This window comes from Mytilus californianus, unplaced genomic scaffold, assembly GCF_021869535.1.
Source record: "Mytilus californianus isolate M0D057914Y unplaced genomic scaffold, xbMytCali1.0.p SCAF_7, whole genome shotgun sequence".
Lineage (NCBI taxonomy): Eukaryota > Metazoa > Mollusca > Bivalvia > Mytilida > Mytilidae > Mytilus > Mytilus californianus.
Window position 1 is genome coordinate 77,656,010 of NW_026262723.1, and position 116,120 is coordinate 77,772,129.

The 116,120-nt window shown below is 32.5% G+C and overlaps 4 protein-coding genes across 6 annotated transcripts; 1 reads left to right on the forward strand and 3 right to left on the reverse strand.

Moving 5' to 3' along the window:
- Window positions 1-7,539: 7,539 nt before the first annotated feature.
- LOC127709059 (RING finger protein 151-like) lies at window positions 7,540-12,283 on the reverse strand. Its single transcript, XM_052214392.1, has 7 exons — window positions 12,242-12,283; window positions 11,642-11,715; window positions 9,898-10,006; window positions 9,601-9,647; window positions 9,300-9,366; window positions 8,746-8,884; window positions 7,540-7,740 (listed from the first exon to the last, which is right to left on the reverse strand). Exons 2-7 carry the CDS (start codon window positions 11,692-11,694, stop codon window positions 7,601-7,603), a joined length of 555 nt encoding a protein of 184 aa, XP_052070352.1. The 5' UTR covers window positions 11,695-11,715; window positions 12,242-12,283; the 3' UTR covers window positions 7,540-7,600.
- Window positions 12,284-17,948: 5,665 nt separating this feature from the next.
- On the reverse strand, window positions 17,949-45,068 carry LOC127709039 (luc7-like protein 3). 3 transcript variants are annotated; one of them, XR_007985472.1, is made up of 11 exons: window positions 44,945-45,068; window positions 43,196-43,262; window positions 41,470-41,509; window positions 36,158-36,296; window positions 29,137-29,214; window positions 28,493-28,588; window positions 27,688-27,858; window positions 27,075-27,304; window positions 23,466-24,010; window positions 19,894-22,781; window positions 17,949-18,121 (listed from the first exon to the last, which is right to left on the reverse strand). XR_007985472.1 is itself a non-coding variant. In XM_052214358.1 (11 exons), the coding sequence occupies exons 1-10, from the start codon at window positions 45,047-45,049 to the stop codon at window positions 22,684-22,686; spliced, it is 1,569 nt and encodes a 522-aa protein (XP_052070318.1). In that variant the 5' UTR covers window positions 45,050-45,068; the 3' UTR covers window positions 17,949-18,121; window positions 22,651-22,683. The 3 variants fall into 3 exon arrangements, 2 of the variants coding, with proteins under 2 accessions (XP_052070318.1, XP_052070319.1); XM_052214358.1 differs by having other exon boundaries at window positions 22,651-22,781; XM_052214359.1 differs by having other exon boundaries at window positions 17,949-22,781.
- A 6,213-nt stretch (window positions 45,069-51,281) lies between these two features.
- On the forward strand, window positions 51,282-79,068 carry LOC127709036 (eukaryotic peptide chain release factor GTP-binding subunit ERF3A-like). Its single transcript, XM_052214328.1, has 14 exons — window positions 51,282-51,582; window positions 55,475-55,537; window positions 58,408-58,656; window positions 60,450-60,483; window positions 61,878-61,955; window positions 62,796-62,976; window positions 63,431-63,585; window positions 64,836-64,982; window positions 67,517-67,616; window positions 68,120-68,200; window positions 70,672-70,773; window positions 71,551-71,622; window positions 73,283-73,544; window positions 74,259-79,068. The coding sequence occupies exons 1-14, from the start codon at window positions 51,399-51,401 to the stop codon at window positions 74,300-74,302; spliced, it is 1,752 nt and encodes a 583-aa protein (XP_052070288.1). The 5' UTR covers window positions 51,282-51,398; the 3' UTR covers window positions 74,303-79,068.
- Window positions 79,069-88,099: 9,031 nt separating this feature from the next.
- Window positions 88,100-112,360, reverse strand: LOC127709047 (soluble calcium-activated nucleotidase 1-like). Its single transcript, XM_052214373.1, has 3 exons — window positions 111,700-112,360; window positions 97,680-97,883; window positions 88,100-96,719 (listed from the first exon to the last, which is right to left on the reverse strand). Exons 1-3 carry the CDS (start codon window positions 112,274-112,276, stop codon window positions 96,349-96,351), a joined length of 1,152 nt encoding a protein of 383 aa, XP_052070333.1. The 5' UTR covers window positions 112,277-112,360; the 3' UTR covers window positions 88,100-96,348.
- Between the last annotated feature and the right edge of the window lie 3,760 nt (window positions 112,361-116,120).

Sequence of the window (116,120 nt, forward strand, 5' to 3'; positions counted from 1 at the left end):
TTCAGTACTAGTTGTAATTAGCTTTGAGCAAACTTCCAGTAATTGCAAATACTCTTATGTCGATGCTTTGTGTCTATTGTCTTAATGTTAGTTTTTTTGTGTGTCTCGTACCGATCTTTTGAGTTAATCTAATTGCAACTGATAATTGCAGGTTGTTCTTTTATTGGACTGTTACACCACTGTCCAAGCTTCGGGATGGGTAGAGTGCTCACAAACATGTTGTTGTACTGTTACACTACTGTCCCAGGTTAGGGGGAGGATTGGGATCCCGCTAACATGTTTAACCCCACCACATTCTGTATGTATGTGCTTGTCCCAAGTCAGGAGCCTGTAATTCAGTGGTTACCGTTTGTTGCAGTGTTATACATATTTGTGTTTCGTTCATTTTATTGTACATTAATTCGGCCGTTAGTTTTCTTTAGTTTTCTCGTTTGAATTGTTTTACATTTGTGATTTCGGGGCGTTTTATAGCTGACTATGCGATGTAGGCTTTGCTTATTGTCGAAGGCTGTACGGTGACTTATAGCTGTTGATTTCTGTGTTTGGAGAGTTGTTTCATTTGCAATCATACCACATCTTCGTTTTTATATTAACCCTGCCATCTTCTTTATTTTCCTGTCCCAGGTCAGGAGCCCGTGTAGTTTAGTGGTTGTCGTTGGTTCATGTCTCGACTAATATTTGAAATTTTGTAAATTGTTTTGTTATGTATAATTAGGCCGTTAGTTTTTCGTTTGAATTGTTCACACTTTTCATGTCGGGCCTTTTAAAGACGACTTTACAGTAATAGGTTTTTGTCATTGTTGAAGGCCTTACGATTGTCTATAATTGCTTACATCCACTTCATATTTAAAATCCGGTGGATAGTTACCTTATTAGCAATCATATCCCATCTCTTCGTTTTTATATTATATACATGACTTCTAAACTCGTGTTTTCCTGAACAAGCATGAAATATTTGTCACTGGGCGTTAAAAAGCAATAAACAATCAATCAATTTAAACTTGTGTTAAATAAGAGGAAAACCATTTGATATTTACTTATTTGTTGGGGTAGGGGACAGAAGGATTTAATATATGAATATGGTTGCCTGGTAAAAGAGCTGAAAATAGGCATGATTAGCGACAGATTAAAATGAATAATAATGCCCTCTCTTCCCTTCCCCATCCTTCATCTATAAATTAAACTGACCACCACGGAATAGCCCAATAGTGTTGAAAGTAGTGTTAAACACCAATCAATCAAAATTCCTTCCCTAGAATATCAAATAATCGTCCCTTAACTGTTATTGTTCGTGTAGTTCTTATATTTATCCAGCTTATCGTCCTATAGGGATATCCTACTAAGGCTGGCATACCATAAAAACGTTTATAACACAGCTCACTTTCTAATATATCAGCATTCATAAATTTATTAACGTCATTCAGACTAAACGACGCTATGTTTGTTATGTGCCTCTGCTGTCTAAACAACCTATCAAAAAAGAAGAGGTGGAAGAGAGCCAGAACATCTTCCCAATGCAAATCAAAGTACTGAAGTACTGAACATCGGATCACTGCAAGTTCTTGTGGATGGTCAAAAGCACTTGTCACAGAGAAAGATCACATCTCTATACCTGAAACTGAGGTAAATGTACAGAGATATATTTTTTTCTGAGACAAGTTCGTGCGTGGATGATGAATAAATGACATGAAATTCAACCGCACAGTAATAACTATTATATTGTGGTGATACAAATCAGTATACACTGGTTTGTTGTTATATATTATATTGATATAACAGTTACATGTATATATAATTTTCATCCATTTGTATATCATTCTATTCAACTATTCTAATCATAGTGCAGTGCAAGTGCATGGTGGACACTCTTCTGTAAAAATTAGATTTTTCTAAAAGATTGGATATGAGTAGGCATTCATATTTTCCCGTAAAAACAATTACAGAGTTACCGGTCCTTGCCGGGATTGTCGCAAAAATGTTCTTAAGATATACTTCCGTATGCTTTAACACAATTTTTACTTATATAATATATATATATATATCTAACGACAAAACATTTTCATAATATTAATTTATGTTCTAAACAAAAATATTTTCATCAGTATTCATTGAAGAGATGTATTTATAACAAACGATAAGGAATGTTAGTTTGCACTAGTTAATTTCCGCGTATTTATCATGTTTATAGATCGGTTACAAACCCAAAACGAAAGTTATGTGTGCAAATCTAGGCGATAGTAATACATCGGAATACCCTCACGGTCATCTCGATGTAAAAAACAGAAATGGACTTCTTCTGGCTCACTACCGAAGAACAAACAAACGCGCCCTATTAATATGTTTTAAAAACGCCTTGCCCCTACCCTTTTTTCCAAAAAAATGGCATTGTTAAATATATATACATATATATAATCATCATTAAAATGCTATTGTATTTTTATAAGACCTACTTTATTACATGATCTGGGACTAATGACATCTATCTATAAGTCCAAGCATACAGTAAATTATTATAATATGAATATGTTTCTTGTTTTAATAACCGCATATGATGCTATGCATGAGTCACCATTTATCAGGACAGGAATTGGGTTTACATAGAGAGAATAATGTGCAAAAAATAGATAAGGGGCGGGACCAAACCTATAGATAACATAATAAAAAAATGATGAAATATAAAGAATACGTTGATTGTTTTTTTTTTACCTTATGCCCAGTGGCAAATATTTCACGCATGTTTAAGACAAATATAATAGAGATCAAAGGATAAAGAAAAGAGTGAAATGGTAAAAACTAAAAGAAATAGAATTATAGAAACGATCTTTGATCTGAATCCCCCCCTTCCCCTCACACACACATCATAACCATCACTGCCAATACTCGCATATATACATCTCTATACAAATATCTAAATCTGAACCCCCTCCCACATCCCCCACCCCCTAGACACAGAGGTTCTGTTAAATGTATCTTATTATATACATTTTGTACGGGTCTAGATAATAGCTAAACGTACAATTCTATAATTTTTTGGATACAAAATTACAAATCATTAGAGAGTTGTATCTAATTATATTATATACTGTGTCACAAAATAAACTTGTATACCCCCCCCCCCCCCTTTTTTTTCCCAATGCAGCATTGAAAAGTAAATCATTTAAAAGTCCTGAAGAAAAAATATGTTTTGAAATATGCCCTGCATACTTATATATTTATGAAAAGACATATAGTAATTATTGAACTACTGTGGGGCTTGAAAAAAATCTATTTAAGGGATTCGGAGATGGGAACAGTAAAAATGCTCAGCAACGAATCCTAAATGTATAATGATTTGCGGCATATGACATGAGAGCACATATTATAGATAGTCCAAAATATGAAGTCCACGCCTTATACAGTGTACGTCCTATGTCATAGGACTATTGTTGTAACATGGGTTAGTTACTGGTTCCAATTTATCCCGAATTGTCTTTATTAAAGAATTAGTTCCGGAGTATCACAGCTCAGGTCTCTTCTTGTGGGTCTCTGGTTCTGCTGTCGTTATTAGGTGATTTTTTTTTCTACAAGTAGCAAAAAAGAGGGGGCTTAGTCCAAATAACTATAACGTCCTGGAAGGCTTTTTATTCTTTTTTATGTTTGCCTTCCTGCAACGTCTCTGAGGATCAAGAAAAGTAAAAAATGATATAGCATCAGAGAACGTCATGACTACATGTATCTGAACTTAGAGGGGAAAATAGGGGGGGGGGGGGAAGAGGGGGGGCTAGCTATGTATTTTTTTTTACTTCAATATGTAGACTGTAAGGGAGTTTCTTAAGAAAGGGTTGTCATTGGATGCATTTTTGCCATGCACGCAGGCATCTGTTTCTATCCATGAACATGTTGTGTGTCAAATTATTTATTATTACTTGTCAAATTAATTATTGTTACTTGTCACTTGCATTTTTTGCTCGACCTGGCATTATTGGCATTAACAGCACGAACGCCAAATTTAGTTAGAGGGGCGATATTCTGACGCGTTTTTTAATTCTTGGTCACTCATGTTTAGAAAGAAAGGGGAGAAATCCAAACAATTACCGACCAATCACAAACGTTGTTGCAAATTTGACCTTGTGACGTCAAAAAATTACCCATAATGCAAATATTGCATATAAATTAAAAATCTACTATACCATTGAATAAAAAATATTGCATTTGAATGACAAATTATACCATTTGAATAAAAAATATTGCATTTAAATGAAAAAATATACCATTCAAATAAAAAAATATTGCATTTAAATGAAGAAATATACCAATTAAATTAAAATATTGCATATAAATGAAAAATATCAAATTTTTGCAACCAATACCATGCCATAGACTAGGTGTGCGATCATCCTTTTTTTTATTATTTTAATCATAGACCTTCTTTGTACTTTTAATGGGTTCAGTGGTCGTGGCTTTGAAATGTATGTTTAAGTCACCAATCGAATTACTTTTTTTATATAATAATTTCGATAATTTGTAGCGCAGAAGAACATGTTTGATAACGAATGAGATCGGCAACCTTAATTCGTATAAAGACCATGATTAGTAAGTTGTCACTAGTACTAATCTTAAAAAGAGTCATACATGTATCATTGTTTAACGTTTGGTACCAAATCGTCTCTTTCTGTTATTACTTTTGTTTATTTGTTAGATTTTTTTATTTTCATTGACAGTTATTGTCATGTTTGATGGCAGTTTTGACTAGTTCACTTATTATAGCAATCTTTATCATCTAACACCTTTCTAAACGGGAGATCATAAGTGCATCTTCCGAAAAAGTTTGTTATTCTTTTAAAAAAAACAGTAATCATTCAATTGGTTTTTGTTCATCAAATCCCCGTATCAGCTGACTTTTGCGACCATGGTTGGTGGATGTAGCATCGTTAAATTTCAGTGGCAAATATCTAATGCTAATCAGGAAGAGAACGTTAATCTGACATGGATATGAATATAAAACCAAGTAGATGTAGTATGGTTGCCAATGAGACAACTATCTATCAGAGACAAAATGACGAAGAAATTAGCAACTATAGGTCACCGTACGACTTTCAACAATGAGCAAAACCAATACCGCATATCAAACTCAGTAAAAAAGGATCCTAAATGACAAAGGAAAAACAATCCTACCGAGAAAAGTGATGGCCTTGTTTATGTACAAAACAACGAACTCTTCTTTGTACAAGACGACACTCTGCGCCGGTTTTATTAACGTTCTGAAAGTTCACAAACTTACAATCCACAGGAAGAAACGCCGACCTACCCGGACATATTATTCTCACTTAGCCGACCAGTATTTGCTTTTACTCCGAAAAGTCGCGTATTCACCGGAAAAGCAGCAAACAGCAATTTTCAAGTATTTGGTCCCATACTTGATGCGAGCACCCTATCGCATAATCACTAAGATAGTTACCATAATTTTTTAATAGTAGCATAAGTGTTTCATATCTACTCATAATTCCACCTTCTACAATATTAAGTATGTCGTGGTTAAGTTGTCATTGTTCTACAACGAATGAAGGTTAAATTGGACGAGGAGATACTACAATACCATGAATTAAAAATTAAAATATAATAAAATCCAGTTGCATGATTCTAAAACATTTTTTGTATAAAAAAAAGGATAAAAGGACTTACCAAAATTAATGTACAGTTAAATAGACCAAACCAACCACTAACATCCGACTCCTTAAAGAAAAAACAAATAACAACACAGACGGCCTGACTGGGCACAGGGAAAAAACTTTGGTGGGGTTAAACCAAATTTGATTTGCTTACCAACCTCCCCTTTTCCTATCTAGAACATTTGCCCTAATAGTAAACTGACACGCAATAAATAAACTGTTAACACAGAGATATGTCTCGCCTTTTATTTTGATTTTGATTACGTAAATGTTGAAATCAAAATAGCAATACTTTAACTTGCAAGTTATGCAAATTATTCATAGTCAATGAGCAATGACTGAAGGTACAGGGCCAAACAATCGCCATGGAAATGAGATGTACCAATGCTAATACAACTGCATACCAATTATCATTGACCTACCACTAATGGTTCCCCTTAAAATGACCTAACAAAATAATACCTGTAAACTAAGTTAAAGTTTCAAATCCAATAGACCCATGACTGAGAGGGCGGGGCCAAATAATCTACATGGAAATGAGATGTGCCAATGCTTTAACAACTGCATAAAAAATATCATTGACCTACTACTAGTGGTTTACCATAAACTGACCTAAACACAAACTAATACATTGTTGAAGACGCCGCCGCCGCCGCCGGAAACAGCATATCTATTTTTTTTTGCTTTTTGACTCCGTCAAGGCGAGACAAAAACATGCAGAGTACTGCTACCAAGAGATCTGAAGAAGACCACCAACTTAAACAAGGAAAACTAGACAAAGTGATGCGCCGGCACTCCACTCTGAAGTATCTGTATTATAACAAAGTCAATGTAGGACTTTCTTTGAGATATTATTGTGTCTGGGAGACAAAAAGGATGCCCCCGCAGATGCAAAGGAAAATACACAAAGTTTAGCATGGGAGCACATAGGTCTATGGTTCACTGAAGGAGGAGTTATCTGGATACGCAATGCAACTCTTATGCAAGTAAATACTCGAGAGAAAAAAAGAACAAAGTTCAACTATCTCCCAAAAGAGCAAATATTAATAAAAATCAAAACCCTGACCACATGCACACTTTCAATAAATGTACAAACAGCCAGGAAAGTGAAAACTTCCTAGCATTCAAACTGTAGGAGGAGTTATCCGGAAACGCTATGCACCACTTATGCAAGTATATACTCCAAAAATTACAAAGTTCAACTATCTCCCAAAAGAGCAAAGATTAATAAAAATCAAAACCCTGAAAATGCACACCTTCAATATATGTACAAACAGCCAGCAAAGTGAAAACTTCCTAGCATTCAAACTGTAGGAGGAGTTATCTGGAATAACTATATACCCATAATGGGACGGACAGACAGGGGTAAAACAATATGCCCCCCCCCCAAACTTTCAGTTGCGGGGGCATAAAAAGACGGCAAATAATATGGAAATCAGGTAAAACTGAGATGTTCAGCAATAAAAAATATGATACAACGCAAAATTAACCTTGATCACCGTCCATAAAATGAGGTCGAGGCCAGGTGAACCTTGCCTGACAGACATGTTTACCTTGCAAGGATCACATATACCAAATATAGTAATCCTATTACTCATAATAAGTGAGTATTTCACATAACAAAACAACTATAATTATTTTATGGTTTTTCAAGCAGCCACTGAACCATGAAAATGTGGGCAATGACAATAGACATATGACAGAAGGGCACTTCGAAACATAAGGCATCTCCATACAAGGTATGAAACATAAATAAAAAATATAAAGATTTATAGTGTACGCCGTCGCCACCACCGCCGGATAGTAATCCCCATGTCTACCATTATGGGACTTTTGTCACAGGCAAGACACAATTATTGTGTTTAGTAAAGAGCTAATAAAGAATGAATGATAAATAAGTATATTATTTGATGAACAATAGAAATATAAATATCCAAACACGACGATTAATATCAAGTTGAAGGTGTATTTTCTTTGTCTTCAAACATAGTTTTCAACAAATTTTTCTGGCTGTCGCCTGAACGAAAAAGTCTCATCATTAAGGACGGCTTGGCTGGTGAGGGCATGACTTCGTCATCTGTCATATTCAAATCTGAAATAGATACAAGATCATTAATTTTCTGAAGGTTAATTGTAGAAATGTGTCTTATATCTAAAATAATTAAAGGTGAACAGCTAGCGAAACATACTTAGTGTGGAACATTAAATAAAGAGCTTTGTCATGAGCGCATGATACGCCCGTCACCCTTTTAGCTCATCTTTATTGAAATGAATATATATGATCAACTAGAAATTCTGTGAGCACTGCTCAAATAGAACCCCCCCCCCCCTTTTTCCCCCTAAACAAATAAAGTTCCATAACTCCGCAATGTCATATCAGAAATTTATGTAAAAAGGGAGCTTATTTCAATAGATATAAACAAGTCACCCAAGTTTCATGAAAACTGCTGAAAGCGTTTTTGAGTTATTCTCCGAAAACTGGCAACGTTTTAAAGTCCCAATACTTCAAAACTTAAAATCAGAATTTTTTCAAAATTGAAAGGGAACTTATATCAATATATATATAAACAATTCATCAAAGTTTCATAAAAATTGTTCAAAGCATTTTTGAGTTATAGTCAGAAAACTGGAAAATTCCCCATAACTCAGAAACGTAATCTGAAATTTATAAAAATCGAAAGGGAGCTTACGTCAATAGATATAACCAATTCACCCAAGTTTCAGGAAAATTGGCGAAAGCGTTTTTGAGTTATTGTCCGACGTCTTGAAGACGGACAGACGGACGGAAATCTGTATACCATAATACGTCCCGTAAACGGACGTATAAAAGCACAAATATTGTTGATAACAGATATTTTAACACTTTCAAATATTTAATTTTTAATGCAACATCCCGTTGGAATTTTACCTAGAGCTAATATGACATTGTGTTAGGTATAGAAATCACCAACATGTTGCTTCAGGTGACTTTATCTTCTATTTAATTGAAATCCATGTGAGAAAATTTTGGTTTCAATACCTTGTATTTTTAAAACCTCTTTTTATAGAATAACCACAAACAACACATATGGATGTGTCAGTTTAAAATAAATCTCACCTGGAGTGTTATCTTTTTCTTTATTTTTCAAAAAATCAGGTAGGTTGTTAGGATTGAAATCACACGATTTCTTATGAGATTTTAACATTTGCAACTGCCCAATGAAATCACAGCCCGACTTTCTAAATGGACATGCTACCTGAAATAAAAAATTAGCTAACATTTTCAGATGTACAAAAATATCACAGTGAATGAGTTGACAATGAAATTTCATCAACTATGATTAACTAACACCTCGTTAAAAACACAACAGCAATCTTGATAGTGGCCTTCTATTTGTTTGTTTGTTCGATGTCAAACCATCCACTTCATCACATCACACGAAAAAAGATTCCGAAGGGATTTGAGCGGGTCTAATTAAGTGGTCTGATGGAAAGTTGTCTCTTGGCAATCTAGGTGTCTAAAGCTATGACGTTGTTTTGGTCCTGTCTCAATGTTGTTTCCCCAACGTTTGCTTTTATTCATATATATGCCTTTTTTTAAAGTGTTCAGTTGACAGTCCATAATACACTCTGTGGCCCAAACAAATAATAAGATACATGTATTCAACTTACCATTTGATCTCCTATAATATTTTCAACAATAAAGTCATGGTGCATTTGGTTAAACTGTAAGCTCTTTCTAAAACAGAAAAAAAACCAATTAGCTATAATGGCAATTATTTTTGTAATTTCAGCTGCATATAAAAAAAGAGTCGTCAATCTTTGCCATTTGACGAACAGTAAACAATCAATCAATCATAATGTAAAATATACAGCAATTCCTTCATTTTTATGATTATATCAAAATAGTGAAGGTTAAAAATCTCTCCAGGAATCCATTACGGTACTAATATGGCTGCATATTCTTACTTACCTGTCCTCTGGGCAAGTCTTGCTGTTCCTTAACCATGACGTTATGCACTGAAAAACAGCAAATAATAATAAGTAAAAGGAAAATAATAGAAAACAAACATAAAAGGAAAATATTGCCCCGAAGTCACATGTTACAGGACTATCCATCCATCTTTTAATCCTCAAAATGCTAAATAGTTGTTTTGGGCGACTTCGCAGGCAAACAGGTGAGTGATTTAGACCTATATTGAAACCATTGGTCACATAGTATATTATTTCTATTTCGACTATCTATTAATGTGTTTTATCCAGCACTTACCGCTTTGCAGAAACTATGACCACAGGGAGCTCTGTATGGCTGGTTGAAAACGTCCTGGCATATAGAACAGAATAAGTGGGAACTGACCGACTCTGGATTCAGGAAGTATCTATATATATAAAAAGGAAAAGGGCGCTCTAACATAGTTGCACATAGAATATTAAGATAAGAATCGGTCCACTGTTGAAACATGTCTAACATGTCGCTTTTTATTTTGACTATACGAGAGCACTAAAATGAGCATGCTTTCTTCTTTTAATATTTAGATAAATAATATCTGCATGCATGCACGAACTGAATAAAAGTCAAAAGTCATTTTTTTATTTTAAAGTCAATGTAGATAATTTACGAATAACATTAAAGCTCTGAAGAGCTCTTGAATCAACAGCAAAATTATATAATACAGATTTTATTCATCTGAAATTTTGGTTTCCGTTGAAAATAGATATTAATTTGAAATGATATACATCTGTCAATCAGTTTATCATCCGAAAATACGCATTTAAAATCTGATGTGTGTAGTTATTCCTTGAACACTGCATAAGTCTACAAAGGAATTCCTACCGGTAAGTGTTGTGTTGTAGCATTTTCAGTAAAAAGGAACCAGGACCCAATTCTGTACACGTTTGCTGAGCGTTAAGCAGACAACAAAATATGGACGACTTTAATTTGTTAATTGCTATCCTAAAGATGGTCTGCATTCCGACTTATGTAATGCACCAGCAACTATCGATTTTATCTGTTCGAATGAAATGGTCACAAACATCAATGAGACCCCCCACCCCCCAAAAAAAGTCAATACTACACTGAGTACAATAATCGACATGTACATTTAACAATTTGATCACGAATTTGGATACCGTTACACCAGGTTTAACTTGCATGATCAACACGACGGTGCCACATGTGGAGCAGACACTGCTTGCCCATCTGGAGTTCATGAGTTCAATCACCCCCTGTTTTAGTAAAGGATTCGTGTTGCTTAATCTTTGTTTTTCTGTGTAATGTTTAAAGTTGTTGTTGTTTGTCCTTCGTCGTTTTTGTTTTTGCCAAGGTGTTGCCTGTTTTAATTTGACGTATGATTTCCTGTTGCCTTCTTGATATCTTTTTTGCCAAGGTTTTGCCTGTTTTAATTTGACGTATGATTTCCTGTTGCCTTCTTGATATCTTTTTTGCCAAGGTTTTGCCTGTTTTAATTTGAAGTATGATTTCCGATTGCCTTCTTGATATCTTCTCTCTTTTTTTGTAACAACCCACCATTGCAAAATATGATTTGATTTTGATTTTTGGTGTTTTAACGCCATTTTTAAGCACCGCTTTTGGGCTATTTCGTGGCGGCCAGTTTTTATTGGTGGAGGAAGCCGGAGTGCCCGGAGAAAACCACCGACCTTCGATAGGAAAACTGACAATCCTAGTCAATTAAGATTGGAGTCGAGTGCACCCGCACGAGCGGGGTTCGAACTCACAACCTCAGTGTTGACTGGCTAGTGATTACAGTAGTAACTACTTAGACCACTCGGCCACCGAGGCCCCTTGCAAAATATGCAATCTTATTGTCGAGTCCAAATGAGCAGTGTTCCTATGTGCTTATTATTTTGTAAGTCAGTTATATATGCCACTGAATAGTCAAATTATTGATACATGTAGCACTTCTTTTGTTTGTGTGTGTCTTTAAATGTTTAATGGGATATTAAAAAATAATACCACAGGAATAACATATAAGGGGCCCCCATATAAAAGATACCTTTCTTCTGGTTCTTCTGGGACTTTCTGTTCTTTCCCTCTTCTTTTTGTCATTATAATTATTGTAAACAGATCCTAAGACAAACGAGAACTGGTTGGTCATGATAACATATATATGATTACAAAGTTAGTGTCATTCCAACTTTCATCCATCCAAATAATTTAGGAAAGTGCTACTGTCTTGCACATATAAATACAGGTCGGATTCAGAGGCGGGTCCAGGAGTTTGAAAATGGGGGCCCTAAAATAGGCAATTTAAAGTTATGAGTAGAACATGTAAAAAGTCTATGCATTAACCATATATGTAGCTCCATAAGGGGGGTCCGGTCCCTGCCCTATTTCCCTAAATCCACCTCTGGATTGTCTTCATTAGCAATCGATCACAATCTACTGAACGGTAAATAAATCTTTTAACAACTCATTGAAAACAAACACATTACATGATATGAAACAAAAATACAAATTTTCTAATAAAATCATTGAAAAATTAAAATACAGAAAATTTGTTGTGGAGCTGGACTGGCGACAATGGAGGAACTTTTAGACTGTGGTCCGTGTAGCTTTTGGAATCAATTAATGAATAAAAGATCATAAAACTTACGGTAGTGTTTTACTTGTTTATAAATTCAAATTTCCCACTTTAGCATTTTTATTTAGGTAAAACGCCGATGCATACAGAATGATGTCAAGGTAACTAAAGGTAAATTTATTAAGTTTAATACCGGGAAAATATGATTTTGTTTGCCGATTCAGGTATTCATTTTTATTTTTCATCTGGTAGTTAAAAACCGAATCTGATGATAACGAAGCCTTTAAATCCCATCTAAGATAGACAAAACTCAAAGACAAAGGAATCGCATTTATTGTTGTTGTTCTTCATCTCAAATTTACATATAAAGTAAGGATATTATGGCACAACGGAGCAGAATCTCGCACCTCACTGCAAGTTCAAGATAGACCATAGCCATGGTTTCAGTAAATTCAAAAACAACTGAAATCTTCTAGAAGGCTTGTTGCTACATCTCTCATATATATTTTTTTTATTTCCCAAATTACAGGGCCCATAAAGGGCATAAAATCAGTTACAATTGATTGACATATATGCTTTAGGGAGTTTGAAACTTCCCTTATTGACAAAAATATGAGGGAGCAAAACTAGATATCACTGACGAGGTTCCTGACTTGGAACAGGACGCCACGGATCATGTTGCAGGTTCAAACTAATCTGTACTAGATAGTGGTATCACAGAAATATGGTGATTGACTGTGGAAGTATGATTCGATCTGCAGTGTTATCACAAATATGGAGATTGACTGTGGAAGTATGATTCGATCTGCAGTGTTATCACAAATATGGAGATTTACTGTGGAAGAATGATTCGATCTGCAGTGTTATCACAAATATGGAGATTGACTGTGGAAGTATGATTCGATCTGCAGTGTTATCACAAATATGGAGATTGACTGTGAAAGGATTCGATCTCAGCAGCATGCAGTGTTATCACAAATACGGAGATTCACTGTAGAAGTATGATTCGATCTGCAGTGTTATCACAAATATGGAGATTGACTGTGGAAGTATGATTCGATCTGCAGTGTTATCACAAACATGGAGATTTACTGTAGAAGTATGATTCCATCTGCAGAAGTTTTATAAAAAGCGGTATTTTGCATTAAGCTTTTTGTGCTAATATTATTTATAAAGCTATAACAATTCCGTTTAAACTGAGACTACTGTGTGATAGTAGTCTCAGGTTTAACGCAAGACTGAAATGTTTTGCTTTTCTGCGGTTGAAATTCTGGGCATTGTACAAGGCTTGTCTTTTGTGTCTTCCTTTACGGTTTATGCCTTACACTGCTGTTTAGCGGTCCTACTAAAAAGCGCGCGGGAAAAGAAAAAGCGCCCGGGGAAAAGAAAAAGCGCCCGGGGAAGAAAAAAAGCACCCGGGAGAATAAAATAATAATATTTTATAAATAACAATAAATGTTTTCCTGAATAAAAAAAAAAAATCATTGCTTGTTTTGTCCTTAATATAAATGGGGATATGTACGATGCTACATCTAAAGTGTGTAGATAGTGTTGTTGCACTTTTACATTTTAGATTTCAAAATTGTAGATAAGTAAGTAAGTAAATATAAACAAGAGCATATAGAAGAATCATGAACGATATTGCCCTCGATCAAAACGTATATTAAATTTCGTTATTTAAAAAAAAACAGTGCCCGAGGTCTAATATTCGCAACTGCATGGTGAACACTTTTCAAAGTTTTGTATTTTATTAAACACACTTGAATTGACGGTGGAAGATCGTGGAAGGGTTTCAACATGCCTGCCACTAAGAAAAGAAAAGTTAAACCCACTGCTAAAGCAAATATGATATTCTGGCCTTGTGGAATATGCCGTAAAAATTGTAAAATTGCAAGCATCTGCTGCGACAATTGTGATACGTGGTACCATCTACGATGTGAAGAGCTGGAATTGGCAGACTTTGAGATGTTTCTCACAGACAAAAATGTGAATTATTCATGCAAAGGGTGTTTTTCCCATGACCAATTAATATTTATCTGTGAAATTTAAGTTGTTTTTGCATTTTTCATTTTGATATCGTTTTTGAAAAACATGTCTTTTGATGGCTAACATTTTATAAATCTTCAGCATAAACTGTGATCCATTATTATCTGTCTTTCGAAATAGTATTCATATATTATTGTTAAAATTGAAACATTCATACCTGTTTTTGTGCTTTATTACAAATGTCTATTATCTGAATTTGCAAAATACTTGTCTAAAATTAAAAAAAAATCAATGTGCATAACTTATTTCATCGACACAAAATTGTCTCATGCCAATACAATATCTATATATTTTTCCCGGGTGCCTTTTCTTTTCCCGGGCGCTTTTTCTTTTCCCCGGGCGCCTTTTCTTCACCCCAGGCGCCTTTTCTTCAACCGGGTGCTTTTTAGTAGGACCCCTGCATAGTGTTCTATAAGTACAGACACCGATAATAGAATATTGGATGGCATGATTTTTATATCAGCAGACTAAGTTCGTTGAGCTTACGTACAACTGTTTCTTATTTAATTTATTTGTCATATCTATTTCATTAAGCTTGTATAAACAAAAGAGATGTGGGGTATGCATCAACAGAGACATATATACACATATGTCTCTGACATCAACAAGAGTTAGACAGATACCAAACGACACAAAATAAATTCAAAAGACAGACAGTATTTGCGTTTATTGTTTTGTCATGATTCATACTTTATATTCGTTTGAATTGTTTCACATTTTTCATGTCTGGACCTTTTATAGCCGTCTATACGGTTTTGGTTTTGCTCATTATTGGAGGACTTACGGTGAGCTATAGTAGCTAAAATCATCATCTTCATTTGGACTCTGGTTGATAGTTGTCTCATTGGCAATCATACATCTTCTGATTCTATGTTTAACAATAGACACGTGTTTATATTATATTTTAAGCTCTTAAACCACAAACTAGTCTTAGAAAGTAGCGAGAAAATTTAACAGAATATCAACGATTTACCATCAGCTCAGAATATATATATTTACTCATTTTGGGTGTTTCAATGGCTATGTATTACAGCCGAAACAACACATTGAAATCACAAGTCAGTCCATGCTTTTGTGTTTATTCCTTCCTTGTCTAATCTCTGGTGCAACACATTGTGATATTGCTACCCTATTCTCAAAATTAACCAAAACCGGACAACAAAATCAAGGTTATACCATTCTAAATACATACAAGGCTCCGTGTTGAAGACCGTACTGTGACCTATAATGGTTTACTTTTATAAATTTTTACTTGGATGGAGAGTTGTCTCATTGGCACTCATACCACATCTTCTTATATCTATGTATATCTAAAGACAATTCATTTCTTGCGAAAAGTTTACATAAACATATTTAACCAAAACATTGATGTATAGTATTAAAGTCATACTTTGAACTTATCTGAAGAAAAGCTCAATTGTGATATCTAAAACATCTAGCTTCCTTGAGTCTGAAGTGGGGAAAAGAACACATGAACAAAGAAAAAAATATGACCCAATTCTCCTGTTAGGCATAGAACAATAACAAAAAGAAAGTAATTTTAAAGAACTTTACAGACATGAATTTGACATGGACCCTGGTTTCAACGTTTCACTTCTGTACTTCAAAATCAATATGGATGACATTCTTCACCATGTTGAAGATATACAAGTATCCTGAACCGCTTCACAGAATTTTGTGAAACTTTCTAAGAATCTTACTAGGTTGATGTTGTTTTATAACTCCTATTTCATATCTTCACCTGAATGATTTTTTTGGGTATCTTTTGGATGTCAGTCTTTACTATATAATGCATTTGTGCACCTCTTCTTTTTTCAAGAATCATTTTGTGGTCTTCTTCAGCAAAACCTATGCAGACTACAGTGCAAAATTATATCTACTGCTCCTACATCATTTATCAGCAGTTTTAGGAAATTTTCTAAGAATTTTTATCATAAATAGTGCCATTGTGCACCTCTTTTGTTGTTTTTGATCTCAACAATTTTTGGTCTCCTTTACCAAAGTATAGACTTGGCAAGGGGTGGAGTATCACTTACCTCTAATTGTTAAAAGTCAGATGATATATAATCTATATCCTGTCGACAAAGAAGAATTATCCACAGTTTGTGACTTAACCCTCCTGATCAATTAGTATAGTATGTATTCAAGTTTAAGGAAGTCTAGACTTTATACTTTTATCTGAAGTGCACAATCAGGATGTATTGATTCTTATAAAGACAAACTCCACTGATACAACAGTATGACTAAAGTAGAAATTGTCTTGAGAACAGCTCTGTTGAGAAGCCAAGCACTTTAAGACATCCATCCAGAACTCTTCATAATTTGTACAAAACATCTGTTTTGATAGACCTCATGCATTGAAAGACAAATTCTAAGTAGTATAAAAGATGATAACTCAAAACAAAATCTAAATTACTGTATTCTCTTCTGCTCTGGTCCTCAATGCTCTTCCAACTTCGTACTTTATTTGGCCTTTTTTTTTATAAATTTCTCAATTCAAGCATCACTGATGAGTCTTTTGTCCGGTGTACAAAATTTTAATCCTGGTATCTATGATGAGTTTATCTGCAGTCTAAAGTTGTTGCACTAATATCATACTAGATTGGTAGAAATCTAGCCAAATCTGGTATTATTTAAACGGTTAGGAGGTATTTTTAAATACAACTTATTTAAGCTACTCATTGAATAAATACTTCTACTTTTCTTTCGTCGTTTACTGTTAGCCAACTTGTATACAAACATAACTTTTATTGGTATAGTTTGTATTTATTGTTTGTAAGGTTTCTGGCAATGTCAAAATAGATTTCATCTTCATTATTTGACCAGGGAGGATCCCCAAACTTGAAAAGTAATTTCCTAACTCCTGTTTATGCTTATTTCACATGTTCTCACTTTATTTCCTTTCTATTTTATTTGCATAAGGCCTGAATATTGTAACTGGGGACAATAGACTATTTTCATATTACCGACTTTTCACTCTGGTTTATATAAATTTTAGCTTCTCTGTGGTTGGACATCCTGGTACTCAGTCAAGTAGAAGCAACCAAACGAAGTAAAATCAAATGCATAATCTGTGCATATTAGGGGGAAAGTTTACTGTTTTCAGATTATTTTGTTGATTATAGAAAATATGAAACAGTTAATTTTCCGCCCAAATTGTACCGATTGCAAGGTTGATTTAACTTCTTTTGGTTGCTCTTACTTGACTGAGTACCAGGATGTCCTACCACTGAGTAGGTAACCTGTCAAAAAATATTGAATCTGGAGTCAAAAGTCGGTAATATGAAAATAGTCTATTCATGCTAAGAGTCATAGTGTTATCCTCATAAAATTAATCATAAAATAATTTTTTAGCACATGTACGCAAGAGGCTTAACTCTACCATAAATGGTATTTCAGTCAAAATCCTTTATCTTCACTGGTATTAAGATATAATCATATACTGTTTACAACTGTTCACGGCACCCATGCAAGGAACAGCACACCTTCCTCTCACTTCTATAACTTGCACAGGAAAGACAAATAAAAACTTCATGCCTGTTGCTACCTCTAACAAAAGTTTGTTGAAAACCACAAAAATCCTTGATTTGACCCTCACCTCTAGACAACTTCAATCTGTAATAGGACAACCGACTGACAGGTGATGGACACATATATATGAATAATTACTTATACTGATATAATGTGATAACATATCTTTTTAGTCCAAGCTAGCTACAACACAAAGGTGACATAAAACTTTATACAATTTTATTGTTCAAGCAATTGGATCAACATATATATCAAATGACTCAATAACAGATTAATGTTCAACAAAAAATTTCTCTGTTGGAGTGGTCAGTAGAAAATGGAAATGTATCTGTATGTACAATGGCAATAAACACTCATCCTGCACTTGCTTCCTCACTGAAACGAAAAAAAAAGTTAAACACATGTTAATATTTAATCAAAGATATCTTATAGACATTGTTTTCATCTGAAATACAAAGCTATTAATTCAAAAACCTTGTTTTTAAGATAGAACAAATTAATCCACAAGATGCCATTTTCTAAAATGTTCAACAAAGCGGGTAAAAAACAAAGTGTTAACACAGAGATATGTCTCACCTGTGTGACCTACCAGTTAATTGTCGACACTTTGATTCCACAAACAGCTCACCCATGTCTCGCTTCCAAGATTTTCATTACATGGAGACAAAAAATGAGATAAAATGCAAATTGAAAAGATGCAATGTTATTTTCTTCTTTTTGTGAAATTTCAAATATTGAGTTTGACTACTATATCAATATTCACGTGATGTCAGTAGAGATTTAAGGGGAATCCTGATGTGCCCCAGCTCCCTCCAAAAGTTAAACCTAGACTGTATAAAACCTGTATTTTGTTGTAGTTGGAAAAAAAGAAAAATTTTCAGCAAAAATTGTTTTAATCTTAATTTCTGGAACCATACCTGGATGTGAAAGATGAAATAAAATCTTTAAAAAAAAAATTGTTTTATCAAAAAACATACAATCATCAGATCAACCAGTAGTAGGTTTTAATTGTACACCTATGCATAAAAAAGTTACATACCAGATGGCACCTTGTGGATTTTAATTAATCTAAATTTGACACTATTATTTGAAAAGTTTAAGACGGGGTCTGTATAAATATTTGCCGCAAAATAAACTCCGGGTATTAAATTCCTAAAGAAAATGTTCCTCCGTTTCAAAATTTGCATCAAATAATCATAATTGAAATTTAATTACAGTTTTATTAATTTCTTGTCTGAAACTTTTCAAAGTGAATAGGTTCTATATAATAAATTTCATAAAAAATCTCAGGAAATACCTTACATGGTACTTATAAAAAATTTAACCTACATTTGCTGTGCTAGTTTTAATGTCTTATATGACGAAGATAAAAGGAAACTTTAAACTTTCTCTACAAATATGCATTAAAGTAACTGAATTTGAAACTAGAACATTTTAAATTTCAATCAATCAGATTAGTATACAGTATACTTATAGGAGTCTCATCAGTGGTGCTAGAATTAACAGTTGGAAGGCCCGCTATACCTGCCACTAAGGGAAAAAATGTTGTACTGTGTTAAAAGTGTTTATTGATTTGTTTAAACTTATAATTCACATATTTTAAACAATTTGAATGGATTTTTGATGAATTTTCAATAAACTTAAATGTATTCTATGGCATCTATTGGTTTTGTTTTATAACAATCTTCCTTAAACATCAACAGATTTGAAAATAAGAAGAAAAGGGGTGGAAGAAACAATTATAATTCAGAACTTTTCTATTAAATGCTTATCTGTGTACTTTAAAATAACCCAGTTCCAGAAATATTGTATTGAAAAATAACTCTGTTTCAGAAATAATGTATTTTAAAATTGTTGAAAAAGTATTCTAGTTTGTGTATTTCAACTGATGATTAATTGTAAAATATCAAAGCAGTCACTTTTACTTGCAGATGTAAGTTTTTGCTCATCGTTAAGATCTCACATTATTTTCAAGATGTTGTTGGTTTTCTAAAACTTCTTTTTTGTTCTATTTTAAAAATCTAGCCATTGTATTTGTATACCGTTTTTTAAAAGAAAGAAAAACTTCCCTATAAGAATTTTGAAGGTACTTCCTGAGAGTTATTTAGTGTAACCTTTGTAATAAGGTGGGATTTTTTTTAGTATACCTCTATTACAATGTTCCCTTTATCATCCATAATGGTTGACGGCTTTTCTCCTGTCCAGTTCTGCTTTCTAGAAAGCTTGTTCAATCATTCAGTGGGATAAAGAAAACCATTCACATAACATGTAGTAAACAGTTCATATTTATAAAATCACACACTTCTCTCTAACATGCTGTTTGAGTATTTTGTAGGTTTCTCATTTCATTCAAGATTTTATCCGATAAATCTTTCTATTCAACAACAACCAAATATTCAAAAAGAACACGGAATGATAAATGATGGTACGTATCTGCTCCAATCAAATTTCTCAACCTTATTTAACTTGTTCTTATTGCAGATATCAATTCTTAGAGTAAATTTCTGTTTCTTGTATTGCATATTGGTCTATTTTAGAAGTACAGTATGTATACAAAAGGTATTCCCTTCCAATATTTTCATCATTATTTCACAAAAATCAATCAATATTCTCAAAATTAACATTTGGTTTTGACAATTTCACAATTGAACTCAGTACTATTTGTAAGTTTCTGATATCGTTTTAATTTTTTTTTTTTCAAATTTAAGTTTTCAATAACTTACTTATATCTTCCAGATTTGTATAAGATAATTGATAATTTTTTGAAAAGTTATACCATTTGTCCATTTACTGTAGCTCTTTAATTTTTCAAGCCAATCAAAAACGTAACCCATTCTTAAAAAAAATTGCTTATCAAGACCGAATTTGGTGGCTAAAAATCATCCATCAATTTGACCCGAATTTTGTTTATGATTATTTTTCAATAACTTTTTTTAAACATTTAAAAAATGTGTAGCATCCAAATTAAAAATACAAATCAAGAATTGGTTATTTTTCGAATCAGATTAAATTTAGCCTTGAAGAAGCAATATACACAAACAATAGTAATCTACCTCTATTGCAAAATAAAAATCTCATATTGAGGTTTTTCCTTAAGATTGAATTTGAAGACATTTGTGAAAACATTAGCTGGATTTTAATAAATTTAATTATATAAAATGAGAAGTTTGGCTTCAAAGTAACTTAAATAACTTGTTCATAAGTAATGTCTGTAACTTGGATTTGAATTTTCCTTGGAGTTTGGTATTTTTGTTATTATACTTTTTAATGTATCAAATAAAATTCCTAGAGCTAGAGCACCATTAATTTGAATGACAACAGATCATACCTTATAAGGACTACACATCAAGCTGTAGTCTCAAGGAAGAGAGATTTAAGGAAAATTGAAAGCAGTACTGTATATGAAATCACAACAAGCATACAATACTGATTTTTGTTTTAATCATTTTCCTGTTATTAAAGTCATGGCTTTTTTCTAACAATCTTCAAGCAATAGAGGAGGCTTTGAAAGGGAAATATATCATGGTAAGGTTAATAGCTTTAAACCCAAAAGAACTTGGCCACTATAATAGTATATATTTGATCAAATTTACCAACACAACACATATTTGTTTGTGTGTATTATTGGGGTGCTGTCTCGCTAACATATACTTCATATTCATGATTTTATTTTTACTGAAATATCATCTAATTTTCTAATATAAGATCTAACAGAAGTGACCTCTTCAGATGCTTATCTCCCTTAAATCATTAGTATGGTCTTTCAATCGATGAGATAAAATAATCCTTTTTTTCACACAATAGAAGGACAAAAATCATATAATTTCTCAGAGGATAATAATTGTAATATAATCCAATTTACAACAGTCTGTTAGTCACAGATTTTGTTTTACTCTAGAAAACAATATGTTGCTTATATTGTACTTGTAAATGTTTGAAGCCTCATCTATTGTTTAAATAATGTTTAAATAACTGTAAAGTGTATGTTTAGTTATTTTTGTCTATAAATCTTATTAAATATCCTTTTTTTATGTAGAAAAAACATGAACATTGGCATTGCAAACATAAACTGCACCATTTACACTCAGAGAAATTAAATCTTACCTCGTAAATAAACATTTTTTTTATGATGTTAACATTCAATATACACTGTTCAAAATGGTACACACTCTACTGAAATCAAATAAACGCTCAATATTTATTTTATGTTGAGTTCGTCATAGTAACAACAAAAGTTGCCACTCACCTCTAGTGAGCAAGGTCACACCACCCAACATCTTCTGTTTTGATTTCAGTCTTACCTCTACATTCAGCATCAAATCTGTTTTCTGACCCAAAGGGAGTTGGCTTCCCAAAATGGACAAATTCCTACTTCAAATGAATGGCGCCACTTACCTCCAACTATCCAAGGTTCTGAGAAACATACCTTTGTTTTCTTTATCTTTACTGAAGGTGAAATTTACTGGTCCAAAAAAAGATTGAACTAACCTCACTATTGCTGCCAATATCAGAGTATCAGGTAGGAATGTTGGGAATTTTAAGGATATAAAAACAAAGCTAGTCTGATACCACTCAGATGATTTTTTCATTTTCAGATTTAGACCATACTCTTCTTAAACTATCAATGCTATGACACATGCAGGGAAAAGTATTGGTTGATATGCTTAAAATTATTCAAAAATTGCTTTTGTTCTTTTGTGCTTCATGTATTTAACAGCAATGTCTCTGTTATTACTGAAAATCAGTCTGCCACTTAATCTTATTAAAACTTATAAATCTATCCTGTATTTGATCCTTAACTTTATATTGGAAAGACCACATCTTTATATAACATACAGACCCCTCCAGTGATCCACTCACCTTGTAAATCTGGAGTAATCTCCCTTGGGCAACAAATCACTTACCTCATTTTGGATCATATTTTATGTCACCTTTCCTCATTGCATGGGTTCTTCAATGTTTTCAGGATTTTCGTTGTTTTCTGGTGGCTTTATTTCTGATCTTTCTTCACTTTTCTTTCTCTCTGACTCTTCTTCTGAAAAAAGAAATTGTGAATGTTCAAAATTGAGTTAATACAATGTGTAGCCAATATTGATATAACCAGTGCACATCTTCATTATAATATTTACTAGTAAGAGTCTTTGGATTTCAAATCAAAAATAAAATGTGTATTAACCAACCTAAGAATAAAGAACTAAGAAACACTTATACTTTCCAGTCAAGTCATAACCATGGACATAGAAATCTTTCAGTGGTATATGTTTTTGTTGATTCTTGGATAAGGCAGATATAAATAAATACAAGTGTGTTTAAAGTCACATTCATAAAAAGGGTCAAAATGCATGTTTTGTTTACATGCTGCATTTTTGATCCAAGAAAGGTTGCTCAATTTTTTCACTGATGTTAAGTAACAGGAAACACATATAATTGGTACAGTTGTACAACTATAATTTACATTTGTATCAAAGACATCTTAAAATATATAAAAAAAAATCTTATAAACCTGAGTAAAAATGACTACAATCAATGTTTTATAAAAATAAGGATATGTGGTATGATTGCCAATGAGACAATTATCCACCATAGTTCAAATGAAGTGGATGTTGGAAATTATAGGCAACCATACGGCCTTCAACAGTGAAAAAAACCATACCATATAGTCATCTATAAAAGGCCCTGACATGAAAAATGTGAAATATTTTAGTCTATATTTAATTACCAGATTTGTCTTCTTTCTCTATGCTCTTTTCTTTTTCTCCATTTTTTTGCTCATTGTCCCTGCTTCTCTCTCTGCTCTTACGATCCTTTTCACTACTCCTTTCTCTACTCTTGCGATCTTTGTCTCTACTTCTATCTCTACTCTTACGATCTTTGTCTCTACTTCTTTCTCTACTTTTACGATCCTTGTCTCTACTTCTATCTCTGCTTTTATGATCTTTGTCCCTACTTCTTTCTCTACTCTTATGATCTTTATCTCTACTTCTATGATCCCTACTTCTTCTGTCTCTGTCTTTCCTATCTTTATCCCTGCTTCTATCTCTACTTCTCTTGTCTCGACTTCTATCCCGACTTCTTCTATCTTTATCACGACTTTTGTCTCGACTTCTTACGTCTCTACTTCTCCTATCTCTGTCTCTTCTTCTGGACGAGTCCTTGTCCCTTGACCTTGATCTAGTCCTTCGACGTCGGTGGTGATGAGATCGGTCACGTGATCTGCTTCTTGACTTGTGACGATGTCGACTTCTGCTCCTACTTTTTCTACGCCTGTTAAAAAGATACAAGTTTTAAAAAAAATATTAAATAAATAGATATGTCTCGCCTATCGGCATAAAATTCAGAAAAAGACAATGTGATGGATAGCAACATTGCTTATTAATTCAGTCACTGGACCATGATCTAATGGGCAGGGCCTGAAAATGGTTGACAAACTGAGATATACAGACAGCAATGTAACTTTATAGAAAAATATCATTCTTTATTGTAAGTAGTTCCTATCAATATAACTTAAGCAGAAAAACTTAACATTGAAAATTGGAAATTAATTCAAAAGTCACAGGACCATGTTCTAGGGGGCAGGACCTCAAAATAGTCGTCAAACTGGTGTGTACTGATAGTAATGCAACTTTATACAAAATATCATTGATCTATCACAAATAGTTCTTATCAAGCTGACTTAAGCAAAAAAACTGAACATTAAAAATTGCTAATTAATTCAAAGTCACTGGACCATGTCCTAGGGGTCAGGGCCTCAAAATAGTCGTCAAACTGATATGGAATGATAGCAATGAAACTTCATAACAAATAAATAAATGTGATCAAAGATTTTACAAATCTAATGCGCCATACTGTGCAATTAAAGATTACTTCTTGAAATTTTTCAATATTTGAAATTTGAAAAAAAAATAATATTTGAAGAATAATTCTTTTAAATTTCTGAAATCTGAAATGAAAAAAAAAATTGCCCCCCCCCCCCCCTCCCCCTTTTTCCAAAAAAAAAAAAATTCTTTCCCTCAAGATATGGTCATAATCTCAATTCAAATTTCCAATGGAGTTTGCAACCATAATTACCAATTTAAATACATCATAAAAGTCTTAAATAGATAATTTAAAAGCAGTGTAAGGGAGGTAATCCAACATTGTACAATTTTGTTTTTGGATTACCTCCCTTTCACTGCTTTTAAATTGTCCATTAACCAGGAAACCCTTGTTTTTTCCCCTTTTTTGCCCCTAATTACTTAACGGTCTGAGCCATAACCCCTCAAAGCCAATCCTAACCATCTCTTTGTGGTATGGTAACTTGTGGTATCATTTCAGAGAGATCCATACACTTAAACACAATTTATTGTCTGGAAGTTACAAAAATGCTTACTTTTGGCCCCTAATTCCTTAACTGTTGGTACCATAACCCCCAAAATCAGTCCCAACCTTCCTTTTGTGGTATTGAACCTTATGGTAAAATTTCATAGAGATCCATTCACTTAAACTAAAGTTATTGTGCGAAAACCAATGAGTCTTCAGACGACGACGCCAACGTCATACCAATATACGACCGCAAAATTTATAAAACTGAAAACCATTTTTACAACGGTCATGTTACTGTATCAAGAGCTCAAAGTTTAAAGAATTTCTGAAAGTTTAGTTTGGTTTAATATTTATGCCTACTTATAATTAGTCAAAAAATCCTGTATGTATTTATCCACCTCATATTTGTTAAAACAAGAGTGCACACGCTGAAATGTCTCGCCTTCTTTACTAATCATTGATATTATGTTGATAGTCCTAAATATAAAGCTTTATTACAACTGTCACATAAACTTAACATTAACCAAGTAAACTAAACATTGACCAATGAACCATGAAAATGAGGTCAAGGTCAGATGAACCATGCTAGGCAGGCATGTACAGCTAACAATTCTTCCATACAACAAATAGAGTTGACCTATTGCTTATAGTTTAAGAAAAACAGACCAAAACACAAAAACTTAACACTGAGCAATGAACCTTGAAAATGAGGTCAAGGTCAAATAAAACCTGCGTGACTGCCAAATAGATCATAAAATATTTCCATACACCAAATATAGTTGAACTATTGCATATAGTATAAGAAAAACAGACCAAAACACAAAAACTTAACTATAACCACTGAACCATGAAAATGAGGTCAAGGTCAGATGACACCTGCCAGTTGGACATGTACACCTTACAGTCCTTCCATACACCAAATATGCTAGACATTACTTATAGTATCTGAGATATGGACTTGACCACCAAAACTTAACCTTGTTCATTGATCCATGAAATGAGGTCGAGGTCAAGTGAAAACTGTCTGACGGGCATGAGGACCTTGCAAGGTACGCACATACCAAATATAATTGAACTATTGCACATAGTATTAGAAAAAAAGACCAAAACTCAAAAACTTAACTTTGACCACTGAACCATGAAAATGAGGTCAAGGTCAGATGACACCTGCCCGCTAGACATGTACACCTTACAATCATTCCATACACCAAATATAGTAGACCTATGGCATACAGTATAAGAAAAACAGACCAAAACACAAAAACTTAACTATAACCACTGAACCATGAAAATGAGGTCAAGTTCAGATGACACCTGCCAGTTGGACATGTACACCTTACAGTCCTTCCATACACTGAATATACTAGACCTATTGCTTATAGTATCTGAGATATGGACTTGACCACCAAAACTTAACCTTGTTCACTGATCCATGAAATGAGGTCGAGGTCAAGTGAAAACTGTCTGACGGGCATGAGGACCTTGCAAGGTACGCACATACCAAATATAGTTATCCTATTACTTATAATAAGAGAGAATCTAACATTACAAAAAATCTGAACTTTTTTTTCAAGTAGTCACTGAACCATGAAAATGAGGTCAAGGACATTGGACATGTGACTGACGGAAACTTCGTAACATGAGGCATCCATATACAAAGTATGAAGCATCCAGACCTTCCACCTTCTAAAATATAAAGCTTTTAAGAAGTTAGCTAACGCCGCCGCCGCCGCCGGATCACTATCCCTATGTCGAGCTTTCTGCAACAAAAGTCGCAGGCTCGACAAAAAACCCAACAAACAGTAATATTAATATGTGGTCAGTTTATCGCTGCATTTTTTCAGGGAGATATGTTCTTGTTAAAAAAATGCACAAGCAAGTAGCTTTTCTTTCTTTTTCGTTAAATTATTGATTTAATATTCAAGATCCCATAATTTATGCTTTAAAAATTCTTTTCTCAAACAATATATTTTTTTTACAAACAAGTAAGAAGTGGTAAGTATGCATATAAAATATAAGAACAAACCTGTGTCTATCTTTACTTTCTGATCTCCTCTTTCTATCTCTGTCCCTATCTTTATCCCTTTGTCTTTCCTTTTCTTTCTCTTTTTGTTTTTCTCTTTCCTTTTCTTTTTCTTTTTCCCTTTCTTGATCTCGTTTCTTACGATCTTCTCTTTCCTTTTCTCGTTCTTTTTCTCTTTCTTCCCTTTCCTTTGCCAATCTAGACTCTCTTTCTTCATCTTCCATAACTTTTTTCTTCAGTTATACAAAGTTGACACAAATTAAGTTCAAAATTAGAATGCAATTTTCCAAACACGTCTTATTTTCAATATAGCAATATACATTTACAGAACATGTAAATGTAAAGAACCCTAAGTTAAGTATTTATCATTCAAAAGGAAAATGATCTTAAAATTGAATAAAAGAGATATTGGGTATATATCAATGAAACAACAGCCTTTAAACGGAATAAAACTATACAAAATATCTTGACAATATGCTGCCTTCAATAAATGACAAGTGACTATACCGTATTTCAAGCTCTAAATCTTTCCATCTATTTTTTATGGTTTTGAACAAAACTGCATTCATTTTTCTCATTACATTATTGCTGTATTATAAACAAAAACAATGATTACCTTTTTCCAATCCTCCACATAAGATCTGATTCTAGCATAACCTGCATGCTGTTTTCCCATTAAATGTTCATCAATTCTCTGTTGTACATCTCCTACCACTAACAATGCCCCACATACGGTACAAACTTCCATTGTCTTCTCGGGTTCATTTGATGCATTGGCTAACTTACTCTTAAAACACAATTTACATTATTTGATTTGATTTTTAATGTCTAAAATTTAAGTTAGGGCTGTTCCAGAAAATACTATGCCCCCCCAGGGAGGGCACTTATTTTTAACCCCCACCACCCACAGAAATAAAAATAAGTTAGAACAACACTCCCTTTGCACTTTGGTATTTCAAATACAACCACCCACATAAAGTTAAAAAAAATTGCCTTCCCGGGGGGGGGGGGGGGGGGACATTTCTGGAACAGCCCTTAAGATAGGTACAAACAATACAACCATTGCCATATCATAACAATTTAGAAATCTTCTGTACTATTTAATTCATAGACTCAATTAAAGTTTTTATGATCTAAAACTCCTCTGAACACGAAAATGGCATATAGTTTAGTGACATCCCTTGTAACAATATATATTTCCTAAACTTTGTATCTAAACGGTATAACTCCTTCAACATTAGTATTAACTTTATCAGTAGACAAACACAAAATTAAAAATAGACATAATGTGCCCATAGATTCATGAATATCTTTTCAAATTTTTAAATATTTGGGAAGCAAAACTTTTCCCTTTTAATCATATAATTTATTTTATTTAAAAATTATGATTAATACTGTGAATATGAACTCCATTTACATACCTCCTCTAACTGCCTTCTCTCATCTCGAAGTTGCTCACAAAGTTTCATCACTCCTTGAGCTTCCTCAACCTTTCCCTCACAACCTAGTTCTTCTGCCTATAAAAGTAAGAGTTGATTTAAAACTTCATTTGGAAATCATAATACACCAACCTGCTTCTTCTTGATAAAAGTAGACCCTTTCTTTTGGAATATAACATTTGATGAAATAATGGTAATACTTCAGCCATAGTGTCAAAAAGTTTGATTTGAGTACTATCTATTGTAAAAATATCAGATTTTGATGAGCATCGTTTGTACATTAGTGATCATTTGATTGTTGAAACAATGTAATGTTAAAGAATATAAATGACACAGAGATTGTTAAAGTGACAACCTTTAAGAATATAAGTGTATTCAAAGGCTCAATAGGTTTATATGGATCTTATCTTAATCTCTGAGCTCCATAAACAACATCACCATAAAAAATTAGGATGTGATATCTTATTTGTATTAAGATTTCTACCAGTAAACTTCCAAAGCAAATCTTTGTAGCAAAAACTTTTCCTTCTTACATTTAACAACTTATTGGTACAGAAAGCTAGTGTATCTTATCCTATAACATGCATATGAACATCTCAATCATGGAATTTTAACTACAAACTTACCTGCTGAACTAAATCATTGATTTTTTCTGTCAATATATTAATTTTCTCATCTTTCATCATATTCATATTGTTACTCAACTGTAAATAGTTACAAAAGCATGATATAAGATTAAAACAATCACAAGAAGACATATTAAAATTAGTTTATACTCAACAATTATATTGGTTATTTCATATCAACTGTGTACCGGGTATGTTGAAGGTGCAAAAATAAAACATTGATTTTTGTGTATTTTGAATAAAAACTTATCATTAATCAAAAACACTTTTAGTTCAAATGGTATATATAAATATGAAGATGTGGTATGAGTGCCAATGAGACAACTCTCCATCCAAGTCACATGGTATAATAAAATGCTTCGCTGGGGCGCAGCTTGATACGACCGCAAAGGTCGAACCCTGAACAGTTGGGGCAAGTATGGACACAACATTCAAGCTTGATACAGCTCTGAATTTGGATTGTTATTAAATATTTGACACAGCATAGGTTTCTGACACAGAAAGAATGTGGTCTAAGAACTTGAATTTTTTTAATTTACCTATTATGGTCCAATGTCCAAAATCAAAATACATGGTTAGATTCAGCATATCAAAGAACCCCATTATTCAATTTTTGTTAAAATCAAACAAAGTTTAATTTTGGACCCCAACTTGGACAAACTTGAAAACTGGGCCCATAATCAAAAATCTAAACACATGTTTAGATTCAGCATATCAAAGAACCCCAAGAATTCAATTTTTGCTAAAATCAAACTAAGTTTAATTTTGGACCCTTTGGACCTTAATGTAGACCAATTTAAAAAAACGGGACTTAATATTAAAAACCTAAATACACGGTTAGATTTGGAATATCAAAGAACCCCAATAATTCAATTTTTGATGAAATCAAACAAAGTTTAATTTTGGACCCTTTTGACCTCAATATAAACCAATTTGATAGCGGGGCCCACAAATAAAAAATCTAAATTCATGGTTAGATTCAGCATATTAAAGAACCCCATATATTCAATTTTTGTTGAAATAAAAAAAAGTTTAATTTTGGACCCCAACTTGGACAAACTTGAAAACTGGGCCCATAATCAAAAATCTAAATACATGTTTAGATTCAACATATCAAAGAACCCCATATATTCAATTTTTGTTGAAATCAAACAAAGTTTAAATACTGGACCCTATCTTGGACCAACTTGAAAACTGGGCCCATAATCAAATAAAATGCTTCGCTGGGCGCAGCTTGATACGACCGCAGAGGTCGAACCCTGAACAGTTGGGGCAAGTATGGACACAACATTCAAGCTTGATACAGCTCTGAATTTGGATTGTGATTAAATATTTGACACAGCATAGGTTTCTGACACAGAAAGAATGTGGTCTAAGAACTTCAATTTTTTTAATTTACCTATTATGGTCCAATGTCCAAAATCAAAATACATGGTTAGATTCAGCATATCAAAGAACCCCATATATTCAATTTTTGTTGAAATCAAACAAAGTTTAATTTTGGACCCCAACTTGGACAAACTTGAAAACTGGTCCCATAATCAAAAATCTAAACACATGTTTAGATTCAGCATATCAAAGTACCCCAAGAATTCAAGTTTTGTTAAAATCAAACTAAGTTTAATTTTGGACCCTTTGGACCTTAATGTAGACCAATTTAAAAAACGGGACCCAAAATTAAAAATCTAAAAACAAGGTTAGATTTGGCATATCAAAGAACCCCAATAATTAAATTTTTGATGAAATCAAACAAAGTTTAATTTTGGACCCTTTTGACCACAATATGAACTAATTTGATAGCGGGCCTACAAAATAAAAAATCTAAATACATGATAAGATTCAGCATATCAAAGAACCCCATATATTCAATTTTTGTTGAAATCAAACAAAGTTTAATTTTGGACCCCAATTTGGACCAACTTGAAAACTGGGCCAAAAATCTAAAATCTAAATACATGTTTAGATTCAGCATATCAAAGAACCCCATATATTCAATTTTTGTTGAAATCAAACAAAGTTTAATTTTGGACCCCAACTTGGACCAACTTGAAAACTGGTCCCATAATCAAAAATCTAAACACATGTTTAGATTCAGCATATCAAAGAACCCCAAAAATTCAATTTTTGTTAAAATCAAACTAAGTTTAATTTTGGACCCTTTGGACCTTAATGTAGACCAATTAAAAAAACGGGACCCAAAATTAAAAATCTAAATGCACGGTTAGATTTGGCATATCAAAGAACCCCAATAATTAAATTTTTGATGAAATCAAACAAAGTTTAATTTTGGACCCTTTTGACCTCAATATGAACCAATTTGATAGCGGGCCCACAAATAAAAAATCTAAATACATGGTTAGATTCAGCATATCAAAGAACCCCATATATTCAATTTTTGTTGAAATCAAACAAAGTTTAATTTTGGACCCCAATTTGGACCAACTTGAAAACTGGGCCAAAAATCTAAAACTAAACACATGTTTAGATTCAGCATATCAAAGAACCCCATATATTCAATTTTTGTTGAAATCAAACAAAGTTTAATTTTGGACCCCAACTTGGACCAACTTGAAAACTGGGCCCATAATCAAAATTCTAAACACATGTTTAGATTCAGCATATCAAAGAACCCCAAGAATTCAATTTTTGTTAAAATCAAACTAAGTTTAATTTTGGACCCTTTGGACCTTAATGTTGACCAATTTAAAAACGGGACCCAAAATTAAAAATCTATATACACGGTTAGATTTGGCATATCAAAGAACCCCAATAATTCAATTTTTGATGAAATCAAACAAAGTTTAATTTTGGACCCTTTTGACCTCAATATGAACCAATTTGATAGCGGGTCCACAAATAAAAAATCTAAATACATGGTTAGATTCAGCATATCAAAGAACCCCAAGTATTCAATTTTTGATGAAATCAAACAAAGTTTAATTTTGGACCCTTTTGACCTCAATGTGGACAAAGTTGATAACGGGGCCCAAAAATCAAAAATCTAAATACATGGTTAGATTCAGCATATCAAAGAACCCCATATATTCAATTTTTGTTGAAATCAAACAAAGTTTAATTTTGGACCCCGATTTGGACCAACTTGAAAACTGGGCCCATAATCAAAAATCTAAATACATGTTTAGATTCAGCATATCAAAGAACCCTAAAAATTCAATTTTTGTTAAAATCAAACTAAGTTTAATTTTGGACCCTTTTGACCTTAATGTAGACCAATTTGAAAACGGAACCTAAAATTAAGAATCTAAATACACGGTTAGATTCGGCATATCAAAGAACCCCAATAATTCAATTTTTGATGAAATCAAACAAAGTTAAATTTTGGACCCTTTGGACCTCAATGTGGACCAATTTAAAAACGGGGCCCAAAATCCAAAAACTTAATACACGGTTAGATTCAGCATATTAAAGAACCCCAAGAATTCAAGAATAAAACCCCATTGAAATTGATCAAGAAATAAGCAATTTATACGAAGTATCTTCTTTTGCACAATACTGTGCAATTGAATATTTCTTGCTATTGTGCAATACTGTACAATTGACAATTTCTTGCTATTGCGCAATATTGTGCTATTGGATATTTCTTGCTATTGCGCAATACTGTGCAATTGAAGATTTCTTGCTATTGCGCAATACTGTGCAATTGAAGATTTCTTGCAATTGTGCAATACTGTGCAATTGAAAACTTCTTGCTATTGCACAATACTTATTATATAATAATTTACACATCCTGTTTGGTGTGTATCTCCTACCATATCATTATTATTTGCTTTTAAATATTAATCAGAAATAACCAACTTAAAATGGAAAATTTTAAAAGAAAAAAAAAATGAAAAAAAGAAAAAAAAAGAAAAAAAAAAAATCCCCCCCCCCCAAATTTTTTGAACCCCCTTATGATTCATCACCCCCAAACTCAATCCCAGCCTTCCCTTTGTGGTATGGTACCTTGCAGTACAATTTCAGAGAGATCCATACACTTGAACACAAGTTATTGTCTGGAAACTAGAAAAATGCTTATTTTTGGCCCCTTTTTGGCCCCCAATTCCTAAACGTTTCAGGCAATTACCCCCAAACTCAATTCCAGCTTTCCCTTTGTGATATGGAACCTTGTAGTACAATTTCAGAAATATCCAAACACTTACACACAAGTTATTGTCATGAAACTAGAAAAATGCTTGTTTTTTGCCCCTTTTTTGGCCCCTAATTTCTAAAATTTTGAGGCAATTACCCCCAAAATCAATTACAGCCTTCCCTTTGTGATATGGAACCTTGTGGTACAATGTCAGAGAGATCCATACACTTACACACAAGTTATTGTCTGGAAGTTACAAAAATGCTTATTTTTGGCCCCTTTTTGGCCCCTAATTCCTTAACTGTTGGTACCATAACCCCCAAAATCAATCCCAACCTTCCTTTCATGGTATTGAACCTTATGGTAAAATTTCATGGAGATCCATTCACTTAAACTAAAGTTAGAGTGCGAAAACCAATGTGTCTTCGGACGACGCCGGACGACGCCAACGTCATACCAATATACGACCAAAAAATTTTCAATTTTTGCGGTCGTATAAAAACTAAACACATGTTTAGATTCAGCATATCAAAGAACCCCAAGAATTCAATTTTTGTTAAAATCAAACTAAGCTTAATTTTGGACCCTTTGGACCTTAATGTAGACCAAATTAAAAAACAGGACCCAAAATTAAAAATCTAAATACACGGTTAGATTTGGAATATCAAAGAACCCCAATAATTCAATTTTAGATGAAATCAAACAAAGTTTAATTTTGGACCCTTTTGACCTCAATATGAACCAATTTGATAACGGGGTCCACAAATAAAAAATCTAAATACATGGTTAGATTCAGCATATCAAAGAACCCCATATATTCAATTTTTGTTGAAATCAAACAAAGTTTAATTTTGGACCCCAATTTGGACTAACTTGAAAACTGGGCCAAAAATCAAAAATCTAAATACATGATTAGATTCAGCATATCAAAGAACCTCATATATTCAATTTTTGCTAAAATCAAACAAAGTTTAATTTTGGACCCTTTGGACCTTAATGTAGACCAATTTGAAAACTGGACCCAAAATTAAAAATCTAAATACACTGTTAGATTCGGCATAACAAATAAATAAATGTGATCAAAGATTTTACAAATCTAATGCGCCATACTGTGCAATTAAAGATTACTTCTTGAAATTTTTCAATATTTGAAATTTGAAAAAAAAATAATATTTGAAGAATAATTCTTTTTAATTTCTGAAATCTGAAATGAGAAAAAATTGACCCCCCACAATTTCTTTTTATCCCCCCCCCCCACCTTTTTTCCCCCAAAAAATTCTTTCCCTCAAGATATAGTCATAATCTCAATTCAAATTTCCAATGGATTGGCAACCATAATTACCCATTTAAATTTACCATAGTGCTAACTTAATCTATTTTATAATAGAATTAAAAATATAGTGTCAAATCTTTCATATGGATTTTTTTGTAAAAAAAAAAGATGCAACATTTGCAGATATTTTTACTGGTCTTCCTTTATAAATATGCATTTCTTTAAACATAATTTAAAAGCAGTGTAAGGGAAGTAACTAAAACGTTGTATTTGGATTACCTCCCTTACACTGTTTTAAATTATCTTTATTGTTCATTAACCATTACTTTATACATAATTTAAAAGCAGTGTAAGGGAGATAATTTCAATGATGTATTTGATTTATCTCCCTTACACTGCTTTAAATTATGTTTTGTACTAAAGTATTTGTCCATTAACCAGGACAACCTTGTTTTTCCCCCTTTTTTGCCCCTAATTCCTAAACGGTTTGAGCCATAACCCCCCAAAGCAAATCCTTACCATCCCTTTGTGGTATGGAAACTTGTAGTATAATTTCAGAGAGATCCATACACCGTTGCACAGTTATTGTCTGGAAACTAGAAAATGCTTATTTTTTGCCCCTTTTTGGTCCCTAATTCCTTAACTGTTGGTACCATAACCCTTAAAATCAATCCCAACCTTCCTTTTGTGGTATTTAACCTTATGGTCAAATTTCAAAAAGATCCATTCACTTAAACTAAAGTTAGAGTGCGAAAACCAATGTGTATTCGGACGACGACGCCGGACGACGACGACGCCGGAGCCAACGTCATACCAATATACGACCACAAAATTTTTTTGCGGTCGTATAAAAAGTTAACAATTATAGGTCAAAGTACGACCTTCTGCACAGAGCCTTGGCTCACACCAAACAGCAAGCTAAAAAGGGCCCCATAATGACTAGTGTAAAACAATTCAAACAGGAAAACCAACGGTCTAATCTATATGAAAAACGAGAAACAAGAAACACCTATGAACCACACCAACAACATCCACTGAACAACAGGCTCCTGACTTAGGACAGGTGCATATAAATGCAGCGGGTTTAATATAGACTTGTTATGTTTAAACATGTTTTTTTCTATTATGCTAAGAGTAGACTATTTTTATATGATACTGATTGAGGTACATCCTCTTACTAAAAGTCTATAAAAACAGTAAAAATTCAAAGAATCCTTAAAATTAATTATTTTTCAATACATGCTGAAAATCAAATAGTTTCATTCATCATGATAAATTAATTTTTTTGTGTTAATGTTTGCCTTTTACATGTTTCCAACTTAGAATATATGACTAAACCGTAAAAACCTTTTTTTCAGAATGACCATATGAATTTTAAGATGATGAAATCATTAGATAAATGATGCAAAATATTTTGCTGTGTTTTCCATATTTTTTTTATGAAGGATGGGGATTGACTTAAACAATAGTGGTCATTGATTTTGAAGAATAGAGCTTATAAATAGTATTAGGAATTTACAATTTTAAAGTATTGGCCCTAAATTACTGATGTAGGCCCCACTATGCATAAACCTTGTTCAGTCAACAGAGCTTAATGTTCTCTTCTGTTCAACTATGAACTAACAAATTAACATATTATTAATACTGATTTTACTTACACTGCCCTGTTGATTACTCAGAGCAAGACGCTGATGGCCTCGCTTTATTCTTCTTTCACAATCTGACACCAAACTTTGTAAATAACGGTGAAAATCTTCTTCATAACCAACTTTACCAAATCTTGCACTCTTTGTATATCTGTAAATAAAAAAAACAAAGATATATGGAATGTTAACAAGAAAGTTTTCAAAGATATTTCTTAAACAATTTTTTTTATGGTATAGACTTTTTCACAAATGATGAACTTAGCATGTAATGACTCATGAGGCCCTACAACCAACATCAATTGATTGTTATTAATTATTTTTTTCACGTTTGCTTAAAGAAATGACGGGCGCTGCAAAATCAGGGTATCCAAATGCATTCCAAGTTTTTGATTGATTGATTGATTGGTGTTTAACGCCACTTTCAGCACTACTGTGCTATTTCGTGGCGTCAGTGTTTATTGGTTGAGGAAGCCAGAGTGTTCCGAAAAAACCATACCGTATAGTCAGCTATATGGTATGGAAAACTGACAATCCTAATAAATTAAGATTGGAGTCGAGTGCACCTGAACAGTATGGGATTTGAACTCACAACCTGAGTGTTGACAGGCTAGTGATACAGTAGTTGGACTACTTAGACCACTAGGCCACCATCCCCCAGTATTTGCCCAGACTTCATAATGACAAATTACTATTTAACTGATCTCAGCATGACCCTTTACATTTGAAAATAAATAGGTAAATCTCCTCTGACATGAGTATAAAGATATGAAAATATGATAAAGTTGTATCCAAACTCACAACTTTAGATGAAGTACTTAGATCACTCCACCATCGAGGCCCTTATATGGAAACTAGGCCGATATAAATTCCATGGAATATAACAGACCATAAACCCACAGGCATTTTTTCAACTAATGTAAAAACAAACTTGTATCATTATAAATTGGGTTATTATTTTTTTCTTTTCAATTGTTTTACATTTTTCATGTTGGGGCCTATTACAGCTGACTATACGGTATGGGTTTTTTCATAGTTGAAGGCGTTAATGTGACCTATAATTGCTTATATTCTGGTGGATAGTCTTTTAGTTGTCTCATCGGCAATCATAATTTCTATATTTAGTGAATTTAGTCAGGACTCAAAACAAGGGATTAGTATTAACACAATAACTGACTGTCAAGTTTAGAAAAATATGCGTGCAATAAAACAATTCAATTTTTGATACTGGTTGATAAAATTTCAAGAAAATTGAAAATTAAATTGCAATTAAAGAGCCAAATAGTTTTGAATGTGAGAAACAAAAATTACTGTTAAATGTGGACCAGAATGTGTAATATTCTTCAGACCTTGTTCAATTCAGGAAACTGAATTTAGAATGACCACTAAGACATAAAGCAGGGACTGGGTTTTCAATAAGTTTGAAGTGATTTGGCTGTTTACTAATTTGAAGCTGATAGGAGACAGGTGGAATCCAGGGGGCTTGCCCCCCGAAAAGTTTTGTTGACTTACATTGAAAATGGTGCACTTTGAGGCATTTTCAGACTGTTTACAAGTGCATAATAAATTGCTTCGCCGAGCGCAGCTGGGTTGGACCACAGAGGTCCAACCCTGAACAGTTGGGGCAAAAATGGACACAATATTCATGCTTGATACAGGTCTGAATTAGGATTGAAATTAAATGTTTGACACATGATAGGTTTCTGACACAGAATAACTGTAGTCAAAGAACTTAGAATTGGTTATATGATTTGAATTTATATTCAATGTTTTGCTTTTGTGCAATTCACTATGCTGTTGCGAATTGCTCCCCCCCCCCCCCAAAATTTAAACCCCCCTTTTTTTTGCTTTTGTGCAATTCACTATGCTGTTGCGAATTGCCCCCCCCCCCCCCCCCCCCCCCCCAAAAAACAAAAAAATTGCACCCCCCCTTTTTTTTTTGGCAACAAATTATTTTTTTCACCAAACCCCATTTTTTTTAACCAAAAAAAAATAATATTTAAAGAAATTTTCCTTATAATTTCTGAAATCTGTGATGAGAAAAAAAAATTGTTCCCCCCCCAATTTTTTTTCACCTCCCCTCCCCCTCCCCTTTTTCCAAATAAGAAATCTTTCCCTCAAGATATGGTCATTATCTCAATTCAAATTTCCAATGGAGTTTGCAACCATAATTACAATAATAATAAAATAGAAAATGACATACATAATCATGTCTAAAAATAATTTATCTATAATCAGCATTTTTATTAGTAACTTTTAAAAATAAATTGACAGCTAATCACCTGAAGACAATACAAAATTTCTTTATACATAATTTTAAAGCAGTGTAAGGGAGGTAATCCAAATTTAACATTGTACTTAAAAGTGATTGTCCATTAACAACGAAACCCTTGTTTTTTTCCCCCCTTTTTTGTCCCTAATTCCTGAACGGTTTGAGCCATTACCCCCAAAAGCCAATCCTAACCATCCCTTTGTGGTATGGAAACTTGTACAATTTCAGAGAGATCCATACACCGTTCCACAAGTTATTGTCTGAAAACTAGAAAATTGCTTATTTGGGCCCCTTTTTTTGGCCCCTAATTCCTAAACTGTTAGGACCAAGGTTTTCCTTTTGAGGTTATAAACCTTGTGTTTAAATTTCATAGATTTCTATTTACTAATACTAAAGTTATTGTCCGGAAACCAAGTGTCTTCGGACAACGACGATGTGATACGAATATACGACCACAAAATTTTTTTGCGGTCGTATAAAAAATGAGGTTTCAGGGGAATAATATCTTTTTTTTAGCTTTTTTTTTAGTTAGGTTAATCTTATTAGTAGATTGTAGGGTTTACATCCACAATTCCAACTTGTTAACTTATTGATAACTTATTGAAATAAAATGCTCTGCTGGGTGCAGCTTGATACGACCGCAGAGGTCGAACCCTGAACAGTTGGAGCAAGTATGGACACAACATTCAAGCACTGAATTTGGATTGTGATTAAATATTTGACACAGAATGAATGTGGTCTAAGAACTTAAAAAATTTTAATTTACCTATTCAAACCATATCATTATTATTTGCTTTTATATATAAATCAAAAATAACCAATTTAAAATGGAAAATTTTAAAGAAAAAAAAAGGAAAAAAAAATCCCTCCCCAAATTTTTTGAACCCCCTTATGATTTATCACCCCCAAGTTCAATCCCAGCCTTCCCTTTGTGGTATGGAACCTTACAGTACAATTTCAGAGAGATCCATACACTTGGACACAAGTTATTGTCTGGAAACTACAAAATGCGTTTTTTGGCCCCTTTTTGGCCCCAAATTCCTAAACATTGAGAGCAATTACCCCCAAACTCAAACCCAGCTTTCCCTTTGTGATATGGAACCTTGTAGTACAATTTCATAAAGATCCATACACTTACACACAAGTTATTGTCCTAAAACTAGAAAAATGCTTGTTTTTTGCACCTTTTTGGCCCCGTATTCCTAAAATTTAGAGGCAATCACCCCCAAAATCAACCCCAGCCTTCCCTTTGTAGTATGGTACCTTGCAGTACAATTTCAGAGAGATCCATACACTTGAACACAAGTTATTGTCTGGAAACTAGAAAAATTCTTGTTTTTTTACCCCTTTTTGGCCCAAAATTCCTAAATGTTTAGGGCAATTACCCCCAAACTCAAACCCAGCTTTCCCTTTGTGATATGGAACCTTGTAGTACAATTTCATAAAGATCCATACACTTACACACAAGTAATTGTCCTGAAACTGGAAAAATGCTTGTTTTTTTTTCCCTTTTTGGCCCCTAATTCCTAAAATTTACAGGCAATTACCCCCAACATCAATCCCAGCCTTCCCCTTGTAGTATGGTACCTTGCAGTACACTTTCAGAGAGATCCATACACTTGAACACAAGTTATTGTCTGGAAACTAGAAAAATGCTTATTTTTGGCCCCTTTTTCCTAAATGTTTTGGGCAATTATCCTCAAACTCAATTCCAGCTTTCCCTTTGTGATATGGAACCTTGAAGTACAATTTCAGAAAGATCCATAGACTTACACACAAGTAATTGTCATGAAACTAGAAAAATGCTTGTTTTTTGCCCCTTTTTTGGCCCCTAATTCCTAAAATTTTGAGGCAATTACCCCCAAAATCAATCCAAGCATTCCCTTTGTGATATGGAACCTTGTGGTACAATGTCAGATAGATCCATACACTAACACACAAGTTATGTCTGGAAGTTACAAAAATGCTTATTTTTGGCCCCTAATTCCTTAACTCCTGGTACCATAACCCCCAAAATCAATCCCAACCTTCCTTTTATGGTATTGAACCTTATGGTAAAATTTCATAGAGATCCATTAACTTAAACTAAAGTTAGAGTGCGAAAACCAATGTGTTTTCGGACGACGATGACGACGACAACGTCATACCAATATACGACCACAAAATTTTTTTGTGGTCGTATAAAAAATAACATGCACAAAAACAAAATTGCAGGCCATCCTATATTAAATTTCTGTGATTTTTTTTTATAAACGAAATTTTCAAAGTAGGTGGGACTATAAAACTATAACAGAAACTGGAAACAGGATAAACAATACATGTACATCGACCTGTTGTTACACAGACATATTGTGTGTTCTAGTTGAGCTCCGCGTCAATAATTATATATACTTGACAACCATATCAGCTGGCGTTGACTGGATTCGAAAATTATTATGATCATTATTAAAGAAATGTCAGTTACAACAACTATCTATATTCATGCGTAAATTGCATAATATGTGATTCTGTTTTGACCTGCTTCTTTTTTCTTTTGGTGGGCTGTAAAGAAATCAAGCAATGTCAATTTTGTTTTTGCTTGTTTACTTGTCATCTTGGATCAACATGTGTTTTCTCTCTGTAACAAAAGGGCGCTTTACTAATATGTAGAATTATCCTTTTTCAAAGCGCACAAAGGATCGCATTAAAAATAACTACGGATGTCTCATTCCTTATCCATCTTCGTAAAGTTGTCAAGAATCTTTAAATATATTCTAACACGGACCTCGACGAGAACACCTAAACAAAGCGCAAGCAAAGACAATAGTCAATTCAATCGATAACAACTTGTTTTACGCAACAATAGCACAGTTTTATTTATTCTATTTTTATTTGGAAACACAATTTGAACCGGCGATTTCCTCAATTTGAAACGGGGAAATTTCGCCTGGTGCCGGTGCTTATTGAAAACCCTGAAAATTTATTTTTCTCATCTTAGTACTTTTCTTAATCAGCATAGGGAGAACACTGATCATGTTCTATCAATGTCCTGTATTCTAAATTAAAATTTACTTACTCTTTTTTGAGATGATCATCATGGAGTTTTTCACATGGACCTGAAATATGTACAACAGAAAAATAATCTTTTAAACCTAACTACAAAATTCTTCCGTACAGGCCAAAGGATGTTCAAAACCACTTATCAAATTTAATGTTTCCAATAAAACCGTTTTTTATATATCAATATCAAAAATAAAATCCAATTTTCAGCAAAAAATAAATGGTATTCAGTATCTTATGATTTAACAAGAGTGCACACGCTGAAATGTCTCGCCTTCTTTATTAACCATTGATATTATGTTGATAGTTCTAAATATAAAGCTTTACTTCAACTATCACATAAACTTAACATGATCCAAGAAAATGAGGTCAAGGTCATATAAACCAAATAAGAAATACATGTACACCTTACAATCATTCAATACACTAAATATAGTTGACCTATTGCTTATAGTTTCTAAGATACAGACTTAACCAAGAAAACTAAACATTGACTAATGAACCATGAAAATGAGGTCAAGGTCAGATGAACCATGCCAGGCAGACATATACAGCTTGCAATCCTTCCATACAACAAATATAGTTGACCTATTGCTTATAGTAATAGAAAAACAGACCAAAACACAAAACCTTAACACTGAGCTATGAACCGTGAAAATGAGGTCAAGGTCAAATAAAACTGGCCAGACTGACATGTACATCATAAAATATTTCCATACACCAAATATAGTTGACCTATTGCATATAGTATTAGAAAAAAAGACCAAAACTAAAAAATTTAACATTGACCACTGAACCATGAAAATGAGGTCAAGGTCAGAAGACACCTGCCAGCTAGACATGTACACCTTACAATCATTCCATACACCAAATATAGTAGACCTATTGCATACAGTATAAGAAAAAAAGACCAAAACACAAAAACTTAACTATAACCATTGAACCATGAAAATGAGGTCAAGGTCAGAGGACACCTGCCAGTTGGACATGTACACCTTACAGTCCTTCCATACACCGAATATGCTAGACCTATTGCTCCTAGTATCTTAGATATGGACTTGACCACCAAAACTTTACCTTGTTCACTGATCCATGAAATGAGGTCGAGGTCAAGTGAAAACTGTCTGACGGGCATGAGGACCTTGCAAGGTACGCACATACCAAATATAGTTATTCTATTACTGATTATAAATATAGTTATTCTATTACTGATTATAAGAGAGAAATTAACATTACAAAAAATCTTAACTTTTTTTTCAAGTAGTCACTGAACCATGAAAATGAGGTCATGGACAATGGACATGTGACAGACGGAAACTTCATAACATAAGGCAGCTATATACAAAGTATGAAGCCGCCGGATCACTATCCCTTTGTCGAGCTTTCTGCGACAAAAGTCGCAGGCTCGACAAAAATGAAGAAATGAAATCTACATTCTAATAGAAAATAACATAAATTTCAAAATGAGTTGTTTCTAATCCCAGTCTGCACCACTTAAAAATGGGAGCACATTTAAGATGTCTTTAAAAGACACATCTCCAACTTAACCAACCTGCAAGAGTCAGAAAGCTCTTAATTAAATATATGTTTTGCAACACAAATATCATGAATTTTAAAAATTAAGAAAAGTTTTGACTGATGTAGTTCTTTTTTATGTTTGGCCAATGCACACATTTAATGGTTGATTTTACTGGAACTGCAGTCTGAATTTAATAACATAACATCAGTGCCAATTATCTCACCTAAGTCTGCTCTTGTGTTAACAAACAGTTCATGTGGACAAAAACCACACAGATAATATTTACAAACCTGAAAAATAAAATATAATTTTTTTTTCATTTATTGACTAACTAAACTTCTATTTTTTTATTAACAAATTAACAAGATATCAGACTTAGAATTTGCAGAGAAAGCATTTTTGAAACTGTTCTAAACATTCTCCCCAAGTAAGTCAACCCCCATCCGGTCTCTCACTCAACTTGAATGCTGGAAAATCAATGAGACTTGAAAATTGGCATTTGCTGCCTCTCCACCAAGCATGCTGCATTCCAGAGTAAGAGCAAGGACTATTCCGCTTATCAGAATAATTTGTTGTGGTAAGGTAACATGTCTTCATGCAGACTATTACATTGTAAACTAGTTAGTAATACATGTAGTACAAAACAGGGCTCATATTCATAACTCATTAACATGATCTAGTCCAGATATAAATGTAAATTTGCCACTGGATGTTATACACCAATCCATCCATCTTCCAATGTCAGATTGATTAAAAGTTAAACAAACTTAAAAAAAAGATACCTGTATCCTGTATCCATCATTGCAAATAATGCAAAACACACAAAACAATGGTTACTTATTCGAGCTTAAGTCAATCCTTCCAGTTATGCCATTGACTGGACATAACCCAGTATAATCAGCAAGTTGATAAGGGTCATTATCAAATCAAATACAGTAAACATTGAATTATAGTCTGAAAAATCACCATCATCCGCTTTGTCGGACATCATAGGCATTTATGGGGGAATAGGAAGGCTTTGGACTACGATGTAGTCCGGTAAATCCGCCCACATAAGGCTTTGATTATATGTATTTCTGCTTAATTAAATACAAATTGTATCAAATTTAATTTAAATCGATTCACTGACAAATCAACTTTGAGTAGTTTATCTCATTTCCCCAAAAATATCTGAAATAAATTTTAAAAATCAATAAAACAAGTGGGTCATCCGTGTTTTTATCGGAAATGTGGTTATACGGTAAATCCGCCCATGCGCAGTAAATATGTATGGAGGGTCAGTTTATCACAAATTTATGAAAGGAAGAGGTGATCTATTTATTAATAGACAACTTATAAACTGTATTATGTATATCACTAGATATTTTTGATATAAAGGATTTAAAATTTGACATGCAGTGGTGATAAGTACAATTCCTATGAATAAAATAGCAGACGAAATATTAACGGAAGTGACAATTACGGAAGTAAATGGGAGTGGGCGGGTTTACCGGACGGGCGGAAATTACTGGACACTACTGTAGGTCTCAAAGGGAAATATATGTTGTCATTTACATGAATGTGTGCACAATGACATCTATTATTGTGAAATACAAAATTTTATTTATTTATCAGTGAAAATTTATAGCAGATTACTGATTTGTGGTATGATACCCTTTGGTGGGAACAAGGATTACAAATCCTTGGTGGGAATAACTCATTTATAAATCAGGATCTTTCCCAAATTCCGTTTTAAATACATGTATCATTGTAAACTAAAATATATCTTAGACAAATCGTTAACAATGCAATCTTAGTTCTGGATGACTATCAACGTTGCACCTTTCTGTGTGATAATGGCACCTTTTATAAAACATTTTTAGGCAAAGCTTGTGGCTATGCAACATGGATATGGTCACGTGACACATAACTAATCTAAGAGACGCCAGTTTGATCAGTGTGTACAATCAGTATAGCTTTTGTATATATTTACTTCTGCATCGTCCCATCGTATATCATTTTTTCTATCTGAAGGGGCTAGATTTCTATCCCTTCCCATTAATTCGTCGAGCATCGAGGCGAGAACGTTCGCAGCCATGATGCTCAAAAAGGCGATAGTAAAACATAAATTGTGTTCGGCTAAAACCCTATGTATCCGGTTTTGTTATAGTGTCTGATGTTCTATTATTTCATAGAACCTTCGATATAATCAGAGACATACTAGTATAATAATTGTATTATATGTCTCTCAGTCTGATATAATCTAAGGATAAGTTACTATTGATCCATATTTGTCCTGAGACTTTACAAAACAATGTCATTAAACACAATTCTGATTTCAATTTCCGACTATCTGTGACTATGGAAAAAGCCAGGAAGGCATACTATAAAATAAAGAAAACTATAGGTCTCAACAACCCATGTAGACTTCTTGAAAAATTGTTTGATTGTTTAGTTACTCCCATTCTTACATATTGTAGTGAAATTTGGGGGGTGGATTCACATTTTAAAGACTCTGATCCCTTCGAAAAACTTCATGTTAAATTTATCAAAGATATATTAGGGGTTCACTGTAAGGCATCTAATGATGGATGTCGAGCCGAACTTAATAGAATTCCCTTGAAAAATAAAATATTATATTCAATATTCAACTACCTGAACCATATAGTTTCTTCGGAAAATTCTTTGGCATATGATATATTCACTAAATCTGTAGATTCAAACCCTTGGGTCATAAAGGTCAAGAGTCTTTTGAATGGACTTGGAATGTCTTATATCATCAATAACTTTAATTATGTTAAAGGTAATTTAAATTCCATTAAACAAAGAATTAATGACCAATGTTTGCAAGTTAAAAATGCAAATATATTTGAATCAAAAAAGTTAGACTTTTTCAAGAGTGTATACATAATGGGCAGAAGACCACCCTATGTTGATATATTGAAAAACAGAAGTGACAGAGCTGCAATATGTAAGATCCGTATAAGCGCTCATATACTGATGATTGAAAGAGGGAGACATCTAAATATTCCCAGAAATGAAAGATACTGCTCTGTATGTAATTCTGGTCAAATTGAAAATGAAAAACATTTTCTTTTACATTGTGAAAAATACTCAACTAAAAGGGCCATATTTTACCAAAAAGTTTCAAACATAATCGTTGATCCTACAAAATTTCAAAAAAATGAAAATAATGTAATCTTTTTATTAAATAATAATTCATACACAATCCTAAAATTGACTTCCTCTTTCATTTCAGACAGTCTGAACCTGCGTAAAGCAGAACAAACTCTATAAAATTGTCATTATGTCTAATTCATAATCATTGTTTATAATATTACATATTAATATAGTCATTATTTGCAATACTTATTATGTATGATCAACTATGTAATTAATATACCATGAGCCTTAACCATTTATTGTTGATGAGTTTGTGCTAATAAATATTTGTATTTATTTGTGACAAAAAATCAAAAGACAAAAAATTTAAAAAAGAAGAAATATGTCATTCTGTCAATAATACAATTACTCAATGCAAAAATCCGTTATAATATCAAAAGGCGGGGGAGGGAAGAAGAAATGTGTCAAATCTGTCAAGAATACAATTACTCACTGTGTATCTTCTACAGTGTAAATTTATGTGGTAAGCAGTATATATCGGTTGGTGAGTCAGAACAGTCATTTCTCAAACGTATGAACCGTCGGACCATCCTCTCAGTCATCATTGGAGATCCCCTGACACTAAGTCAGATTTCAATCGACTGACTATTACCACCATTGGCAACAACATTGCTTGGTCTAGGGAGAAGAGAATCCGGGAAAGATTTTGGAAAAGTTTGAAATTAAAAACGTTGGCACCAATTAATATGAAATCAATGTAAAGGTGTAGTTCAGTGCTCACCACATCAGCAATGCGGGTGTGTTAGTTTCATTTTGGGGGCATACATACACAGAATCCGTTGTAACTACACTTATTTTGCGCGAAATTTAAGACTTTGGAATTATAAATGTGTGAATCGGGTTTTTATTTATATAAGATTGTTTTAGGAAAATCCGCGTAGATTGATAAGATCCATGATGTTATATCAAACTGATAAAAGATATCTGTCATCCGAAATATTTATTGATACTCGTATTTTCTTTTTCCTTTCGGTTTTTATTTTGGTGTTGGTGTTACGGGGAACCGAATGGGACTTGAACTTTTTGTAATCAAAATCAATTTTGTGTACACAAAATTCAATTCTGTCATAACAAAATTATTTTTGTCTTACAAAACTATGTGATACAAACTTGTTTTATGAAAACTTCAATTCTGTAATGACTAAATTCTTTTTGTAGACAAAATTCTTTTTTGTAGACAAAATTCATTTTTGTAGACAAAATTCATTTTTGTAGACAAAAAATCATTTTTGTAGACAAAAATTCATTTTTTGTAGACAAAATTCATTTTTGTCATGAAAAATTGGGGATGTTGTCAAATAGGTATGCAAATATAAACTTATTTCATACAAAATTGACTTTTGTTACCCTGATATGGAAATTAAAACACATTAGTCAATTTTGTCTCACAAAATTGAATTTGTACGCAATTAACATGTTGATTAAATCAGCATCCTGTGATTTTGTAATTAATATTATTTTTGTGTAGACAAAATTGAGTTTTGTTAGACAGAAGTGAAAATTTAACACAAAATTGACTTTAGTGACACAAAATTGACTTTTGTTAAATTTTCACTTCTGTTTAACAAAACTCAATTTTGTCTACACAAATGTTGTTCTCGTATTGGACTGGATATACCATACACTATACTGTATAGTACACTATCACATTTTTGAGTGACTGAAGGACAAAAATGCCAGTTGATAAAGGTTTCTATATCTAGTTAAATATATTCTGATATGCAGTCGAAAAATAAGAATGAGGATAAGGTTGGATATCTGTTGCGTTGTTGTTTTACTCCAAGCGACATTAGCTAATAATTCGACAAAATACGATTTGATTTTTCCACCAAACATTTATAAAAGCGGAATTTCGTCAAAAACGCTGAAAACGTCACTAGTGCATTATTGACTTGCAAGTCAATAATTCAATCCTTTGAATATGTATTCATGCAACCTTTAAATTTGACCTTTAGCAGAGATGGGTATGCATGTGTTCCTCGTGTGGCTCATTCATTAAAAAGAATGTCAACATTGACAAGTGAAACAAGGGAGCCACCAGGAATAACCATTTCATTTACTTATCAGGCCCACAAAATTCATATACAGGTAAAACGATGATTTACACTTCTAATGCATTGTATGTTTTAGAAAATTTAAAACTTAACTGGATTTTGCAGTGCACTTTTTTTCATTCCTCCAGAAGGTGCCAAAATAAACTAAGTTGGGAAAGAGGTTTGAGAACTTCGCCATAATATATTTGAATTTTATTCATCTAGAGCATGCTTTTCCTTAAAACTTTTCCAGATGCACAGGTTTGTCTGTACTCAGAGTAAATTTTGAGGTGAAAATGCAGCCATTTTAGACGAAGGGTCCACATGAACCTTAATGCACAGTTAGCGGGAATTCTACGGATAAAAAGTTATCACCTTTGTTATCAATATTTGGCTCGTTCTCCATGAGGACGCTAACTATTGGAAATAAGTTAGCAAGAAAGCCATAGATTCTGGTAAAAAGTAGAAATGAACATGATAAAAACAAAAACAGAATTACCATATGTTATCAGTTTCCTCTCATAAAATATAGAAACTACGAGAAGATTGGTTTAAATTATTGATTTTATGCGATGTACTAACCTCAATTTCTTTTTCTACTTGCTGTGCTTACGTCACAGAAACGCACCTATACTCTGTATATGATGAAGCTAGACCAAAGAAGTTTTATTATAAGATTGGTTTAGAATGTTGCTATTATGCAAATGTGTAGATAAAAGTTAAATCACAGAGAAAAAATAATTGTCAATTTTGATGTTTTCATGCAGATGAGAATACGATACAGCTTTGATCAGCTATATCCTTTAGTCTTGTGCCCTTTATCCTACCCTTTCCCGCACTTTCTTTTCTTCATCACATTTTCCCTTTTAGCATCCGTATTATTTTTTATACGCCTGTCTTAGACCGTGTCGTATTAATTACGGGATACGATAGTCCGTCCGTTCGTATCATTGTCACTTCGTTCGATAACTCAAATTTGCTTCAACCAATTCTCATGAAATCTTAACAGAACGGTAGGATTTGCGAAAGAAGGCTCCCCTTCCGGCGATTTTGACGATTTCAAATTTGCCCACGATCATTCCATGCATGGTTATAGGACTTTATTGATGGAAAATTTGACAATACCTCAAATGTTGTACAATAACTCAACTTTGCTCTAAAACATTTGCCTGAAATTTTAACTCAGGACTACAATAATAGAAGCAAGGACGTATATTAGTTATAAATTCTTGACAGAAGTAACGGCTCCTTTTCAATTTTCAAAATTTACTTTTGTCATTACAGAGAGAGTAATGGGACTTTATTTATGAAAAATCGAACATTCTTCACATATCTCGCACTTACTCAAGTCAGGTTTCAATATATATATATTCATGTATTGGTCTCAGTTCCAATGTGATGAATTGATTTCCTCAACATTACACTGTTGTTGAGATTGATTGATTCACTTTTGAATTTGAAAACTTTTTTGGTTGTCGTTCCAGAGTGACGGGACTTTATAACTGTCAAATATTGAAGAAATTTTTCACAAGTTGTACCACAATAGAGTATGGTTGGATTGATTTACTGGAAACTTAACATACGCATTGGAACTGTTGAAAATATGATAAATTTGATTTCAAGTTAATACCATAATTATGGGACGTATTAACAGTCCTATTTAAGGTAGATAGGGTGTCTTCCTCCATCTTGGATTTTGAAATACCAGAAAACAATTGGTCTAGATCTATAATAAAAGGTGCAAATTCTGAGAGTAGTAGGTAATTCATGTGTAAGAATTTTCATTTCAATATAGAAAATGACATACTTTATCATATTTATGGTTGTATTTTACAAAAAAACAGAATACTTTTGTTTGATTCTATATTTTCCAACTTTGCCACATAAGGGGAGGCAACTCAAATGTAAGGGCAGATAATTCACATAAAGTTACTTTTACAATAGAATGTGTTAGGAATTTACCTATTTTATTATGTAGCAAGAAAACGGGTCCGGTGACTCCATTTTTTCTTTTTCTTATCTGAAAGCATACTGTTGGAGCTATCTTCTCATATCTTATCTCAAAATTCTATGGTGTAGTTTTCATTTTATGGCTGAAAATTGGGTTTTCCATGCATAATCTTTACAAAATCTGTCAATTTTGCACAACCTGTAGCCTGAAAATAAAGTCCGTGACCCATTCTTTTTATTATTTTAAAAAAAAAAGCATGATATAAACTACATTTTGGCAAATTATTAAAAAATTCTATGGATTATAATTTAGACACCCCATCTACCTTAAGGCAATATTCATGCAATGAATATAAAAATAAGAAGATGTGGTTTTATTGCCAATGAGACAACTCTCAACCAGAGACCAAATGACATAGAAGTTAACAACTATATGTCACCGTACGGCCTTCAACAATGAGCAAAACCCATACCGCATAGTAAGCTATAAAAGGCTCAGAAATGACAAATGTAAAACAATTCAAACGAGAAAACTAACGGACTGATTTATGTAAAAAAAAACAATGAACGAAATACAAATATGATATACAGCAACAAACGACAACCACTGAATTACAGGCTCTTGACTTGGGACAGACACATACAGAATGTGGCGGGGTTAAACATGTTAGCGGGCGCCAAACCCTCCCCTAACCTAGGACAGCGGTGTGAGACAGTATACTGATGTAGTCTATACATTTTTTTTCTAAATCTTTGATTTTTATGTATACTACTGGTTTCCCTGGTGTTATAATACATAAAATGCATGTTTCTTTAGCTACCTAATTGTGTTATCTAGATTTTACTGTAGAATTAGTCATTTAAAATTATGGCAAATGTACTGTAATATTCCACTAGAAATTCTGCATGACCATTGAAATATTTTACAGATCAATCCGATTAAAATACAGATCCTGTGTTACCTTAAACAAGAATTTCTATACTATAATTATAAATCCTTGCCGTCAGATTCGTTTAAAACCTGAGACTACTATAACACATTATAGTAGTCTCAGTCAGTTAAAACGGTGAACTTTTCAAGATAAAAATATTACTTTCCGAAGTTTTTTCCGATATTGGTTTATTTTTACTCTATGAAACGTTTTCTTGATTCAGACTCTCATAACAAGCACTTCCGTGACGTCATATTTACACGCGGTGTTGAAATCTGGATTGTTCACTTATTGTGAAACTCTTTTCTTATTTTTACTCATTTATCAATCCAACAAATAGTTAAACAGAATGGCTTCTGAAAACGGCCGTATAAATGCCCCAGATTCTTGGGACCAAGATGACCAAGACGACTCCACCTCAGGGTTGTCAAAACCTCCCTCCAGCTTGAATGCGAATGCGGCTGCTTTTATTCCAGGAAAAAACCCTTACGCCAGCGAATTTGTACCGTCATTTGGAAACAAGAATAATCAGGGTAACTATTTTTTATCAGGTTGGTCGTTACAAACATTTTCGAGAAATGACGCATATGTTTTTTTTTCTTCAAGTTCAATTGCTGAAATATGTTGATTATTTTTGACATCTTTATTTACATATAACAGGTAAGACACTCTCCTACAAATAATTACATAGTAGTTATCAATTGGTTTGAATATATCTTAATTAAAATACACAGCTGAACTGTGTCTGTGCCTTCAAGTTCAACAACTTGTCTGACCAATCAGTGAATCAGTAGAATGGCTTTTTTGGGATCAGGGTTTCCAAACTGGTCCTATAGTCTGGACAAGGCTTGTTTCTATATATTTGTCTGATAATTAAATATTTTACCAGAATTACAGACTATATCTTCTGATTAGGCCAATAAAATATGCCTGCAAGAGTGCTTATTTTGTTTCATGGTGTAGTCCATTCATTTTTGTTAAAGCCAATAAAGGGGCATAAGCTCTCAAATTAATGTTTACCAATTTGACTCTATATTCCTATATTTGATTTATTACATATGCAAATGTCTATCTAAATTACAAAAAAACCATGAAGAAACAATTAAAAATGCATGGACTTGTTATAAGGTATCAGTATTTTGTGTATTTTAGACTAGACACCATCTAATTAACCATCAAGATAATCTCCAAAGAATAATTTCCCAGAGTCATACATTGTATAACCAGGTGTAAACATAAATATAAATATTAATACACAGTTTTGTTTCACTTTTCAATGTTGACATTCTTTTCTTATATAGTAACTTAACATGCTTAGCTCATATTTAGCCCATGCATTACCCATCTCCAAGGTCAAATTGATATTTGAATGAACAAAGATTTAAACATGTTGAAAGAGGTTGAATTATTTACCAATAATACATCAGCATTGTTTTGAAACGGTATCCAGCTTCAAATTTTGTGACTTTACATCAGATTTTAACATATTTTTAACTTTGCATTTTCATAGGAAGACCTATTTTTTATACGGCCGCAGAAAAATTTTTGTGGTCGTATATTGGTATGACGTTGGCGTCTTTCGGCGTCGTCCGAAAGACACATTGGTTTTCGCACTCTAACTTTAGTTTAAGTGAATGGATCTCTATGAAATTTTAACACAAGGTTCAATACCACAAAAGGAAGGTTGGGATTGATTTTGGGGGTTATGGTACCAACAGTAAAGGAATTAGGGGCCAAAAATAAGCATTTTTGTAACTTCCAGACATAACTTGTGTGTTAGTGTATGGATCTCTCTGACATTGTACCACAAGGTTCCATATCACAAAAGGAATGCTGGGATTGATTTTGGGGGTAATTGCCTCAAAATTTTAGGAATTAGGGGCCAAAAAAGGGCCAAAAACAAGCATTTTTTTAGTTTCATGACAATAACTTGTGTGTAAGTGTATGGATCTTTCTGAAATTGTACTACAAGGTTCCATATCACAAAGGGAAAGCTGGAATTGAGTTTGGGGGTAATTGCCGAAACTTTTAGGAATTGGGGGCCAAAAAGGGGCCAAAAATAAGCATTTTTCTAGTTTCCAGACAATAACTTGTGTTCAAGTGTATGGATCTCTCTGAAATTGTACTGCAAGGTACCATACCTCAAAGGGAAGGCTGGGATTGATGATGGGGGTAATTGCCTCAATATTTTAGGAATTAGGGGCCAAAAAGGGGCAAAAAAAAGCATTTTTCTAGTGTAAGTGTATGGATCTTTCTGAAATTGTACTACAAGGTTCCATATCACAAAGGGAAAGCTGGGTTTGAGTTTGGGGGTAATTGCCCTAGACGTTTAGGAATTTGGGGCCAAAAAGGGGAAAAAAACACATTTTTCTAGTTTCCAGACAATAACTTGTGTTCAAGTGTATGGATCTCTCTGAAATTGTACTGCAAAGTACCATACCACAAAGGGAAGGCTGGGATTGAGTTTGGGGGTGATGAATCATAAGGGGGTTCAAAAAATTTGGGGGGGGGGATTTTTTTTATTTCCTTTTTTTTCTTTTTTTCCTTTTTTTTTTCTTTTAAAATTTTCCATTTTAAGTTGGTTATTTCTGATTTATATTTAAAAGCAAATAATAATGATATGGTAGGAGATACACACCAAACAGGATGTGTAAATTATTGTGCAATAGCAAGAAATTTTCAATTGCACAGTATTGCACAATAGCAAGAAATCTTCAATTGCACATTATTGCGCAAGAGCAAGAAATCTTCAATTGCACAGTATTGTGCAATAGCAAGAAATATCCAATAGCACAATATTGCGCAATAGCAAGAAATTGTCAATTGTACAGTATTGCGCAATAGCAAGAAATATTTAATTGCACAGTATTGTGCAAAAGAAGATACTTCGTATAAATTGCTTATTTCTTGACCAATTTCAATGGGGTTGTATTCTTGAATTCTTGGGGTTCTTTAATATGCTGAATCTAACCGTGTATTAAGTTTTTGGATTTTGGGCCCCCTTTTTAAATTGGTCCACATTGAGGTCCAAAGGGTCCAAAATTAAACTTTGTTTGATATCATCAAAAATTGAATTATTGGGGTTCTTTGATATGCCGAATCTAACCGTGTATTTAGATTCTTAATTTTTGGTTCCGTTTTCAAATTGGTCTACATTAAGGTCCAAAGGGTCCTAAATTAAACTTAGTTTGATTTTAACAAAAATTGAATTCTTAGGGTTCTTTGATATGCTGAATTTAAATATGTATTTAGATTTTTGATTATGGGCCCAGTTTTCAAGTTGGTCCAAATCGGGGACCAAAATTAAACTTTGTTTGATTTCAACAAAAATTGAATATATGGGGTTCTTTGATATGCTGAATCTAACCATGTATTTTGATTTTTGGGCCCCATTATCAACTTTGTCCACATTGAGGTCAAAAGGGTCCAAAATTAAACTTTGTTTGATTTCATCAAAAATTGAATTCTTGGGGTTCTTTGATATGCTGAATCTAACCATGTATTTAGATTTTGGATATTGGACCATAATAGGTGAATGTCCAATTTAAAATTTTTAAGTTCTTAGACCACATTCATTCTGTGTCAGAAACCTATGCTGTGTCAAATATTTAATCACAATCCAAATGCAAAGCTGTATCAAGCTTGAATGTTGTGTCCATACTTGCCCCAACTGTTCAGGGTTCGACCTCTGCGGTCGTATCAAGCTGCGCCCTGCGGAGCATTTTATTATATATTTCAAAAGGTTTGCTGTGGTTATCTTAGATGAAGGAAGCTACTCTAAACAGGTTATTATGCTGCTACTTTCGAAAGTGGACAGTATTTTGTCATGGGGGTATTAGACTCTTCCTTGTACATTGTACCTTCCATCACAACCTTTTGGATCCACAACTGTTCCTGAACCGCTTGACAGAATTTTGTGAAAAATGTCACAGAATCTTATTCAAATGATGTACTTTGTATCACCTTTTGCATTTCTTCATCTGACTGATTTTTGGGGGGTAACTTTGGGATAACATGGACTTTGTTATATCTTCACACTAATGTTCACATTTGTATACTCTTCTCAGAAACCCCAATTGATAATTTTTTGGGGTTTCCCTTACCAAAGCATTATCTTGACATTGCTTCTATGGGGGGTTCCCATTTTGTATCCCTGTAGTCTGGCTTGCTAAAATTACATTAACTGTTTAAAAGTTCTGCTATTACATTTGCCATATTAGTTGAAAGAACATAACTTTTGCAACATTAGTTTCAAGAACATAAGTTTTGCCTCTTAATGAATAAGCTGATGCAGAATTTTGTTTTACATTAACAAATTGAAAGATATGGAAAGACAGCTGGCGTTTCAGAATTTTCTGTAATGTGATGGTGGCATCTACAATTGTATGTTCTGCTTAATAAGTATGATAAATTTATATTTACCAGCTGTAGATTCAACACCAAATCCACCAGAGAAAGAAGAGGAGACAATGAATACAAATAATGAAGGTATATATGTTCATAACGTAGCTTTAATTAGACAAATACTTTCAGCAGGGACTCACTGGATATACTTTATATGAATTATATAAGCCAGTAAGTAAATTACAATGTACATTTGTTAGAAAAGCTGAAAAATGCGGCTGTTCTACTAAATGTTTTGAAATGTATATTTTCTGCCAGTATTTTAAACAATGAAATTCACAAAATTATAGATATTGAAGAAAGAAATGGAGACAAATTGAACAGAATTTATATTTTGAACAGATTTACCTGCCAGTGAATATATGAACAATAAAAAACCACCTACATGTAAATAGCCAATTTTTTAAAACCGAAAGAAAATATAGTTCTAGCTTGGTTAGACCAAAATAAAAAATAATACATTTACTTGTGTTTTAAGGGTTTCCCTATGGACCATATATATTTTATTTCTCAAAATGTCTACCTCCAAGTTTTTATTGCCATTTTTGGTAGTGAATCTAGACAAAATTGCAGGTCTCACCATATACTCAAGGTATAAAAATAATCACTTACCTACCCTACTTTTGTCCCCCATGAACGCGTTGCCGGGGACAGAAATACTGGGCGTCCGTCTGGTCTCGTTAGCGCTCTCACATGTACAGTTCTTGCCAGATTTTTATGAAACTTATATCATAGGTTTATATCAGCAATGTCTTGAATGAGTTCGAAAAACAGTGCCAATCAATTATTTTTATATGACGCAAAAAAAATTTTGTGGTCGTATATTGGTATGACGTTGGCGTCGTCGTTATCGTCGTCGTCGTCCGAAGACACATTGGTTTTCCCACTCTAACTTTAGTTTAAGTGAATGGATCTCTATGAAATTTTACCGTAAGGTTCAATATCACAAAAGTAAGGTTGGGATTGATTTTTGGGGTTATGGTACCAACAGTTAAGGAATTACTCAATTAGGGGCCCAAAAGGGGCCAAAAATAAGCATTTTTGTAACTTCCAGACATAACTTGTGTGTTAGTGTATGGATCTCTCTGACATTGTACCACAAGGTTCCATATCACAAAGGGAAAGCTGGAATTGAGTTTGGGGGTAATTGCCCAAAACGTTTAGGAATTAGGGGCAAAAAAGGGGCCAAAAATAAGCATTTTTCTAGTTTCCAGACAATAACTTGTGTTCAAGTGTATGGCTCTCTCTGAAATTGTACTGCAAGGTACCTTACCACAAAGGGAAGGCTGGGATTGATTTTGGGGTTAATTGCCTCAAAATTTTAGGAATTAGGGGCCAAAAAGGGGAAAAAACAAGCATTTTTCTAATTTAAGGACAATAACTTGTGTGTAAGTGTATGGATCTTTATGAAATTGTACTACAAGGTTCCATATCACAAAGGGAAAGCTGGGTTTGAGTTTGGGGGTAATTGCCCTAAACGTTTAGGAATTTGGGGCCAAAAAGGGGCCTAAAAACAAGCATTTGTCTAGTTTCCAGACAATAACTTGTGTTCAAGTGTATGGATCTCTCTGAAATTGTACTGCAAGGTACCATACCACAAAGGGAAGGCTGGGATTGAGTTTGGGGGTGATGAATCATAAGGGGGTTCAAAAAATTGGGGGGGGGGGGGATTTTTTTTTCCTTTTTTTTCTTTAAAATTTTCCATTTTAAATTGGTTATTTTTGATTTATATATAAAAGCAAATAATAATGATATGGTTTGAATAGATAAATTAAAATTTTTAAGTTCTTAGACCACATTCATTCTGTGTCAGAAACCTATGCTGTGTCAAATATTTAATCACAATCCAAATTCAGTGCTGTATCAAGCTTGAATGTTGTGTCCATACTTGCCCCAACTGTTCAGGGTTCGACCTCTGCGGTCGTATCAAGCTGCACCCAGCGGAGCACTTTATTAAAAGAGTTTTGCCCCTTGGAAGTATTGATTATATGGAAAATTGCAATATTAGCGCTCTCATGTGTACAATTCTTGCCAGAATTTTATGAAACTTATATCATTTGTTTATATCAGCAATGTCTTTGACGAGTTCAAAAAATCAGTGCAGATCAATTATTTTTAAAAGAGTTATACCCCTTGGAATTATTAATTATATGGAAAATTGCCTGATGAGCGCTCTAATGTGTACAATTCTTGCCAGATTTTTATGAAATGTATATTGTAGGTTTATATCATCTATGTTTTTGACGAGTTCGAAAGTTACTGCCGATCAATTATTTTTAAAAGAGTTATGCCCCTGGGAAATATTGATTATATGGAAAATTGCAGTTAGCACTCTCATGTGTACAATTCTTGCCAGATTTTTATGAAATTTATATTACAGGTTTATATCATCAATGTCTCCGACAAATTTAAAAATCAGTGCCGATCAATTATTTTTGAAAAGAGTTATGTCCCTTGGATATATTGATTATATGAAAAATTGCATTGTTAGTGCTCTCTTGTGTACAATTCTTGCCAGAATTTTATGAAACTTATATCATAGGTTTATATCAGCGATGTGTCTTTGACACTTTTGAAAATCAGTGCTGATCAAATATTTTTAACAAGTTATGCCCCTTGGAAAAATTAATTATAACGGAAATCGCATTGCATTTGCTCTGAAGCCTTCATTTCTCTAAGATATTTAAAAATTGTTGTAAAGAACAAAAAAAAAAGTGATTGATTTAGTTATTGCCCTTGAACCTTGGATAGATAAAATATGTGCAATGCAGGGGACATTGGAACTCTGTTCTTTTATTTATAAGGAGGAAACCCTTAACTTGCATATCTTTTTTGATTGGCATAATTGTATTAATGGCTACAAGAAAAAAATGTTTATATTTTATTTTCGAAAGAAGCCTTGCCCAGTGGCATTATAGTATGAAAATATCAACATAACATTGTGTATTTTACAGTTGCCGCAGATTGGGAAGGTGAAACAGTAACAGAGCCTGAGAAAGCTGAAACACCTGAAGAGAAAATTGAAACAAATGATGATGGAGGGGGTAAAGATGAAGAGCTAGATGAAGAATCTGAGGAGGAGGATTCTGAGGAAGAAGATGAAGGGGGGACAACTTCTGTTGTCAAACCCAAGAAAATCATTCAAGAACAAGAATCTGGTGAAAAGAAAGATCATGTTAATGTGGTCTTCATTGGTCATGTAGGTCAGTATGTCTAGGAACAAGTCAGCCATGGACTTTTTTGTACCACAGGCTATTATGTTCCAGGTATTGGTAGTTCTCTTGTCCTGACTGAATGATTTAAATGCCATAAAATGAAAGGAAGATTTTTATGCCCCCGCTGTAGCGGAGGGGGCATTAAGTTTTACCCTTGTCCGTCTGTACGTTCGTCCGTCCGTACGTCCCAAAATTGGTTTCCGTTCTCTAACTTTAGTTTTCCTCAACCAAATGTTATGAAACTTATACACAATGCTAATTACCACAAAACACAGATCAATTTTGAATTTGGGTGGAGTCACTTTTACCCTTCTTGAATTATGTATGCCCTTTACAAATGGAAAAATTGCTGAATTTTTTGTTTCCGTTCTCTTACTTTAGTTTCCTCTACCAAATGTTATGAATCTTATACACTATGCATATTACCATAAAACACAGATCAAGGTTGAACTTTGGTGGCGTCGCTTTTGCCGTTCTGGAGTTATGCCTCTTTACAAATGAAAAAATTGCTGAATTTTTCGTTTCCGTTCTCTTACTTTAGTTTGCCTCAACCAAATGTTTTGAAACTTATACACAATGCTTACTACCACAAAACTCAGATTAAGTACAAATTTGGGTAGAGTCACTTTTATCGTTCTTGAGTTATGTCCCTTTATAATGTTATATGCAAAGGGGGCATCACTGTGTCCTATGGACACATTCCCCATTTATTTTTTATTAAGATAGAAGTCTGTCAGACAAATGGGATTGTTTATAGTGCCTTACAAGGTCATATGAAAATCATGTCAATCGGAAGCAATTTTTAATTCTGATTGTTAAATTACCAAAAAATGGATAGGTACTGAACATAAGCTGTATAGACTTTGTTTTGGTTGGAGAGTGGCCATTTAGATATTGGGTGTATAGATACTTCGTACTTAGCTAGCAAACCAGCATCATTGGAGCCTTTAGTTTTGAGAGGGAAACTTCTGTCTTCACATTTATACAGTGATATGAAGTATGTGAGATTGTTAAATATAAAAGTAAGGAGCTGTGGTATGATTGTCAATGAGACAACCATCCACCACAGAACAAAGAACAGGGATATAAACAATCACAGGTCTTCAATGATGAGCAAAACTGATATGTATGGTATACTACAAAAGGCACATAAGTAGCAAAACATGAATGTTCTAACATATAAAAACCATAAATTATAGATATTTAGATATATCTGTTCCATTTTCATGTGTTTACATAACTTAAGTTAAATCATCCAACTACTGTAAATTCAGAAATTAATGCGATGTTTTTATTATTGCGAAAACTGCGACAGTATTATAATCGCAATAATTTAAACTCGCATTTTCAACATTTTTATAAGAATTAAACAGGACTTTTCTCAATTTCGCAAAAATTAAAATCACATTTTAGTCTTAAATTACGAAATCGCAATAATAAATGCACGCAATAATTTCTGAATTTACAGTAGTTATACAGCTAATGTTTGAAATTTTGAAGACATATTTAGTCAGGGTTATTCCATTCAAATGGATGTTGATGAGTGAGTAGGTAGGAACTTCAATTTCTACCCCACAACAAGATACTGAGTAATTTTACATTCATCAAATCGACATACAACCATAAATGAGCAACAACCCATGTCCTAAATAAAAAAAAATTATTCCTATCCTCCCACATCCATTTTAACAGAATAGCCCTTAGTATTAATATTTAAACTGAAGCAAACGTGCAGGAGATGTTCTTTTAAAAGACATAATTTTTTTTCTCCAATTTTTCAGATGCTGGAAAATCAACTATTGGTGGTCATTTGATGTAAGTTTGATAATCTTGATAACATAGTACAATACACAGATATAATTCAGTAAAAAAAACACTACTTTGGGTGTCAGATTAACCCTGAAATAGTTTATATAAATATTCTATAGATAATCTATTAAAATGTCATAAATTTGAGCATTTTCACTTTCATTCACCAGCAATCATCAAGTTTAACTTTGGTAACACTTAACACCCATCAGAGTGATTTTTATCTGAGGGAACCTATGTGTATGTTGTAGGTGTATAAACTGCCTTCTTTTAAGCCTCATCAGTTAGTTGGTTTAAGTATGTCGTCTATATCTACCTGTGCAAGACACACCAGCCTTTCATTCAAGTTTTATCTGAAATAATACTAAGATGCGATTTTATTTTGCTTAAAATTATCTTTACTAGAGCTATAAATTAAAAGTAGTTTGGCTGTTTAATTATGAAAAGTAATTGTTTTTAAAATTGTTGACACATTTTTTTTAGCCTCATTTTGAACAGATATATCATGTTAAGGAGGGGTATTTGCGAAAAATACCAGTCAAGAGAATGTTAAATTTCGCGAGCCGTAAGGCGAGGGAAATTCATTCTCAAGACTGGTATTTTTCGCGAATACCCCTCAAGAACATGCTATATCTGTTTAATTACACCGAATGTTAACGTTCAAAAACGCATTGATGATCGTGACGTTACAAGCGTCCAGTCGGATAGAGTATTTTTTGGCAAATACCATGGCAGAGAGGGTAAAAAAAGCATATCCTTTTTGCATATACCCCGGCGGCGTTAAAAAATGAACGATATTCATTTGATAACAGTAAATTGGTGAAAAATACACTGGCTATCAACCAATCAAAACCCAGGATTCTTACATAAGGTGTAATTATGATAGAAATTTAGCAGAGTAACCTGTGTTATATTTGTGATTTTTCTAAGTTCTCATCTCATATAACAACCTATCTCAAAAGTGCAGGAATAATAATACAATGTGAAACTATCAACTTCCTTTAAGGGAAATTAACAGCATACTGTGTAAACTAGATCACTTCATCCTATTTTTATCACCCCATTGTTTCAAATTAGAGTTAATGTTCAAGTTTTTATCTCAGATACTAAGTGACCTTCATTTCAGTCCTTTTCAGACTGAAGTTTAATTTCACATCATAAAAACACCTTGTAAAAAATTAAATAAAAGAAATGATTGTAAATCTTAAATTGAAAATGAGTCTTAATTCATACAAAAAGGTACAACATATTAATTATTATAATATGATTTTATGGGTTTGTTCATTGCTGGAATGAAATATGTATCTGTTTGGTATTTTATTATTTTCAGTATAGTAGTTGAAAAGTTAATCTCAGAAGTTTTACTCAAATATATATATATATCAAATAAATATTTATAGGTATCTGACTGGTATGGTTGATAAAAGAACTCTTGAAAAATATGAAAGGGAAGCTAAGGAGAAAAACAGAGAAACATGGTTTGTACAAAAAATTACTATTGATAGTAAATTTACATAAAAAATGACATTCAGTTGTTACTAAAATAAACACTGAAATCAAATTGTTACTTAATTTGGTATGAACATGTGTGTTCACAAAAAATATAGTGTGTATTTGTATTGCCTGCAATATTGCTGATTGAAAAAAAATTCTAGTGTGCTGGGTAACCAGTTGGACAAATCTTTATTTTTCAGATGATAGAAAAGCTAAATTGGGGTAACACTGGACTAAAATAGTTTAAATTTTTTTGGAACCTAAGTGTCAATACTATAAAGGGCTTCAGGTATCAATTTCAAACAGGAGTTTGTAAAAATTGTTCTTGTTGAAAAAATTTGGTAACTATGAGTTTCTAGAGCTTAACCTTACAAAATCAAGTTGCTTTAATATTTACATCAACAAAATTCTTCTTGTCGAAATACTTTCGTTCATGAGAAAATTTTCAAAGCAGATGTATTGAGTGGATCAGAAATAAAGGTACAAGTTCTTACTTTGAGCGCACCCAGGTTTTTCATCCATAGATCTTTGTAAATTAAAATGTAATTATTTAAAATGGTGAACAATGAACAGTTGTCAGAGAGTTATAAAAATCATTCTATAAATAGTATATTTATTCAAAAAAATACCTATATGGTCTAAATACTCATATGGTCCAGCCCATTAGTTACCAAACAATATATACTCTTATGGTATTTATGTGTATGGTCATGACCATATACATAGCGTCCAAAAAATACTTGTATGGTTGAATTGAATTTTGTCAGTTTGTTACATACATAAAAGAATATTTAGTTCTGTATGATTTATTTCGATCTCAACAGGTATCTGTCGTGGGCTTTAGACACAAATTCAGAAGAAAGAGAGAAAGGAAAAACAGTAGAAGTAGGCAGGGCATACTTTGAGACAGAGAAAAAACATTTTACAATACTAGATGCCCCAGGGCATAAATGTTTTGTACCCAACATGATTGGTGGAGCTTCCCAGGCAGACTTAGCAGTATTGGTATGTTCTGCTTCTGTTATATTTAAATTGATATATCTGATTGGAAGATTAAACTGCTTAAAACAACATCACTCTTTTGAGTAGTCATTTGTAATGATGCATGATCAATGAATCTTTGGCCACATCTGCTAGAAAATGCAGCCCATTAATTAAATGTTATTGAATGGATTTCTTATTTAATCATCAACTCTAAAACATGAATGAAACCACTTCCTATCTCCACTGACACTCATTTGTGAAACAATTTACACAATTTTTATATGACAGTTACATGTAGTTATGTTGATATCCCCTTGGTGGCTTGGTTTTAATATGCAGGGTTGTTTCCTTCATATATGATTCTTAAGAACTGATAGCTATGGTTGGTATCCTTACTACAGAGAGAATATATAAGAAAAATGTTCATTAAATTTTCATTAAATGTGCATTAAGAAAGATGCATCTTTATTTTTAGGTAATATCAGCAAGAAGAGGTGAATTCGAAACAGGATTCGAGAAAGGTGGACAAACAAGAGAACATGCCATGTTGGTAAAAACAGCGGGAGTAAAATTTTTGATAGTTGTGATAAATAAAATGGATGACCCAACAGTCTTGTGGTCAGAGGAAAGGTAAACAATTTTATTTACATGCTTATATGTGAATTCCAAACCACCTAATGTTCATCCAGGATTGTTAAAGAACCTGTTGTCATGTGGGGATTTTAAAGAAATATGAAACATGAACTATCAATTTATGGCTACGCAAAGATAATTTCTTTTTCTCCAGACTTGCTCTCTCCAAAAAATTTCTGGATTTAAAAAAATTAATGTATTCCCATTTTTAACCGCATTTTCGAAGTAAAAATCGGTTATTGATTTGGGGATGTACGGCTGGCGTAATTTAGATATTTTGTTTCCTGCGACTAAATGAAGGTCAAGTTCGATTTTCACGATTTTAGCTTTTCTCGTTTGTGAGATATCGCCCTTTTTAATATCCATAAGTGGTATTTTTTTTGTGATTGAGTTATTTTACTTTGAACAGAACTTGTTAATTATATACATAAAGTTTGATTACACTAAGCCTTTATAGATAATTTTCACCTGTTTATATCAACGTCCGGTACAAAATAGTTTACCTGTTGCTTGAAAATTATGGTCTTATCGTCTTAAATACATTTTTTCGATAGTCTCAATTTATTTTGCTTAAAAGTAGTTAGATTTAAACCAGGAACGTTTTTAATTTTAATAAAAAAATATCTTCCGAAAAGATCGATTGATGTCGGGTACAAATATTTGACTCGACACTGGTGATCACAGGTAAATCTAACCTGTTTGACACTTATAGTTAATTAACATTGATTGTAATGAGAGGGGATTACAGTAGGGCTTCTTTATAGATTACTGTCACTTTTATGACCAGAAAAGTGTGGCTGTTTAAGGCACAAGGTCAAGTCTAATTGGTTGATTTTTCTGAATCGCATGAATGTAAAAATGGCAAACCCACGTAGGATGTCCGTTTCATGCTTGGCCCAGTCGGACAATGTCCGGTAAATTGACATTTGTCCGGCAAATACGACCGTTTTGGAAGCCTTGGTATTAATCACTTGCTCCCATAAGATTCCTTAAAGTGAATTAGAAACTTTAGATATTGCTGTTTCCACTGCATATTTACAGTGATTCAAGACTATCTTATAAATTATGTATTAGAAAAATATATATAATGCTTGCTTACCCCCATTTTTAACCTAAAAAATCCCTAAAATGTGAAATTAATGTTGTTTAGCCTTACCAAGTCTTAAATAAAGTCCACAAAAATTATGGTCCTTGTTTCATGCATTGGTTATTTCACCAAGTGTGATATTTAAATATTCTTATTTTAGATATATTGAGTGTAAAGAGAAATTGATTCCTTATTTACGGAAAGTTGGATTTAACCCAAAGACAGATATATATTTTATGCCCGTGTCTGGTATGACGGGAGCATTCCTTAGGGATATACCAGATGAAAGTATTTGTCCATGGTACAGGTATGTTACGCTGAGATTAATAGCCTGATTACTCAAAATCATTTGGCTATGCAGGTTTTTAATTGACAATAGTTAACAAACCAAGATTGATATTAACATTAAACATAAGTCTCCTATATCTCTCAGTAGTCTATATTATCAAGTAAGTTTTAGTATCCCATCATATTTCTATTACTTTTACTACAATAATAATGTGATTTGTTTTTGCACATATGTGTAAGCTCTCTTTATATATTGGTAAGATATTTAAATATATTTTTTTCCAAATTTTTAATATCTCCCCATGAAGACCAATTCCATTATTAAAGTTTTTTCGGTTTGATGTTCTTCATTGTCATTAGCTCATTGAAAACAAAAGTAATCAGTACAAAAAACTGTTTGATATGCTTAAGAGGTATTGTTAGGTATGAGAGGAATATGGGTATCAATTTTGAGTAATCATCTCCAAGTTTTCAACACGGATCTGATCTCTAAATTTCACAGCCTGTTACAAAATTTGAAAATATTTGAAGTGAATAGGTCAAAGATCAAGGTCACCGTTACTAAAAAGAAAAAAAGAAAAAAAGAAAAAATGGTTTCTGGATGGTAACTTAGGTTTTCCTTGCTTGATTGGAACAAAATATTTACAGATGGGAGATACACTGTAGGGGAAGAAGCCAATGTTGTTTTTTGGGTCAAAGAACAAGGTCACTATTACTGAAAATAGAGGTAGAAAAAGTGGGTTTTTGAAGTGGTGTCCAACTACAAATTGTAACACATTTAGTCGGATGACTTTAAGCAGTGTTCTCCCCAGAAATTTTGGATAGCATCACATTTGGCGTAAAAAAATAAACTGTATATTTTTCAATGTCATTTGACGCGTCGCGGCGATGCTCTATTTCCTTTATGTTATATATGTTTATATTGTTCAATTCATAACTGAGAATACAATTAAACTATAACCATGATAACAGTTGTTTCAGTTTATGTTTTCTATATTCATTTATAGTTACAAAATTATTTTTTTCCTCTTGGGCCAAATAAAAATATATATGTGGTTCCAGTTACCCTACCTACTCAACTAAATGAATGAAGAATGAATGAATGAATGAATGGTTTATTATAGTGCAACCTGTATATACAATACTAAATACCTAGCAAAAAAAAGAACTGGTTTTTATATAAAAAGGGAAGAGAAAGTATCATATAGCAATAAAACTTCAATTAAAAACTTTTTTCTTTATCATGTCTATGAAATTCATTGTTTCATGGTACTCAATGAATTAGTCCCAGTTGTTTCTTTATATCAAAATGATATATATTTTTAACAAAGTTAAGCTACTTTAGTCAGTATATTAAAACAATGCATTTTCAAAAAGATTACATTTAGCAAAGATATCTAATAAATAGTCTGTTAATGCGTTTGGAAAGCGTAGTTTATTCTTTTGTAATCATTTTTTCTGTCTACTGTGCCATGTGTGCATCTGTAGTTATTATCGGAAAAATACGGAATTTTGTCATATCTGGTCCGGTTCCGATACGTAGTTTACACATATATTTCAATGGCGGCGGAAGAAAAATATACGAAAATAAACAATGTTAGACTAACCCGAATAATCCAGTCGTTATATTACGCTCCCTAACGATCACTACATTAAGGAGGACAATGACCGTAAGGGGGCGCTGTAATTATTTGAGTTAATGTTAGACAAGAGGGGAATGCGTATGACGCTTTTAATGCATTAAATGGATGACATAAAACAATAACTAAAGCCAATTATGATCTCTTTCTAAAGTAGTATCAAACTTTTTTAACTCAAAATCAAAATGTTTAATATACGGCATGTACGCTCTCGATTAACTAGATACCGGAAATGAAAGAAAGTAATTTTTTAAAAGTTGTAAAAATATACAACCTAACCTCTTTTCTAAAGAGAGAAATCGTTTGTATCTTTGATTTTGGATTATGCAAACGTAGATTTCGAATTTTTTCGATTTTCTGATTAAATTTTCTCCATGTTGAAATTTGCGATTGGACCACGTGGTATTAGTCATGTCACAAGTGTCAGCTTGGGGTATTCGTATCCATTCAGTTATCACCCAAAGGGCAATTAACACCTATTTAATCACTCTTAATTGCCTCTATTGTCGGACTTGAAGGGATTACAATTAAAGGTGATATAATTTTTATGATCACAAGCGGTAATTAGATGAAATTTCAAAATTTAGGACATGGTTTTGCGATATAGAGACGATATAGAGACTAGAAAAATAGTATCCTCAAAATAATTATAGCGTCGCGGAAATTATTATAGCATCACGGGAAAAAAATATAGCGTCTCGGTGCCGCGACGCTAAAACGGCCTGGGGAGAACACTGCTTTAAGCCTGGTATCTATGATGAGTTTATTTACATAGACATAAGTTTTTATGAACTATAAACATGTGCCAGCAATTGATTCCTCACCAAAATGACCAAATAAGTTTTGTTTCATCTTTATTTTGTGACAAATGTCTTCCCTTGCCTCCCCTAAATCTTCTATGCTCTTTTTGTAGGGGTCCAGCATTTATAGAATATATTGACCAGTTGAATCTATCGAGTAGCAGTGAAGATATTGATAAACCTGTAAGGATGCCTATAGTTGACAGATATAAGGTACGTTTTTCATATATCATCTTTTTAAAAAGTTCTAAAGTTCATTTTAGGAAAAAATAATCATTCAATAATTAAGCAATGTTCCATGTTGTAGGGTTGATATTGTTTCTACAGTTCTACAGTTTCATAAATCTTACCAAAAACTGTGATGAACTCAGGGGCGTCCAAAGGGTAATTGGTTTCTTGTTCCCCTGTTGGTATCTGTTATATTGTTAATGACAACATCCAGTTACAAGTCATCTTCTGTGATGTCATAAATAATGAAAGGAGTATGACATTGTGACTATAATAACCGAACTTAGCTGATATGAACTTGTTATTATTAAGCTTATTCAATTTTTTTTTTATTAGATTGAATATTTAAGTTATTTAGCTTGTCTATAAATGTGAGAAAGTGTAAGTGATGAATGAGATCAAGTTACATTTAAATTTAACATTATTGTTTTATTAAGCTAAAGTTTTTGCATTGATGAAAAGTTAAAATTGTTTTGATTGTTTTTCAGGACATGGGAACCATTTTACTTGGAAAATTAGAAACGGGTACTATCAGCAAGAACCAAACATTAACTATAATGCCTAATAAGGTAATATGTTATGCTGTATCTTCTTACTTATCTCAATAAGAAGTTCCTATCTAGGTATGGCATGAAGACTTATCATACATACATGACTGGAAATAATATAAAATGTATTGTCCTTTTTATACGATCGCAAATTTTTTTTCGTTCGTATTATGTTATGGCGATGTCTGCATCGTCGTCTGAAGACATTTGTTGTCCAAAGACATTTTGGTTCGCAGAATATAACTTGAGTATTAGACCCCGTTCACACTAGGACATTTAGATCGATTTAAACTAGATCGGTTCACTTTAGATCGATTTAAGGGTCAATGTGAATGCGTTGAATCGATCTTCAATCGGTCTAAACTAAAACACCAAAAGAGGTATACGTAGTTTAGTTTGAATCGATCTAAAGTGAACCGATCTTACTTTAAATGTGAACGCAGAGATCGGTTTAAAATAGTACGATTGAATCGAAAATAATGTATGCGCATGTATAGCGGCACAAATATATCAATGGTTCGTTGTTTAACCCATATTTCTCTGTTAACAGACCTTTGTGTACATGCACGTAAAAACAAACTGAAACATGTTGTCTTCGCCGTAGCATAAATTTGCGAAATCTGTGTCTTCTTTTTTTAGTTGATTTTTCTTTTCAGGAACCACAGTATTTTGTCGTGTTGTAACTTCGTTTCTACAGTTTTTGTTTCAAAATCAAAGAAAACTGCAAGAACACCAGTATCAAAATTTGAACTTGTGATTCAAGAGAAACAATAACTTCGTCCATTTTTTTTTCAAGTGTGTGTATCAGTGTATCAACACATCAATTTGGTAAATTAGTTCTATTTATACACAATGTTTACAGTTTTACGGGTAATAAGGCCAGATCAATTGCATTTTTAATTGTAGTGTGAACGCACTGGTTCAGATTAGACCGATAGAGATCGTTATGATTAATGATAATGTGAATGCTAACTGGTTTTATTTAGATCGATTCAAATTAGATCGATTAAAGAAAAATGCTAGTGTGAACGAGGTCTAAGTGTAGGGTCTCTATGAAATTTTAGCACAAGGTTCCATACCACAATAGGGAGGTTGGGATTGATTTTGGGGGGTTATTGTCGTAGCTGTTTAGTAATTAGGGACCAAAAACATTTGTCGTCCATAGACATTTTGGTTTGCAGACAATAACTTGAGTATAAGTGTATGGATCTCTATGAAATTTTAGCACAAGGTTCCATACCACAATAGGAAGGTTGGGATAGATTTTGGGGGTTAAAGTCATAGCTGTTTAGTAATTAGGGGCCAAAAAGTGGTCAAAAACAAGCATACAATAACTTGCGTATAAGTGTATGGATCTCTATGAAATTTTACCACAGGGTTCCATACCTCAAAAGAAGGTTGGGATTGATTTGGGGGTCATGGTCAATTCAATCACAATCCAAAGTCAGAGCTGTATCAAGCTTGAATGTAGTGTCCATACTTGCCCCAATTGTTCAGAGTTTGACCTCTGCGGTCGTATCAAGCTGCGCCCCAACGGAGCATTTTATTATAAAATTACAATGGACATTATTATTATTATAAATAAAAACAAAACAAAAACTAATTGATAATGATTCATGTAACATAATATTTACATATGAAAAAATTGTGTACGTCAAATCTCCTGACAAAAGCATATGAAAAGATACTAATGGAATATAAGCAAGATGTTACATGTATTTATCTAGAACAGCACAAAAAGTGTGAAAAAAAGTAAAGGTATTTAATTTAATAACTGAAGATTTCTGAAATTCCAGTGAGATAAGTATACATCACATAATAATAAATTAAACAATGTTAGAAATAAGTAAAATATTCTTGTATACATGAATGATATTAGATAAAATAGTATAAATGTGTAGTTTGATTAACAACAAGAATCCAATGAAATTAGACAAGTTAATTAACCAGGCTGAAAAGTGATATGAACTATTTGAATGTAAACACTAAATTTATTAGATTTTGTTTGTATTTAGCAATGTATATAGCATTCCAACTGCCTAAAATAACAAAAAATTCACTATCCTCCTAAATTTCATTGAAAAAAATATATCATGTCTATGTATACGTTTGCTTTTTCTATTTAATATTTTTTTGGCAGAATTTAATATTGTTGCAAAAAAAATGTAAAAATTAGATAAAAACGAAATTTAACAGTTACAGAGTTTTGTAGAAGAATTACAAGCCAATTATTCTCTTTTGGACTCAATCTCTAACAATTTTTTTGCCTTTTTTTACCAAAATTGTTCTATAATGCATGTATACATCTGTGTGGAAACTGTTGTTTATAATGGAAAGACAATTCCTAATTACAAAAATAGTCAAAATCCAATGTCCTGGTTGGTTAATTACACAGTAGTGAAAAAGGTTGGACAAACCTTGTAAATTTAAATACCTGTTTTATTGGCAGTTTATTTTGAGAAAGACTTACTAATGTTCAATTTGAATTTCAGCAAAATGTAAAAGTAATGCAGATGTGGTCTGATGATATTGAAACAGATAGTGCAAACCCTGGGGAAAATCTCAAAATCAAAGTTTCTGGAGTAGAGGAAGAGGTAAGATACCAACAGGGATATTTCTGGGATTGTAGGAAGAGATAAGAATCCCAAGCAGAGATACACACTGCTGTTTATATATAGTAACCCTTTATTTGGTTATGATAATTAAAGGAATGGAATGCATATGGTGACAGAATTAATTTTGTCTTGCCTGTAGTGTTACAAAATTTTAAACTTATCACATGAATTGAAATATTTCAGTCAAATTTGTAGGGGAAAAAAAACATCTTAGTATTACCTAATTGTCCACGATTGTATTGAGAAGTATAATCTATTGATGTGAATAAGTATTTTAATTTGATAATATTAACTTATTATAATTTTCATTTATTATATTATTGTGGAAAAGTAAAACAGTAGCTATATTTTTGTGTTTAGATAATTGATTTATTGTTTATTCATTTATCAATACTCGCAAAAGGTATCAGCCAAAAAGAGAGATCTGGAGCAACTTCACTATAAATTAAAATGATACGTTCCATACTTCATCAAATCCATTCCATGTTTTCAAAAAGATCTAATTTATCGCAGTATACTTTCATGCATAGTTAATGAGCTAGATTCTAATATACTGTGTAATGCAGTTTTAGATTCATAGCTGGCTGAAATTTGATTCTGCTTTACTGTGTAATGAGTTTTCAGAGTCATCGCTCATCAACATCCTGTTTACTGAATTCTTATAGCAGGGGTATCATAAGGGAGCAGTACACTCACAGTTTTACTTGTTATATGAGATGACAATTAACTATACTTTTATCTTGTATATTTTAATAGGATATAACTGGTGGTTTTGTGTTGTGTTCACCTGAAAATTTATGTCATACAGGAAAATTGTTTGATGCTCAGGTAATGAGTTATATATAATTTAGAGATGTTGCAAGTGAATGATTCACTTACAATGTTGTATAAAACAATGGCAAGCTCTGGTTATATAATTATACCCCCGCTTTAAAAAAGTGGGGGTATAGTGTTTTACCTCTGTCTGTCCATCCGTCAGTCCATCCATCTGTCAGTCCGTCCATCCGTTCCAGGAATATTTTTCGTCACATTTTTCTCATGAACTACAATACAAGGATTTCTGAAATTTGTTTGGTTTATATAAGTGTTTACATTGTATTGTATCCATACCTTTTGTTTACATAGTAGACATTACGGTGTTGACAATAGCGAGTCACCATTGTGTTTATTTTGTATACCAAGTCTGTACCTTTTTATTTACATCGTTCACATCGTAAACTTTGCGATGTTGACAATAGCGAGTCAACATCGTGTTCATATTGTATGCTTAGTCTATACCTTTGTGTTTAAATTGTTTACATCATAGACATTGTGATGCTGACATTATCCTGTCAACATCGTGTTAATATTGTATACCGAATCTTTACGTTTGTGTTTATATCGTTCACATCGTCAACATCGATGTATATTAATAATAATTTTGTTTATTGTGTGATACTTATTAATTTGATTGTGTTCATTTGCTATTTATCTGTAAAAGTTTTGTGCATAAGAAAAACAATTTAATTAAATTGAAATACTCATATTCATGAAATAGTTATGTTCTTTATGCATTTTTACCGCCATATTAATGCCAAAAATAATTGATTTTCGTTTACTCTTTTAAAATTTGAAATAATTGTTTGATAAGCAATAATTGAAAAATTATTGAGAAAAGTTGGCTTTAATTGGCAATAACTCTTATAATTAGCCATAAATGTAAACGTTTATCGCGTTTACATCGTTTATACATTGTAAAAATCTTGATGTTAACGATGTAAACGATGTAAAGAGTATATAAGAGTTCATACACTATAAATGATGTTGACACGATATCGTGAACAATGCAATGTAAGCGATGTAAACATGATAATGATAAAACATTGTATACATTGAAATGTTAACAATGTCAACGATGTAAACAGTAATTAAGAGTTGTTACAAATTATAGGATTTTGCCACAATATCTCGGGCACACATTTTTAGAATGAAGTGCTTCCACGCTTCATACAAATTGTGCTTCGGTCATTACTTTTACACCGCAATAAAATTACATAAAGAAGCATTCATTTCTTAGATATTTGATGAATGCGTGTGATCCTGAAAGAAAAATAATTCATTTCTTCCTCTAGCATATCTGTCCCTTTAAAAACTTTGATATATCAGTAATAGAAGTACTATTGGTTATGTAGCTGTTGTTTTAGTTTCATAAACACATTATAATGATTGTATCTTCAAATATGGTTTGAAAGCTGATTTTGTTTTGCTTTCATTAAAGTAATATCTGAAATATATACTATAAGTCATATAACTTCAAACTTTATTTTGAATATGCTTGATACGTTTTTTTGTTTAAAAAATAATACAAGTGGTATGTGTTCTCAAAATGAATTCTAATGACAGAAATTTGAATTTTGCATAAGGGAAGCTTGTTATTTTCAAATGAAATATATGCCTGATAATTTTGTTTTATAAGTACGAACTGATTATATATACTTTTGTGTTCCAGATTGTTATTTTAGAACACAAATCTATTATTTGTGCGGGATACAGTGCAGTTTTACATTTACATACATCTTCAGAGGAAGTTACGATCAAGGCATTATTGTGTATAATAGACAAAAAAACTGGAGAAAAAACTCAAATAAAACCCCGATTTGTTAGACAAGATCAGTTAGCTATAGCAAGGATGGAAGTAAATGGAGGTTTAATCTGCCTAGAAACTTTCAAAGACTTCCCACAAATGGGACGATTCACACTTCGAGATGAGGGTAAGTCCAGCATGAAAAATCTGTTCTCTTCCCCAAAAAAACCTGTCTGTAATGTGATAATTTTGATTTGATGCTCCAATATGGAGAAGAGCTTGATTGGAAAGCAATTTTTAGTTTTTTTTGCAATTTTTACTCCCTCATTAAAACATTGATATAATGGAATGAACAAAATAAAAGTTTTCACCTTTTATAAAAAAAATTACAAACGACAATGAACCAACGCCTGGTAAATCTTCAGTTTGATAGAATCCCTAAAGTGGATACTTCGGGTATGCAGGGTTGTTATGATAAAAAACACTTTTTTAAAAAAAGATTAACAAGGGGTTGTTTGAACATTTACAGTAAATACATATCACAGGGTTAAAACTACAAAAAGATAATTTCTTCATGGGTTCTATGGTATGAGAGTTGTGTAAGGCATAACCTTGAGACTGATTTAGGGTTAAACTTGGGTTCCCTTGAAGAGTCATCAGTTCCTGCTTCACCATTGACACTTGTTGCTAGTCAAATAGTTTTGTTCTGCATCATTTACCTTTAAAAGCTACCTTAAATGCAATGATCCATTCAATAATGTTTATAAATAGCTTTGTTCTGCATCATTTACCTTTAAAAGCTACTTTAAATGCAATGATCCATTCAATAATGTTTATAGAATGTTGTTTTCCTGTGAATAATTGTATTGTTAAGATTTTAATGTTTTGTTTTTTTTTTCAGGTAAAACAATTGGAATTGGAAAGGTGCTGAAAGTTTTAGACTAAATAAACCATTAATTCCACACCACCTGTTAGTATGCAAAATACACATATCTGAATGCCACTAAACAGGTTTTGGTGCCACTTCTTTGTCAAATTTGTTGCTTATATTTCCGACTTCAGCCTACTAGTATTTTATGTCACAGTGAAGTAAAATAAAGTTGTTCCTTGTATCATGTGTCAGAAACGTAACACTTGATAACCAACAATTCCAGTGAGGACCAAATTAAATTGTACAGAGTGATTGATATTAGTACTCTAAAAAAGACTAGACTATAATTCATTTGGGTACTAATTTTTGTAGATGAAGGTTGACTATGAATTTAAGTGTCAAAGAATACTTTTATAGGCTTGTATGGAGAATTTGCAAAAACAACAAATCAAATATCCACAAAAATAATTTTTTTCTGCCATCCACAAAAATTAGTACCCACTTAGATAATGAATTCACAGTATACACTTTTCTGGAGAAATATGTTACTTAGAAAGAAAATAGTTGTCTTGAAATATGGGGTATCAACAGTTAATAATGAATTTGTGACCTAAAAATTTACTTTAGAATTCCAACAGACTTTTCAAAATATTTGACTTTTGATAAAAGCAATCATATATTCTCAGAGTATGAACTGTAAGTGAATGTAAATTTGCCCTATCAATACATATAGGAAAATCAAGACTTAACTTGAAACATTTATCACAGCCTTAAAGGTTGAACTGTTGCAATGGGTTGGCATTCAAACAAAGGGAAGAATTTTTTTTTAATCTGAATTGAAAAATGAATGAGTCCGTATTGAAAATCTGAAATACATTATAACCGTGATAAGAAATTTGGTATGCTCTCCCAGCAGACCAGAACAGCCAAAAGACAATCTCACACTAACAATAATACCCATTGTAATATCAAGCTAAAAACTGTGATGTCAAACAGATCAGTACAATTAATATGACAATAAGTCTTGTTGGACAACGTCGCATGATCCTGTCTTTAGGCTGTGTTGCATGGATTACAAAATTTACAAAGGATTGTATTGTAGATGCAAGTATAAACTATATAGCTGCTGTTAATTGGTCAACTTTATTTGACTTCACTTATTCTAGATGGGTCTTTCAGTCTTTAATGTGACATTACATTATGGTTGTTTCTAACTATTGTTCTTACAAGTGCTGTGTGATGAGAGAAGTTAGAGATGTGATGATGATTGCTAAAACTTTGTTCAAGTCTACCTTTAATGCAACTTAAGACGATTCAACATTTGCAGTAAATCAGTAATGATATGTAAATGATGTACAAATAGTGCTGAAAGATTTGTTAATTTAGTTACTTTGTTATTTTACCAGAGAATATGATACATGTATTTATGATTGTGCAGTTTGCTCACGGAGACAAACAAGGTCTGTGTCTGCTATTGCAGTTAACTGTCGGTCTGTCATCCATAAGCCTTTTCATCAACTTGGCTAATCAGTAGCAAAGTAAACTGCAAAGACCCTTGTGATGTCTACTTTCAAAACTACATATGATGTGTCCATTGACTTACTAAGATGAAAGCTGTTATATGGATGACACTAAAGTTTCATTTTAATATGATTTAACAGCAAGGTTTAGATATAGCTGATTGTGGTTATTTTTTTTATTTACTGTGGATTTCTTTAATCTATGTACAATGCAGATTTTTCTCAACAAGACAAGATTTCTTTAATCTATGTACAATGCAGATTTTTCTCAACAAGAAAAAAAAAAAAGGGAGTATCAGTCATTCAGGCAATTTCAGATACTTGTCTCAGTCTGTGAATGATGGCTTAGGTTTAAACAGAAAATAATGGAACATTGTTTTGAATTCTTGAGAAACAAAGCTCTATATAAAGTGAATGGACAAACATTTTTTTTTTAGTTAAGATGGGAAAACATTCAAAGCATTCTTTCCAACAGCAGAGTTGTTCAAACTTATTCAGTCGGAATCATCTTCTTGTTGACAATATTTGCATTCATTTTATTTTTTTCGGTTAATTTTGTTTAAAATAAAATACGTTGTATTTTAAAGTAGACAACACATGACCAATTTTGATAGTTTTGCTACAGGAAACAGCTGAGTACTCAAAACCAAAAGATGAGAGCTTATCTTCATTATATCAATACATCTGCATATCACACATTTATTGAGGTTAAAGGTTGTCCAATATTTCAAGATGAATATACCAAAAAGAAATTTGAATTTCATTTTTCATAGAATCCTAAATATGTATCGATTTTAGAATCTAACTATGCTGGAAAAATTGAAAATTAATTGTTTGTTGAAAATGTGCAACTGCTGGTTTAAAACAACATTTTTCCCTTTTAAAAGTATAATTAAGAAGTTTGTTGTCATTCCTATTAGGGCCAGTAATGTTAAATTTTTTCATCAATTGTATTGCATTGTATCTTTATCTGGGTTGATATATTTTTCATAAGTAGTTTTTACTGGTTTTCATTCATGATACTGTCTACATAAAATTCATAATATTTTACTCTGTATTGAAACTCAGCTTATGTTTGAATTGATTTATGAAGATGATATATATAACGTATTCCTTCTAGATGCACTATTGATTCATTTATTTTCAAGGGTACCAATTTTCATGGATTGAGGAAGAATTGTAATTTTTGTATACTTAATTTCGTCATTTTTAACAAATTCTATATACAAGCCTAAAGACTCTTTGTATTTTGTTAAAAAGTTATTTTTGAGCTTCACAGATACCCATGAAATCAAGAAAATTAGGGTCCTGTGAATAATAATGAATCCACAGTACAAAGGAATTTTATGTTATTTTTGTGATGACTTTTGTTTAATGAGCAGAGTCTTGCCTTGTATGCTACATTGCACTTACTAATTTTATTTGATGCATCGTGTACATGCTTGAAAAACCGAAGAATCCTCCTAAAATTGTTTCTTGGAGTTACCATTACAAGTATTGAATTTTGTTCCTGTAACAAAGCTTTAAACAAAAAATCTTTTATGCCCCCGCCGTAGCGGTGGGGGCATTAAGTTTTACCCTTGTCCGTCTGTACGTACTGCTGAATTTTTCGTTTCTGTTCTCTACTTAAGTTAGCCTCAACCAAATGTTATGAGACTTACACACAATGCTTATTACCACAAAACTCAGATCAAGTTCAAATTTGGGAGCGTCACTTTTACCGTTCTTCAGTTATGCCCCTTTATAACTATATGATATGCAAGGGGGGGCATCATCTGTGTCCACATATGGACACTATCCACATTTCTTTTTTTTTTTTCTTTGAAGTTGCTAGAAGTAATCTTTCTTCTATATGACCTTGATGCTTCATATAAGAAATATTTGCATGTTAAAAATCTTAATTACACACAATTAAAAGCGAATAAGTGTAAAATGTTATGTAATTGTGCTAGTGCTGCGTAAATGGAGTGCTTTAAAATGTTGATTTTTTTTCCTGTTTGTTTTTTTTTAAAGCATACCATCAGCCCAAACGAAATAGATGAAATCTATTAAAACTTTCTTCAGAATTTGTTTCTATTACAGAGTTGTTATGCTCATACATACTCATTGATTATATTGATATATGTAAGATATTTTGTATAAATAAACCAAGCATTTTGTTTTCAATTTTAATGTGTTTTATTGTCATGATTTATTTCAGTAGTTTGTCATGTGATGGGTTTATTTTTAGCTCTCCTGGCACATAGAGTCAGTGAGAGTGATTTGCTTTCACTTGGCATCTTTCATCCTTTAGTCATTAACTTGAACCTTTTTGTTAAATTGAAAAGCAAACATTGCAAGATGTATCTTCATGAACTAGTAGCAAATTTTTTCAAAATTATTTAAATAATATGATGGTTTGAAAATCTTTTCATAATTTTCATTTGGTGCAGATTGGATGTCACAGAAGCAGCCAGAAAAATTTTGATAAAAGAGGATTTACATTGAATCCGTTCGTAAAAACGATTCATTTACTAAGTATATGAAGCTCATTTGATTTTATGTTCAGTATAAAAAAAATGCTGCCAGAGGCAATCTTTGGTTGTAATTGTCAGTTATTTCGTTAATTTCGTTTCAACTGAAAATACAGGGCATTACATTAAAAAGGAATGATAGTTTGGAGACCATCTACATTAAGGTTCCTCAGTTTGTGCTACGATATCATACAAGGTGATTATGGTGACACACTGGACCTAAATCAAAACGGTAGAATGAATTCAATAGATGCAGAAATATTTTGATAATATGCTAAATTAACCAGTGGTTTTAGTGTAGAAAGTGATGTCTTCAGCACACACACATTCCTTTGCAAGTTCACCAGGTTAGCTATACAGACTTGTGGATTTTCTGGTTTTATAAAGGAATAGTCAGTAATTTTGTAGTCCTGAATTTTCCCACCCCAATATAAAGCCATGCAAGGTATTTTTATGTTTGGTACAGAGGTAAATGTTTGTTTTCCAGATCTGTTTTATTGAAAATACTTTTAAAAAGATACAAAATTTTGTTTTTACAATAAATTCCTGTTTAGTTTAATGTATTGACTTTGTTTTCTTTTTATATTAAATAAGAAAAGTTGAATGCTTTGTTATGATAAATGAATACTTTGTCTGAAATTCAAAGGCAGGAAATGCACCAAATGTCTGTAAATTGTAAAACAATATGGAGATAATAAAAGCTTGTATAAATGATATTTTATTTATGATAATTTGTTTACACATTTATTGATTCAAAAGATGTCACAGTTATGAAATTAACTGAATAAACATATGAAAGATCTTTAACTTTGTGTTAACTTATTAAGCCAGGAAAGAAACAAAAGTCATGATTCATAAGCATCCTAAACAATGGATAGTGGGCTGTTATATTAATGTTATTTTCATTTTGGTGTTAACACAATGAAATAACCTCAAAATTCTGATACTTCCAATAGTTGCGATAAGATAGATCTCTTTCAAAGAAGTTATAATGGAATTTGTTTCTAAGTTAAACTATCTGAAATACAGAATTGTATCAGATTCCAGACAAAAAAGCAGTGTAAAACATGCTTTAATATCACAAAAAAAGTATTATTTGAGAAATGTAATTTTACTTAATAAATCAGGAAAGTATTTGATCAGATCTCTGGAATAAATGTAGAACTATTAGCTTAATGTTGATTAGTCTGGACAGGATTAGACCAGATTTAATGCACAGCAGACAAAATAAAATGTGGTTTGTTACCTTAAAAGTTGGGACAAGATTAGATCAGATCTACCTTATTAAGCAGGACTAGTTTGGATCAGATCTATTACAGACGCTGTAAAATGTGATTTGTTGACTTTATAAGTCAAGACAGGATAAGATCAGATCTACCTTATAAATCAGGAGAGGATTAGATAAGATCTTCCTGATAAATAAAGGCAACAGTAGTATACCGCTGTTCAATAGTCATAAATCAATTAAACGAACAAATCCGGGTCACAAACCAAAACCGAGGGAAACACATCAACTGTAAGAGGAAAACAACGGAACAACAGAAACACTGAACTGCTACAAAAACAAACCCCAACATACATAGAAACGGACTATTTGATAACAAATGCCATATTCCTGACTTGGTACAGGACATTTTAAGAAAAAATAATGATGGGTCAAACCTGGTTTTATGGCTAACCAAACCTCCCGCTTAAATGGCAATGTTAAAAATACCGCTAAAATGACAACATTACGTGACAGGAATTCAGTACAAATAAACGTAAGAATACTCAGGACAGAGAAATACATAAATAAATAATATAATAGTACATTACAACATGTAAACCACAGAATAACTTGTAAATCAGGACAGATTAGATCAAATCTTCCTTATAAACTAGGACAGGATTAGATCAAATCTTCCTTATAAATCAGGACAGAATAAGATCAGATCTTCCTTATAAATTGACATGATCAGATCAGATCTTCCTTATAAATCAGGACAGGATTAGATCAGATCTTCCTTATAAATTAGGACAGGATAAGATCAGATCTAACTTATAAGTTAGAACAGGATAAGATCAAATCTTCCTTACAAATCAGGACAGGATAAGATCAGATCTTCCTTATAAATCAGGACAGGATAAGATCAGATTTTCCTTATAAATCAGGACAGAATAAGATCAGATCTTCCTTATAAATCGGGACAGAATAAGATCAGATCTTCCTTATAAATCGACACGATTAGATCAGATCTTCCTTATCAATCAGGACAGGATTAGATCAGATCTTCCTAATAAATCAGAACAGGTAAGATCAGATCTTCCTAATAAATCAGGACAGGATAAGATCAGATCTACCTTCTAAGTTGGAAAAGGATAAGATCAATTATTCCTTACAAATCAGGACAAGATTCGATCATCTTCCTTATAAATCAGGACAGGATTAGATCAGATCTTCCTTATCAATCAGGACAAGATCAGATCTTCCTTATAAATCAGGACAGGATAAGATCAGATCTACCTTATAAGTTGGGACAGGATAAGATCAGATCTACCATTTAAATCAGGACAGGATTACATCATATCCTCCTTATAAATCAGGACAGGATTAGATCAGATCTTCCTTATAAACCAGGACAGAATAAGATCAGATCTACCTTATAAACCAGGACAGGATAAGATTAGATCTTCCTTATAAATCAGGACAGAATAAGATCAGATCTTCCTTATAAATCAGGACAGGATTAGATCAGATCTTCCTTATAAATCAGAACAGGGTAAGATCAGATCTTCTTAATAAATCAGGATAGGATAAGATCAGATCTACCTTATAAGTTGAAACAGGATAAGATCAATTCTTCCTTATTAAGCAGGACCAGTTTAGATCAGATCTAATACAGACGAGGTAAAATGTGCATTTTTGACTTTATAAGTCAGGACAGGATTAGATCAGATCTTTCTTATAAATCAGGACAGTATTCGATCAGATCTTCCTTATAGATCAGGACAGGATTAGATCAGATCTTCCTTATCAATCAGGACAAGATAAGAAAAGATCTACTTTATAAGTTGGGACAGGATAAGATCATGTCTACTGTTTAAATCAGGACAGGATGAAATCATATCCTCCTTAAAAGTTGGGACAGGATAAGATAAGACCTACTTATAAATCAGGACAGGATTAGATAAGATCTTCCTTATAAATCAGGACAGGATTAGATTAGACCTTCCTTATAAATCAGGACAGGATTAGATTAGACCTTCCTTATAAATCAGGACAGAATAAGATCAGATCTTCCTTATAAATCAGGACAGAATAAGATCAGATCTTCCTTATAAATCGGGACAGAATAAGATCAGATCTTCCTTATAAATTGGGACAGAATAAGATCAGATCTTCCTTATAAATTGACATGATTAGATCAGATCTTCCTTATAAATCAGGACAGGATAAGATCAGATCTTCCTAAAAAATCAGAACGGGGTAAGATCAGATCTTCCTTATAAATTAGGACAGGATAAGATCAGATCTACCTTATAAGTTAGAACAGGATAAGATCAAATCTTCCTTATTGTTTTCCCTTGAAACTTGAATCTTGACATTTTTTAAACCAAAACTAGAAGGTAAGAAAGAAAATCGTACAATGAAAGTCATGGTCAAATATTTAGTTCATCTTAGTCACCCCTGTGCATATGTACAAAAATTGTTTTGCTCTCTAACTTTTAAACTCCTTGGAGTTTGGTAATGACACTTGGCATGATTATTCACCATTACTAGAAGGTGTGTCTGGTATAAGAAAGAAAACAATATATTGAAAGTCATAGTAAAAAAAACTTAGCCATCTTTGTGCAGATGTACAAAAAATATTTCAGCTCTCTTAACTTTCAAACCACTTAAGTTTGGGAATGAATTAGTATTGCATCAGAAAATTGGAAGTTAAAGAATAATATCATGGCAATCAAACAAAAAAACAACAACAAAAGTACTCAAGATATTACACAGAAACCAAAAAAGTTGAGCAATACTTTCAAAAGTGGATAATAAAGAGTAAGCATTCCAGTTCCACTGGTTGCACCTATTCAATGAAACCAATATTTTATGCTTATTTGGTCTCATTTTCATGCACCAATGGTCAGTTACTGTGACATGACTGTAAGTGTTGCTCTCCACCTATTGCAATTTATTCAAAATTCTGACTAAATTGCAATTTGTTTTATAAAACCAAACTGTTCAACTGGTCAGAAATTTGAACAAACTGCTGTAGAAAACAACAGTCAAGTCATGCAAGTGCAAGGTGACAAAATAAAGCATACTTACAATCCTATAAGACCTTAATTCCACTTCAATGATATCATGAACAAGAGTGCACACGCTGAAATGTCTCGCCTTCTTTACTAATCATTGATATTATGTTGATAGTCCTAAATATAAAGCTTTATTACAACTGTCACATAAACTTAACATTAACCAAGTAAACTAAACATTGACCAATGAACCATGAAAATGAGGTCAAGGTCAGATGAACCATGCTAGGCAGGCATGTACAGCTAACAATTCTTCCATACAACAAATATAGTTGGACCTATTGCTTATAGTTTAAGAAAAACAGACCAAAACACAAAAACTTAACACTGAGCAATGAACCTTGAAAATGAGGTCAAGGTCAAATAAAACCTGCGTGACTGCCAAATAGATCATAAAATATTTCATTACACCAAATATAGTTGAACTATTGCATATACATTTGTAGTATTAGAAAAAAAGACCAAAACTCAAAAAACTTAACTTTGACCACTGAACCATGAAAATGAGATCATGGTCACATGACACCTGCCCGCTAGACATGTACACCTTACAATCATTCCATACACCAAATATAGTAGACCTATGGCATACAGTATAAGAAAAACAGACCAAAACACATAAACTTAACTATAACCACTGAACCATGAAAATGAGGTCAAGGTCAGATGACACCTGCCAGTTGGACATGTACACCTTGCAGTCCTTCCATACACCGAATATACAAGACCTATTGCTTATAGTATCTGAGATATGGACTTGACCACCAAAACTTAACCTTGTTCACTGATCCATAAAATGAGGTCGAGGTCAAGTGAAAACTGTCTGACGGGCATGAGGACCTTGCAAGGTACGCACATACCAAATATAGTTGAACTACTGCATATAGTATTAGAAAAAAAGACCAAAACTCAAAAACTTAACTTTGACCACTGAACCATGAAAATGAGGTCAAGGTCAGATGACACCTGCCCGCTAGACATGTACACCTTACAATCATTCCATACACCAAATAAAGTAGACCTATGGCATACAGTATAAGAAAAACAGACCAAAACACAAAAACTTAACTATAACCACTGAACCATGAAAATGAGGTCAAGGTCAGATGACACCTGCCAGTTGGACATGTACACCTTACAGTCCTTCCATACACCGAATATACAAGACCTATTGCTTATAGTATCTGAGATATGGACTTGACCACCAAAACTTAACCTTGTTCACTGATCCATAAAATGAGGTCGAGGTCAAGTGAAAACTGTCTGACGGGCATGAGGACCTTGCAAGGTACGCACATACCAAATATAGTTGAACTATTGCATATAGTATTAGAAAAAAAGACCAAAACTCAAAAACTTAACTTTGACCACTGAACCATCAAAATGAGGTCAAGGTCAGATGACACCAGCCCGCTGGACATGTACACCTTACAATCATTCCATACACCAAATAAAGTAGACTTATGGCATACAGTATAAGAAAAACAGACCAAAACACAAAAACTTAACTATAACCACTGAACCATGAAAATGAGGTCAAGGTCAGATGACACCTGCCAGTTGGACATGTACACCTTACAATCCTTCCATACACCGAATATACAAGACCTATTGCTTATAGTATCTGAGATATGGACTTGACCACCAAAACTTAACCTTGTTCACTGATCCATGAAATGAGGTCGAGGTCAAGTGAAAACTGTCTGACGGGCATGAGGACCTTGCAAGGTACGCACATACCAAATATAGTTATCCTATTACTTATAATAAGAGAGAATCTAACATTACAAAAAATCTGAACTTTTTTTTCAAGTAGTCACTGAACCATGAAAATGAGGTCAAGGACATTGGACATGTGACTGACGGAAACTTCGTAACATGAGGCATCCATATACAAAGTATGAAGCATCCAGACCTTCCACCTTCTAAAATATAAAGCTTTTAAGAAGTTAGCTAACGCCGCCGCCGCCGCCGCCGCCGCCGCCGCCGCCGCCGCCGGATCACTATCCCTATGTCGAGCTTTCTGCGACAAAAGTCGCAGGCTCGACAAAAACCAGTTTAACAATTTTTATACAAATTTAATTGTAATTGTCATGCTAAAGGTGATAACTAAGCTTTCATACAATTTTTTTTTCCGAAAAATCTTCAATATTCATAAGAATCAGACATCATTTGAATTAAAACATCTTATATTCAGTAAAATATATGTAAAATTACAATACGTTGTTAAGAATTTTCCATGGGAGATAATCAATTTTTCTTTCGAAAGTCTTCTATATTCAAAAGAATAATGATTTTAGGTTATCTCCCATGGAAACTTATTAACAACGTAATGTAATCAGGTTTTGCTGATTGTTGAAGGCTGTACAGTGACCTATAGTTGATAACTTCTATGTCATTTGGTCTCTGGTGGAGAGCTGTCTTGTTGGCAATCATACCATATCTTCTTACTTTTATAATTGCAAGCTCTTGCAATGCAATTTTCCATATAATTAACATTTCCAAGGGGCATATTTCTTTTAAAAATAGTTGATCAGAACTGGTTTTTCGAAATTTGTCCTAGACATTGCTGTTGATATAAATTCCATAAAAATCTGGTAAGAATTGTACATGTGAGAGTGCTGCAATTTTCCATATAAATAATAATTCCAAGGGGCATAACTCTTTAAACAAGAATGCACACACTGAAATGACTCGCCTGCTTTACTGACCATTGATTTTATGTTGAAAGTCTTAAAGATAAAGAATTTACTAAAAGTATCACATTAACTTAACATTTTTAAAGATCTATGACAATGATGTCAAGGTCAGATAAATCCTGTCAGACATACATGTACACCTTACAATTATTCAATTCATTAAATGTAGCTGACCTATTTCTTATGGTAATTGAAAAACAGACCAAAACAAAAGAGTGCTCACCCTGAAATGTCTTGCCTGTTTTACTGACCATTGATTTTATGTTGAAAGTCTTAAAGATAAAGGTTTTACTACAAGTATCACATAAACTTTAACATTATTGCTGTGTGTTTGGTCAGGTTGTTGTCTCTTTGACACATTCCCCATTTCCATTCTCAATTTTCCATGAAGATCCATGACAATGAGGTCAAGGTCAGATAAAAAATGTCACACAGACATGTACACCTTACAATTATTCCATACACCAAATGTAGTTGACCCATTGCTTATGGTAATTGAAAAACAGACCAAAACACAAAAACTTAATGTTGACCAATGAACCATGGAAATGAGGTCAAGGTCAGATAATACTGGCTATACAGACATGTACACCTTACAATCAACCCCCCCCCCCCCCCCCCATAAAAATCAAATGGTAGCTCCCTTAGTATTTGAAAAACAGACAATAACACAAAAACTTAAAATTGACCAATGAACAATGAAAATGAGGTCAAGGTTAGATGACACCCACTAGACAGACATGTACACCTTACAATCATTCCATACACCAAATATAGTTGACCTATTGCTTATAGTACTTGAAAAACCGACCAAAACACAAAAACTTAACATTGACCAATGAACAATGAAAATGAGGTCAAGGTCAGATGACACCCACTAGACAGACATGTATACCGTACAATCATTCCATACACCAAATACAGTTGACCTATTGCTTATACATGTAGTACTTGAAAAACAGACCAAAACACAAAAACTTAACATTGACCAATGAACCATTAAAATGAGGTCAAGGTCAGATGAAACCTGCCAGTCTGACATGTACCCTTTACAATCATTCCATACACCACATATAGTTGACCTGCTGCTTGTAGTATCTGAGAAACAGACCTAATCATGTTACTTTAACCTTGATCACTGGTCCATGAATTGAGGTAGAGGTCAGGTTAACCCTGTCTGACGGACATGTAGATGTTGCAAGGAACCCATATACCAAATATAGTTATCCTATTACTCATAATAAGTGAGAAATTCACACGACAAATAAACTGTAATTTTTTTTCAAGCAGTCACTGAACCATGAAAATGAGGTCAAGGACAATGGGCATATGACAGATGGAAAGTTTGTAACATAAGGTATCTGCATACAAGGTATGAAGCATCCTCTGAAATATAAAGCTTTATACAAAAAGTTTACGCCGCCACCAGATAGTAATACCTATGTCTCGCATACTGCAGCGAGACCAAAACTCAACATTAACCAATGAACCATGACAATGAGGTCAAGGTCATATTATACAGGCCAGACAGACATGTACACATTACAATTATACCATTCACCAAATATAGCTGACCTATTGATTATAGTACTTGAAAAACAGAACAAAACACAAAAACCTAACATTGAACAATGAACCTTGAAAATGAGGTCAACATCAGATGAAACCTGACAGACTGACATGTACCCTTTATAATCATTCCATACACCACATATAGTTGACCTACTGCTTAAGGTGGTACCAAACACCTTGACTAAAATTAATTTGGCTCGTTTAATTTTCATAAAATTTTGACAAAATATTTAGTTTGACCCTTTGACAAAAATAAAAAAAAAATTAAAAAAATTTAACCACACACTTTATCGGAAAAAAATCATTGGATTTTACCAGTTTGACAAACACTAGTTTTGATCATTGAGAAGCCTAATATTTCCTTAACAATAGAACATGATTAAAACCTTCAGATGATTTTTACAGAGTTATCTCCCTGTAGAGTTATGTGCCACCTAAAAGTATTTGAGAAACGGACCTAATCAAGTAAATTTAACCTTGATCACTGATCCATGTTATGAGGTTGAGGTCAAGGGGACACTGTCTGACGAAAATGTAGACATTGCAAGGAACCTATACACAAAATATAGTTACCCTATTACTCATAATAAGTGAGAAATTCACATGACAAAAAAACTTTTTTTTTTTCAAGCAGTTGCTGAACCCTGAAAATGAGCTATAAGACAATGGACATATGGCAGACAGAAACTTCTTAACATAAGGTATCTGCATACAAGGTATGAAGCATCCAAGTCAGTCAGGGACCGCGCTGGGATTCACCAATGTCGCAAATTGCGATTTTTGATTTCATCTGGTGACAAAATACGGCTGCTGGCAATATTTCTGGCGCCAACATTTTCCCATGTCAACATTTTCATTTCTTGACTGTTACAGTAATATTATTGATTGTCATTTAAATTGGTAAAAGTAAAAAAATTAAGAAGACCGTCTTCTACCTTCTGAAATATAAAGATTTATACAAATAGTTTATGCCTCTGGATAATAATCCCTAAGTCTTGCATACTGCAACTTTTATCACAGATCTATTTTTAAACTTATCCGAAACATTACTGCTATAAACCATTCAGACTCAAGTCCACTCACTGTTCAAATTGAAACTGTAAGGTGGTCATATATTTATATACATGTAATTAATTCACATGTGCATACACACATACAAATTGCTTCATTTGCTTTCACAACCATTGTGAGGGATAATAATAGATTTGTACACAGTTACAAGTCGGTACTCAATATCTGCAGATTTAACTTTTCATGTTATGTTAAAATACAATACAAAATTTTAAGTTTTAAATATAATTTTATTCAATTTTTATCACAGAACATACAAAATAATTTATAACAACAATTAACATTCTCACATTTATACTCTTTCAGATCCAAATACAAATGTTTTATTCACACTAAAAAGGAACAAAGGCATGTTCTGACATTAAAATCTCTCATCTTCTGAGATTAATATTACATAAAACAAATTATTTTAACAAACACCTTGAGGTTATATTGTAGCATTAAAACAACCCCTCCATCTAGCTGCATTATATTAAAATACTGAACTAGCATGATTTTATATATGAATAATAAGAGTGATGGGTATAATGTCAGCATCCCACCAATACAATAACAAGATTAATTTTATATTTGATAAGAGTGTTTAAAATAAGCTTATCATATATTTTACTCTGATACTGGTAATTCTAAATAGTTGTTAACTTAAGACAAAAAAATCTATTATCTTACCCCTATGTTCTATTTCTATTGGCTCGGTAGATTTGAGTTTAGGTCATATATTTCAGTGAAAACTATGAACATTGTTCATTTAAAAAGATACTATCTCATGATAACTTAAATTAGTATATAGATAAAAGAAGAATGTATCTGATGACATGAATGCCCCCGCTCAAGCTTTGCAATTTTCCAAGTTAAAAAGGGGCATAACTCTAGAACAGTTAATGACTTCCAACCTGAATTTGCTCTCTGTCTGCGTGTTCTGGTTCTTAGCATTGTGTATGAGCTTCATAAAAATTTGGATGAGTAAAACTTAAGTTAGAGTGCGGAAACAAAAAAAATGCAATTTTCGCAGTTATAAAGGGCATATGTCATGGTGTGTTATTTGGCTTATATTTGTGTTAGTGTTATTTTGGATAAAAAATATGTTTTATTTTAAGAAAGAAAAATTTATATTTGTATTTTGTAAAATTTTTAATTAATTTTGGTTTAATTGATTTTTACCTATGCTGTGGCATTAATACTCGAAATGTCACAGTTTGCTCAAAGCACTTTGTTTTGAAATATTAATTGTAATTAGCATGTCACTAGGATATTTTAAGTTTTTATCAAAACATGAAGGGATTTTGCTTTGTTTAATTATATTCTATTTTGCTAATGAGAGTACTATTTACATATTGTGTCATGTTGATTAGTTTTTGGTTTTAGTATAAATAGCGTTGTGAAATTTAGGAAAAGCAGTCACCTTTCGGAAACCTAAACTTGCACTGCTAAAGTCTACTATACTGGATCTGTAAGACTGTTGATCAGTCTACCAGTTGACTTTGTAGTGTTTAGACAAAAATGTTATTTTTGACTCACCTTTTATTTTTTGATAATTTTTTAGAAAACAGTCAGTGTTTCGGAAGCGTAACCTCTCACTACTCACGTCATGATACTGGACCTATAAGACTGTCTACCAGTCTACCAGTTGACTGTGTAGTGTTGAGACAAAATTTATCTCTGACTCATAATTTAACTTTGGAAAATACTTTTGAGAATCTTTTATTTTTGAGACTTTTACATTTTGATTTTGAGATTAAGTTCATTTTATGATTTAGTAGTTTTGGCATTTATTTTACATTTTACATTGTAAGGAGAAATAGTTTTACTTTGGATTTGATATTTAGATTTGATACTTTGTACTTTAATTATTATTATTATTTGGCATTGTTTACTAATTGATTGTTATCATCATTCATCTAAATTGTTATCGTTAATTAAATTATGAAAACCTTCCTTGCGTTTTAGCTATGCCTATCAGAACATTAAGTCTAGCGATAGACTGACCCCCTGTCCCTTGGTTCCAGCACATACGAGTTAGCTCCCCCTTTTCTAACAGTGCTCTGTGGGACCTTGGTGACACATAACTCTAGAACAGTAAGTGACTCACTACCTAAATTCGAACCCTGTCTGTGAGTTTTGGTTCTTAACATTGTGTATTAGTTTCATAAAATTTGAATGAGGCAAACTTAAGTTAGAGTGCGGAAACGAAAATGGGACGAATGGACTGAAAGACAGTCAAGGGTAAAATTGAATGCCCCCGTTGCCTACGGTGGGGCATAAAAACTCAACATTTTAACAATTGTTTGGAACAGGCACACCATGAGCCCATTTTTATTTTTTCTTATACCCTCATCATCAACTTGTCTAATATCATTAATTATTAACCCTTACAAAAAGGGAAATAACTAAGGCTGAGAACAGAATTTCAAACTGCCAAAGAGGGCAATTACTTATTACTCAAGAAAACTATCTTCAAGTTACCAGTCTATTGCACTTGCTGAAAGACAATGGTTTTATGGCCATTAAAAAACTATACTTGAAATGAATCTCAGAAGTACAAGTAGTACTTTGACAACAGTGTATAATAAACTGTTAACACAGAGATATGTCTCGCCTATTTGTTATTTTGATAATGCAAATGTTGAAATTAAAATAGCAATATTTTAACATGTAAGTTATGCAAATATTCAAAGTCATTAACCATGACTGAAGGTACAGGGCTAAACAATCTCCAATGAGATGTGACAATGCTAATACAGCTACATACCAAATACCATTGACTTTTCATAAGTCATTCCGTTTAAACAAACCTAAACACAAACATTAACTTGTAAACTATGTAAAAATTTCAAAGTCAATGAACCATAATGACGGGGTGGGGTTATATACTCTCCATAAAAATGAAACTTAAATATCATTGACATTAGTAGTTTATCTTAAACTGAACTAATCACAAACTAACACATGAAAATTAAGCAAAGTTTCAAAGTCGATAGACCATGACTGAGGGGGCAGGGCCAAAAAATCTTCATGGAAATGAGATATGTCAATGCTTATACAACAGCATACAAAATATCATTGAACTACCACTAATGGTTCCCCATAAACTGACCTAATCACAAACTAATTAAGAAAAGTTTCAAAGTCAATAGACCATGACTGAGTGGGCGGGGTCAAATAATCTTCATGGTTATGAGATGTGCCAATGCTAATACAACTGCATACCAAATATCATTGACCTACCACTAGTGGTTCACCATAAACTAGACCTAATGACAAACTTATACATTGTTGACGCCCCCGCTGCCGACGCTAGAAACAGCATACCTATGTCTCGCTTTTTTACTCCGTCAAGGCGAGACAAAAATTACATGATAATCACATGATAATTTTATGTTTTACACAGGTTAATTTGTAGTAAAAGATAAATACACAGCACAAATCATAATCACCACACAAGTATTCCATTATATTTTTGACAGGTTCTGTTTGGCCAGTGTGTAATTTAATAAATTTTCTTCACACAATTGCTTACAAAAATTCATTTACTTAGCTTTAGGTAATGTGAATATCCAAGAATCTGCATCCATTTAAATGTCAGAACAAAGTTATCTAATGAAAGCAATCACAACTATTGAAAACTAGACGTGTCTGAATGACATGTCTAGTTTTCAACACGAATGGCCCAGCTCGCAAAAAAAAAATCTTGAAACCATTTTTTAGGATTTGAAATTTTCAAAGTCCAAAGCCCCTAAATTCTGCAAAAATCAGCGGTGCGTGATCAAAAATAAATCGATCTGTAACTCATCATACAAGACTCACATACTAAAAATCAGCTCAATATATGAAGGCGTTTAGAAAAAAAAGTCTGTATAACTGTTTGTTGAAGAATGACAGAATGATGGATAAGGGTAAAACTATATGTCCCTGACCTAAGTCGGAGAGGCCATAAAAATCAATGTTAAAAACCATTATTTTCAAAGATATACTTCAATGTCTATATAGTTTTACCTAACAGGTGTTCTAGTACAAATTTTGAAAGAAAAGTCAAGAACACTGACATTTTCTAAACAAAAATACCTTTATGAATGTAAGTACTTAATATCCTAATGACTAAAATAACTAAAGGTAAAATATAACAAAATCTGAGACCACTGATCCTATTAGACATATGTACACTATTTTCTTTCTCATAATGAAATCATGTGAGGTGTGTGTGCCTAAGAATGATTTAATTGTTCTTCTTATTTTAAAGCGATTACAAGTGTCCTTATTTCTCTACATTATGTTCATGATTAATACATGTATTATCTTTCTACAGACCCAGTTTTATATATTTATAAATGCTGACACTTCGTTCAAATATGAATACATTTTCAGTCACTACACATTTTAAGTACCGGTATATATTTTCAATTCAATTCTAAAAATGCACATAAGATGAAAAGCAATTGTCTGGCAACCCATCACCAAAAGTTGAGGCTTCCACTTCAAATAAGCAGAATGATCAAAGTGATTTTAGTTAAAACTTGTTACAACATGACTTTAAAACAATAGCATAGCTTAGTGTAAGGCTTGGTCTAAAATTGGCTATCAAAAGGATGCTAGCCACAAGTAGCTTCAATTTTGCTGACAAACATGATTTTTAAAATGAGGAAATGCACTCCTGAAACAGAGGATTCTTCAGACGAAAGTGACGATGATGGCAAAACATCGCTGGAAGAATATGAAGAATCTGATGTAGCATCATTGTTGACTGGGGAAAAGACTTCATTTGTAAAAGCCGATAAACTGACACATCTACAGCAAGTATGATGGATGAAATAAGGCAATAATAATAAATAAATGCTTAAGGCTCAAAATTCCACTTTGTATATATTGTTATGCAAAACAGTGTCCCACAGTCTCTTTGTTATATATTTCAAATGTAAAAAATTTTCATTTTTAACAAATGTAACCAATATATTTTTGTTTTACTGTGCAAGTGGCATTAATGACAATTTATTTAACCTATTAACTTTAAACGACACAGAATGTCTGTCTTAGATTCTTTCTCATCATACTGAAATTTGTACATTCCCTTTGCCAATGGAACAAAATGGAAAATATGAAGTATGGATCTTGGACATATTATGACGCCATAAGCATGGCATGATACGAATATCAGTTTGGATTAACTTATTGTGTTTTCATCAGATGAGTATGATAATACTTGCAGGAGCTGAAACAAATACAGCTAAACAGTGGACCAGGCCTGATATAGCATGTTAATTACTGGCCATTTAACACAGACAAAATTGATATATAAACACTAAATGTGTGATAAAAATAATTACGTAACTGATGTCGTTTCACAACTAACCATGGGACTATATAGTTAATATTAAAATAGATGACTCACTTAGATACAGAATTGATGAAAGTATAATAAATGTGATAACATCTACATGCACAAATGATATGTACAAATAAAATGAAATCATTAGATGCTTCTATAGCAACTTCTTCTGTCAGTCACATTCAGGGTTTCCTCTGGGTAAGACATTTTTGTGGCCTAAACTTTCGCCAAACTGAAACACAATATTTTTTAGCCACTTGAAAATCTTTTGATCCACTATTTAATAACTAGGCAGTAAAGCAGCTTAACTGTGGATTCTGTATTATTTTTCGACTTTTTGGTCTTGGATATTTGGAGTGATTAATATTCCAATATATAGTTGTTAGTTTTGTAAGGAAACATAGAAATGATTTAGTTTTCTTAATGGTACATATCAAGGCAACAAATGGTTACAATCAGCTGATAATAGATACTTGTTTTTTTTCCCTTTCATGTCTCATCATCTAAATAAAAACTAAATGATCCTAAATTTTTGTGCCACTTTCTTGATCCAAAATGAATTATTTTTCACCACAATTATATTTTTTCATAAATCAGGAAAGTGCCCTCCAATACCAGAAACCCTGGTCACACTCATACATTATATACGGTGTAGTCATGTACAGTAAACAGTCATTCATGTGTGTTGCAAATCTTAATAATTTAATAATCTATGAAGATATGAGCTTATTTACCTGCATTTATTTTTTTTTAAATGGACTGCATAAAGATTTTTCTAAACCTGTGCCATTAGTAAACATTGAAAAAAAAGTAGCATCTGATAATAAAATTTCAATTACAAAAGAATCAAAGTTTTATCAACTTTAATGAACTAAAAATTTAAATGTGCACCAATAAAGACTGTCGTAAAAAAATATGTCTCAAAATATTACATTTAAATAAATAGTACATGTATATATTATACAAATTCACCAAACACTTTTGTAAAACTAGGGACTGTAGGATACCATCTAAGTACCAGTAATGCAAACTATATTAGTCATCACTAATGGCTATATCATTAGATAGCTGAGTTGTTTTAGAGGTTATTCTTCCATATAAGTTCATGTGATCATAAGAACAAACAGTGATATACCATGGTGGCAATATTTTTCATACATCATTAAAAAAATCTTCATAGTTCTTACAATTTTTTTTTAAAGTTTACAACTGGTACCAAGTGATGTCAACAAGCCAGACTGGCCATGTCTTTTAGTGATAAAAATATGGATTTCAATAAAAATGATACACATTAATTTATTGCACTTTTACCACCCTGAACACCATGCTATGTAAAATGGAACTTTCTTCATAAATAATGCTTGGGAAAGACTGCATGATCTGTACATGTTTATACATTAGGGATGTCACCAGGTTATGTGTCATCTTTATCAGTCAAACAATTACCATGTCATACATGTTAAATATATTTTACCACATAAGTTAACAAACAATTGAAAACAATTAAAAATTCAGACAATTTTTTTCTAACTTGTTATTTGAATCCATTTATAAAAATATATTTAAGCCTAACAATAGTTCACTTAATTAAAGCATGGTATAATTTGCATTAAACTGAAATCTAAAAAAAAAAAAAATCATAAAAGATAGAACATTTTGGGGCTATTGATCTGTCAAATTACACACAAAAAATAATGAAAACCTTGATGTAATATCATTAAAACCTAATAAATTAAAAGGTAAGAAACACATAATGTACTTGCACCTCAAAATGAAATTTTTTTACTACCATATTAATTACATAATTATCGTACTCAAATTCTACATGTACATATGCATGTACCACATATTTATATACACATATGTCTCGAGTATTCTTGCAAAAATAAAGCACTCTAATGCTAGATAGTTATTCTAAACTATTACACAAATTTCAGTTAAATAAATGGCAAAAATAATGCCTCAACATGCCATGAGACAATTAAACTTAAAATTATTATTACTGCTACTTAACATTTTCATGAACATGTATATTTTTCTATTGTAATCAATCTAATTAAAATTAAATCTCCGCACCCGCTCATTTTTTAAATAAAAAATGAGTGAGTGCAGAGATTTGATTTCAATTAGATTGGTATTGTAATATAATAGTAAGAAAAATAATGTCAATAACATGTTTCTTTTACTAAAATTAAAAGTAGCAAAATGCTAATTGTTTTTTAAGACTTAAACATAGATTACATTTTGCTGTATATGTTTCATTTTTTTTTACGAAAAATATATTACCATTTCCTCTACTGTTTTATGGAGAGTAAATCTAGTATGACCAATGCAGTCATATAATATACATTCTTTAACTAAAAAGGATTTGTACAAGGCTTAAACAGCACTCAAAACAGTGTTTAAAAAATATTTATCATAAAACTAAAATTTCACATAACCTTTAACTACAGCAGAACTATCACAGTTAATATATTGGACTGATAAATATCAAAATAGCTCTTTACTGTTTTTTTTATATTAGGATTATTACCATGTGCAATGCTCTCTTGACTTACCAATTTCAGTTCAGAATGACAAAAATTCTTGTCAAAACATCAAATGCAACAAATGTTAATTGTAAAGATCAATCTTCTAAAAGCCTATGAGATTTAGATTTGTTATTTAAGACTAGATAACATCAAGTGGAACTTAAATTCCGTCATTCCCCACCCATAACCCCTCCTTGCTTTTTGTTTATTTTGTACATGCTTATTTTTGGCTCTTATTTTAAAAAAGGTTGTTGATGTCTTCTTAACATGTCAAATGAGTAGAACCACCTGTGGCACATGCTCATATGTCAAAACACAAAACACATATTCTATAAGTTCGCCATTTAACTTAAAGTTTTATAATGCTGCTTTCATGCAACTACATTGTGTACTACCACAACTGACTAAAATGTGTGATAAAAAAATACAATGTAGATGCAGCTAAAGAATATCACTAACAAAAATTAAATGGTTTTGATGAATATCTGGTCGGATATTTGAATGAAATACAATCACATTATACGTGAATATACAATGTGTTATTGTTATTTGGTTTAAATGTACTATCTTTTCATTTAAAAAAAGATGAATCTAATTATGAACAATACTATACAAATTCTATCCCTTCATATTTTACATCACCTATTTTTATATCAGGTAATAAAATTTCACCTGTAAGTGTAAAAACTGTCATATATGAGGCTAATTTTCCTGAAACCTCCTGAGATTTCAGTGCTACTATCAATTTATCGTCTGTCCATGGAATAAATCTAAATGATGAATAACCTTTTGTTAGCTGTTTCTTTCCTATATATTTGAAATTTACGTCTGTAAAATCTTCATTAGCCGACAATAAAATGTTTGTAGCTCTACTTTCATCAGCTGTTTCATCATATGATTGTTCACTGGCTCGACGAGGAAGAAAAAACCAGCGCTGATGGACATCACTCCACATCCCAGATTCATGAATCATGTAACCTAAAAAATTTTTAAAAAAAAGCATTTTATATACATGGTGTTTGTGCATTGTAAAAACTTCTCCAGAACATTTCTCTCCATTCTAACAAACTAATTATATATTTGGAAATATTTTTTTATTTTTTTTGAATGATTTATTATGAAAGTATGCAAAAGTGGGATATTTGTTAATGTCAGAACTAGTAACCAATGAGATCCCCCCAAAAAAAATTAGATGCTCACATGAATAGTTGTGCTTATATACATATGGAATAACTTCGTTTCAGAATGATGGGCCTTTCCTTCGAAAAAACAACCCTGGACAATACCAAGTCTCAATGAAATGTATTTCTAGGCATAACATAGTGATTAGGTCATTATTAACCCTGATTAAAATGCAAACTAAAGTTTGTTACAACATTGAATTCATTTGATAGTAATCATGTGTTGTGTTGTGTTTTTACTGTATAATATTCCATCTTTTTAATCCTTTTTCATTATGTTTTTTTTACAGAAAAATCTTCACAATGTCTATTTTCTCCCATAAAAATATACATACAGTACTAGTTTTACCCTGCAATACAAAGTACCCTAGATATTATTCTCTTGATAAGTGGTAATAAATCTTCTTTTGTTTTCTCTTTTATCTGGGGAAATTATTATTATCAATTCATGACACAAAATCATGTTATGCACTTGCCAAAACAAACAACAAAATATTGCAAAACATGGTTGATGTGTTTCCCTGGGTTTTAGTTTGTAACCCGGATTTTTTTTTCTCTTAATCGATTTATGATGTTTGAACAGCGGTATACTACTGTTGCCTTTATTCATCTCAAAGTCAAAGTGAAGCCTTAAAACACCTTCACACATCACATCTCAAGTTCAAGGCAGTTTTTAGCAGTGGTTTGGGCAGAATTGTTTCCTTTTTATTTAAAAGGATTCTCTTCTAATATACAGATATTAACCTATAGCATTTACCTGGATAAGAATAGCCAGAAACTTTTCTGATTTTGTTATAAACATGTTTCCAATCAATGTGTTCTACATCCCCCTTTGGTCCTATTGACTTCACCCATTGTGGATTGGTGTTAAGAACCTTGCCTTCAGCAGATGTCCACTCTTTACCCAGTCCACCTACATATAACCTTCCATGTTTTACTGTTGCCCATTCACACTTAAATCCTGTACGATAAACATGATAAATAGCAGAAATAAAATTTACATTTTCAAAAATTATAGAAAAACAATTGCAAAATTATAAATACAATTTATATATAAGGCAATAGCTTTCACAAAGAAATGAATCATTCAGAAATAACAGTTCATTCATGTTTTGTCTATTTAATATCTGTTACCAGGACCTGTACATTGTAGTGTTCTGCACAGGGCCTATGAACATCATTGTAATGTGATGTTATAACTTCAAGAAAACAAGATGGTGCATTGGTAACATTGTACATGTATTTCAAAATGTTTTGTTAACCAGGAAAAACAGCACTGTACCATGTTAACTGTGAATCTTTAATATACGTGTAAGATTTATGTTCAAAATCAACAGTTGTAATTTTAACATATATAGTTCTAAGTGAAACAGTTGTCTGTTACAAAATAAAAGTACAATATCAACAGTAGATTCATGTATACAATAGAATTGTATATATTCCAGCCACTGACTGTCACTTTATAAGTCACTTATTTGTGATGCTTTAATTGTCTTACTGTTCATACATGTATATGTTTTGTGTTTTGATTTTATTGCATTTTGTTTAACAATTATCTTTCTCATGATGAAAATATTGCGACAATAAAAACAAAAATATTTAAGTCAAATAAAAATTTTGAAGATTTGTCCCTAGAAGAAACCAGCGAGACAAATGTTGATGCAAAAAGGGGCAAAATAAAAATCATTTTACTCTGCTTTTACCCTAAGAACTATTGAAAAAGAAAAAAGAAAAGATTTTATGAGTCTTAAAATTAGATATTTAATCTAATTTTTGTTTTACCTTTGAACGTCAAATGACTGCTCCCTTACAAAATATTGTTATTTGTGTTAATTGTGTATTTGCAAAACAGATATTCTTGAATCACATGCAATACTTGTCCTAATTGATCTTCAATTGAACATGGGGGGCCATGTCTGTAGATAGAACAGTCAGATTACAAAAATTGTTTTATATACACGGAGCAGTACAATGTATTACATGCATGTATCCCCTGTGGAGAAGTGCAACATGTACAAATGTATAAAGAAGACTTTTTATTACCACACTATTCTGCAAACATTCATACATATGTTCACATAAAATATACCTTTCCTACCCTCTTAAAAAGCCATAATACAAAAGTATGTACATTGTAGATTTATTCTACAATAATTATTAACTGTTTGAAAATTTTTCTTACATTGTATGTTACAAATGTATGATGATCATGTTGTTGATTGCAGCATTTTAGGTATGTAGTTTCAAACACGTTAGAATCTGATGTTCACTCATTTTCACAAGATTATCTCTTACAGAAATTTATCTCCTATGTGTTTTGTTCACTCATATGCCATTAAGAATGTAAGGAATGTATAGTTCTGCTAATATCAAGATTATATTTTTCACTTGTCCCTCTGAAAAAGTACTTGTAAAAAGTTTACAGACTAAGAATTAGCTATAGAATAAGAAAACTTCTCAGAAAGCATACTGTTCTGACAACAGCCCTTGTAAGATCTGGTTACTTTCATGACCATTTTCTTATTATTTTGTAGGTATATTTGAGCTGCTTCGGATAGACATCGACCTAATGTAAATGATTAAGACTTTGATTGATTTTGGAACATTGCAATACAAATTAAAGATAAATTTCGGTCTGATTTATAGAGTTCTTACATATATATATCGACTCAATTTTCAAACAGTTACAGACTTTGTATAGTGATTTTTACAACCTGCGGCGCAAGAAGGTAACAGATGTATTGATATTCATTTGCATAAGGTCGATTTCTATCCGAAGCAGCTCATTTATTAACATATTCGTCCTATTTGGGAAGGGTAGGTAAAATTTCTAAATAAAGAGATAAATATATGTATATAGGTGTGTTTGCATACCTGCAAACTTAAGAGGATCTAATGCAGCTCTTATATTGTCATTAGTGTGTGTTTTTAATCTACTACTATATTGTTTGAATAAGAATGTATGTGTTTAAATACCCTTTAAACTCATTTGAATGCCTGTTTTGAGGTGTTCAGTTTATGCAATAAAGAATTTCAAAATTCAGGGCAACACCTCTCGTGGGGGAAATCCCTATAAATCATGAAAATTGGCAGGTCTGTGTTTGGTGGTATTTGTTATTCAGTGGTGTGTATGCTGTGAATACGGGTCCGTTCGCCCAAAATCACGTCCCCTTTCACGTTCGCACCCTTTTAATTGGGATTGTGTGTGGAATTAATATTTAATCATGTTTAAGTAAGTGTATTCCTATAAACAATTTTGTTTTATTGTTTCAAAATAAAGTGACATTATAAAAACGTAAACAGGTATCCTTTAGTGTTTTATTAATTATTTTGACGAAATGAATCATGATTAAAAAAATGTCACGATGATCTTGGACTATTATACAATATATGGTGTCCCAGTGATGATCAAAGCAAAGTTCGTTCATGTAAGACTGTAAAAGAAAGGCGGAAGATACCAAATTCTTCATTGAGTTTAATCATACCAAGCTAACTACGTGCAGTATTAACGTCTAGTTATAACAACAATCATGATTTTAAAACACAGAACAATAATACCAAATGTGGCTTTGTAAATACCAATTAACAGTAATCACCAAATAAAATATTTCATTTAAAAATCCCGAATTTTTATTCATAAAAGTTTAAATATTTTGATAAACATGATAAATACATCTAAAAAACAACCAGTGTCTAAATAAGAATAGAATGGGAACAAACCCAGGGGGCGAACGTGTGGGGTGCCAACGTGTATAGTGAGCAAACGGACCCGGTACCGTACGCTGTGTTTGGTGATAAAAAGACCAAGCAGTTTGAAATACAAAATTGTATACTGAACATGCTGAACATCACTACAATTTTATTTTCAGCAGCAGATTTGTTATGATGCACATAGTACATACAATGTATATCAGTCAGAGCTCTGACATAAACAAGTCAGAATAAAATGACTTCTTCAAGTCAGAAAGTGTTTTGAAATTCTGACCTGTACGCGTCAATTTTTGTTTTGCGTAGTTTTCACTCGAGTCCGTCAAACCAGAAGTTATTTTGAATTTGCCGCCGATCTACGACACATACGATCACGTGGTTTTTTGCAAGAGATCACGTGTTTGAGAGTCGTTGTTTTGGAAGTGTCTCGAACGAGAAGTCATTGAATATTATATTGATTATTTACGATTTTTAGTGAAAATCTAGGTCATTGTGGGCATTTTTAGAAAGGTAATTCACATTACCTCCGTATTTTCATGGGCATTTTTATATTTTTTGCCTATAAAGAAGTTCCTTGCAAGTGATTTTTTTGCTGTTTGATGAAGGCGCGCGACCTGTAAATACGGACGCGTGGTCTTTTAGATGACCTGGTGTTTGACAATTCTGACTTGTTCAGGTCAGAAAATGTTGTTATGATAATGAATTGTTATTTTCGGGAGATAACTCGTGTTGTCTTAAACAATATTAACATTATTAACCAGTCAGTGCAATTTAAAAAGTAAAATTATTGCTTCGAGCTGAACATCGTCACGTGATTTTTCTATTTTTAAACTCAATCACAAACTGATTTTTTAACCTTTCTGATTCGTTTCTCCCTATGAGAAAAACGATCATTGTGAATATTGATATGATGATAATGAAACGAAAATGGGAAAAATTTTAATAAAAGAAAAAGGAAGGGAGGGGTTTAACTAAAGAACCCAAGGTTTTTTTTTTAATTTTTAAAGTTATAACTTGAGAACAATAAGTGATGCACACACCTGGTCTTCATTTACGATCATGGGACATGATAAAACAAATCAAATGAAATGTAGGGCAAGTCACCAGGGATCACCCCTATCCCTGTCATTTCTCTATTCCTCTATAATGTCAAACTGATTTGAATGAAATATACCGGGCTAGTCTCCAGGTTTACCCCCACCCCCTGCCATTTGCAAATGTTCTTATATTTTGTAAACGGTAGAGATCCCCACCCCTAAACCATATATATTCTTGTATGGGACAATTTAACAAATCAAATGATATGTTGGGGAGGTCCCTGGGGGTCACCCCTACCCCTCCTGTTTGAAAACTTGTAAACGGTCGAGATCCCCACCCCTAAACCATATATTTTCTTGAATAGGACAATAAAACAAATCAAATGAAGTATAGGGGAAGTCCCTTGGGGTCACCCCCACCCCCTCCTGTGTGAAAACTTGTAAACGGTCGGGATCCCCACCCCTTAACCATGTATATTCTTGTAAGGGTCAATAAGACAAATCAAATGAAATAAAGGTGGAGTCCCTGAGGGTCACCCCACCCACTCATGTTTGAAAACTTGTAAACGGTCGAGATCCCCACCCCTACACCATATACATTCTTGCACAGGACAATAAAACAAATCAAATGAAATATAGGGGAAGTCCATTGGTGTCATCCCCATCCCCCTTTTTGAAATGTTCTGGATCACCACACCTAAAGGTAAACCATATGATATTCCTGTTCGTCATTTCAAGAAGATTTGAATGACATGCAGGGTCAAACCCTAGGCGTCACTTATGCATATCACTTTACTAGACAAAACCAATTTGTACTGGAACTTGCCCAATGTCAGGCAACCATGGGAATGACGAATTATGGGAGCTTAAATTTGTTTGGGAGACTTCGTAACAGCATCCTGTTACAATTATTTCTTGTTTATTTTAATCTGCTGAGAGACCACCTTTACATATTATATTTTTCAGTGTTTGTGCAAACAGAATTGTCTATTCAGTATTATTTTCCTCTCACATGCATCACATCTTATTAATTACATGGATATAGGAAGATGTGGTATGAGTGCCAATGAGACAACTTTCCATCCAAGTTACAATTTATAAAAGTAAACCATTATAGGTCAAGGTACGGCCTTCAACACGGAGCATTGGCTCACACCGAACAGCAAGCTATAAAGGACCTCAAAAAATTACTAGTGTAAAACCATTCAAACGGAAAAACCAACGGTCTAATCTATATGAAAAAAAAAAAAAATTTTGGCATATTTGTTTTCCTCTGAAATTACACATCTATAATTCTTATCCCAGATGCTTAGCCACATGAAGCATTTACCTCTTATTTGAGACATAGATAGTCTTTGTTTCTACAGAAGTGAGAAGAACATTGGAAGTCAGAATGTTCTGACTTATAAAAGTCTGAATGTTCTGACTTATAAAAGTCTGAATGTTCTGACTTATAAAAGTCTGAATGTTCTGACTTAATAAGGCCAGAAAGACTCAGAATGATCTGAAAATACTGACTTTTTTTAATGTTTAGAGTATTTTAGAATATGAATGCACTTGTCATGCTAGTACCATAAGAAACCCTGACAAGATTTTGTTCCCAAACAACAATTTTTAAAGATATTAAGAATAACAAGTGTACAATGGAACATAAATTACAAAGTTATAAGTGTTGTGAAAAAAGCTATTAAAAAAAAAATCAATAGATAGTTATCTTTCAACTTTTACATGTATTTAAAAAACAGTGAAAATATTATGGATTATATGTACGGCTTCTTGAAGGACAACAAAGTCACCATATTTGGTCTGAATTTGTATGTTTTTTCTCCTCAAATTTTTTTTAACATTATTAATGTCGGCTTTTTTCTTAACTAATTTTAAACATTCTTAATTATAATTAAATTTCCCCAACATTTTGCTTACAAACTCTTTAATTTCTAAAGTCAAATTGAAAGTTGTCTTCACAGATTCAATGTGTCTGAAAATGTTATATTGAAAAAACAATACTTTTATATCCTCAAATAAAATGGGTATACCATGAGTTTAATGGTCATGCAGATATGCAATCCAGGATGTTAACAATCAGAGTTAAGATTACAGTCATATAGTAATAGGCAGAGTTTTTCTTATATAATCAATAACCAGAGTAAAGATAATTGATTTATAGAGGTTTAGTTTAATATAAGTAATAAACAAAGCTAATTAATACACTTGCAATAACATACATGTAGTTAAATTAGTAAATACAGAATATTCATAAAAAATTCAGACAGAAATACTGTAATAGGTCAAGTCATTAGGGACGACATCAAAAGTTCAATATAGGATAAAAAACTTAATTCACATCACATAGTTTTTTCACTGACCCACCCACCCCCCCCCCCCCCCCCCCCCCTCTTAACTTAATTTGGGAAAGATTGATTGACCAATATGGATTTATGTAAAATCGATTTTGGATAAACAAAACTTGCAGCAACTTTAACCCCACCCCCACCCCCACCCCCAAACTATTTGATTTAAGTTTTTTTATCCTACATTGGTCTTTTGATGGCGTCCCTTAGAATGTGCTGACTTTGTACATGTTGTAGTGATAGTTATGGCACCCATACAACATATAGGAATCAGTCAAAAGGAGAGAAAAATTCCCGAAATTTGTCACATAGTGACATTTGTGAGTCGGAATAACAAAATATAGACTCATTAATCTCTCCATCTTTTCAAAAATTATGAACCAGATTTTATGCATATCCATTTAGTTTTTGACGGACTCTTTTAAGTTAGAACATGATTTGACCTGTTTGAGTCAATTTGCAGAACAAAATTTCCAATCAAAGCTATGTGTTCTTCCTCTTAGCCCCCTTCTGAATCTGCCACTGTTGAGTTTATTAATTGATTTTTCCATACATTATCATTAATATCAAATGGCAATGCCTGACTTAATAATTTCAATAAATTTAGTTTTTGACAGATTTTTTAAAGTAAGAACATGACTTGACCTGTTTAAGTCAATTTGCAGAACAAAATTTCCAATCAAAGCTAGGTGTACTTCCTTTAAGCCCTGCAATGCCCGGCTTAAATATTTCAATACATTTATTTTAGTTTTGGACTGACTCTTTTAAGTCAGAACATGATTTGACCTGTTTAAAACAAAATACATTTAATATTGAATATACCAAATAAACTTTTTTATTGTCCTCATTATTGTGACTTATGGGGACTTTATTCTCTCTGTCTTTTATCTGGCTCACCCATACATTTTTAAATCAATATGACAATACTATACTTAAAAGTTGTAATAAGTTTAGTTTTGTTTGACTCTTTGAAGTCAGAACATGATTTGACCTGTTAAAGTCAGTTTACAGAACAAAATTTCCAATCAAAGCTAGGTGTACTTCCTTTAAGCCCTGCTTCTGAATCTGCCATTTCGAGTTTATTATTTGATAAGTTTTTAGAAACAATTAAGTCAAATGGTTATTTATTTTAGGGGATCTTACATATATTTCCTGTGTCTTTTATCTGACGTTCCCATACATTCATTAAATAACATATGGCAATGCCCAGCTTATATATTTCAATAAATTTATTTTAGTTTTGGACTGACTCTTTTAAGTCAGAACATGATTTGACCTGTTTAAAACAAAATACATTTAATATTGAATATACCAAGTAAACTTTTTTATAGTCCTCATTATTGTGACTTATGGCTACCTTATTTCGTCTGTCTTTTATCTGGCTCACCTATATATTTTTAAATCAATATGACAATACTAGACTTAAAAGTTGTAATAAGTTAAGTTTTGTTTGACTCTTTGAAGTCAGAACATGATTTGACCTGTTGAAGTCAATTTGCAGAACAAAATTTCCAATCAAAGCTATGTGTTCTTCCTCTTAGCCCCCTTCTGAATCTGCCACTGTTGAGTTTATTAATTGATTTTTCCATACATTATCATTAATATCAAATGGCAATGCCTGACTTAATAATTTCAATAAATTTAGTTTTTGACAGATTTTTTAAAGTAAGAACATGACTTGACCTGTTTAAGTCAATTTGCAGAACAAAATTTCCAATCAAAGCTAGGTGTACTTCCTTTAAGCCCTGCAATGCCCGGCTTAAATATTTCAATACATTTATTTTAGTTTTGGACTGACTCTTTTAAGTCAGAACATGATTTGACCTGTTTAAAACAAAATACATTTAATATTGAATATACCAAATAAACCTTTTTATTGTCCTCATTATTGTGACTTATGGGGACTTTATTCTCTCTGTCTTTTATCTGGCTCACCCATACATTTTTAAATCAATATGACAATACTATACTTAAAAGTTGTAATAAGTTTAGTTTTGTTTGACTCTTTGAAGTCAGAACATGATTTGACCTGTTAAAGTCAGTTTACAGAACAAAATTTCCAATCAAAGCTAGGTGTACTTCCTTTAAGCCCTGCTTCTGAATCTGCCATTTCGAGTTTATTATTTGATAAGTTTTTAGAAACAATTAAGTCAAATGGTTATTTATTTTAGGGGATCTTACATATATTTCCTGTGTCTTTTATCTGACGTTCCCATACATTCATTAAATAACATATGGCAATGCCCAGCTTATATATTTCAATAAATTTATTTTAGTTTTGGACTGACTCTTTTAAGTCAGAACATGATTTGACCTGTTTAAAACAAAATACATTTAATATTGAATATACCAAGTAAACTTTTTTATAGTCCTCATTATTGTGACTTATGGCTACCTTATTTCCTCTGTCTTTTATCTGGCTCACCTATATATTTTTAAATCAATATGACAATACTAGACTTAAAAGTTGTAATAAGTTAAGTTTTGTTTGACTCTTTGAAGTCAGAACATGATTTGACCTGTTAAAGTCAGTTTACAGAACAAAATTTCCAATCAAAGCTAAGTGTACTTCCTTTAAGCCCTGCTTCTGAATCTGCCATTTTCAAGTTTATTATTTGATAAGTTTTTAGAAACATTAAGTCAAATGGTTATTTATTTTAGGGGATCTTACATATATTTCCTGTGTCTTTTATCTGACGTTCCCATACATTCATTAAATAACATATGGCAATGCCCAGCTTATATATTTCAATAAATTTATTTTAGTTTTGGACTGACTCTTTTAAGTCAGAACATGATTTGACCTGTTTAAAACAAAATACATTTAATATTGAATATACCAAGTAAACTTTTTTATAGTCCTCATTATTGTGACTTATGGCTACCTTATTTCCTCTGTCTTTTATCTGGCTCACCTATATATTTTTAAATCAATATGACAATACTAGACTTAAAAGTTGTAATAAGTTAAGTTTTGTTTGACTCTTTGAAGTCAGAACATGATTTGACCTGTTAAAGTCAGTTTACAGTACAAAATTTCCAATCAAAACTGGTCTTTTTCTCTAAGCCCCCCCCCCCTAATCTGAATCTGCTACTGTTGAGTTAATTAATTGATAAGTTTGTTTAGAAACAATTCAGTCAAATGGTTTTAAAATAATATTTTTTATAACCAAAAGTTCCATATGTTAAATTAACAGAAAAAAAAGTCATAAAAATGCAGAAATAGAATAAAATTTTAAGATAATTTGATGAAATTTGTAAACAAAATACATTTGAATATTAAATATACCAAAGAAACTTTTTTATAGTCCTCATTATTGTGACTTTATTATTGGGTGTCTTTTATCTGATTTTCCCATACATTCTTAAATGCATATGACAATTCCAGACTTAAAAGTTGCAATAATTAGTAAAAGTATAGTTTTTGACTGACTCTTTGAAGTCAGAACATAATGTGACTTGTTCAAGTCAGTTTGCACAACAGGAGTTACCTCAATGAAATATTAAGATATCAGATATATACCAAATTAACTTTTATATAATTCTAAAAATTGTGACTTAATATTTGTGATCTTTTTTCCTACTTGTATCCATACATTCTAACAATCACATCACAATCATGACAATGCCCGACTGTTACAGTTGCAATCCATTTAGTGTTTGACAGACTCTTATAAGTCAGAACATGATTTGACCTGCTTGAGTCAGTTTACAGAACACAATTTCCAATCAAAGCTATGTGTTCTTCCTCTTAGTCCCCTTCTGAATCTGCCACTGTTGAGTTTATTAATTGATAAGTTTTAAGAAACAATTAAGTCAAATGGTTATTTATCTTAGAGGATCTTGCATGTATTTCGTGTGTATTTTATCTGACTTTTCCATACATATCATTAATATCATATGGCAATGCCTGACTTAAAAATTTCAATAAATTTAGTTTTTGACTGATATTTTTAAGTCAGAACATGATTTGACCTGTTTAAGTCAATTTGTCAGAACATAATTTGACCTGTTCAAGTCAGTTTGCAGAACAAAATTTCCAATTAAAGCTAGATGTACTTCCTTTAAGCCCTGCTTCTGAATCTGCCATTTTTGAGTTTATTATTTGATAAATTTTTAGAAACAATTAAGTCAAATGGTTATTTATTTTAGAGGATCTTACATATATTTCCTATGTCTTTTATCTGACGTTCTCATACATTCATTAATATCATATGGAAGTGTCCAACTTTAAAATTTCAATAAACTTAGTTTTGGACTGACTGTTTTAAGTCAGAACATGATTTGACCTGTTTAAAACAAAATACATTTAATATTGAATATACCAAATAAACTTTTTTATAGTCCTCATTATTGTGACTTTAGGGGACCTTATTTCCTCTGTCTTTTATCTGGCTTTCCCATACATTTTTAAATCAATACGACAATACTAGACTTAAAAGTTGTATTAATAAGTTTAGTTTTGACTGACTCTTTGAAAGCAGAACATGATTTGACCTGTTAAAGTCAGTTTACAGAACAAAATTTCCAATCAAAGCTAGGTGTTCTTCCTCTAAGCCCCCACCCCCCCCCCCCCTAAATATGAATCTGCTACTGTTGAGTTAATTAATTGATAAGTTTTTTTAGAAACAATTCAGCCAAATGGTTATTAAAATTTTATTTTTTGGGCAACCACAAGTTCTATGTGTAAACTTAACAGAAAAGAAAAGTCATGAAAATACAGAAATAAAATAAAATTTTAAGATAATTTGATGAAAATCTTTAAAAACAAAATGCATTTGATATTGAATATACCAAATAAACTTTTTTATAGTCCTCATTATTGTGACGTAAGGGGACCTTATTTCATCTGGCTTTTATCTGGCTTTCCCATACATTTTAAAATCAATATGAAAATCCTAGACTTAAAAGTTGAAATAAGTTTAGTTTTGTTTGACTCTTTGAAGTCAGAACATGATTTGACCTGTTAAAGTCAGTTTACAGAACAAAATTTCCAATCAAAACTAGGTCTTCTTCCTCTAAGCCCCCCCCCCCCCTTTCCCTTTATCTGAATCTGCTACTGTTTAGTTAATTAATCATGTTAATTGATAAGTTTTTTTAGAAACAATTCAGTCAAATGGTCTTTAAAATAATATTTTTTACAACCAAAAGTTCCATGTGTTAACTTAACAGAAAAGAAAAAGTCATGAAAATTCAGAAATAGAATAAAATTTTAAGATAATTTGATGAAACTTGTAAACAAAATACATTTGAATATTACATATACCAAACAAACTTTTTTATAGTCCTCATTATTGTGACTTTATTATTGGGTGTCTTTTATCTGTTTTTCCCATACATTCTTAAATGCATATGACAATGCCAGACTTAGAAGTTGCAATAATTAGTTAAAGTATAGTTTTTGACTGACTCTTTGAAGTCAGAACATAATTTGACCTGTTTAAAACAAAATACATTTAAATATTGAATATACCAAATAAACTTTTTTATATAATCCTCATTATTGTGACTTTAGGGGACCTTATTTCCTCTGTTTTTTATCTGGCTCTCCCATACATTTTTAAATCAATATGACAATACTAGACTTAAAAGTTGTAATAAGTTTAGTTTTGACTGACTCTTTGAGGTCAGAACATGATTTGACCTGTTAAAGTCAGTTTACAGAACAAAATTTCCAATCAAAGCTAGGTGTACTTCCTTTAATCCAAGAAAGTCCTTGCTTTCAGACTGCTTCTGAATCTGCCATTTTCGAGTTTATTATTTGATAAATTTTTAGAAACAATTAAGTCAAATGGTTATTTATTTTAGGGGATCTAAACATATATTTCCTGTGTCTTTTATCTGACGTTCCCATACATTCATTTAATATCATATGGCAATGCCCGGCTTAAATATTTCAATAAATTTATTTTAGTTTTGGACTGACTCTTTTAAGTCAGAACATGATTTGACCTGTTTAAAACAAAATACATTTAATATTGAATATACCAAATAAACTTTTTTATAGTCCTCATTATTGTGACTTATGGGGACCTAATTTCCTCAGTCTTTTATCTGGCTTACCTATACATTTTTAAATCAATATGACAATACTAGACTTAAAAGTTGTAATACGTTTAGTAAGTCAGAACATAATGTGACTTGTTTGAGTCAGTTTGCACAACAGTATTTACCTCAATGAAATATTAAAATAATAAATGTTTTGCTCTTAATACATTTAGCTTAAAGTGGATGAGAATATATCTTTTATTAACATAGTCTTATCATGAATAAGTGTCTTGTTTTTCCTTGGAAGATTTGAAGTATTGTCATGTAATGTATCCAATATAGTATTTTGTAAATCTTTTGATATTCAGAAAATTGTATGATCCATTTTTTCTCACCTGGTTTTTCTTTGTATTTTGAAATAATTGAAAGTGATGAGATAAATATATTATGTTTAGATTCTGGAAAGGAGAAGGTATGATGTCAGATGAGCCCCACTTTTTAAAACTCTTTAATTCGAAACTAGTAATCACCATATTTTTATGGAGATTGATAACAAAGTGGTAGTAATGACTGCTTCAAATCAGAACAAAAATGACCTCTCGAAGTCAAAATGCATTAAAAAGGGGCATAAATCTTATTAGAATATGAAGATATTAAGTCACAATATTTTGTGCAAAATCTGACCTGTGGAAGTCATTTTATGATAAATTAAAGTCTGACATAAACTGACCTGTACAAGTCATATTCTGTTGAGTGCAAGAAGGGAGACAACACTTACATCAAATTATATCTGACCTATGGAAGTCATTTTATTCTGACTTGTTTATGTCAGAGCTCTGACTGTATATATCAAGCGTTTATTTGAAAATAAATAAGTTTTTTTATTATACCGTGGCATTTAATTGGTTATCTTGGGATTTACTCATTCAAATCAAACTTGAAAAATTGTTAAATGGTTTCTGTAAGATAATTTCTTTCAGTCAGGGGTATTACTTGTACAAGTAATTTTTATTTACTTGAAGAAGTAATTATAATATACTTATATAAGTAAATTTGTAGGATACTTATACAAGTGTATTTTATTTACTTGTATAAGTAAATTATTTTTTGGCCTAGTTATGTTCCTTAGACATTCAGATTTTTTTACTTATACAAGTAAAATAGTCATCCTATCTTCTTTTCTTGAATTCTTAGAACTTCTTTGCTCTAATAGAATTTTGAATTGTCTGTCCTTTGCAGATGTCTTTACTATTCATTTAAGTGTAATTTCATGGACAATGAAAATCTCATTTGTCTGTTATCTTTAGAACACTGCTCATTTACAAGCCCCCAAGGAGCAATTTTTAAAGGCCTTGCGCAAATACTTAAGATCTTTGCTCAATCAGTTTCTTTGTTGAATTAATGAGATGAAACATTGAACTCTTATCAAAAATTATGAGCTAACCTGAGAAAAATTGTTAAAGGCATGATTTTACATCTCAAACCTTGAGAATTTTTGTGGGATTGTAAAAAAAATTTACTTATACAAGTAAATTTTTTTGAAAATTAAGGGGAGATTATTCAAACAATATAATTAACTTGTATAAGTATATTTTATTTACTTCTTCAAGTAAATAAAGATTACTTGTACAAGTAGTACCCCTGACTGTCTTTTAATACAGTTAACATATATATAAGTGTAATTATCAATTACCCTTATGACTTGTTCCATTGCCATCCACTAGTAAAACCCATGGATAAACAGCATTGTTTTTAATGAAATAAATTATACCAGTTCTATCATCAACAGAATAGAGATTTCCATTATATACCACGAGCTCAGACAACTCCATTCCTCGACCACCCTGAGACAAACTTGAAGTCAGAGTTACTGGTTTTTTATCCAGTACAACTGTAACTTTACTATGGTCACTTTTTAAGGTTAAATTTCCTGTCTGTAAATAACTTAGCCAGGTATTCTCTTTCTTTTTACTTTTCGATTCTGTATCTAAATCTGTGACCATGGCAATTTTGTAAGTAAGCCCATTCTCAGTAATGTAGGGTTTTGAAAGAGGATATCTGTTATCATATGCTACTGAACAGTCACATTTTTCCTTAGAACTATTTTGTGGTAAAATGTTGACAATTAAGATTAAAAAGGCAACAGTGAACAGCATGAAGTATGCAACTGTTCTGGTTTTCAAATGAAGTTTGGCGTTTCCAACTCTATATGGTGTCGGTCGACGTATTGCTTGCATCCAATCATGCACAGTTGACGGACTTGATAGCATTTTGATCCATCTGATGAGTGTTCATTCCTAAATTTTAATGTTTTTTTAAACACCTCTATCCGACGTGGCTAAAAGATGTCCATAATAAAATAGGTAAACAACTGAAATGTTCCAAAATACAAAAAAATCATAATCTTCTTAACGCTTAAATAATAAGGAAAAACAAAAATAAAGACTCGGATCCGAACAAATAACATATTTAAATTAAAACGACTATTTACTGATAATTAACGGTCTGAACGTCTGTAATTAGTTAAAAAAATGTATAACAATTTAGACTAACAGTTCTTGTAATAACATTTGATGATACTTTAAAACATTAAAAGCTCTGTTGGAGGTTTAGCTGGCTATAAAACCAGGATGGATCCACCATATTCTACTTCTACTTCTACCAATACGCGGCCACCATCAATAAGTTGATTTAGGATATTTTGCCACTTTTTGGATGCGCATTTAAAATTTAGACAAAAAAATTGATTTGAATTGTGCTATACATCATATATACAGTGAATTTAAAAACATCTTGGCGTTGATCTAGTTCATCTCATGCAGGTACTACCTGCATTGGTGGCAGTATGTGGTAGGGCCGCTTCCAGTCTCGTATCGTCCTTTGTTAAAAAGATTCCTTCCGCACTTCGGTCCTACAATATATATATTTTTTCTTCGGAAAGGGCCTGTTCCAAGTCAGGAATATGACAGTTTTTTTTTCACTTGTTCCGTTGATTGGAAGTTTTCACTGATTTTGTCAGTTTTTATGGAGTTCCCCTTTTTGAATTTGCTCGCTTGGAGTTCGGTACTTTTGTTATCTTTTTTTTTCTCAGTACGAATATTTTCTTTTTATCAAGTTAATATGGGGAAGAAACAGCGAAAAAGTGTGTGATTACACTTAATGACATTTGTCTGGTCGACAAGGACTATCCTTTTCTTCTAAGATGTGCCACAAGTCTGTCCCAGTTGTATTACAAACCTGAGACTGTTATAATAGTCTGTAGACTGACAAGTGCTGTCCCCTGGCTCGATACCTACGCTCAATATCGATCAGATTTGAGACATGTTTATCAGTCTGTAATAGTCTCTCTCAAATTTCCTGATTTGTAGTACTTCTCAAAACTATACGTATACTTTACTCAACCAGAAATTCATTTTAGTGTGATATCAACTTAATTTTTGCAAACTATGAAATAAGGAGACGGCAAAATAGCCTCTTAGGTATCACATACCTGAGACTGTGTCTGTCACAGTGGTATCACAAACCTGAGACTTATAATAGTCTTTCCCAGTGGTATCACATACCTGAGACTGTTATAAAAGCCTGTCCCAGTGGTATCGCAAACCCAGACTTATAATAGTCTGTTCCAGTGGTATCAGAAACCTGAGACTGTCATGAAAGTCTATCCTAGTGATATCACAAACTGAGACTGTCTGTATAGTCTAGTCCAGTGGTTTCACAAACCTGAGACTGTCATGAAAGTCTATCCCAGTGATATCACAAACCTGAGACTGTCTGTATAGTCTGGTCCAGTGGTTTCACAAACCTGAGACTGTGTCTGTCCTAGTGGTATCGCAAATCTGAGACTTATATTAGTCTTTCAACAGTGGTATCACAAACCTGAGACTGTTATAAAAGCCTGTCCCAGTGGTATCGCAAATCTGAGACTTATATTAGTCTGTCAACAGGGGTATCACAAACCCGAGACTGTTATAAAAGTCTGTCCCAGTGTTATCACAAACCTTAGACTATTATAAAAATCTGGCCGAGTGCTATCACAGACCTGAGACTGTTATAATAGTCTGTCCCATTGGTATTACAAACGAGACTGTAAAAATAGTCTGTCCCAGTCTAATCACAAACTTGAGACTGTCATAAAAGCCTGTCCTAGTTTTATCGCAAACCTGAGACATAATAGTCTGTCCCAGTGGTCACAGACCCGATACTGTTATAATAGTCTGTCCCAGTGGTATCATAGACCTAGAAGACGGTTACAATAGTATGGCCCAGTGGTATCACAAACCTGAGACTGTTATAATAGACTGTCTCAAATGTCCTGATTTGTAGAACTTCTCAATACTATACGTATACAGGGACTTTCTATACTAACGGGACTCATATCTATTGATTAGTTAGTGTAGAAAATCCCTGACGTATATTACTCAACCAGAAATTCATTTTAGTGTAATATAAACTATATCTTTGCAAACTATGAAATAAGGAGACGGCCTGTGGCGTAGCTCTTTATACGCTGTCACGCCATGGCGTACAAATCGCCGCGCCGGAGTTTAAAAAAATAATTGACGCCGGAAAATAAAACAAAAATACAACCAAGTAAAAAATATGAAATTTAAACCTTGCAAATTAGAAAACGATATTATATAATCATTACTGGCGCGTATCTCTATACTATCCGTTTCTGACTATGATCATATGATCATGGAACTTGATTCTCGACATCCGAAAACCGTTTTCATGCACAATATCTTCTTCCGCGTGTAGTTGCACAAATTACAAACGACCAAATTGTCACAATACACCAGACATACCAGATGGATATCGGTCTATCTTTGGAAGACTTCAAAAGATAGGTTGAACGCTGCCGACCTCGCTGTCGAATCCTACCTAGTGATAAAGTGCCGACAATACTGTGTCAAACGCTTCATATCGTTAATCCCGCACTCTATCCGTCTATTGATACAATATTGTATATTCTCTTAACAATGCCCGTTGCTAGTGCTACCACTGAAAGGTCGTTTAGCGTACTGAAACGTTTGAAAACGTACATACGTTCCACAATGAGAAATGACAGATTGTTGTCTTTAGGTTTAATGCACATCCACCGTGATTTTGAGGTCAATTTAGACAAGGCCATGAACGTTTTTGTTGCAGCTAGAAAACGGAGGGCAGATTTGGAAAATTTCTGATGTTTCTCAATAAAAAATGAGCAAATACAGTCTTACCAGAGACATATAATACATTATGTATTATATGTCTCTGGTCTTACTAATTCGCTTTTGAAACCAATTTGAGGCCCTTAGAACGCACCATTAATTTGCGTCTAGTAAAAAAAAAAATCCTGGCGTGCTCTTCAAATGGACCCATCTACGCCCCAGACAGCAAAATAGCCTCCTTATGCATGTTTTTTTTTGCCGACTTCGTCAAAATAGGGATTTGTATAGAGTTTTGCTATTTTGCCGGTATTATTTCACGGATTTTTTCCCCCAGACTAAATGAAATAAATTTCTACTGAAATCATTGACGTTCAAAAATGGAAGACTACACTTCGTTGTAAAAAAAAACCTGGAATAAATAGAATTATAAACAATATATTCAAAACCCTTTCCAACAAGTGTTATGTGCAATTCATGTCTGCAGTGGCAGCATCTTTCTTGTGTAAGACCGTAAAAACTGCACCAAGAGGAAGGCACTGGTTTTTTAACACTTGTAAGTATTTTGAGGTTGTTGAATTTTACCTTTAATTTCAAAACTTATGGGATATTTTTATTAAAATTTCTAATTAGAATATCAATTTTAATATGCATGATTTCCTCATGTATTATATGTTTGTAAAAGATATATATTTTTAGTGACTTCTTTTAACGAAGTTATATATATTTTTTTGTATCAAAGTGTATGCTTCTTTAATTGTGTCTTTCTGTTCTTAATTAAAATACAGAAAAATCTGATTTAAGATCTGTAAAATAGAAAAACTCTATAAATCGCTTATTTAACGGAGCCGAAAAAAGTGCCAAGAGGCTATTTTCCCCGGAACCGTTAAAATAGCACCTACCGTAGGCTATTTTGCCGGAGCTTGCGAAATAGCCACTGACATAAAATAATTCTGTCCTCTTT

What these genes read in the sequence shown, in the direction of transcription:
- LOC127709039 (XM_052214358.1), bottom strand. Translation starts at nt 45,049, where the DNA reads ATGGCTGCGAACGTTCTCGCCTCGATGCTCGACGAATTAATGGGAAGG. An exon ending in AGAGAAGGCAGTTAGAGGAG is followed by an intron (nt 27,859 to 28,492) that starts GTATGTAAATGG and finishes TTGTGTTTTAAG; the next exon opens with AGTAAGTTAGCCAATGCATC. An exon ending in AGAGAAAGAAGACAAATCTG is followed by an intron (nt 22,782 to 23,465) that starts GTAATTAAATAT and finishes TTCTTTTTTCAG; the next exon opens with AAGAAGAGTCAGAGAGAAAG.
- LOC127709036 (XM_052214328.1), top strand. Translation starts at nt 51,399, where the DNA reads ATGGCTTCTGAAAACGGCCGTATAAATGCCCCAGATTCTTGGGACCAA. An exon ending in GGTCTTCATTGGTCATGTAG is followed by an intron (nt 58,657 to 60,449) that starts GTCAGTATGTCT and finishes CCAATTTTTCAG; the next exon opens with ATGCTGGAAAATCAACTATT. An exon ending in CTATAGTTGACAGATATAAG is followed by an intron (nt 67,617 to 68,119) that starts GTACGTTTTTCA and finishes ATTGTTTTTCAG; the next exon opens with GACATGGGAACCATTTTACT.
- LOC127709047 (XM_052214373.1), bottom strand. Translation starts at nt 112,276, where the DNA reads ATGCTATCAAGTCCGTCAACTGTGCATGATTGGATGCAAGCAATACGT. An exon ending in CAATGGAACAAGTCATAAGG is followed by an intron (nt 97,884 to 111,699) that starts GTAATTGATAAT and finishes TTTATCGTACAG; the next exon opens with GATTTAAGTGTGAATGGGCA. An exon ending in TTCTGGCTATTCTTATCCAG is followed by an intron (nt 96,720 to 97,679) that starts GTAAATGCTATA and finishes AAAATTTTTTAG; the next exon opens with GTTACATGATTCATGAATCT.
- LOC127709059 (XM_052214392.1), bottom strand. Translation starts at nt 11,694, where the DNA reads ATGACAAAAAGAAGAGGGAAAGAACAGAAAGTCCCAGAAGAACCAGAA. An exon ending in GTCATAGTTTCTGCAAAGCG is followed by an intron (nt 9,648 to 9,897) that starts GTAAGTGCTGGA and finishes GCTGTTTTTCAG; the next exon opens with TGCATAACGTCATGGTTAAG. An exon ending in AGAAAAAGATAACACTCCAG is followed by an intron (nt 7,741 to 8,745) that starts GTGAGATTTATT and finishes TATCTATTTCAG; the next exon opens with ATTTGAATATGACAGATGAC.